Genomic DNA, 121,896 nt, shown 5'->3' with positions numbered 1-121,896 from the left:
GAAAACTCAGAGACACTTCACTTCTTGGCAAAGCTTTATGTTCACAAGGTTCCCACACTCAAGTCAGACCTTAAAGACTTTGCTTGGTGGAGTTATAATCTGCAGGTTTATGGACAGGACGGGACAAAACATCGGTCAAAGGATCTTCAAGTTTTTTTTCAAGGCAATCTGTCCATTTAAGAATTTAAAGTTTTCAAAATCTTCAAACCAACTACATACGATGCCATAAGAATAAATGACACACCTGGAAATAGAAAATAGCTGGTTTTATTTTTGTATCAAGATCAGACAGAGTTGCATGAGACAGTCTTTATGACTAATGGGATTATCTAAAATCCAGATTCAAACTAATGCACATTCAACTCTTACCAATAATGATACTCGGGTCTATTCCTACCAACTTCCTGATCAATTCCATGATTTCTAAACTCATGATCAGATTCTACTTTACATATTTATTACACAGCATGAAAAGAAAACAGGTAAAACAAAAGAGGAAAACAAAATAATTACAAGACATTCCAGTTCTTTTGAGTAGCTTCAATAAAACATGCAATCAAAGACATCCATCGGAGAATTGTGCAAAAATCTATCGTCATGGTCACACATCTGAATCACTGTAAACAACATTAGAAGATGTGCTCACAGCTTCCAACCCGCAGAGTCGACTGATGCACAGACGCTCTTGCTGTTGAGTCTTGCGTGGCACAAGAGATCATTCAGGAGTTCCGGTTTTTTTTCTTCATATTTACAATTTAAAAAGCATTTTTCATGGTTGTTTTTCAGGTTCATTATAACTGCGTTTTTCTCTGCAGTGGAAGAAAAACTGAGATCAGCAGCAGGAAAAAAAACAAAAAACAACCACTCGGATTTTAGAGTTGCAGACTTTAAAAGCAGCAGTTATTTACTAGTAAATATCAAAGGAATCACGTCAGTAGTATCCCAAAGCTTTAACCAACACCCTCGCATTGCAAATAAATCTCAACAAGCAAATGTATAACCATTAAAATTGAAATATAAAGTTGTTGTAATTATGTCAGCTTCACTTTGTCATTTTAAATCCAACATGTCTATTTACTATTTTTCTATTGTTGGAGACATAAAACAAAATCTACACGATCTTTTTATTTACATGTAGAAAAAATAAAATCTAATCTACTTATTAAACAACCGATGGCACAGGAAGAGGAAATAATAGTGAAAGAATAAATGTACGAGGACGAGTTCATCTGTTGTGAATGAGGGGCAGCGGTGAGGTATGTATATTTGGGCACATTCAGGAGGCACTGAGGCAACGCCGAAATGAAGGAAATAAGAGTGATCTGTCCCTGGAAGACAAAAAAAAAACTTGGAAGTTAAAATCAAACTGGAAAAATGACTCGCAAATTCTGAATGCATTCGTCTCGATGAGTGGAAATGTCTTTGATTCAGAATCTTGGGAGAATCTGGGTCTTTGGGTCAGACGCTGAGAGGAGAAAGGGTGAGTGGGTCGCGTCGTTGGCCATCGCTCCGGCTCGGAGAAGGAGCCAAAGGAAGGCGCATCTTTGGGTCGAGATCCGTCTGCCCCCCGCCGGCTTCTCAGTTTCCCGTGTAGAGATCCACAGTGCTGGAGCTGAGGCCTCGGCTCTCCCTGAAATTACCGCCTCCTCGAGTCTGACGGGACGGAAATGAAGGTTCAGATGTAACAATGAACTCATTTGACGTAATCTAACAGACTCCGTAGAAAGTGTTCCTCACCTGGAACGGGTCGTCGCTGGTTTTGTTCAGGTAATTCAAGGAGGCAGCTCGCTTCATGCTGTGGAACAAACGAGAGTAAAAAAAAATAAATAAATCATCTCCATACGGTATCCGAGACCAGACTACAAAACAAAAGAGGTTTCGATTCAATTCCGAACCTCCGAATCTGCTTTCGGGCTCAACGCTACCCGAGAAACCACAACAGAGCCCACTTCCTAAAGACATTACTGAAACTTCAAAAAAAAAAGTTCCTAAGTATGATTTTGCTTCGGAAGCCCGCTGCCTCTCAGGAAAGAGGCTTCCTTCAGCTCTTACTTGGTGCTGCGAGGTTCGGGCGGCCCGTTGCCCTGCAGCTTCTTCACCAGCAGCTCGCTGCTGCGACGCAACACGTCCCTGATTTTCCCCAGAGAGCCGCTGCGCTGGAGGGCTCCGCTGCCGTCCTGCACACGCACGCACACACGCACGCACACACACATCATGCGGGGGAAAAGCTCAAAGGTGCAAATAAGGTTTCTTCTTTCTCTTAAGTTGTGCGGATGCGCGTTTGTTTATGAACGTTTGGCTGCAGCCAAACAGCAGAAGTCGCACAAAAATGATTTAAATGAGACCGAAATATTTAACTGCGTCTGTAAATATATACGACGGTAATGATAGGTTTATGTTGTCATAATTCAATTTTCTGATAACGTTTTTTTTTATCCCGTGACATTATTAGAGTCAACCGCAGTGACTCCAGTTCACATCCATCGAGCAGGAATCCCGCTGTGGGGCTTTGACTGTCATCCAAACAGAGAGGCGTGTGCTACTTTTATTTTAGCCACAATAACAAGAGCACAATGAATGATTGAAAAATAATTAGCAGATAATTAACAATTCATTCTTTGAGGGAAAAAAAATGCCAAATGTGGCTTCCTTTCTGCATCTTTACTGAAAAAAATGTGCTCATTTGTTTTTTTGACAATGAACTAAACATCTTTGGGTTTTGGTTTGTTGATGTAACAATAATAAGTCCCCCTCATCTTCAGGATAATGTTACCAACATCTGTGATGCTTTACAGAAAAAAAACAAAAAAACATTCATTCAATTTGAAAATTAACAAACAAGATTAATAAATAATGAAAATAATTGTGAATTGGAGCTATAACAGTTCCAGTACATGTTCCTGTAATTGATCCATCCATCCATTCATTATTAGATACATCCCAGCTGGCCTACACAGTGTGTTTTAGTTACCAACCACTTATCAAACCACACTAATTACTGTATGAGCAGTGTTTGATGTGGTGATCATCAATATGCAGTACATGTTTATCACCAGCAGGGGGAGCTGTGGGGTTAAATTTCAGTGTAGGTGCGTCTGTGTGGCTCTACGGCTCCCATTGAACATTGAACATGACCGACTGTGTTTCCACTGATGAAACATTTCACGATGCAGAGAAAAGACAAACTTCACAAATGAAAAACTTTATTTGAGAATACCAACAAGTGTTGATGCAATAATCTTCACAATGCAGAATGGTAAATATAATGCAGTCCTACTTACTAAGATAGTGCTTAGAGACCTTACCATTTATGTTCTTCCACTTTAGGAAACTGAAGTCACGCTATATATGTCAAGAATAGACAGTTCAATAAATAAGCATTCCACTAACAACAATATTGCCATAATGATGTGATGAACAGAGTCGATTCTTTTGTTCAGAGTTGCATGAGAAGTTTAGGGTGTACTTGTTGGAAAGGAATGAAGAATCAAGGCCAGTAGCATACTGAAAAGCCGTATAGTGAATGCACTTGTCAAATCTATAAATACAGCCTACAATTACACTTCCATGATGTTAAAGTCATTTACATTCAGTTAGTTAAACATCTGAAATAACATGTTGATCTGGAGGAAACACTCGCACTGTACGTTTGGTGGCAAGAACAGTATGATTCACCAAAGTGACAAGGTTTACTTGCAAACCACTGTGTAGGGAAAATATAATGGCAACACACTCCATTGAGCTTTGTGTTCAAAATACAGTGTCAATAGCCAGAGAGGTCACTGCGACTGTACCACCGAAACATACACAAGTACACACTAAAACTACTGGGGGAGTCCAGACGTGTGTTGAACACCAGCTTCAACTCCAACACATCGAGGCAATTCTGAGCATTTACCTCCACCTTTCCTTTCCTTTCCTTTCCTTTCCTCTTTTCTTTTTTTGTTTTGTTGAAATCTATTATTATCTCACGCTCTCTCAGGTCGTCAAGTGTTTGTGCTCGATGCTCCGGATGGCTTTTACAGCATCGGTGAGTGTTGCCAATTCCCTTTGTAAATGCATGCTACTGTGTACATACAGAGCCTCTGTGAGTGCTCTGTCAAACCAAGGACACTGAGGCCGGTAAGAGCAACTTGGAAATGAATTACCATGGCAACAAGAGCTTGCTGTGATCGGACCAATTTGCTGTCAAACTTTTTCCTCATGTTGGCCCCATCTGGTCTTTCACAACAGGCAACACAATAGCAGTGTTGACGTTCGACTGCCTTTATATTCAGCCACATCATAATCAAAAGCATTTAAAAAAAAAAAAAAAAAAAAAAAAAAAAATGTAAACAATGTCATACAAAATAAAATTGAATAGGAAATATATCTATAAAAACAAAAGAAATGTCAACGCTCCCTTCTCTTTTCTCACCAATTCTGATTAGCATGTCAAACTATACAGTACCATTAATTTCAAACCTGTTTTTAAGCATTTGATTGCAGACATTAGTTAAAATCAGTAAATACACATTAAAAAAAAAAAAAAAAAAATACTACTATGGCTAAATACAGGCACCAAGTTGGAAGCTAGCTTTGAGGTCAACGTTCACTTGTTGTCTTCGAGTGCTCAAGACAACAACCGAATTCTGAGTGAAACCAATGCAGAGCACATGTGGAAATGAATCGTTGTGTAACATACTGATTTGATAGTGACTGTAACTTGGGAGTGATGCCTGGGGCCAAGGCCGCCATCGCTAGCATTTCTGTTTTGCCTCCTTCCAATAAACAACTTTCCTGCTCCTTTAACAAGCCAAATAAATCTACTATGCCCCTATGACAAATTACAAATGGGTGCTGAAGAGAGGAAAAATGTGCGAGTGACTTCCTCACAGGAAAAGATTTACACACACAATGACTTGTTTTTTTTTTTTTAAATGTTAAGAGAAAGAGTTGAAGTAACAGCTTCCGACAGAGAGGACGACACACGTTAGTGAGGTGGGGAGGGGGTGAAAGGAAGAGGAGAGGAAAAAAACAGAGCAGAGATGAGAAGACCAAACGTCCCAGCAGCTGTCAGTCGAACAGGGGACAGAGATGACAACCGGGAGGAGGGGGCTTTCTGAGTCTCTGCCGCAGGGGGGGGGGGGGCACCGGGGACGGTAGAGGAGCTGTTGGTTTGTTGGGACAGAGAAGGCCAGAGGGAACGACAACACACATCCTTTTGTAATTGTGTTGGGGAAGGAGAGAAGGATGGAGGAATAATCTTGATGGCTTAGGCCTGATAAAAGAGAAAGAGAAACAGACAAAAAGACAAAAACAGCACACATGGTGAGATTAAGAGCTCTGGGTTGGGCTTCCTGTGCTACACACCGACACGTCAACAGATCTGAGCTGCGTCGCTTTCCTTCGCTGACCTGCGCTGTCTACCCTCCAACAGATTTACTTCCAACACCTTCAATTTGGAGTCCGAATATACCCACAAAGTGTGGGAACACGGCACCGCGAGAGCCGTGTTTCTCTACAGCTGTCGAAGAAGCTGCACGACAACAAGCAGGTCGGTGGTGCAGTCGGTTGGTGGTTGCAGTCACCGTGACTCAGCTGCTTTTCTTTCCTCCTGGGATACCAGAAAGCTTGAAGCTGGCACACGGCAGCCAGCCAGTAGCTGTGCACTGCAGACGTGGGTCATCTGCAACACTAGCACTGAAATGGGAAGACTCAGAGAGCCACCGCACTGATGATGAAACACGCCTTAGGCTAAAAGCCAAATTTGTATCTGCTGACTGATGAAAACGTAATCTGAATCCTCCAAAACGAGCCGGGGCTCGTCTAATGTTCCGTTATTTCAAGGGATGACTAAGAAACTAATCATCTTCCCTATTCATATAACAACCCACCCAAGCTTATTGTGTGGAGTAAAGAGGTCAAGAGGGAGAGTACAATCCACTGAACGAGAAGGGGAAATTTGATTGACAGGCTGATTGGTTGTCATGGCAAGAAGAATCAACAAGGACGCAGGTTAGTGACAAACAGAAGAGGGAAAAAATAAAAAGGGCAAAAGCTGAAATGTGGGAAACATGCAAACTAGCAGGCAGCACATTCAAGCTGAGAGCACAAAGCAGTTTTACACACACGTACAGGGCTTGTGAGTCAAATCATGCATTTTAAAGAGACACATACAAGTAACTAATTAACACAACCACAAGTTTGCTGACGGCTGTCATCTCATCAGTGTTACTTCCTTGTATAAGTAAATGAGCTCCTGGAAATGGCAACTTCAATTAGTCCCATCTGAATTATTCAATAAACAAACAGCAGGCGTCTGTTCAAGTATTTAAGGCCTCAGTGATACGTTAGACCTTCTGAGAGCAGAGGAGACAGTGGAAGACATGTTTCGGTCAAATTAAACAGTAGGCGAGAGATATCTGACAAACTTATCACACGATCGTTAAGCAAATACCGAGACAGAACTTCCGAGTCTATTCTCTAAAACACAAGACACCCGAGTTGTAGTTAAACGTGTTTACAACTCTTAATGAATGGATGGATGGAATCTGTTCAAAATTATTTTAGTCAAAAGCACAACGCACAGTGACTAACTTACAGAAACAATCAGTAAAAAGCGTGAAAATGTCATGAACACATTTTCACTCTGGACTGTGTGAATTTAGTTTCTACTGCCGGGGCGGGTAATGAAAGGCCAGCACGCACCCTGCAATCCTCTGCATGCCATCGCAAGTTTCAAAGACAAGACAGGTCCACACTCGGGTGAGAACACATGCCGTTACCATTTTTTTACTGCAGGGACATTTTGAAGCGGTTTTGAGTAGCTGTGTTACGCACGTGTGCAGAGAAGCCTTCGCATTCACACAACTAAAACCCCAACTTTCTACTTCATGAGGGAGAGAGCAGCAGGCGTGATGTTAACAGACATTTCTCAGCCATGTGACAAACACATGGGGACACACAGGGGCCATTAGTGCGCGTGTTAAGGGTGAGCCCAGCAGGCTGGCATTGCCACATGCATGTTTGGACAGGGTTGGTGCAGCGAAGGGCGCGGCTGCACTTAAGTGAGGGGAGAGGCACAAGGCTCGGACGAGGCATCCCTGCCGGCACAATCCAGCTCTCTGGCTCACACCAGTCTCACCAGGGGGGCTGTGACCCAGCTCTCGTTGGGCATATTTAGCTGCATGCGGCACCGTTTTCACTGATCCCTTTCATAAAAAGGGAGATGGGTGACAAATCCTAAACAGAAATAAAAGCCCAGCGGTGATATGACACGAAGAATCGTTGGTCTGCGTGAAACAGCCAACAGCGCGAAAGGAAATAAAGCAGCCGGATGAAGCATCACATATCAGCCGCCCAGTTTACTGTGCAGATGTACGAGCACGGAGGATATTAGGAACCTTATCGGTGGTGCTTAATGGTGGAAACATGAGACATCCTATTAGGGGTTTAGACAGGCTGGATATCTCAAGAGTCCCACGTGATCAAATAAATATTTAATCTGTTGCCGGGGTGCCACAGACCGAGCTTGTGCCTCTTCTTTTTTTTGGTTTTTTTTTTTGTTACTGTTCCACTTGCGCAGAAGCATTTGCCAGCAAAACAACCATTTATTAAAATAAGACATTAGGGCTTCATTGTGGAGCAATGAACAACAAAAAAACATGTAATCCGAAGCGAACTCCGATGCTGTCAAAAACAACGGGTCAGCATGCCAAGACACTCAATCAGCTTCACATTTTGTCAAAGGTTTTTTTTTCCAGGATAACCTCATGGGAAAGATGTGGTGTATCTACAGAGAGCAGATGGACTGGTACAGACTATTCAACAACTGCTTTTCAATCAGCTGATGAATTTTTAAGATGGTGGGTCTTAAAATAATTTTGTGAGAGAGCAGGTTGTGCAAGTTCCATTATAATCTCACTCATATTCATCTTATAATGACTGATGAATGATATTATGTTAAGATTAATTTGGATAATTTTTTGCCTTTTCTTTAATAAGGACAGTGGAGACAGACAGGAAATGTGGAGAAAGAGATCTGAAGAATGACAAGCAGTAAAAGCCCGGCTGACCGGGAACTGAACCAGCGATGCCGCAAACACTCAGCTATCAGGGTCACGCTGATGAATAATATGGTGATTATGATGATGGTGACTGACATCATAGGGTCATCCAGGTGCTTTTCTGCAGTTTGACCACATTAACAAAAGGGTTTCCTGAGCTTCCTGCGAGGGGGATCGTCTGGAGCTGCTTCCTGACCGCCTCTGATGATTTAGATCCAGGAGCCAGAGGAATCCACTTCCTGCTAAAGGTTCCTGCTTCCTACTCACAGGTCATCTGACTGCACACCGTTTACATCAGTCACTGTCTTTTGTTTTGCGTTCTATTCACCGGAAGGATGCGCTGTACTGGTCCACTCTCCCTGTGATAGCACCAACACCACCTTGTTCTTTCAGAGAGGCCGCTGGCCTTGTTGACTAAACTGTAGTGGATGTGTACTCACCCCGTTCCACTCCACGCCCATACTCACTTCCTCGCCGGTCTCAGAGCCGCTCTCATACTTAACGCTGGCCAGGCTGTCCCTGCTCCTCCGCCTGTCGCCCTCTGTATCTTTCAGGATCTCCACCACACGTGTCTGGTGGATGGGGTCGATGCCCTGATGCATATAAACACATATTTTGTTATGAGAAGGAGCACAGACGCAGAGATAAGCTTGTCGATATGAGTGAGAGTGCGAAGTTATGTGGAGGAATTAAACGTTATTCTGCGTTTCCTTCTCTTTTAATGCGTTCAAAGCACGAGACAAGGACATATTTTAAATGACTGTGAGACTATGAGATGGGAGTGATGTTAGGGGTGGGGGCTTTATGGGGGGGCTATCAGTTAGAGACAAACCACTTACTGTGTTGCTCTGGATCCATAGCAATGTAGGGAAAGGGAAAGAAATATCATGAGATTTGTTGTCCTAACACGGGGGACATATTTCAGAATTCACAGAAAAAAACAGAACTGAGAAGTTATCTGCATGCAGAAATGAGCATTTCTCAGTGAGGACATGCTGCTGACCTGCTTGCGAGACCTCACGGCGCACTCTTCCAGGGTCTCGGCAGCCTCGAGCTTGCCCTGGCGGCGGTACAGAGCCCCCAGGTTCCTCAAGGTGGTGTTCACTGTGGGGCTGGACGCAGAACAGACAGGCACATGGACATTTAGTCAAAATTCATATGAGCAACAGCTGGAAGAAAGTACTGGAGGAAAAGGCTCAAACCTTATCCGGAAAAATTAAAGGTCATTCCCTCATATGACTTAAATAAACAGCTTCATTTCTGGCCTCCAGCATGTGTGTTCATTGTGCCCAGTCTTTGACTCACCTGTTGACTTTGCAGGCCTTGTACCAGCCTCCGTACTCCCCGTATGGAGTATTGTCTCTGTGCTTGCCCTGGAAGTAAATAAAGGACAAGAGCAAGAGAAGCATTGGAGGGGGAGTGGTGGTGAGAACTGGATCAGCAGCATTTTTCCTCTGTTTACAGAAAACTATCATATAACCTATGGGCTTATGTTGTGTGTGTGTGCAGGGCATGGCCCTGAAAGGAGGATTATATTTCACTTTCCAGGATGTGACTTCTTTCTCAACCTTTGAAAAGGCCATTTAAAACCTCCTGTTTGCTTTGAGGTTGCTCAGAGAGCCGCTCACCTTGCTCATCTCCTCTCTCTCCTCTGCGTGCATCCAGATGGGTTTGTTCTCAGCTGCAGACAGAAAGAGACGAGAGACGGTCGACACACAGGACTGGAAAACAGCATAATAACTTCATCTCCTGACATTTTAATGAATCCTAGATTTAACATTATCACTGCTCAGTGATACGGTTTGTCAATTCCACCTGCCTCTTAAGTGACAAGTTAAGCATCAGATATTTGTGGATAAGATTATGATTAACCAGCCAGTTTTCACATTAAAGATCAACTTATTAAAAGTCTAGCTAGATATTTGACACAGTTCTTGACAACATAAAGATTGAATCAACTAAACTATTTTCCCGAGCTTATTTAGAAAGTAAATACAGAAACATAGAGTAACAGCTTTCATGAATATTTAGCAAATTCTTCTCCAAATGAATTGAGAAGGAAATCGGTGTATAAATCTAGATAAAACCATACAAATGCACCATCACGATTGTTTTTCTGCGCAACAACCGGAGCAGGTGAAAATAGGTGATACCAGAGATGCAATACAGACAGAGATCATCTAATAAAGTAATAAAGCAAAGAAGTAGCCAATTTCTTTTAATCACTTTTAGATTTTAGGGTAATCGGTAATTTATCATTATAAATTATAAATACATGCTTCCAAACATGTAAATAAACGTGAATTGAATGAATATGCCTTTAACACCCACACACAGCACCTATAACATAAAAAAGATATTCAAGTGTTGCAGCTTAAAGTTGCTTCACTTTCACCTTCAACTCGCTGAAAGGTTTTTGAAAAACATCTCGGCACTATTGTTGAGATAAGTGACACGTGAAAAAATAAACCTCTCCGAAAAATGTGAGATGCTTTCTCGCTGCATTGTGCCGAGTCACTTTAGCTCCTTTTTCAAAGCAGTCAATCTAATCCCTGGAGGAGGGCCGACGAAAGGCTCATCTTAAGCTAAAAGAGAAGAAAATTGCAAGAGTTCATCTTTCAGACAAGCAAACTCTCTTTTCCTTCATTGGTGGAAGTCAGCACATTACGAAGAGCATCGTCCACTTTTTAACCATCTGTCCAGAACTGACTGCTCGCTGGTGTGAGACAAACAGTGGATGGAAGATACAATGGTGGAGGAGACAAAAATACATCGAACCCGTGTATTTAGTTTCATGTAACCCACCAGCAGTTTTCTCTGACAAACTATATTCATTTTTTTTTTTTTAGGTTGAGAGACAAAAGATTCTCCACCACAGCAACATAAAAATAACCTTTTAAACATGAACTGCAAGCTACAACATCTACTTTGAGACCTTACCATCAACAGATCCAAACTCTTTCTCGTGAGCACGAGTCAGAATCTCTTTGTACAGAATCTCAGCCTCCTTGTATTTCCCCTGTTTGAGAAAGCAGGATGCCTGAAGAAGAAACGGAGGTGAATGAACATTTAAGTGTTGAATCAAATGGACCGACTGCCTCTTAATGTGCCCCCCCGAGGGAGAAAGAACAGTTTGTCTGTGTGGCGCTGCTGCACACCGAGGCTCATGAAAAACGACATCGTACCATAGAGCCTCCCTTTCTGCACATACCGCCTCTTTATCATCAGCGAGACAGCTTAACCGAGCGAGGCAGTAACAGCACTAACGGTGACTAAATAGTTATTTAAACTCCTCTAAGGATGAAAACACTTGCGCTGAAAGAGTAAAACAACAGCTGCCCTTCATAACTTCTGTTTTTAAAAAGGCTTTGTTGAAGACATGAGTAGAACACATAGTAGAACTGAAAAACATCAGTTGAATGAAGTTTTCAAAGATAGTTCAGGTGGAATCTCTGCAGGCAGAAAGCAATTTCCTTGCTCAACACCCCCGCAGAGACCGAGCTCAGGCTGACAGAACAAATGAGGGATTTTGTTCACAATAAAATTCCTCTGCCTGTGTTGACCTTGGTACATTCACAGCTCAACAAGGTCTCACCAACATGAACAGAATTAGAAAGTGACAGGTTTGAGAGCAGCTTCTCTCTCACCAGGTTGTTCTTGGTTTTGGCCACGTTGGGATCATCTGGGCCGAGCCTGCGCTCGTAGATCTCCAGGGCACGACAGTAGTAGTACTCCACCTCTTCGTATTTGCCCTGGTTCTGACACAGCAGGGCCAGGTTGTTCAGCTGCTTGGCCACATCCGGGTGGTCCTTGCCCAGGACCTGATGGAAATAAAGAAGCGAATGTTTTGAATTGAATGAAAACGTTCTGCCTTAAGCTCCTTTGTGCATCTCTTCCTTCTGCAGCTTCATATCCTGCTGCTGCTTTCACCAGGCAGCACGTCAGCCTGCTGCAGCCACTCAGGAGATCTAATAAAAGGCTCGTTGATCAATAGGAAGGGTACAGAATACAGCTTTCAGGCACACAGAGACTCTTTGTACCCTGCTGAGCTCCGTAGTTTGTAGTTGTCTCCTATCCGTCTCCTGCTCGCTCCCCCAACGCCTGCTATCCATTTTCAGCCGTGCTCTCAATTAAACCCTATAATTCCCCGGAGCGGCCCGTGGTGGAAACTTCACAGACAATTTAAGAAAATCGTTTCCTCTCTTCCCTATTTATAGCAGCTGGTATTACAGTAGCTCCACTGACATTTTAGAAATATTATCACTGTTAATTACTTGAAAACACTGAGCTAATTGTTTCACTGGTTCAGCCCTGAGATGAGGCCTCGATAGCAGCACTGCGGACGGCTCTCCTGCTGCAATCCAGGGATGTGGCCTACCTTCTCTCTGATCTCCAGAGCCCTCTTACACAGAGGCTCGGCCTCCTTGTACTTCCCCCTCTTTCCGTACAGCACGGCCAAGTTGTTCAGCGTTGCAGCGACCTGGACACAGAAACAGAAAAACCTAAATGAGGCCACTTCTGATTAGATTTTGTACTGGAAATATAGCTTAACAGTTAACTTCAGTCCTTCACTCGCAGTTGTTCATCAAACTACAACAGTCTAGTAGTATATTGTTCTATCAAGCTGTGTTGAGAAAAAGCCCCCAGCCGATTTGATTTGACACCCGGTCAAAAGAAAAATATGAAGCTAACTGCAAATCCCACAGAGCTGCAGGGAGTAGCACTGTGTAAGTAGCTTCCTTTAGGCTGTATGAGGCGTTTCAGTGTAAATCGATTCCTACAAATCTGTTCACAAAAGTGAAACACACAATGTCTTTTAATATTTTCCCATTGGTTATTCTATGACTTGGTTCATGCTGGATTTACCGGCAGACATTGAGCAGTCACGATTGATTCCTCCATGCCTGCAGGCAATGGTCAAAAATCCATACTTTAATGGTGGAGGAAGAAATCCATACAGACTGCCTGAGCCGGACAGTAAACAAAATACTGTGCAGTTATTGCCTCCCTGTTGACCGAGTCTTTGAGCAAATATGAACCAACAACAGGGTCTGATCTGATCTGACCAAACATGGATGTGTGCACGTGTAAATATGGTTGCCATGAGAACAGCAGAGTCTTACAGCAGGATGGTCTCTGCCCAGGGTTTTCTCACGGATGGACAGAGCGTCATTGAGCAGGTGGGCTGCCTCTTTGTATTTGTTCTGATCCCTGCATGAGTGAGAGACAACGGGACGATGTTTTGAGACTTAATGTTTCTCAACACTCTGACGTTATTTGTTAAAAAAAAAAAAAAAAGGCGTCAACATGCAATTTAACAAACACAACAAAAACCAAACAACTAGCTACAGCTGCTATCGGAGGTCTCTTTCTGACCTATAGACCAAGGCCAAGATGTTGAGCATGGTGGCCACGTCGGGGTGGTCGTGTCCAGAGGTCTTCTCCAGGTCCTCCAGAGCTTGCTTGCAGAGGGGCACGGCCACCTCGTACCTGCCCTGAGAGGCATACTGGATCACCAGGTTGTGCAGGGTTCTCAGACGGGCTGGGATCTCGTAGCCTCCCTGCTGGGCTGCAGCCACCGCCGCACTGTTGTGCTGGTGCGGCACTGTGGGGGACAAAGGCCACATGCACAGGGCGAAGTTCAGACTGCTGGTCAAAGTGAGAAAACTCACACCAGATCATATCGCAAACTGAATCTGGATAATAATTAAGATGACGGGGATATTTCATTCAAGTGTTTATTGGAACAACACTATATTATCTCTATGAAGGATGTGACACCCCACAACACGGCCGATATCATCTTAATGCCAAATTAAATATTACGCATTTCTATTATTCAAAGAAAGTTTGCTTATTGAGTCATTTCAATGCAAAAATACTTGTGCCCTGCTCGCCACAGAAAGGTTAATTTGATGACAACGCTCGGCCTACAGCAGCGTCAATTAGTTATGCTGCTATAGGCCTGCTACATTTCTTTAACATTGATGCTTTAATGTGGTTGCTAATTATTTTATTTACTTGCTGTATGTTCTTTTACAATTGTAAAAGTGTTTTGGGATCATGCTGCATTGGGATTTTAGACTTGAAATACAATTTTATTGAAATACATTGTGCTTTAAAAGGGTTTTAATTTACGTGGTGTTTTACCAGTTAATACTGTGATAATCACTCATTTTAATCCCATGTTATAAATACTATTGAATAAACATGCATCACGAGCTCTTTAGTCTAAATGTAGACTATCATTTCAGAAGTCATCCATCACAGAAAAGCTAATTCATCAGGTTTTACGGTCTTATTAATGACGCTGCTGAACTGTTCGGTGCTGTGTGAGCTTACTTCCTTGGCCATGCTCCTCCTCATCGTTGGGGAAGAGATCATCCAGGGAGTCCTTTGGTGTTTCTCGGTCCTTCTCCTCCTGCTGAAAAGTATAAACAAACCTGCCTTTGAGATTCTCTGACAGACGGCAGGAATAATGGGCAGCGACTCAGGCGTCGTCTTGATCAGACATGTGAAATGAAGAATGACATATAAAGGAAACAACACGGAAATGAAGAACGACGGGCATATCAATCTTCTTAATCATATCTGCATGCAGACTTGATATTTATGTGATAATATCAGAGTGGAGAGCTACTGAGCACCTGAGACTTAATTTACCCTCTGGCAGTCTTTGAATGTAATATCTCAAGAGTAATTTTCAAAAACAGACGTGGCTATATTAAACTATTAAGAGCAATACATTCAACAATCTATATTAAAAAAATAAAAACATATGAGCAAATGATTTCCTCTTGACAGGATTAATTGGATTTAAGGATGAACTGGATTCAGCCATATTCATTTAAAGATTCGATGAATGCCGGTTAAAAGCTGGAAAAAGGAAAAGCTGCTTCTTGAGTAAGAACCGCGACCTTCAGGCTTCTCGCAGGACAGGATCCTGCTGAGTTAAGCAGTTAGTGGATACAGGCTATTACAGCCCCTTTTTGTGACTAAGAATATGGTAAGAAAATGCAGTGATTCATTCCCTCCAGATCAATGAGGGCTCCATCAGAAGGGCTCGTTCCTGGAAGACCACGTAATTTGTTATTCCTGTCATAAATAAACAGCAATGGGTTTTTTTCTCCCGTAATGGATATCACCATCGACGGTGTGGTTCTCTTTAGAGCGGAATCAGTCATTTTAAGGGAATTTCTAAGATCATGTTTGTGTCACTGCTGAGGCTAAATAATATAGCCAACTTGAAAACAGTCAAAGGAACTCTTTCTGGTTTACAGAATCGTCTTAGGAGTGAGGACAACTTAAAAACAACACATACAAATATAATGGAAATATCTCAAAATGAACCCAATCTCACAAAAATACATCAGTGACCGAGTCATTATAATTCAGTGGATTGATTTGTAACCGTAAATGAAAGGATTCTGTCTCGATGTCAGTTTACTATCTCTACTTACAGTGGGTGAGACATCTTCGTCGTATTTTTTGAGCTGGTTCATGAACTCCAGGTGCTTCTTCTCCTCCTCCAGCTGGGCCACGCTCTGCTCGCTCTTCTGCAGCTTCTGCTGGGTGTTGGCCAGCTCGTCCCGCAACCACTGATTTTCCTGGCAGAGCCTCCTCACCTGCGCGCGCAGCTTCTGCTTCTCGGACTCCACGGCGTTCAGGTGGTTGGACAGCGCCATCATCACCTGCGACGAAGAGCAATGACATTTAACACGGACAAACTGTTGGAGCGACAAGTCGTCAGAGAACAAACCGGGGCTGATTGTGAATGAATCACGATCAGCACACAAGCTCAGTATAGAATGAGGAAGTAGAAACACTCACAGTAGACGACAGTAGCACATCGATGTGTGGGACGCGTTTCATTTTAAGGAACATTTTTAGCTTACATCGTCCTCATGGCTAAACTATATCTACTCATTAAACAGAAACATATTATTTTGTCCTCCTCACGCCTTCCCCGCCCGTCTCACCTGTGCTTCCCCCAGGCCCAGTTCAATCATCTCCACCGACTTGCGGAGCAGATTGGACTTCTCGTGCACCAGGTTGGCCTCTTCATCCTTCTTCAGGCACTTGATGGTCTCCAGCAGGCTGTGGAGGATGGAGTTGTGCTCGTTCTTCAGGGCCTCCAGACCCTGGATCACCAGCTTAGTGTTAGAGATGATCTCCTCCTGAGAAAGCTTCTCCAGCTTCTCTTCCCGAGGGTACACCATAGTGGACATCTTTCTTTGTAGCTCAAGGAAACCTGCGCAAGGTTTGAGGAAAACAAAAACAAACAAAAAACGGGGATGTGAAGACGGGCCAAGGCATCGTGGGAAAATCAAAACAGCAGCTGCCACATTAAAAGGACATTTTCATGATGATCCTTCAAAGATACAAGCTGTGATTGTTTATCACAAAACATGTCTCATTAGCTGGATGTATCTTTAGTTTCAAATGATCTTACACTATAAAACATTTAAGGCATTCTCTTCTGGTGTGACATGAAAAGAGCCACTCTCCATTCTCAGTTGAAAGACATCCACGTCTGACTGTGAAGAGCCTCCCTCTATGCTGACAGGCACGTCATCTCTGTGCTCTACTAATATGATCATAGCGTGATCCTCCAGCTATGTGACGGCCATGAAAGGGGAAATGAACTCATGTTTAATCACCATAGCTGAGATGAGGGATTCCAGTTTATATAGGTTAGCATTTCTTTGAGCTCAAAAACTGGACAAATTTAGAAAGTATACAGTTCAATGCGCTAAAAAAAAAATAATAAAAAAAATAAAATAAAATACAGATAGTTAAATATAACATTATAATAGTAATAACAAAATATAATAATAATGAAAAACAAGGGTTAAATGAATGGCCACATACAGAGTAAAGACATGTAGTTTCATGCACAGCTGAGTGCTACAGGGTGTATCATGCTGGTGGAGAGACTGCTGGGATTTGGCACCTATAATAAGCTTTGGCTGCGAGCAAGGCTGCAGCGAAGCACAGGACACACAGGTGCTGCAGTGTGGATGCATTCTGCTGCCAGCACCCAAACACAGGCCAGCCAAGCTGGCTGCATGACTGGATGAAGAGTCAAGAGGAGGACGACCTGACAAAAGCCTCAGTAATACAGCTCAACAGCTGGCCAAGTCAAAGGAAAAAGAAAACCTCAGTGAGATTTAATAATATTGTGTTCTCAAGAAATGTCAGCCCTTTGGTGAGAGCATGGAACATGTGCTATTTTCCCCAAACAGTCCGAAGATAGCCTCTGACTCAATGAGCCACATCACCGGTGGCTACATCGCGCGAATGTCAGCGCAAATGCGGCCCTGCCCTTTAACTGCAGTCCAGCCGATGGTAAACTAATGTGCGCTGTATCATGGCGGCAGTGAGGATAACGGGTTAAGGATAAGGGGGCTCGCAGTAATAGAAACACCAGCCGAGAGCCATTTGCCTCCAGGAAAATATACACTACACTATTAGTGAGCCGCTCCCTGCTTTGCTACTTGCATTTCTGCAACGGTGTAATAAATCAGCGCTTTTACAAGAGAAACAGAACAGAGAAACAGAACAGATAAACAGAACAGATAAACAGAACAGGAAAAGTCCTCAAAAATTGAAATAAATAGCTATTTGCTTTGTATTGTGATAACTGATACAGTCCAAGACCAAAATGTGTTATACACACTTGAGAGGATTGAAACCGGAAAAACAATGAAATAATCTACCAGTTGCAGTTCTATCCGTCCATTCATTAGGTCCACTCACAGAAAATGTCATTTGTTTGTGTATTTTCAGTGGACCGTGGCTCAGCTCTAAAGCCGACACTTCCACCGGTGGGAACATAGACAACACATCCAAGCGGGTCTGTTGCTGGGATCCAGTGACGTTTCTCATGTCACATCATGAACTCAGAGCTGGGCTCTGTCAGGAGAGTGTTATCCAATATGCCAAGACGTATCACTGCAGACACCAGACAAGCAACCAGTCAGCTCGTGGCCAACTGAGTGTCAGTCAGCCAGAAGGAATGAGCTTTAATCGGGACGGCACTTGAGTCCGCCTACCCACAGCTGGAACCTCTGGATGGGCAGCGGGGATCGGTGAGACTCGGGGAAACCAAACGCGACTGGGCGTATGGGAGGATATAGAGGAGACGTGTACGTCTCTGCCGGCAGCTCTTGGATTTATGAACCTGACGACTCCTAAAAAATGCACTGCATCAAAAAGGCAAAAATATCAATGGATGCTTCCTCTTTTCCTTTTTTTGGGAGACAGAAGCTTCACGCCTGAACTGTGTGCATGGAAAAGTGAGAAGATGAAGGGTGGAGTGAGACGGATGAAAAACAGAAAACATCTCGTTTAAGCTGTTAAAACGCTGGAGAAGCGCTGACTGGTTAATACCAAGCTTGTTAGGTTTGGTACCCGGGGGCGACACTGAGCATCTCTCATCTGCTGTTTGGAACATTTCATATCTAATCACGCTTCTGCTTTCATTTAACGTGACGAAACAGAAGAGCAGCAGAAAGCTAATTCACGGAGACAACACGAGCTCCTCAGAGTGAAGCAGAATGAGAAAATCCATTAAGAATTTTTCATCACACAACTAATGAGCCCTTCCTGATGAAGAGCACATTAGAAATAGTAGCATGGACTGTTTCTGAACCACAGGTCATCACAATTACACCTACCAAACATGAAAGTCTAGAAAAGAAAAGTGATGTTGTATTTGCTGCGAGCTAAACGTCTCTCTCCATGTAAAACGAATGCCGAGCAGTAAAACATACACTAACATATATGTAAGAAAACAGCACTTGTAAGAATTCATCAGCAGAAAACAGTTCATTTGAGGTTGTGACGGTATGTTTATATTTAGTGGAACAAAAGGAACATGACCGGAGGGTTCAGTCAGCTGTTGCAAGCGTGCAGAGCAGTTAAATGTGCAAACGGGAACTTTGATCCACGGGCGACAAATAACACACATCGGGGTGAATTTAGATGAACGCAGAACGCCGGCGTACAGTTCAGATAGCTGACAGACAAACAAACACTCTGCTTTACTGAAACGCCACAAACAGATCAGGTCTACCTGCACGGTCAAAGAGCAGCTCCGTCTTTGTACAATGCGCTGAGCTGCATTCATAGGTTACATGGACATCATTTGAAAGGGGCGAGGTCCAAGTGAAGCCGAGGCAGACATTAGCTTTGCATGAAGACCTGACGGTAGGTTTTGCAGCTCACTTCTCCCTGATAAGGTCTGCTACTATTGAGCTCCTAGATTTTCTGAACACGGAGGAGATGTTATCTCTGAAAGAACAAGGATCTTCACAGGTCAGACAGCTTATTACCCTGCAGAGTTACTCATGAGTCTCAGCTGTTTAACACCTGCACGGATGAAAGGTTTGACTAGCTGGATGAGGAGCTAATAAAGAAAGTGCTTTCATGTCAGCCAGCATCTTTTCCTTGATAAAATACTCAGAACGCTTGTATTTGTTTCTTCTAGACAGCTGGAGTTCACATTTTTCAAGACTTTAAAGAGGTGTGATGAAGTCCAACGGCTCTGTTGTTTTTCCCCTCACGAGGCTCCCCTTGAGTTAATCTTTAACATCTACTTTTTCACAGACATCTTTGGTTTGTAAATAAATATTACAAATGCAACAGCAGAGAGCAGCAAACAGGAAAATAAAAATGCAAGAGACCGATGAGGTGAAATGAAAGACCTGCAAAAAACGATGATGTCCAGAACGTGACCACTATTCGTGCTGAAATGGGTCCCAGTGCTTTGAAACATGCACTCATTGTCAAGCCTACGTGTTACACATTACAGTGTCCAGCCACACATATTCACTCGGCTTGGGCTTGTATCCAAATGCTCCAGGTTCAGAAACAATTAGGATCAAGTATTACTTGAGGTTCAGAAGCTGCGAGTAGCAAGAAATGTTGTCCGCTTTGCTTATAACGAGCAAAAAAAAAAAAAAAGTAAACACGGGCACACGAAGAAAGCGTTTTCCACAAATCCCTCGGCATGCAGCTGCTTGACCTGCCATTTTAATACACACGCGGCATAAATAAGGTATTAACAGATGTCGCTGCCTCTCATTGGGACTTTACAGCAGATGCAGATTATTACAAATGGAGTTTTACAGCGGCAGTCTGAAACCATTAGGGTGTCATATTTGTAAAACAAATGTTTTTAATGAAGAGAAATACCTTATAAACAACTGACAAAATATGTAAAGGGTACATATTTCACTGACAGAATCTTTATATCCATTACAGAAGCCACTAACTGGCTGCTAAAGGCTTAAACCATCTGTCTTTCATGCTGGCTGTTTTCAGCTGCTGCTGCTGGACCAGAAAACAAACCTCGGTTTCAGGGGCAGATCAGAGCCTCATAGTTTGGCACGGAGAAAAGCTGATGAAATAATGTCTCCTCCTCCAGCAACAGCGCTACACGCAAGCAGAGCGCATCATAAAATTGCTTCCCCCAATCCAAAGGGATCCGTTTTAAAATTTAAAAAAAAACGAAACGCTCTGTGCGAAACGGAGGCAAACGGAAATGAAACGGGACAGCGATGGATGCTGATGTTGGGGAGTGGACGGCAGCTGCCTGCAGGATGATGATGACCTTCCTGCTGCTTCGTCAGAACAACCAGCATCAGACCGGGCTGCACGTCAAGAGATGAGCCCGCCCACACCCGGGGGGGGGGTGGGGGGTGGGGGGGGGCAGAGGAGTGCAGAGGAGCAGGTCGGATGGGGGAGGGAGACATCCCGATGTCGACTCCGCTGCTTCTCTTTACTCATCAGACACAAAGGAATATGTCTAATGAGACACGATAAAACAGCCTCAACAGCACAACTGACAAGCTCAACAAAAAAAAGAGGAGTCGCACATGCCACCGAAGCTGAGGAGGACACACCAGTCGGAAATGTTTAAGCTCACCGTCTCTTGGTGCTGTGCAAATAATCGGTTAACCTAAATATAGTTCTCCGCCATATATTTGCATCGTGACGTCCATCAGTAAACGCCTCACTAATGAACCCACAAAATATTCGCTAAATTCAACCAGCAAACACTAAAAGCAGTTTCTGATAACGTGACAGTTGATTTTATTTAAGAAAAACACCATTTAAAAACTTCAGAAAGGCAAGAGATCAGCTGTGATGCAAAGGCCTTAAATAAAATGCATCTGTGGAGATGTTAATGTGGCTCACCAGTTTCACTCCTTCCCAAAGCTTGAATGCAAAGCACCAACAGTAACACAATGTATTACTGACCTTATACAGGGTGCTTTATTTGAGCAATCTAAAAAAGAAAATGGCTAAATCCAAATGTTTTTCTGGGTCTGCAGACGCCACCATTAGCTGCTCATTTCAAACCACAGAATCCTTATTTGAACAGAGAAGCCATCATTTGTCATTATTTACTTTATGTGGACCTGGAAATGAATTTTATGGACAAGTCAGATGACTCAACCTTGCAAGAAGCTCAAAGGTCGTAAAAAAAACAAAATACAGCAATCACAGCACCTCTGCCTCGGAGTCGATTCAAGGTCCAAGAGGACAGACCGGTTTCATAACGAGACAAGTCTGCGTTTAAATACACAACTTGAGCGTCTCCGTATCGACGGTCGGTTTCCACCACGAAGCAGAGGGCCTCTGGACCATCATGTCATGTTTGTCCATCCATCCGTGTTCGTTACAGTCTCTCCATCTCCGGACAGACTTCACATTATTACATCTCCCTTTGGTGAACACCGTCATCACTCAGTGCCTCGTTTCTCCTCACCGCACCACAACCATTCAACTGATCTTACAGTAGTGGCTCAACTAAAACAAACAAAAAATCCCTTAAATGATATAAATCTGCTCACTACTCACTACTCACGAGTGTAAATTGCACATTCATTGTTTTTGCCTTCGGGGCGGTGATAAAAACTCATAATTTGAGAAGCTGCTATGTTCTTCTCTATAATTGTTTGGGTATGAGCGATCCTATAAACCCTTTAAACTTCAAGAAAAAAAAAAAGGGTGTGATGCACTTTGGTATCATAGCAGTAAAATACCAGCTTAGGAAATGGAAAAAAACAAAAAGCACAAACAAGCCAGTGGAAGAAGTCAGTGCCGATTTCCTGACTGCTTGATGAAGTCTGACACCACCAGATCACGGAAAATCCTCCTCTTGTTTCCTGCACAAACACAACGCCGGCATCACCGCCAGACACAAAGGAGAGACAGCCGTCTCGGAGGGTGTGGCAGGGGGGGCCTGCAACGACCAGGAGGGACGTGGACACGGACACCGTCCTCCGCTGTCACCGCTCCTCCCAGACCAGCTGGAGGAGGACTGTCTCCCCGGTTAACGACTCCGAAAACTTCGGCTGGCTAAAATATTGCCACGCATGAAGGATAAATATCCCCTCGAGCATTTGTTTATTTTGTTTTGTTTCTAACGACTTCAAAGTACAACAACAACAACAACAACAACAGATCAGCTGGTCTATCGATTCACACATTTCCCACTTCGTCTTCGCGGCTGGGCTTCTCCTCCCTTCACCCAGCAACCCTCTTATTGATCACGATCTCCACGTTTTTTAACCTTCGTACGTCCTTCAGCGGGGTCGATTACGATGTTTTCTGACCGTCAACTCGTGAGTTTATAAAACCAGTCGACGGGTTTGATCTGTTTATCAGCTCCGCTGCCAGTTAGCTTCCAGCTAACCCAGTTAGCAGCACCACTCCCCGGCGAGCTGTCGCGAGTTTTGTCCGTTTTAACGTGCCCGAGCTCAACGGTTTGACGCGTGGCAACGTCAACGGACACGACATGAACACGCGGCCGCGTACGGGTTTGAACAGTTTTAACATTTTGGAAGGAGAAATGCAGCTTTCACTTACCGAGAGCTTGAGACTGACGGCGAGCTCAGCCCCTTTAAATCCAAAATGTCTCCGACACGGCGAGACTCTCCCAGCAGCCTTTGCGGCCGACTCGGTGTTGCGGTGACGTCATGTTTTGCTTTCGCCGCTTTTCTTGGAAGAAAAACGCAAAATGCTCAGTTACAAGTAGTTTTATTTTTATTTTATTTACAAAAGAAGCAGACAAAAATAAATAAATACAACGGGCACAGCGCACATGAGTGTAAGTTATAAATGTGACTTTATTGTGTTACTTTTAAAAGATGAGCACAAAGACTGTAAACAGCAGCGGACAGCGACATCTGGTGGTGAATCTGTGAACACCAACAAAGGTTTACAAAGGTTATGTAATATTGGTTTAATGTTATTCTGTTTCTCAACTTTCTTTGCGAAATGACGCAAGTAACGTGATCAACATTTTCACAGTTTATTAGTATTATTATTATTATTAATTATATTAAAATGTAAGAGGGGAAATCCTGCCCCCTAGAGGCGAAGTGGAAACCAGCAGCTCGACAACGTAAACTGCTTTACTGCATGTTTGATGGCGGACACCCTGATACACAAGGGAAGGTGGAAGTATCACAACTTAAACAACCGATACTTCAACTGTGCAGTTTTCTTTACAAAAAAAAAAAAAAAAATTGTAAAAAAAAAAAAAAAAAAAACATGGAAGAAAAATAAAGGAAGGAAAAAAAAAAAATCTTAACGTCGAGGGGCTACGTCATCACTGCGCGACATAGCGTGTAGAACTCCGAAGGACGTCGACGAGACACCACCGGGGGATGATATAAGGGAAATATAAAGGTTGGTTTCATGTTAAAGCTGCACTGAGTTACGGTGCACATTTGCCCCGAGACCGTGTCGGTTATTCCATTGTCAAAAACAAAAGGTAGGTTCCGTTAGGCAGTGGTTACGTGCAGCAAGTATTGTTATTTGATCTATGATAGATCAGTCAGAAGCAGGAGACACGTTTAATCTTTGACCTCTCTGTTGTCCCGCAGGACGGTGTCGTGATGGCGGTGTCCTGTCTGACCCGAGCTCTGCGCTCCCTGACCGTCTCCCAGCCTGCTCTGCTCTCCTCGCAGGTAAAAACAACAACAAAAACAAAAAACCCTTCCTGTCAGCCACCAAGAGTCACCGACCAAACAACCTCTCTGTCTCTGTCTTGTTGGTGTGGACAGGCGGTGGCTCAGACTAAGCTGGGCGCTCTGGTGCCCGCTGCAGCCGGACAGTGCAGAGGCTTCCTCACCACAGCCCCTCTGGAGCAGAACAGGACGTACTGGAAGCAGAGGGAGAAGTACTCCATCAGGCCGATGGGGATGAAGAAGACGGGAGGCAGAGATTACACGGGTAAGGTTGCTTTCTAATGTGCAGGTTTTGTTCACGGATCATCTCCAAACATGCAGAGTAACACACAAAAAAAAGAAAGCACATACATACTGTGTTGTACTGGTGTTAGAAATATGGTCGACAGTGTGGTGCTGCATTATCAGACACTAAATGAAAAGCACATGCAGTACAATAAACACATGCACTGTGGCACAATAGGAGGCAGGCATGCAGGGACATTAAAACAGATGGCTGCATGTGCAATCTGAACAGAGACGTGGAGTGAAACTGCTTCTTTTTTTTCCCCCCTGTTTTTAAAAATAGAATAAAGCTTTAAAATCCGCGTTTCAAACGGTCTGGAGGCCGTCGGTGTTACACGTCCAGTAAAACAGCTTCTGATTTTAACCTGTATCAAGTTATGTGGAAAAAAAAAAATAGGGAATTATCCAATAGGTCAAAGGTTTGGCAGATCTTAAAACAGGGTTTGAAATAGAACTGAAACGGGTGTATTTCAAGCAAAAATGCCACTTTTCCTATGTGACAAAATACAAAATATTGGGGGCTGTTTGTTTTTCAATGTTTATTTTCTGACATATTTTAGACCAGACAGACAGACAGACAGACAGACAGATAGATAGTTATTTTATTCATCTCCAAGGGGAATTTTTTTTCGCTACAGCAGCATTTATAGATACAGGAAAGCAATAAAACAGTAAAAAAATATTAAATATAAAAATGCACAGTATATACAATAGAATAAAATAAAATAGAATAATTAAACTAACTAAACAATAGTGCAAAGTTTTCTTTTTTTAAAAAAAAATATTTCAATAAACAAGAAAAAACGGACAACGGTGTTATTGTTGTGTGATGGATTTTGCCAGAGGTGAGTTATTGTACAGTCTTGAGTAATTGAGTAATAAAAATGAACCATAGTAGCGGTCCTTGTTTGAAATATACAATCAAGTGCCTATTTGAGAATCCTCTGACAATTTTCCCTCCAGTTTAACTGCTCAGTTCGAAGTTAAACTTCAGGTCGAAGGCTTGCAGCTTTCTGTGATGCTTCTGCTCTCATGACCACCGAGATACTTGTTCTGACGGGAGGCGGAGAGAAATGAGACGGCCATTTTTCTGTTCGCTCCACAGGACGGATACGTACGCACGGTATCGGCGGTGGCCACAAACAGAAATACCGGTGGATAGACTTCCAACGACTGCGCTATGAACCCAAAAACGAGGACAAGCCTTTCGAAGAGAAGGTCGTCGAAGTGCGATACGACCCGTGCAGGTGAAATCGGCTGCTGTCACACACAGGACTTTGATTGACGTTGTTATCGAGTCGGTCGTTAATAATCCCCTTTTTCTCTGCGATTTCAGGTCTGCCGATATTGCCCTGGTGGCAGGAGGCAACCGGAAAAGATGGATCATTGCGACAGAGAACATGCAGGCGGGAGACATCATCAAAACATCTGGAGTTATTGGACGCATGGCCGGTACGAGTTCCTGGCTCGACCTGGAAAGCTGCCTCGAGATCACAGGGCTTAATGTCAAACAATGTTGTCACATGTATTCTTGAAATGATGCGTTTTCTTTTACTTTGCAGTGTCAGCCAATGAGGGGGATGCTTACCCGCTGGGAGCTCTTCCTGTGGGGACACTGGTCAACAACCTGGAGATACAGCCAGGGAAGGGATCGGAGTACATCCGTGCTGCAGGTAATTTAGGACTGGCCCATGTCAGATGATGAGGATGAGGTTACTCATTATGATTCCTAAACTGATTGGGCTCTTGGTTTTCAGGCACGAGTGGTGTTTTATTGCGTAAAGTAAACGGAACAGCAATCATTCAGCTCCCTTCAAAGCAGCAGGTTCAGGTGAGGTTATCTGGAGCAGGATTACAGCTGCCGTGTTCAAACGATATTCTTCTGTAAATGAAATACCTTGTTGACACACACAGGTGCTGGAGACGTGCATTGTAACGGTGGGACGCGTGTCCAACATCGACTACAACAAACGGATTATCGGCAAAGCCGGTCGCAATCGCTGGCTCGGCATTCGCCCTTCGAGCGGATTGTGGCAGAGGAAGGGAGGCTGGGCGGGACGCAAGATTAAACCGCTGCCTCCGATGAAGAGTTACGTCAACCTGCCCTCAATCTCGGCTAACTAACGAGTCCGGACTGCTGTTGTCTTGTGCTGTTATTTTGGTCCTGGCAATGAAAGACGAGCTGTTTGTACAGAAGATTAAAAATTTTATTAAACACAACTGTTTGTGAGAGCATGGAAAGAAACAAAACAATATAAAAATCCAAAACATATTTACATCTATAGTAAAACATGCAGAGTAACCCATATTTTTAGTGGTAAATTTAAAAATACTGTCATGTCATTTAAAATAGGGTTTGTGCAAAGACACTGGGCGGCATGTCAAGTTACAGGAGCAATGAGATGGCACGGTGTCATTGTAGTTTGACTTGTAATGAAAGCATTAACACTGATGTTAAGTTTGTTTTCAGCAGAGCTAAATCACAGTGACAGAGTGAGTATGCCTGCTCATTGATCCAGCCTTGTAAAACACCCCCATGCTACCTCTGGATTTAGGGCAACAACAACAAAAAATAACTCTTGAGGTCAAATAAATGGAAATACACTTGTCATTTTGCTTCTCATTTAGTATTTCAAAGGCTAACCCGCATGACTAATTCCCTCAAACAACTGCCCTGGTTAACACTTAACGCAGCCCAGGTTAACTAATGTGTAAAGGGCCAGCTGGGTTCCTGACTGAGAAGATAGTGAACCCTTCCAATAGCAAGAGGCAAGGAAACTTGACAGTACAGTCACAAGCAGACACGTCTGGTGGTAGCTGCAAACGGAAAGAAAAAAAAAACATTGAAGTGGCAAAACATTAGGTAACAGATAGCCATGATGGTTTTTCATGCCTCACAGGGCACTTAAACCATCCACATAAACGCATCATCCTCATAAGGAAAAAAAAACAGCCTTCTCTTTGACTATAGGTAGTGGTTTACATTTCAATTATAACACTTTTAACACTTTATCTCTAAACCAAAGTGTGTCCCAATTTGAGCTACAATGTGTTTAAAACCACATCAAAGTGCATTACAAAGTGAGGGAAATGTATGAGCAGGTACATACCTAATAATAGTGTTTGCATTGTACAAGTCGACTTCATAGTTATGAGTTCTGGAATATATTTGGCATTTATGTCAAGAAATAAAGGAACACTATTTGTGCTTTCAATTTAGTGGAAGGGGGTTGGGAGGGGTTGCAATTCACAATAGTATATCTTGTATATATTTCTACACAATACTTAAAAAAAAAAAAAAAAAAAAAAAAAAAGCCAGCCTATCAAAGCTTTTTCATCTTTACAAAAAGCAACAAACTCACACAGAAGGCCCTTCGCCCAAAGGTTTCCAATTGGAAAAGTTTCACGTAACACTATTCATGAGAGTACCATCAAACACAGAGCACACCTACACAGACACACAGGCAGTGGCTTGGACATCTGGCAAAGACTCCATACACTTGTTGTCATATTTTACAAGCAATACTTGGATCACGCTCAGCACTGCTATCGAAGCGTGTTTAGAGTCAGCCAAACTCTGTGTAATGTTTCCCTTAACAGGCTCACATGATGCTGAACAGTGTGTCAGTGCGTCTCAGGTACAACTTGCACATCCAGCCACGGTGAAGCTCTTTTAAAAGGACACAATGGTGGTCGCTTGGTTCGGATTCACACCCATTTTTGTAAATGCTTAATATGTTTACATTTGGCCGGATGTGGATCGTATCTGGTAGGTTGAATAACTCAGTAGTCCTAACACTGATCTCCACAGACACGATAAATGCATTAACATTTTTTTTCTTCCGTTTGACATACTATGAAGTTTGGCCAAGCCAAGAGATATTGTGATAGGACTGTAAAACAAAACTCGACTTTGGCACATCAACTGCACAGTCCAGTAGAGTGACTGAAGGTCTGTGAGACGTCCTCTCGGGTGAGCCGGTACATCAGAAATAAACACAAGGTGGCCGTGTTTATACCAAATCAACTGTATAACACAGGTGGAAACTGAGAAAAACAATAGGACAGTTCATACAGTCGCAACTAAATTTGGCATTCAGCTGTTGGGAAATAAGTTGTTACCCTGCTTCTATGTAGTATTACTGTACAGTCTGAAAGTACACTAACACCAATACAAAACATCAGCTCTTATAATAACGAACTGATCTCATGAACTGCTTACAGGTTACAAATGTGTCATAGCTACATTCATCATAGCTACCTTCAAATACCATGTTAGAGTCCTTTTTTTAAATCTGCTTTAGGTACACCGTCTGCTTCAAAGCAACGAGGCAAAAAGAACTTTATGTTCCTTCCTATAAAAATTGACCTTTTCAAGAAAGTAAAGGGACGAGTAAGAAAACGGAGCACTGAGTTCGAAGAGAAGGATCCCATCTAGATTCACAGCAATATTCCAACTTTCAACAACAAACACAAACACGGTCTCCAACAATCTCACGCACGCCACTGCACATCACCATCACACTCCTCCATTGTCTATAGAGTAACAATAAATGTAGGATTTCACAGAAATAATAAAATGTTAACAAAACAAAGTGCAAACACAGCTGCCATTATCGAAATGTGGCAAATTGTCAAAAACCCTCAAAATACCTCCGAGGCGGTAGCACAAATCTTACAAAATAGTACTTGTTCTTTTGTAGTGTGTAAAAAAAAACAAAAAAAACAAAAAAACAACAACGACACCCAACAACATCGAAAACATCAAATAGACAACATGAAATTTGTGTATTGAACACGTGGTTGTGAGTCAGTAAGATTTCCACAGGAAAACTATTACTGCCGCGGGCCTGTTGGCTCCCCCTCTAATTCTTGGTGGCCTCTCGTTGAGACAAGTGCAGCGGAGAGTCTGGTGGCGGCCGCGGTCACACGGGCTTCGTGTAACCAAAGATTCCCACCGGGAAGTGCTTGACATGCGTCGGCCACTGGGCAGCGAGCTGGAAAAACTTGACATCGTTCCACTCCACTCCGTCAATCGTGACTGCGGAAGACAAACGATGAGAGTTAAAAGCATGAGCAGATTGAAGAGAACGTTAAAGGTGACATATAATTCCCACTGACAGCTGTTAAAGAGGAGATCATTCCTTGTTGCTGTGTGAGGTCACAAACAGCAGATGGCAGTGCAGCTTCAGCTGTGGTGGGCGAGTCTGATGCCGGGCCTTACCTCTCAGCATGGTGTGTTGGTGTTTGGCTGTGCAGATCAACCTGCTGATACCATCGATCACTTGGCTCTTAGAGTCCAGCTCTTTCTCCTTGGGCTTCTTGCTGAGAAAAATCACTGGAAAAGGAGGAAGAGTGCGCTGCGTTATAAAACGTTCATTTTCTTTCCTATTATACTTAACTCTGCCAATTATTCACATTAAATAAAGGCCCCTTACAGTTCTGGGGGAGTCCTGCTGTGTTTGTGAAACAAGATCTATAGAGGCTACTTAGTCTAATGCGATTGTTCTGCCTGTATCTGGCTCCAGAGCTGCATGCGTCTGATCTGTGGTTACTGGCCCCACCAACCTGTACATTGTATTTGTTGCTCTCTGCTGTTCGTTTCTTTCTCTACTCTCCCCTCACCACAACAGGTCGTAGCAGATTGCTCTGTTCTTCCTGTTAAAAGGGAGTTTTTGTTGAACTGATGCGTTCCTCTCGATAATGTTGTAAAGGTCTGTTGTAAGGATTTTACTGTGTTAAGTGCCCTGAGATGACTTTTGTTGTGATTTGGCACCATATAAATGAAATAATTTAATTGTATGAGCCACTGGGAAGTCGAACAGTTCGGAGTGGGAGAATACACCTGAACTCCTGTTGAACTGGGAATATTCCATCAGAAAAGTGGGAGGTTTTTGAGAGCTTGGAGAAGCAGGTTTGTTGGCAGCGTTTAAGCTGAAGGAAAGAGATGAACTTGCTGCAAAACTAAGGTGTAATATTTAGTCTTGGTTAGCCGAGATGGCCTCATTTACCGGCTGTGTTAAACAGCAGCACATCAGAACCTTTAGAAATATAGTAATATTATCACAGACAAATTGCATTTTGGGTAAAGTAGGCCCAGGTTTCAACAAGGAAGAAGAATGTGGAAAGAAAGAGGTCATATTTCTGGTACTGCTGAGTCATTGTGGGTGTAATAACCTCATTCCAGTACTCATCTGTGTGGAACATTTTTTAACCAGTGTGAAATAATTTGGGCCTTAAGCTTAAGAGCGGAGAGAAAAAAAAGCAAAGGCAGTCCATCTTAAGCCATATTTCCCAACTGTACCTTTCTTGTTTTTCTCCTTGGTGACGACAGTCATGGCCATGCTGGGTGGAGGAGTGAGTTCCCCTCCGCAGGGGAGGCGGCTCACTTGTAGCGAGCGGAAGTTACTCTTCAGGGTGTTCTTCAGTCCCACGTCTCTCTTCTCTCCCTCTTTCTTCTTCTCGGGGCCTTGCCACGTCCAGTAGTCCACCTGGAGCCCCATCACCTCGCTGCCCGAACACGGAGAGCTACAAAGACAAAAAACAGCATTTTCCCTTGTTGTCACTTTGTTGCTACACTGAGCGGGAAACCTGTGGTGAGTTTTGATTGATAGGTGTCGGCGAGTCTTGTCGTACCCAGCTCCAGAGAGGGCGGTGGACACGGAGGGGGACTGGGGGGGGGTGCCCCCAATCTCCTTCCCATACGGACCAGCCGATGGAGGTGTCGGGGAGGACAGGACGCTCGTGTTGACTCCCATCGCATCATCTGAGTCCACTGTGAATGAGAATGAAAAATAATCTCATGCACAAAGCTTTGAAGTGAAAACAAAACAAAACAAAAAAAAAAAAAGATATTTATTTCTTTTCAGAGTGAATATACATCGATTGTTGCGATTATCATGTAACTGCAGCCAAAAAAAAAATACAGCTATGTCGCTGTGTAATTTTGTACTCTCCTGAATCTGTATAAGTAAAATCTATGTTCTGTCTCACGAACATGATGAAAGAGTACAACACTTTTAAAAAGAAGCCATTCTTACCCGAGGTTGAGAGGCTTTGCTCCACAATCCCAACTTTCACAACCTGCCAGGGTAAAAATAGTTTCAGTATAAATTAAACACAGGATGAATTAACAAGGTTCCGGCCATTTAATGGAAAAACTCATTCTTACCCCAATAAATGGCACAAATTTCTGACAGGAGTCCTCATCAGGGCTGTGAACAAAGAGAGAGCGGAGAGTCTGTGAGAAAGACCAGAGGTGCGTTTGGACACTTCAACACTCCAGAGGTGCACATGAACACTCAATGGTCCTGGAGGGGAAGATGGCTGTAGCATGGCCTGCACCATGTCCCATCACAGCAGAAAATGGCACATGACTGGCTTGGGGTGAAATGGGGTCATCTTGGGGTCACGTTACAATGAGATGAATGAGAGGACCGCTCCTTACAACCTGGAGTAGATGGGGTCTTTCCTATCAGCCAGTGCGAGGATAAGAGATCTACTCTTCTACATGCTATCAAAAGTGATTTGTCTACTTGACACAACTACTTCAAAGTGTTCGGCACGTCCCCTGTTCAACAATACATATCTATACAAAGATAGGAAAAAAAACCCAACAAGATGGCAGTCATTGTAGCTTGAAATTTAATAAACACCCAGGCCACAATGATGGAGCAAAAATGCACCAAATGATCCGGCAAGGAAGAGCAGTGATAGTGCTTATTTCTGCAAATGTCCTCTACCCTGCAGCAACCAATAGTGCAACTCCGAAACTAGCAGGAGTATCTGCCGCAGCCTTCCATGAGCTTGCAAAATAAATTGCACCCACATCAACCAACAGAAAGGGAACACTGCTGGTCCTCAGTGCACATAGAAAGGACTAGTCAACAGAAATCTTAAACCCTTGGGCATCAGTTATATATCACATTACAGTGACAATTATTACATATTGCACTGTTTGCAAAGCAGCAGCACCACTGAACAGGACACACCACCAGCTTTTTGTAAATCTGTTACTAAAGTTACTCTGTTACTTTGTGTGTAAAGTCCTTCCAAAGATCTTCCTAACAACTAGCTCCTTCCAACATAGGGATGTGCTGAATCCAGCTAGCTGGTAAAGACTTTGCTTGTATGTAGACAATTGCTAGGAAACAACTAACAGTGCAAACACAAAGTTCACACATCCCAAGTTGCATCATAAGCTGTAACAAGCTTCCAAAAATAACAATTATATGCGGGCAAATTATATATTAAACTTAAGTGCCAAAGGTAATACTCTAATTAGTTATATTTTTTTTGGTAGTAGTTAATAGCATTCGTGCAGTTCACAACACTACCAGTGTTATTTGGTTATTCAATCCAAGTTTTAGTTTTAGTATAATTTAATGCAATTTAAGATATACTGTGCTATTTTGTTTGCATCACCATTAAACAGTATTTCTTTAAGTATTGGGTCAGATTATACTCACTCTAAACTGGCAATACATTAGCAAGCCAACGTTTAGTCTGTTAATTAATTCAGTCAGCTACACAGCTATACCCGATAGTTATGAGTGTGAATATTTAGTAAAACTCATCTCTATAGAAAAACTAGTTCAGTTTAATTTAGTGATTTATAATTCATTTTATGCTTATGTGACTTCACACCAAGGCGAACTTTAAAGTCCACTCTACTCAAAAGTGTTTTTTTTTTCTTCTTGTTCCTACAGTTGAATGTTTGAGTTTCACTCTGTCGGATGATGTCGGTGCAGCGTTTAAAATTAGAAAACTGTTTTCACATCCATCTGCTGAAAGGGGAAAGTTTCTGCGTGCTCCTTGTAATATAATTTTAAAGGGTGGGTTTACAAACAGTATTTGTGACATCACAAATAGTTTAGCAGCCAATCCCGGCCCATTTCAACTTACACAAGTATGATGTGGAAACTTTAAACCTCGTACACTGAAAATGGACTTCACAGTGCACGTTGTGTTCAGAAGTTAAACTCTAAAAACTAAAAATATATTTGCATATTAATAGATTTTGGAATTTTTAATAAGTAAGGAGTGGATGTAATTCCAAGGATTTTTACATTATAGTTGAAAACGCTATATACATGAACAGTAATGTATATAAATGTAAAAACATGTGGAGGGGATCTTTAAATTCTTTAAGATTTTTCACCCAACTTCAGGGATGTAAAAAAAAACAAAAAACTTTAAAGGAAGTTTTAGAAGTTTTTAGAACGCAGGAATACAAACAATACAAACTGAAATATTTCTTTGGCCTTGCAGAAGTCAAAAATATTGAGAGAATACCGGTTAGGTTGCCACTTGTAAGCGTAAATCAATACAAGTCTTGAATTTTCGGAAACTCCCAAAATCTGTAACAAAAACATGACTAGTTTGTTTTTAAATGTAACATTATTCATGATTTGTCGGATGTGATAGTCAGAAAACCACTCCACTTTGTGAATATGTATTTTAAAGGTTGTTAGGCAAATCTTCACAGCAATAACAGACGACAGAGTAAGAATCAAAGTCACACCAAACCAAAGACAAAACGTCAGGACAGAGTGCAGTGAAGTTACAGTGAGTATCGAGTGTGAAGAGGGAAATGTTAAGACACAGCAAGGAGCTCAAGTCAAATGGAGGAGGGGAAATCAGGAGGGCAAAACAAAGCAAGAGCTGAATTAGATACCTGATATAAAAATCAAAATACAAACTTCTTTTCCTTGAATGCAAATCAAAGGGGAAAGGGGAGGAGAAGGAATGCATCAGTGTTAAAACTGTGTTGTACGTAGTACCTCTTACAAAGAGGGGAAAGGTTTGGTCAAACCTCAGAAAGGAAACAAGCAAATGCACACAGAAATGCAATGGACCATCTGTGTTTGAGTATGTGACGTGTTTGGACTTAAAAAAATTTAATAACCAATAATACATGTTTTTTTTAATCAAAGAAAACAATTAAAATCAACCAAACCTCATTTATGTCGGAGTAAACAGATGTGAGTCTACAGTGGAAACTGAACTGATGATCAATATCATTACACATCACAGCAACTGATGTGTGTGTGTGTGTGTGTGCGCCTGCTGCATGCCTGCATGCATATTGATTTAAACCACGTCCTCATGCAGTTCATATTGAAGGGCTACAGTCCTAATGATGGGCTGACCTGTCGTGGCTACATTAGATCGAAGACTTATTTGTAAAATAAAAGAACTATCAGTACTACAAGTGAGTAATAATTGCACGGAGACTTGCTTAGAGCACAAAAAGCACAAATGCATACATGCATACACACACATGAAACATATGCAGTGCATAAATATGGCTCGACTTGCTTTACCTCTTCTGTTTGTAGGTGAGCATGGCCTCTGAGATGGGGAACTGGTGGGACACGTTGGCACCGGCCAGATACTGCACAACTCGTCCCGCTACGTCAATGTTATCTGCGGGGAGTCGGGAAACAGACTGTTAACAACCTGCCGCTGCTGTTTTATGTCTGACTAACAAGCTGCAAGACAATTGATGCAAATGCAAATTTTCACATACAACAGCTTGCTTGGAGACTGAGCATTCATCATTTACATTCCGCTGAATTAAGGAGACAGGAGCTCCTGAGTGTAAAATGTCATTAAAACGTGAGTGAAGTCAGCCGCACGTCACACAAGATGAATTGTGTGTCGAACAAAAGGCCTGTAGGCCGCGTGCACCCCGGCATACATTTACTGCAGCTTGAAATGTGAATTTTTAAATGCAAATTTATTCCGACCTATTGCTTCTCTGAAGTTTAAATGAACCCTCCTGTTGAATACAAACTCAGCCTTCTATGTTGGGATTGCAGCTGATGTTAAGTGTAAAAGAATTGATAGGAAAAAGACGGGGAACCCAGTACTGTCATACAATTTGTAATTATTTTTCATGCAACCCTTTTGAGATGATTCAACATGGTGTGTGACATAGTGCCTCTTGCACCTGTGGGGATTGAATTAAGTGAATTAATAGGTGGGGATGGGTGAAGATTATCAGGCTTGTTGAGGCAGAACAAGTGATAATGGAGGAGGTGGATGGGAAGAGAAGCTTAAACATGGATTTGTGTGTGAGCCAGTAATTGTAAAACAAACTGCAAGTGGGTGTAAAAAAAAAATCTAATGTAATAGAAAAAGCTTTAATTTACAAGAAAATCCCAAAATAAACATTAATGATGCAAATGTCTTCATTTTTGCTGCTTGGATTAATCCTTAATTTTGTTACTTTACTGATATAACATTAGGCTGCAAATGGAATACAGTAATGAGTTAGAGATAACAACTATTATAGATGTGTGTAGAAGATGTAAAGAAACAAAATAAAACACAACAGAATTAATGATGTCATGATGACGTATGTTTTCAAACAAACAAATATCTTTAATTCCAATATTATAACGTTTTTGATCAAGCTTTGGGGTAAATGTCCGAGTCTGATTACAGACAGTGTGGTGGTCTTCTAAAGCAGCAGCGGCAGCAGCAGATAGTTAAAAGGAAGTGCCATGATCTAAAACAGGCTGTAGCTGTCTTTTCCAATTGGAAAAGAAAATGTTTTTTTTCCCTTTCATCAGCCCCTGACCTGTGCTCTGACCCCATTTCTTTCCCTTTCAAGTTGGCTGCACATTAGACATGCAGGCTTGCTTTGGAGCCAGATACCAGAGTTGTGCATCGTACCTGAGGCGGGCCGTTCCGTCCTGCAGAACAGGTCCCTCCATGCAGTGTCCATAAAGATGCTGTTGAACCGGCTGTCAAAGGAGGCCATGTACTTCGCCAGGGGATGAGAACCTGTGTAAAAGTGTAAGGAAACATCTTCTGTATAAAACAGTGCTACAAATATAGAGCATGCTTGGCTGTACTTCATACTAATCCCAGGTTGATTTACCAATGGGGATGACCAGGAAACGGATGTAACTGAGCCAATCAGGTGTCTTGTTGGCCAGCTGCTCCACAAAGAACCTCAGGATGGTGCTGAGGTAACTCTGGTCACCCGCCACCGCTACCTTCATTGTCGGTGGTGTCTGTGCGTTGCAGTTACAGCTGAGACGGTTAAGATACAGACAAGAGGAATAAGTAATTATGAGAAAGTCTAAGATCCAATTCATGAGAAATGTGGGTCAGAGAGGGCGTGTGATAAAAATGATGGGTCTCTGACAGAAAGATTAATATCTCATTAGGATTTCCCTGGTTTAAAACCGGTCTTACCTTTATTGAGAGCCAGTTTATGTCATGTGTTATAATTTGCGATACTGGGTACAGCAAGTATCTGCAAGCCCTTTCTTAGGTTAAACCAAATACCGCAGCAGTTTTGAGATCGATTTTTACGATGAAAAACATAAGACCAACCTTTAAAGCATAAAAAGAATACTGAAACTAAACTGAGTTTAGCTAAATTGATCGGTTGCTCATTTCTAACACATGAAACAAAAAGTTAGTGACCCCAAAAAGGATTTCAAGTTTTACAAGGCTTTTGTTTTGAAATTCTGCATTTTAAAAGTAATTACAGAACATGCTGCTAGCGATAAGGACTGTCTGAAAGACTTTGTACTGTAGCTAAATGCTTCAAGAGCTGAGACGTTAAAGAGTTAAAAGTAAAACAGGATCTTAATTTATGTGGGATTAAAAAGCTCTGTTTACTCCAAGTATCAACAATTAGACAAAGATGCACGCCAGCTAAGGCAGCGACAGCACCGAGCAAGCATGGTAGCATCAGAGATGTGCATGGCTCTGCATGACATGATCCCAGCTGGAGTGCACAGGTTGACTGAGGAGCAGGTGCATGACATGTTGACAAGTTGCAGTTCAGCCGTGTTAGTGAGAAAACAAGTTTAATAGAAGCAGTACAGCGAGCTGAGACAGCCTCGTCTCCCACTGGCATGACATCCTGAGCAGATGAATCCAAGGAAGAGAGAAGAAGAAGCCTGAACTCCAGCTTTTCATGAAAAAAAAAAAACCAGGCACATTCTGATAAAATGGGTTCACAGACAGAAATGCACTTCAGAAGCATGAGCGATAGCGTCCTGGAATTCTCTGGCAAGGAGCCACCAAAAACATACACAGTCTGGCGAGGATCAGTCCCAGATAACACTTTCTGATGGCTTGTGTCATTCAACCGATGCGTGTTTATGCATGTATGTGACTCACAATCTCTGGATGCGAGTAACGATGGTGTTGAAGGCAGCCTGAACATCAGCAGCAGAGCAGGTGGACACAATGGGCTGGGCCTGTTCATGGAGCAACTCGGCTACATACTGCACAGAAACACACATGAGAGGGACACGATGAGTTCATGGATAAACAAGAGGCAGAGCTGATCGGCTCGGAAAGAAAGCAGGAGTGGACACCCAGTTACACTGCAGATGTTTTTGTATTTTTGTCCATTTGCAATAAGGCAGCGTGGCTAACAAGTAAGCCCTGTCCTGCATGAGCCACGTGCTTCTTTAGCATGTACGAACAGCATGTATGAACAAATTAAAATAAGGGAATCCATCATCAAAGTGCTGTGAGTAGAAACAAACACAGACCTGTCCCTGCCACTCCATCGTGTTGATGAGGATGATGCTCTCTGGTAGGCGTTCATCAGAGATGAGGATCTGGTTCAGCTGGTCATACACAGACTTCCTGGGAACCTGTGAGACAAATGAGGAGCAGAGATTCAGACGCAAGCCAGGCTATTTCCACTGAACTAAAACCATCTGTAAAGAGCAGATCTATAGCTTGATATGCCGTTACATCTGCGTGCCGTTTACCTGGGCTATGAGTCGTGAGTCTGGGGAGCACTCGCTCTCCATGCTGCTGGTCCTGTCGCTCTGCGCCTTGGAGTTCTGTCTGTCTTTCATAGAGGTGCTGCGAGGGCGTCTCTGCAGCCTGTTTTCCACTTTACTAAGGAGACAAAATGCAACGAGCTCAAAATACATGACAGACAGTGACTCATTCCCACTTGCACTGTTTAATTCATTAATTAATTAAACTTAGACTCATTCCAAGTTACAAAACCAAGAAGACATAAACGCAGTGTAATTTATCGTATCTAATACCGATTAAACGTAAGGAGGTTTATCTTAAGTGTTTATTTGCAGATGTAGAGATCAGCAGTTTACCTGGGAGACATGTGGTTTTGAGACTCTGTCTTGCACAGCTTGCCAACAGTGGTGGTTATCCGTTCAGTGTTGACATCCCAGCTGCTCACCTCCCCTGTCCCTGGCCCACTGTCATCAGTCTCTGGCTCCTGGTTTAGTTCAAGAAATTCAGTCTAAGACTTTAAGGCCCTTTTAATACCACAGAGAAAATGATTCAGATGCTTTTCACGTCCGAAGGATGATGGAAAACAAACAACGGGATGTATAATTATTTAGGTAAACGATATCTAAAGCCACATTTTTGTCAATACTTTCGAGCTACATATAAAAATAATTCCTACTAATATCAATAAACATGGCCTGGAGGAATGTATGGATTACTGAATCGCGCCCCCTGACCGTTGGAAAGTGACTACAAAGTCAGACGAAACGATCCAAAAGAGACACAAAACAAAGACAAGGAGAGAAAAAACACTACAAAGAGAAGTGAAAGTATTTGTCAGTGCGTTCAGCTTTTATTTGTCTTTGTCAAAAGGCCCATTTTCTAAAATGTGTCCATGTCTGGACCCAGATAAGTGGCAGAAAATTGATGGAGGGAATCAATTAAAAATATATTCATCTTGTGGTTTCTGTTTTAGTTGAATTTGGCACTCCGTTAAAATAATGAAACATTTTACCTAATGTCACTGTTTACAGCAGGCAAAAAATATGTATTTATCATCCTAAAAATGTGATGAGTTTTTAATACCTTCTGAGGCTGTTTTCACAGAACAGAATTCAGTCTTCAAGACTTTTCATGACCTGCAGAAATGATGTGTCATGTCTCATCAAACTACACCACCTTCTCTCTGAGTTTTTGTGTGTAGCGGATCAGAAGCCAGCATTATAAGGACGAGAGTAGATGGAGCTTAAGTAGAAAGTGAGGTAGAAAGGCGCTGGCCTGGTGAATAATTGAGCTTGGTTTCTGAGGTTGGAGATAATGATGCGAGCCCACCATGACAGAGGAGATAAAGGGTCATGGTTTCTTTGCAGGTGGCTGGGGAAACACTGTTCCTGCAGCTTAGATACTCAGTTCAAACTGGGTTAGTGGAGCGGTGCGCTCAGAGGGGGAGCCGAGGCTAGATGAACAAGGTTAGACTGACCCGACAGCACAAACACAACAACAAACACAAACACCCATCTTTCGATCCTCATCAGTCAAGATTTATCTAGCACGGAGCTGCCTCGTCTGCACTACTGATCCATAATGGATGACTGTGCTGGTTGGTGTGCCTGGCCTTGCATGCTCCCTCCTGCTTGTTTTTTTCTCGGAAAACAACAAAGACCCATGGGAGGAAAGGGCACTCAAGTGGAGAGGGTAGGGGGTTGGAAACAAAAAATGTGAGAAAGAGATGCTCAAAAGGATTTAGTTTTGTTTTTTTAAGTACTGTTGCAAAAACATACCCCAACGGTTGGGTCTGTGACACTGTCATCTTGATATCGGCCCCCTTGCACTTTACATCTGTCCACAGTCAAAAAGTCTCCGCTCTGTGGGGGGAAAACACATAACGTGATAAAAATATGACCGTGATCTCACAGCTCCAAATAGATGTGTGAAGCTCCATCTCCTCAGGCCATGATTGACCACTTGTAGGATGAGTGAGTGAGTGACTGATTTCACAGTGGTAACTCCACACAGTTAGGCTTAATGACAGTGGCAGGCTTGTGAGGATAAATATCTCTAAAGGCACCTATGCATTTCATTGCCATCACCTACAGACCTTTTTACCACAGACATTTTGACTTGATATTGAAGGGAAAGCACAGGCGTAATAATAATGATGGCTGCATTACACTGCTTTTGTATGTGTTGGCTCCAAGCAGCAACCATACCTCGAGTTGGCCGACCTGGGGAGGAGCAAGAGATGGATCTGACTCGATCGTGATTGGAACTCTAAACCCGCCCACTTATCACAGAAACATGACTGCATCACAGGCCTGTCAATCAAACAAACACGCCCCCAAACATATCACTTTTTGAGGCCTACTTTATAATTAATGATGGAATTTTTTTCAGATGGACCACCAGAAAACTAATAAGAAACAGTGACACCATATTGACTTATTGAAAATAATTATTGACTTTGTTTTTCATAAGAGAAGTTGAATGGGAGTCTATGAAGCCGGAGTCTTTTTGGTGCCAAGTCCTAGTGGCCCTCGGTGGTATTGCAGATTAAGGCACTTCCGCATCCGGAAGCTACTCCCCTTTTATATACAGTCCATGGTTGGCTCACTGTCATAACTTACACAGACACTTATTGGAACTAAGCCAGCAGTAATACACAAGTGCATTACCTTCTGTGACAAGTCAAAATGCCTTCAGTGAAAAAGGCCTATAAATATGTGACAACGTGTGCTCAGGCTCACGGCAATAAAAGTCTTTAAATGCATCTCGTAACATCAACTTTGATTTATGTCAGTATCAGATCAGACTTTCCATTCTGGCTGCAAAACATGTTCATGAAGTTCAACTGGAGCATTTACTGAGCAAAATGGAGGGCTGTAGCAGTCTGAAATTCTCTGGGCTATTTTATTACAAACTAAAATGGTTTCCCAGATATTTATAAACAGCACTCCCTCTCTCACCATCAGACTTAACATCTCAACTCTTCCCCTGGCCGTGTTGCTGTTCCAATGGGCCATAAATCTTTGAGTAGGAGTTCAGGAGTGGGTCCATCCAATCTGCTCTCTGAGCCTGGGAGCATATTTATTTGTGTGTGTGTGTGTGTGTGTGTGTGTGTGTGTGTGTGTGTGTGTGTGTGTGTGTGTGCGTGTGGATGGTGGTGGAAAGGTCATTTGGTGTCAGTCCCTATAAATACTGAAAGGCTGTAGGGGTGAATAGGGTAAGGACTGCAGGCTCCCATCCTTTTGGGCTGGGGGCTGCATTGCAGTCATGCTCAGAATATTTTGCCTGAAGGATCCTTGGGAATCCCTGAACCACAATGAGCACAGAGGGTTGCCAGACATTTAAATACTGGGGCATTTCCTTTACATAACACGCTGTTTAGAAGAAGAAGAGGCAGAACTTTATGAGTAAACAGTGGCATCAGAGGGGTCTGTTCATAGAGGGCCAGTTGATCAACTTACAGGACATGACAGCTCTCTCTGCTGGCTTTTTTGGCTGTGTATGCTTCCGATCTCTGTCTGAGAGCTGGAGTGAGACATCCCTTCAAAAAACGGCCTGAAAACAGAAACATAAATTTGAGTTAGAAAGACGTAACAAAATGCTTTTCTTTTTATGTATTCTTATAACCATCTGAAGTTATGCATTTATTTGTCTTAGAATATGACCAGATCTTTATCTTAATTAGAAACAATCAATTTGAATTGATAGCAGACAAATCATTTTGTTGTTGTTGTTTTCTACTGAATACATCAAACACTCACAGTGTAGGTTGGGAAAAGAATGTGAACCCCTGGGCTCATGACATTATGCGTTAGCAAACCTGGAGCCCGATCAATAAAACTAGATTGGAGGTGACGGTAGGATTGACTTATAAAAACTTCTTAAATACTTAGAGTTTACAATTAACAAAAAGCATCTGCTAATATGAAACATGACCAAAAAAAAAATCAATTGTATGAAGCTAGAAAAAGTTATGATGTAAACTCAAAGACTTTAGAGATACATTTAACATTCAAAGTGTCTATAAATGGATTTAGAAACAGATGAAGGCTTGATGAAATCATTGGAGCTGGAGTCAATCTACTACAGACAAAACAAACAGTAAGAGTCCAGGTCAACCAACAGAGATACTGTTGAATGATGTCAAGAGAGCTGTTCACACAGAACATTTTAAGTATATGGCTGAGCTGAAGCAGGAACAACAGTTAATAATAAATTAATAAATAAATGATAAATTATGATCTGCTGCTAGCAGAAACTCTGCCAAAGGAGATTCAACCAGTTCTTATATTCAAGGGTTAATTTACTTTTTGTTGAATGAAGACATGACAGATTGTAAATGTTTGTGTTAGAAGCTGAAGCACATTGTGTTTGTCTAACCGTATCAATTTAATATGTATAAATATGAGATCATTTATGAAATATGGCCTCTGAGGAAAGCAGGTGAGTACAGACATACTTGAGTTTGGGTTTGGGAGTGCTCAGGACGCTCTCGTTGTCCTCCATCTCTGGCCCACTGTCACTCTGGTTGTACACCTCCAGACTGTCGTAGAGTAAATCCAGATCCTCCTCCACCTCCTGGGTCTGGTCTACCGGGTCAGAGTCTAGGACCTGCAGCACGGGATAGACATAGGGTTTGTGATTATGGCCATGGATTAAATAATTGTAGGGAGTGACTGCCTGTGTGCATTAACTAATCACTTTCACAGCTGAGCTAATGGAGCTTAAAGAATGAATGAGAACACTCAAGGCTGGAAAATAAGAAAATCTATGCATTAAATACATCCCTGCCTTGGTTCTAAGGAGGGCAATTAAAAGGTAAGTGAGTGTTAGAAGAGAGCTGAGGTGCTGAGCCGGGCTCTGCCAGCTGCACAGTGGGGATGTATATCATAGGAACTGCACACAGGCAGGCTTGTGGACTAATCAGGTGATTAATGCCACTCCATAAGTGCAGGAGCTGGCAGGGAGCAGATAAACACAGTCTGTCCCCTCTCCTCCTCCTGGCTGTGTATTTATAGAGCTGTAGCCTTGCACACTGCCCGGCCACAAGGAAGAGATTAGTGACAGAGAATGTGATAAAAGATCACCGGGCCACCTGGAGCTTCCAGAACCATCCAGCCAAACACAGCTCTGATGGTATAGAGGGGGTTGTGAGCACTGCTCGGTGAAATCACTCACATGGGGCTCTTGTTCCTAATTGTTTAGATCACATATAAATCTAAAGGAATAAATAACAGGCAGAGCAAATCCTCCTCCAGTCTATATACTTACCTAAATAAAATGGCTGATGTAATATACAGATTGTTTTTCACAAGGCAAAGGATGACTCAAATGTTCCTATAGATTTTCCACTTCAATGGTAATTATTATCATTCTAATGGACAAGCACACTTTATGCACTAATGGACATGTAAAGGTTGCTACACACAAGTGGTCGACATCCTGCTGACGATCTGATTAAAATATATGAATCATACATCCATGTGCACAGATGTAAAGCAGCCTTACACCATAACGAGGCTTGCAACTCTGCTGCGGCAGTGATTTCTTTACTGGTGAGCACATTAGCAATGATGTAGCAATTCACTGTTTAGACAGTCAATACTGAGATCTGATTCTCTTTCCCAAAGGGCAATATAATAACTGTAAATTTCACAGCTGACTTACTGACTCTGACTTGACAACAGATTGAGTTGAAAGTAGCCACAGCACCTCTCATTTGCTTTGACATTGAACATGTTCCTGTGAGTGTCAATCAAAACAAAAGCAATTATCTTCAACTCACCTCATCTGTTACCTTGAACCTCTTCAGCAAGGCCACAAATTTCTGCTTGAAGTTAGGTTGCTGTAACAGGAAAAAAAAAAAACATGCAATTATGAGAAAAAGAAGCTCCTGAAAAGGGAAGAACTGTCACGATTAAATAAGCATGACAGCTGTGCTCGGGCTTAGAAATTCTCCCAGTAACTGTCCACTGGATTACTCATTCATAGCTGTTCTACGTAAAGACCATTATAATCAGTCCAGTGAACCCACAGTGTTTATTTACTGCTCAACCACATCGTCCTAATGGCTTCAACAAATGGAACACATTGTGCGCTTTCCCTTAAAAGCCTGTGCAACAGCAAACGCAGGTCTTGAGTGGTTCTCAGTCAATGATTGGCAAGCATAAAACTCCACATGGTGGGAAAAGAGGCGCGGGGGGGGGCACTGACCCTGGTCATGGAGGTGGTTCGGATCATTTTCCTACGGGCTTTCTTGGGCTTCCTGACCTCGTCATCTTCATCATAAAGATCCTGAAATACAGAGAAAATGGATCAAATATTTAAATCTAAATATCTATGTTTTAACGTGAATATATTTCAGCTAACCGTAGAAAGTACATTATTGTACAGACCAAAAACATCTGAAAGGAAAACAGCTTCAGACAAACTCTGCGACTCCATTTCCTCTTATAGGACATTTTATATAGTATGTCCAGTATAACTTAGCTGGATAAGATATATTTAATGCTGGGTATTGCAGATATGTCTGGATCAAAGCGTTCACTGGCACCCACCTGACCATGAACTGCGTCATCACTGGCTTCCTGCTCTGACGAGTAGCTGTCGTCATCATCCTCAGAATAGTTATCCATGTCTGGGGAGCGGTCTGTGGTTGGCCAGCCACAAACATACAAACATCAAATTACTGTGAGGTATGTGTCTAGAATTACATTATCAGCATTAAAGAAAAAACTGATACAAATTTGCAAGTTTCCCACAGAAATATCTTTTTTAAGACCTAGACAACCAGACATCTAAGGTACTGCCTTACTATTGCTGAAACTAAATTTTCTTTGGGAATAAAGATTGATTATAGGGAGCAATTTGTTCCGAGTCAAGCCTCAAAACCTCATTATGAAACCTTAGTTTTCATCAGTAAATGTTGCTCTTACACTGCAACTGGAAACTAAAAAGTGTGAAATATGCAAACCAGTATGGTGCTATTATAATGTAAATTATGCTTCCAGTATATTCTGTAATTTTTCACAGATGTCAGGATGAACCCAGAGGCTATTTTCTATCTTGTGTGGATGAAGTTGTTTAATTTTCCATCTTATTCTGTTCAGTTTGTCAGTAATGAGTTGTTTTGACTACATGGCAAGAATAATGAACAAAATATATGGTAATGCAGAACTTTTCCTAAGCACATAATTAAATGCTAAATTTGCTTGCTGTAAAGTAATGAAACTCTTATTATATGCAAATTATACTGCACAGTTCTTCTTGTGATCCATGTCTACCATTCTGATTAAGTTTTTATGACATTTCAATAGTTGGAACAATTTGCTATTCTATTATTCTTCTTTTGTTTAATGTCACATTTTATTGGCTTGAACAGCCACATTCCTAAAGCGGACGATTTTACTGGCTTTGACAGCTCAGGGCAGATCAGGTGATGGAGGTTGTTTTTTTTGTTACAGCTAATTCAGACTTCCTTTTGCCTGTGAAACATCCTGTTCTGTGTTTCTAGATGGGATGGATGCTATTAAGAATCGCTGCAGAGGGGAGAAAGATAAACATCTTTCCTTCCTTCGGAGTGACACTAGTTTAATACTTGCTGCATGAGCTCATCTGTTATGTTTGAGCGGCCTCCTTAATAACATCCAGAACAGCGAGGGATCAACACAGCAGAAGGAAGGCATTGAGTCCGAGCGGGGCGCAATATTTCCCCTGGTCCAGAATTAGAGCAGTGTAAGGTAATATGGCCTACATCTGTTCAACTTCCAAATCAACATTACTACCATAGCTGAAGAGAATAACATATCCTTGGCCAACGGATGGCCTGGGATTAATAGAGAGGAGAGGCCTGGGTAGGGAGGGCTGGTTTCGGAATGAGGGCTGAAATTACAGACAGGATTTGGCCGGGCAGTGCGGGTCCAGGCCCGTCTGACCTACGTAGGAAGGCGGGAGATGGCGGTGCCCACCTGAGGTTTTGGTCTTGCGGCCAGCCTGGCCGCTGCCGTCCTCATGGTCGATGGGCTGGCTGGACAGAGAGTACACGCTGATCTCCGCCACACGCACAGGCGCCTCCTTCACGTTGCTATGGAGACCCAGAATCTGTCCTCCGTCTGTTGGGTGTTGCATCACCTGGAAACAGTTTAATATTGAGGCCAGGCATCAAATTTTGAATCCATTCAAATAGTAAATAGGTTGTAAACCAATACATAAAAGACACTTTAATTGTATTTCATCCCTCCTCTTCAATGTTCCTGAAAACATCACCTGTTTATGAGAAAGTACAACTCAAGACTTTATAAATAGATTTCATTATTCTCAACTTCAACTCTTCTCCAGCTGAGATTCCTTCATGTCTTGTACAACTGCAGCGTCTATCACTCATGTCGAAGCAGCATGAAACAAATCATACAAATACAAATACTTCTTCAACAGACAGACAGGATGGAATAATTTGATCTCTCTCTGTACCGTGCCGGTAATGATCCAACAGAGATTAAAATGGCTTCTGTTACACCGCCTCATGTTCTCAAAGATTTACCCATCTGATTACAAGATGACATCTCGGCTATCTCTAAATAAATCTTCATTAGCACAATACTGCTTTCCCACTCTGAAAGTCGCAATGAATGGAGCCAGTTTGTGCATATCATCCAGCCAAACAGTGTAACACAGTTTACACACACAGCTCTGAATGGGATGAGGAGGGATGAGCTTTCAGGCTAAGCTCTATCTAGGGGGTACTTTCAATATTTCACTTGAAGAATTGCTCTACATGGAGTCGGCTCATCTTGCTCAAACACCGGCAGGGGTGCACTCGAATGCTCCATGCAAAGTCCAATAAGCGACTTCCTCCCACACGATGCCTCGGCAGTTTCAGAATGAGAGCACGAGAGGGTTTACTCTGCAACAGATGACAACGTAATTACCCAACAAGATCCAATAATGGCCAATCTAGCTTCATTCAGAGGTCTGGGGGGGTAGTTTCAGTGCAGCAAGCACCAAAAAAGCACCGGAGTTGAGTGGTATTTTAAAATACAATAATGCATTAGTCTTGTTTTAAGATGTCAATCAAGTACGGCCCCGGGCGACAGCCAGAAAACAACTTTGGCTGAGTGTGAACAGCACATCAGCTGCTTTAATAAGAAATGGAGAAATGTCACTTGCGTTTCTCCCAAGGAAAGTCGCGCTCAATATATGTCTAAATCTCTAACTTTATCTCTCTCACACACACAAACTAATTATGTCCAGAACAAGGCTTTTTATTGATCCATATCTGCTATAAAAAAGACCAATTTCCAACCCTCTGTCCAATATAATCCATAGTGGGATGGCTGCTATGAAAAACGTACCACTGTCCTCTCTTAAAAAACACTGGAGCACATTAGTTCTGTACAGTGTTGTGAGTGAATGACCCACAAGGTGGCACAATTAACAGCAGCCAGGAGTTTCAGTGTTACATCCACGCTGACGACAAGCGCCGGAAAGAACAGCAAATAGAGTCGTTGTGGGTGTAAAAAAAATAGCTTTTTGATGCATACAGTATGATGGCGCTGCAAAGTCCAGCTGAGCACGACGCTGACGTTAAATGACTCGAATAAGAGAAAACTACTTCAAACAAACATCCAGCTCCGGGTCCATTATTTCTGCATGGTTCTGCTGAATACACTGTTTTCAGAAAGTGGATATGAAAGCAGGTCCAGATGGTCAATAATCTCACACAGCAGTATGTGAGATGAGAATGAATCATTGAATGATCTGAAATAGTGCCTATGTGAGGAGCCCCCCCCCCCCCTTCTCTCTCTTCTTTTTCTCTCTCTGTCTCTGGCAACCGAGACGTGGGACACAGATCCTAATAGCCATGTCAATCACTGTCAGAGGGAAAAAACGCAATCACAAGCCGGGAACGAAATGACATGTTACTCAAGAGAAATGAAACGGCTGACAAGGAAACATGAAAAGGAATGAGTGAAAGCAACGCCTCAGATGTGGCTCCCTACAGCACCTCAGCCATATTGATAACTCCCACGGCCAAAGTCTTGTAGCCCAGGATGGTTCGATTCTTGTAGCGTTTCCTCCTCTGCAGCATAATCTGCAGTCGGTTGGCATCCCTCTTTAGAAAATGGGGGTACTAAAAATAAGACAGATAAACAATGCAGAAATCATTATATATTCATCAGCTTTGAGATGAAAAAACACATTCAGATTTATTTTAACACATTCAATTTATGTTGCTCATAAAAACAACATTTTCGTAATGCATACAAACTGTATCTGTATTCAGCTTCTATTTCCTTTTAAACTTCATTTTTTTTAACATGTAAATAAAATTGTATGCATTTGTTTTACCTTATTGTCAGTTCCTTCTTTACATCACATCAGAAGACCCGTTTTAGTGTCCTATACAGCTGGAAGACTTTACATTTTTAGAAGAGCTCTCCTTATTTCCAGACTAAGTCTTTTACTGTGACAAACAGAATGGATTTCACTGCATCAACTGGCAGCTGGTGCTCTAAACTACAGATTATTGCCATCAAATGTAGCCTATAAAATGGCTGGGCCATGTTATTAAACCCATCAGACATTTCCAGCGTTTCACCAGCCAGTGTGCTCTTTTACAATCCTTTTGATTCACTTAGACTGCCAAGCAAGAATTAAACATTCTCTCCACAGGAGCCCATGAACTTCTCTCCCCTCGAACAAACTGCTTCTCTATTTCTGAAGATTTATCTGTAGTCAGAGCGCCGTCTCTCTCCTCTGGTGTCATATTGTCTCTGACTGCCAGAACTTGATCTGTATATTGACTTTTTCTGCCTTCTTGGTCAATAATATTCACACAGTAATCGCTAAGATCAAGTTTCACAAGTTGGTGCCGCACTTATCATGTTCAGTACTGCCCAACTTTCTCACAGCTTCCCTCAACAGCCATTACATTTTAGCTGGAACTTTTTGTTTCAGATTTTTTCAAAGGTTTTTCTTTACTAAATGGACTGCATTTCTATCTACAAAATGCATGTCTGTTTTGCACAAGTGGCTCACTTGCCTTAGTTTATTTCACCTGGATAACTGTCTAGCTATTCCAGTCCACAAAAGTCACTGCCATTTTTGCATTTCATCATATTTAGCAACAGCATTTTCTGTAGCCTTACCACAAGAGGGGACACATAATAACATGTGAATTTGTGGTTGAGACTAATATGTCATATAATCCATAAAAAAAAATACAGTTAATTCCCAAAATTTAAACATGCATGAATATAACAACGCACTTCAGACATGAAAAAAGGAGTTGAGACTGAAACAGTTAAGAAGGGGCACCAGCGTGGATAAATGCTTTAACACTGTCAAATAAGTGCCATATCGGTGTGAGAATTCACAGTCTAATGTCAAAATACTTGCCTGTAGTGAGAATGTGAGCTCCAGATCTGTCTCCATCAGTCCACTGGGCGGGAGAACGTACTCATTCGACCTCAGAAGGCGCTTCGAACCCTGGAGGACAAAGTGAAGCAAAATGACATTGTAAGCAAACAAATGCGACATGTAAACAATCACACACACCAAGTACTTCCAAGTTTAGCTCTAGTTTGGAAATAGCGCGAGATTCTCTGGAATGAAAATGAAACTGTTATTTGTTGTGAACATCATTTGTTTTGAAGGTGTAAACAGAGGTTCTAAAAGGGGACAGTTTCATTTATGTAGAGCAGGACAGTAAGAACAGGCGAAGAGAGAGTTGGTGAAATACACAAAGCAAGAGCCAGGATCCAGAAATAAATTAAAACGTTATCTTCTGCTGGTAAATTTAATGAAAACCTGAAGCCAAAGACTCAAATAATTCATGTTCTTTTTTGAACAACAAAGCTTAGTTTCCCCGATGAATGTACCTGGGTTAGCCTTGTTAACTTAAGCCATCATATTTAGTCTACTTAGCAAGCTAATATTAAAGCTTTGGTAGCAAATTTAGTAACAGTTTTAATAAAATAGTTGATATTATATTTTCTATTGTATTACTATTTCATCATCCAACTAGGCCAGGTTAAGCTGCTGTCAGCTGAAGCAGACATAAAAACAAGCTTCTGTTAGCTATAACATATGAGTTAACTGTCTGGAGGGCTGATATGCTTTTTCATTTCCAACATTAAATCAGTGTCTTTGAAAAATAAACCTCTTTACAATCCCATGAAGAACATTTTGCATAATTTTGCTTCAGTATAACCACAGAAATGTTTTAGAGCAGTACTAAAACAAGTACACTGAGTTGCCTCACAGAATATAACGAGATCGGTATACGTAGACGTCAATACACTCACATCGATATGTGGACATCAGCAATAATACAACTGCAATAACTGCTATGTTCAGGAAGGTTATGGTGTTTGTTTTAAATAGGAGTGATTTTTGTGATCTTTTCTAACATCCTGCCGTTGAGCTGTAATGCATTTTAGTTAGATGGGTTTATAATAATTTGCCAACTATGTTTATATCAATGAGGATAGATTAAATATCAACAAAAAAATGAACATTATAACCTTCATGTAGGAATACTTAATAAACTGGAGATTAAAGGTGTTTTATATGAAATCAGTAAAATGGTTTGTTTCATTAGACATAAAAAAAGACAGTGAAAGAAGTAAAGCTGCTGCAAATTCAATATGCTCCAATTGAAGTGAAAAAAAAAAATCCCCACTTATGTTGTTTCTTAGGCAGACATCTATCCAGACAACAGCGAGCGAGTGTTCAAGTTTTATTTTAGTACCACCATGCCTCACATTCGCACATTCATGCACATTCACACCTTGAGGTAGCCCAGTACAAACAGTCCTCTAATCCTTCATTGCTTTCTTGAGAAGAGTGCTACTCCATTAAGTGAAGTAGCTGGTGGGAGAGACTTTTAACCTACACAGGTTTTCTTAACTGACAGGGGGGATTCAAACCAGCTGGATAGGGTGTATAATCATACCTTTGAAAGGATATTTGGTCCAGGTACAACTAAGACTGTAACCTGATGAGAGTTTATACATCAGATATATTTACATAGGTATTGTGTTGCACGTTGTTGCCCAGAATCTCTATTGGAAAACAACAGCCACTGTTTCAAGCTGCTACCTGAAACCAAATTTAGTTTTATTATGTGATCCTTGCTATTCTGGTTGCGAGAGACTCATCGCCTAAACCAATCTGGGAGCTGGCAGACAGTTGTGGCCAAACAGCGTAGGGATTTAAATGCCACGGGTTGTAGCAGTCTCTTCCAAATATAAGAACACCAACACAGTTTATCCTCAGAGGACCTGTCTCAGCCCTTCGCATGCTTCTCTTACATGCCAAGGATTAAAGTGACGAGATCTCTATTTTGCTCTCTTTGGCGGCACCTGTGGCGATAAGCAGTAATTATAGCAATATTTTTGGACTTCACTCCCCAGAGAGCGAAACATTGATCTTGTCACGTTAGCTCTGTCTTCCCTCTTTGTGGAACAACCACTGCTGGGTGATGGAAAACGAGTCACTGTGCGACGCTTGTGATTTTTCTCGTAAGTGTCGCCACTGACACCGAGCTCCTTCCGTTAGTAATACTGCTCATGTAAGAGCTTTCATCAGTGGGCCACAGGCTCAATTACTATTACCTCGTGTTACCTCTTTGTGTGATAGCGATTCAATAGAAATGTATTTTAATGAAAATCTTTGAGATCACTTCAAAGCCTTTCCTGTTCTTTGTCAGGTTACAGATTCATTCTTCAACCAAGCTTATTTTTCTCCCTCTTATGATCTTCAAACAGAGAACTTAAGTGTGACCGTGAGGACACAAACAGCCCGTCAATTCTTGGGCTTGAGATTTTTCATCAAGCTGTGAGCGCTGAAGACAGACATCTGTTGTGTGATATATTTGGCAAGCCTTTGACGGCTATAAAATTTTCATGAGTCCTCAAAGCTTAGTTCAGGTATCTGCTACACCTGCTAATATAATAAAGTAAGACTTGGTGAGCAGCAGCATGGAGCAGTAAGGATATCCTGTATCTGGCTTAATACCCCGGGGTGATACTCTTTAGTAGTCCGACGCAGCAGGTTCGACACTGGATCCTCATGTCATCAGAGCTGCCAAATCAAGTAACAGACACCAAATAAAATGGGTGGGGTGTGTGCTGAGGAATTATCACTGGACACCAGCGGGGTCATCTTACATTGCAAAAAAAATCCTCAGGTCAGGTGGCTAACACTAAATCCTGTTGTCCTTGGGATGGACCACCTACCTTTTGATGACCACCCTCTTTCTTATTTGATCAATACATGTTGCATCAGACACTAGCTTCTGCATAGTCATGGGCAGGAACTTGTAAATAGAGAAGATAAATTAATGACCATTTTTGGTCTGTGCTAAAAAAAATAAAAATAAAAATTCATCATTATGAGCTAATATTTTACCAATATTTGTGTAGTTTATTATTTTAACTTTTGACCAATGTAAGGTGCAGTGAAGAAGGTTTGACCACAATACAAGCATCATCATGTTTGCGAAACATGTTGCATTTCCTCCGCGTCCACGGCCTCTTCACCTACGTGTCTGGTACTAAGTAAGCAGCAGAAAATAAAAGGTGCTGCAGCTCATGGCCATGTGATAGACAATCCTGCTATGATACAGAGTGTCATGGCAGTATGACAACTATTTATAGTAAATGGTAAATGGTCTGCAGTTATATGATGCTCTATCTATCACCTTAGCGGTCTTAAAGCGTTTTACACTGTTTCCCATTCACACATTCACACTCCAAAGGTGGCAGACCTGCCATGCAAGGTGCTCGTCTGCCATCAGGAGCAATTCAGGGTTCAGTGTCTTGCCCAAGGACACTTTGGCACGTTGACAGGAGAAAAAGGGGATCCAACTACCAATCTTAGGATTAGCCTTACAGTAACATCTGTTTTTCAGACAAGTTTCCAGTTACTGCAGTGCACACAACTTGGATAGATATGACGTCAAACATTTTCTTGAAAATAGTGAAACAAGCCTTCTGAATTTTAGAGGCATTCTGAAATTGACCAAGAGTGATTTTATCTACCTGGGCGGGCTGCCAAAAAAAGAAAAAGTAAATGTTTGGCTCACTCACACTTGCTGAGACTTACTTCTACTTAGATGTAGCAAAAGTTAATAATTTTCCAAAACGAAAACATGTAAGTGTGGATGAAGCCGGGGTATCGAAATTTGGGTACCAAATGATGAGGCATTTTTTAAATGGTAAAGAATAGAAACACTATGAGGAACTAAAAGTGACATGGGGGAAAAAAATAATATTTAGGTTTGCTGACACTTCACAATCACTCAGTTGTAATAAGCGTTTTTCTCTCCAATGGCTCAATATGCTCCAGAGAGGGACTTGCTGACAGCACCTTTACAGGAGCTTCAGCCCTTGTTTTGTCTCTAAAGAAAAAAAAAAAAAGAGGGTAAATCTGTCCGAGTCTGACCTTGTCACTAACTTCAGCTCCACAAAGAGGCCTTGTATGCACTCTTTTCTCATGCTCTGTGGCTAGTACAATGAATCAAGGCACAAAAGCCGAGCACTCCGAAACTGCATGACATGCATTAACAATACAGAGCCTTGGCAAGGAACGCTTGTACTGAATGTCCTTTGGCCCCCTCTTTTCTCTCATCCTCTCTCCCCTGCTACAAGCTTCTCCACCGTCGTTCTAGGGCCAGACGGGGGATGTCACAGGTCCTCTACGAGCTCTACTAGTCTGTGGGAAAACAAGTTCCGCTGTATTCTTCTTTTCAAGGTTACCTTTTTAAACACTTTAAATTCTCTAAATTGGCTCCCCTGTTTGCAGCCAGGATGAGAAGTGATTTAGGTCAGGACAAGAGCTAAATGTGCAATTGTATTTAAGAGGTTGTAAAGTTTTTTTCCCCCCAACTCTCACAGACACAGACACGGACTGACAAATAATTGGATGATATCTAAGTGTACTGCAAATGGAAACGCTTTGGACGGGAGCTTGCACTGAAATGAGAATTAAATGCCTTTCCCATCATAATCCAGCTGACATTTATGTTTGGCTACAACCTCAGGCAGCTGCACACAGAAACGACAGGACACTCATGTCGTGCAGCAGCGTTACATACTGAAACACAAAGTGCAGAAAATACCTGAGCTACTTGACATGACCCAGCTGTCTCCAAGGTGAGCGACAGAAGACGATCACCACGGATACACAGAGACTTCTGTAGACTAAACTGCAATCTCATCATCCCTACTGCTGTGGTTTTGGGAGACCATCCAAATGGTTAGCCATTACAGGGGCTGTGTGTGTGCATGCAAGCCACTTAACCTGATGAGCCCCACTGGCCGTGCTGAACAGACAGCCGATGACATGCGGTAATGACGCTTTGTCATTCCCCCTCTGAAAACAAAACCCTCCAATTCCTCTGTCGTCGTCACCGACTGTCTCTTTATCCCCTCAGCGTCTCTGTTCTCCTGAACCAAACTTGGTGGAAATTGCATTTAATGCTCCAGTTCCGGAGCTGTGGTGAACAGAGCTTTACTCGGCTGTCCTCCGGGCTGCTCAGCAGAAATAGAGATTTCACGCTCTGGAGACAGAATGGCTCATGGAGAAATCCACACTTGGTTGGTTGCTTTCTCCCTCTGGATGACAGTAAAGGGAGGATGATTTGTTTCTCTTTAAATAGAATCATCCCGTATTGCATAAAGTTTCAATAAAATTTCATAATGAGGGGGGACAGTGCTGTGAGTGGGACAGAAAAATGGTCAATTACACAGGCGTGACAATTAAAAAATGAATTTTTTTTTTTTTTTTTTTTTTGGGGGGGGGGGGGGGGATTTAAAAGAACTGAAAGTATTTGGTTCTCCTGCTTACAACACTACCAATACTCACTAGTGGCTTCTGCTGTGAATATTTACCTCCTCAGGAACGCTCGGTGGCGCTACAATAGCTACAATGCTAAAGAAGCCAATTTGTTACTGTATATTTCTGAAAACTCAGAAACACAAGTAATTAGGTTTTTGTCCATGTTCCAGTTCAAGCAGGGATCAACAGTGATTGGCTACATCCAGAAAGGTCAGCAGAGCATGGCCTGAAGTTCAACAAATGTGAACATTTGGCTCTGCTCGCCACACATCTGTGCAGAGCGGTCGCAGCACACCACATACACAAGAACAGAGGAGAGGGCAGAGATGTTTTTTTTCCTTCATAATGTGGATATGTCTCAACACACACACAAGCTGTGAACCCTTATCTTTATGGCTTTTCATGCCGAGTATGAATCATTTTTATAGACCTAGAAAAAACTTTGGATACTACACTATGTTTGGACAAATGGCACCATAAAACAGAACCGACATGTAGAAACTAAATTTGTCGCTGTTTCCACTTCAGCTCACTGGTCCTATTGATGTAATGAGCGAGTTTAATTCATTCACCTTAACCCTCGTGTTGTCCTTTGGTCAAAATGACCCGCAGCCGTGTTCAACCAAGTTCTATTTTATTTCTATATTTTTTTTTATTTTTGGGGATTTTTTGGTTTAAAGAAACCCTCACAGCATCCTTGTCACCAATGATCCCAAAAAAATATGAAAATATAGAAATAAAATAGAACTTGGTTGAACACAGCTGCAGGTCATTTTGACCCAAGGACAACACGAGGGTTAACTGAAAGGCATTACGATATCTGATTAAAAGGTAGTTCAACTACTCTTCTTTTCTCACTAAAGTCTAATTCTCAAGTTACCTTCTGAGTGGGCTTTTTAGGTGACGATAGTAAAACATGTTTGGATGATTTTTTTTTCCCCCCCCACATGGCCACATGAAAACAGTGTTTGTATGGTTATCTGTGTACACTTCAGGTGTACTCACTGCTCTCACTTCTCTGTCAGAGTCAACTGTTTCAGAAGCAGTGAACTATTATCTTTACCTACACGACTGGGCTTACTGCTGGGTGGGTGTGTTTTAGCGCTATGAAATATGACTGCAGACTAACGGCAGAACACTGTGCCACAACAGATCAGTCCAGTCGGGTTCTGATGCAGTGTATATTACACTAAATTAGACTGACATCAAGTGTGTCAGTTTCCATGAATATTATGTAATTTATGAATATTAATTCTGATATGTTGCAATATTTATGTCTAACTTCAATTGAAGTGAGGCTGTCTGGTTTGCTTCGGTCTCTTCATGCAGTCCCAGACTGACTCCATGATGTTGAGATCAGAGCTCTGTGAGGGACACACCATCTGTAGCAGGATTTCTTGTTCCTCGTGTGGCTAAACAGAGTTCTTGAATTAATCTGGCTGTGTGTTCAGGGTGCAAAGGGAATTTGGGACCATTTAGATGCCTTCCTGATGGCATTATGTATTAAATATTTACATAACTAGCTTGTTACTTTTTTTTTTATCACTTTCTTTGCTTTATTTTATTTGCTTTAAAGGTTTCCATTCCAATTTCAGCAAATTTGATCCCATTTCTGATTGAATTGGCAAAATAAAACTGAAAAGAATGCATATTTCCATCTTCTGTTGAGTTTAACAGCTGGTGGCTCTAATTTTAGACGAGTCCATTAAACCATGCAGAGGAAAACGGTGCGCCAAGATGATGCAATTAAAACACAGTCATCCTCAAAAGAGGAAAAAAAAATTATGTTTCACATACTTCATAATTTAATTGGTTTTAAAATTTCCGTTGCATTTTGTTGCATTTCTCGACACAGAAAGTGTAAAACCCTTTTTATAATCATCACCTCGGGTGTTTTATGTGCAGCGTGAAAATGAGTGTAAAAACAAGTGGATGGAAAAAAAAAAACCCTACGGTGGAGATACTTTTGAATTTGACTTTTAAATCAACACCCTGTAACAACGGCACAAAATGTTCAGGATAAAGGTTGAATAACAACACTGAGGCCAGGCAACACATGTATGCTCAAGCAATCAATGCAAGGTTCACAATGCATCTTAAGGTGCTAATGCTCCTGCTTAGAGAGGTGGGCTGCCATTTAAAGCACCTGAGTGGATGTGAGTCACCACAACCTCCTGTGCAGCTCAGGAGGTTTTTATCAAGCAGCAGTAGCATATCTTATCGTCGGCCAGGCTGTGTGACTACGTTCAACAGCGGACAGCAAAGAATTGAAAAACAGCGATGCCCAGACTCACGACTTTGACACGGTGCTAACAAATATTGCTCAATAACAAACTGAGGCTGTCCTTCCAAATCACAATTGGCAGATTAACCCACCCACCTGTATTTTGACAGCTATAGACAGAGAGTTCAGCTCTTTATCCAGTTCTTTGAGGACAACCAGTTTTTTCAGTGTGAGACTGCAGAGCCTGTGGGAAAGAGACAAAAAAACAACAAGACAGTGGTTGAGAAAAAGAAACAGATTGGCGGCACAACTAACACAACACAAACAGACCTTCATGACACGTTGCAGCATTTGGCAAAGACAAGCACGGCCCACAAAACAGCGCTCAATGCTGCCACATTTTATTTCATGTTGTGTGTTCTTTCTTCCTTTAACCTGCATGTGTGACAGTAATAATAAGCAACATCCAGGAATTATCAATGCCGTGAAAGTGAGTGAACAATCCAGAGGGCAACTGAGTAATCGAACCCAATTCTATTCGTCTCTGTGTCCCTCTTCACTGAGGACAAATCAAGGACTCGTTGTAAATGGATGATGCACAACAAAGTGCTGCTACATCAGGATTCGTAGAACAGATGCTCTGACAGGCCATCGTGCAATAAAATATCTCGAGTCAGCCCTGTTTGAGCATGCAGCAACACATTAAAATGTTGAGCTTAGAGGCTTCTGTGACTCACTGCCATCTGTTTATTATCGAACGCAAAAAAAAAAAAAGGAAGCAACATTCACACGTGAACCTATAAAAGTTTGATACCTTTTTTGATGGGCTGTCAATATACCAGATTTAGTCATTCAAACATAATTCAGAGAGTCCCAGAAGACACCTCTCGAGTTACGTCTGAGGTGGGGAAAAAACAACAAAACCCTGATCAATTCTTTTCACCAGCACAAGTTTCCCTAAAAACATTCCCTCTACAGCGAGACACTCCACTGAAAGTCAACAACTCTCAAGCCAAATTTGCTAAACTTCCTCTTGACCCACTTTTCTCACCAGTCCTGCAGCATTAAATTGTGATCAGTCTGAGCCAGAGTCAAACGGGAGGAAGAAAGAGAAAGCAAAAAAACAGCTATCCAATCATCCATTTTCCTTAAGAGCCACTCTGCTATACTCGCTGGCTTCATTCAGGCACTCCCTGCTAGGCAAGTATGATTCACAAAGACTCATCAAGTTCAAGTACAAATAAAATTGTGGTGCTACAGCCAAAAACAATGGGGTGATCCGTTTAGAAATGAACACTGTGGGGGATGTCCACTGACACATATTGTGTTTTTACACTTGACTATCTTTGAAGGTCCTATATTTTACACTTTTCTGGTGTTTTATTTGCAGTCTTGATATCCATAAGAAGATACTTTTTGGGTTTTAATAACCAAAAACGATCTCATTTTAGTTTTTCATCTAATTTCTGGAGCTCCCCCAAAAACAGGCTGTTTTGGGTCTGTGGCTTTAAGGCAAATTGCAATCAATGACCCGCTCTTCTGATTGTCTGACTACTAAATGGCACACGCTCAGGCCAACCACAGGTTTCCTTCGGTCTTGTAGCAAGCTAGCTCCATGATGGAAGGACCGTTCTGTGTTTTCTTGCAGACAAAATGTTGGACAATGGGCCATGCTGGGGGTTGACATATAACATGAGTGTGACTTTGTCACGTCACAAACATAAGAAAGTCTAAATGGCAAAGCTGCTGAATACGGGCTGTGAGCATTTGTCCATGGACTGAATGTTTTGACACTCTCAGTACTTATGCAGCACCTCGACCTGCTTTACAGAAAAAAAGAAAAAAGACATGGAAATTTTAATTTATGCAATAGGAGACCTTTAAATCATTATTAGGTTACTGCATTTTTAAATCTGTTGGGTCTTAAAGGACAGATTGAAAGATGGGTTTTTATGTAGACATTTATATAGTTTAAAAAAAGATTAAAAAGAGAAGATTAAAGTAAAAAGTCTGTGACAATAACAATCCTTTCACAAATGTAATTTCCATGCTGGGATTAGTGATGCCGGTTCAATGGCAGAGATATTGGTGATATTGAAGAAATGAGCAGCTTACAACATCACAAACCAGCCAGGGCGGAAACAAGCGGTCATATGCTCCAATTAAACACAATCAATTGTTGTGACAGAGTTCCAACTTAATTTTTTTTTTTTGTAGGTCAATGTATTTTTGTGTCCTTTTTCCAAAGCAGTAATAGAATAATTTGTTTGTTTTTGTTTTGTTTGTTTCACCACATGTACTTCATCAATGATATTTACAAAGAGATATAAAAAGACTTTGTTACAGTAGTAAGATGAATTTCTTTCTTCAATCTTAATGCTGTTAATACCAAAAAAAGAAAACGACTGACTGGTCTGTTCAGATTTGTCATTAACAAAACAGCATAAAGGAATCAGAAAGGAAACTAGTTCATGAACATTACATTCTGGGGGAGCAAAAGAAATGCATATTTAATGATGACAATATAAAATTTTCAAGAATATGAATACACCAGGAACTCTGTGTTCCCATACAGACTCTCCCTGAGGCCCACATAGGTGATGACATAATTCTATAACATCTACAGGAAGCACAGGAAGCATTTGAGCGTAATCTGCCAATCCACTTGGCTGCACGATTACCAAAGTTACCTCATGTGCGTTAGAATAACAATTGCAAATCTATTTGAGGCTGGAGTAATTAAATGTTAAAGCTTGTAAGTAGTGCATGGATCCAGTTTGCCTTATTGTGGTGATGAGTCACCAGTCAGCCACAGCTCTCTGTTCGGAGGGAGGGAGGGTGACCGAAAGAAGAGCTGATGGTTTAACAACATCTCTATCCCCATCACAACTCTCTCACATTCTCGGTAGACTCTGATTCACATGTCATTAAAAAGGTTGCAGGCGCTGGAAGGGGTCACCTAGGGTACCAGGGATTTTTTTTTTTTGTATTATTAGACAGAGGTGTTATCTCCACTCCTGCCTGCCACTGTGTTGTGTTGTAAATGAAACTGGTGGCCATCTGTTCTGGCATGGTGCCAGGCTGTCCCTGTGCTCTTACCCAGTGCCACCCAAACAGTGACAGATCAGGTGTTGCACAAAAGCTCTAATCGTTGTGCTGAAATAGCTAGCATGTGCGGGGTGAAGGATAATTCAACTGGTTTTAGAAAGGATTGCCAGTATGGCTATACTGTGGTTTTGTGATCACTGGAATGTAAGGGGGGGGGGGCTGTTATTCGCGGTGTGGTCTCCTCTCAACCCAACAGACACTGGCACACACTCAAGATCAAAATAGGGGCTTGCAGAAGCCTTTCAAAAGATGCATTAATCCTCCATTTTGGCATGTCATTCCCACATTCCCAAAGAGACCCTGGGGTGGGATCACTGCTCGCCTCTGTGCCAAACAGGACCAAAACAAAACAGTGTTATCAATCCATAGAGGAGGGCGGGTGGGTGGAGGATCTATACAGCAGTCTCCAATTCAATATTTCTGTGAACAGGGGGTGGAAAGCAAAGATAAGCGATACATGTTCTGCCTGTTTTCCAGTTGATAAGAGCCCATGGGGGAAATCCCTCCTTCAGTTTCATTGCTTGTGCTGGGTAAGCCAACACACTGCCTGCTAAGCTCTTATGATGGGGTTATCATTGGTATAGACTGAGTTTATTGATCCTCACGTGCGTGTTATGAGACCTTTGCTGGGTTATGATCATACTGAGAGCACATCAATGAAGAGAGACATTGCAGCCTCCAAAATGACTGTAAAGTTGTATCAACACCTCTTCAAAGAGTGTTTAATTAAAAATGGAACATTTTAACCCTTTGATGGTAGAAGTCATTGCAGCGCTGTTGCATTAGTCTGCATTCATTCTAATTACAGTTTATATACGGGTCTTTGAGTGAGCTGAATAAACTTCATATCCTTGTGTATATAATTAGGACATTTTGTAAGATTCTGTAAAGCTTTTCTGCTATAATGTATTTTTTTTATTAAACCACACAAACAGGCCAATATTGGCCAGTCATATAAATCTGTAACAGCGTATAGGTTGTCCTATTGTATGGTACTATGAATGTTTTTTACACAACATTAAACAGAAAAAGATGCTTGAGAGTAATTTAGAAATTGTTCTATTTGTGTTTTTATATTTACAGTTATTGATAGTTATTCAATTCCCAGTGATGTTTACTGTTTCAGTGCGCCGATGTCATTTGGAAAGTGTATCACTAGACTGTAAAATATCCTGTTTCAATTACACATCTTTGTGTTTAATAACCACATTTTGGTTGATACACCAATTTCAGCATTTTTTGTAACTCCAAATTTTGGTATCAACATCAGCCCCAAAAATCTAGAAAATTACAATTTTGTCAATAAATCTATTGATCTTTACAAATCTAACAATGACTTGTATTTAGACTTCAAACCAAGCTGTGGATTTAACCTGTCCTCACTTCCATTACCTAAATTTTAACATTTAACACAGGGAGGGAACTATCAACACCGAGAAAAAAATTGTGTCATGTTCAGAGGCCAAGTCAACCCTAAAGCAATGTAGGAGTCCGAATTATTCCCTCCCGCAGGCAAATTACACTGAACAGCAACTATTTTTAACGATGACATTTTCTATTACCGACACATACAGCAAGCGGCAGCAGTGTAATATGTTAAAGTGAACAATTATAGACCGCTCTGATGGCCAGCGCCCAGTAGGTTTCTGAGCACTGCATAGCTAATAGGTTTAGTCTATATGGCATCACTGCCAGCAGAAAGAGTAGTGGTGCTCCATCTGAGCCCATTAGTCCATCCATGTCGCTCACTGCACCGTCACTAACTATTGACCTTTTCTGCCTCTTAAGTGAAGCAAGGCCATTAGATTACAAGGCCATTTCCCCTTTGAGCAAACTGCTTCCAGTGACATACCGATATTACTAAGGAAATCAAGACTATGGAGGTGGCAGATTCTTTCTGTTTCTGTCAAGTGAGGAAAAAGATTCAGACAAGCAGCATCATCTACAGAGAAAAGACCATCCATTTGCATTGAAATTGATGGAGTTGAACTGACAAACACGAAGAGCTTCTCATCCATAGATACAACACAGCTAAAAGCCATAACATAATCCCTATCCTTGGTTTTTCTTAACTGCTCAATATTGCCTTATTCTGGGCTAAGTGAGGCAATATAGACATGGAGGTTAATAAATGTAAAAAGACAAAGCTCTAATAACAAACTCACTAAGACTTTCAGTATACTCCTTGTGAGATAGGGGGCAGATGTGCACAGGAATAAAAAGCTGTACCTCACAGCAGAACATAATTTTCTTTAATGCTGTTCTGAGTATTGGGTTATATTGTATGTCAAATAAATATATGGAAAAATGGATGGAAAAGGAACTGACAGCTTCTGTTTAACCTACTCAAATCCTGTGCTGAACAAACAAAACAACTTGTCAGGCAATACGCTCAAACAGCTGTGCTCAAATATTTGCTTTCAGATAAGAGTCCTGTGATTGTGGGTTATATGAGGGTTATATATAATCTTATCTTGGCTGCTTTATTCATTTTTGCTAGACAAAAGACAAAAATAGAGAAACTTAGAAAAATGGCAAACATGTGAAGCTTTCATATTTCAGTTTTGTGCAAGTTTATACTTTTACAACGGAATAAGGAAACAGTCGTGATACCATGTCTAGATGAAACCTATCCCTGCCTTCCAGTGCTGGCTGAATAAATTGGCCCACCTGTATCAAAGCGATGCTGGAACATCAAGAGGAAACCAAATCAATTGCGGGAGGTGGATTAAAGGTGGACAGCAGGGTGGAAGTCAGGGACACACATATTCTGCACAGCAAATAATCCTTTTTGTTATCCCCTCTCTGACCTCAACCTCCCCCGAGTCCGGCTGGCTTTTCTTTAACACACACACACACACACACACACACACACACACACACACACACACACACACACACACACACACACACACACACACACACACACACACACACACACACACACACACACACACACACACACACACACACACACACACACACACACACTTGGGGCCCCACACAGGTTTCTCTGGAGTCGGGTCTCAAAGAAGACTTCTGGCCAGGCACCAAGCTTCAGTCGCTCGCTGCTTTGAGTTTGGCTCTTTGGTAAAACGATATGTCTGTCTGGAGACTGCTTATGTGACGGCACACACACTTTATATTACACCGACATCAAAAGGTACTTAAAAAAAAAAAAAAGAATAAAAAAAAAAAAAAGTAAAGGCCAAATCTGAAATCCCCCCCGTTCCTCAGTCTCAGCATCAGGTCTGATAACAGATGATGTGACTGGACGCATGTAAGGGAATAATCAATTAGATGAAGGCAGTACCATTGAGACCTCAGAGCTTTCTCTTTGGTGATTTGTCATGACAAAAACAAAAAGAGGCATTATAGGAAGGAAATCTTCACAATAACAAGTCCTTGTTGGAGGCTGTATAGGTGCTATTCAGTTCAACAATCAGCTTACAATGTTAAAAATATGTCAAGCATAACATGAATTCACATCATCAATGAAAAGTCTTTCTACCCTGAAGTGATGTTCATTCTGTCGACATCATCTTCTTTCAAAGCCATTCGCCCGAGATGTGTTGCCATGTACACGAGAGTGCATGTGGCTTCTCTCACCATGCTATTTCTGGACATCTCTGTGATAGCAGGCTCTCAAATAACCTGGTGATAGAAACCCTCTTAAGTTTAAGAGCCTACAAAGAGACAGTGGCTACAGCAGACATGTTAGAAGGTCCAAGAATCAAAAACCTCCATGTTGCGATATGGTGCTTATACGAGGTGGATGTTGTAAGACTGCCAGCTTCTTCATGTTTCACCAATGAATGTTTGGAAAGATTGAAACATCAGCAGCAGTTCTCCTGTTCCGACCATAGGCATTTATTTTTGCGTCAAATAAAAAGCATCTCTACATATAAGGGGCCATCAAAAGGTTCACTGTGAACGTGGTTCTTCATACACTACAAATGGATGCATGCAGCATTGAAAGAGAGGCCAGCGAACCCTCTGAATTTAACGATATGCTGCCTAAACAAAAACACAGTTTTGTAATTCTTTTCTCCTGGTCAGCAGTCTAGTGGATGTTTTACCAGTTCCATGCCCTCGGATCACTGCACCGCAATTGTCAGAGGCACAAAGCAGGGGGAAGTGGTGGATGGAGGATGAGCTGATGTAATGCTGAATGAAAAAGAGACTGTCTGTGTTTGGTATGTAATGGTGGCGGGGGCGGGGGGCTACCGAGCCAGAAAAAAAAAAAAACAGACTTCAAGTAATGCTTTTAGTGCTTTCAGCATACTATTTCTCATGTTCTTCGCTTGAGATATGAATGCAGACAAATCCTTTTAATAAAGCATGCCGGAGCATAATGCTCAGCATGAAAATTCTTACGGAAGCTGTGTATGGCTTTATGACTGACAAAAACAAATTCTCTGCAGTCAGGGCCCTTGGTGAGGAAAGCCACGGTGCTTTGTTTTTTTAATAACACTGTTATTTGTTCATGTTAAGTTGCATAATTTAGCCCAAATAAAGAGTACAATAGTCTAAAAGTTACTTCTTCTGAATATTTCATTCACTTACAGCAAAAACAAGGGCGAGTCTATTCATGGTGAGAACTACTAGCCTGTGGAGTTATTGAAATTTGCTCAGGCAGCAAAACATTCAGGTTTCCTGTCTTTTTTATACTGTATTTCATTCAGAGGTTTTCAATTTAATCACAAACAAAGAGAAAACGCACAAAGCAAAGCTGCACATTCTAGAATCCATATCATACAACCTCTAATGTTCCTTAATCGAGTGATTACATTTTCTTTTAGACAATTATGGGAAAGCAGAGGACACTGCAAAGCACTATAACTAGTAGGGGAACATAGCAGGAGTCAGGAGAATAATAGTAGGTAATTTGGAAGTAGCTACAGTCATTTTTGAATCCAATCTATATAAGGAGAGATGAGGACTAATCCAAAACACTGAATGGATCAGTTTTTAACAAGTTCACACAGTAGGATGTGTCATTAGAGCTTAGCCTGCACTTAGGCTTGTATGCAAAAGCTATTTTAGCCCCCAAATATCTAGTTCTGTGTGCCAGATGGCCATATGCTGGTTGGGCTTTAATTCCCTGAATGAAAATCTTCTCATGGTCACAGTGAAAGAGCAGGAAAGAGTCTGTTACCAGGGTGAACAAAGAGAACAAGAGGGAACTATGAATTTGGCAAAACCCGACTTCTGTGACTGTTTGGTTTATGTGTGAGATAAAAACCTGAAGGTTAAAACCAGCAAAATAAGACCTTTAGATAAGAAAGTAGAAGGTTACTTTCTTACTAGGATGCAATGTGAAGAGCCAAAGAGGTTTAGAAGCTACAGTCATGGAGGCGTGTTGTGGGTCTGTTCAGACTTTTTGATGGCGAGTGTCAGAGGTCAGCATTGAGACTGAAATAACACATTTATCCATTCATATTCTATAGTTGTAACAATGAAGGTTTCACATTAGACATTGATTCTTATAATGTCAAGCAACAGATGGTGTGCACTCAATCAAAGGGCAATACTAAATATTTTGTAATGAGATGGCTGCTAAAGTGGACAAAGCTAAACAGAGCCCTTACAATGTTATGCAGACATGGGGTTAAATTAAGTAAAAAATAATCAAACAGCTAATGGGAATAACTCAAACTGATCCTGTTGCACCATCTGCAGGGTGGGAGGTATTTCTTATTGGAAAGTGTCTAATTTCTCCACTCTCCATCTGTATGCACAGTTTGTTCCAACAGCCACATTTTGGCCAAGTTACAGCTAAATGCACAACTTCCTCAGCAATCTTGTATACCTTTGGATTGTTAGAGGAAACACCAGCATCAGAGAAGTCCCACACAGATACAAGCAACACAGTTTAAAACAAGATGATCAATTTAAGTACTTGTTATAATTCAGTTATTAGAGGATCAATTGTCTCTCAAGCTGCTGCCTGCCTCGGCCAGGATGCGCTTGTAAAAGAGATTTTTAATTTCCATGAGATGTTTCCTGGTTAAATAAAGGTTAAACATAACAGAAAAATAAAAACTGTCTCTCGTTTTAAACCTAAGGGGGTAAAGACAATAAACTGTAAAGGAAATGTTGTCGAACAGGAAAAATATTTTTACAAGACTTAAAACAAAAAGAAGGTTAAATTGAAATTGTACTTAAGCCATGAAACATCCCACATCCACATTCAACATAGTTTGTGATATTGCTGAGGTGGATTTTTGCTTTGTTGGGCCAGCTGGTGCCTGAGCTGTGATGGGGAGTTTTGGAACAACGGAGAGGCAGGACAGGTGTCATCACACAGGTATGACACCACCCTGAGAGACATGTGATAGGGGAGGAGATAAACTGGCTTTTTCTGAGAAGGCAAGAGAAGAAAATTGAATAGCTCACAACCATCATAATGCTCTCTAATATGGTCTATTTAAACTCTGTGGTCATGAAGCTTCCCAGAGCCGTGGTAAATACTGGCTGTTGCCGGGATTACCAGCACATTTTATTTAATTCTACACAGGACTACACAGCATTACAGCTCAGTGCCAGATTTTATTTCCACTTGGTGATGTAAGCCAGTGCTTTCCCTCCAATACTTACTTCATAAATGATTTATATCTGTGAAGTGTGAATCAGAGGTTTGACCAGTTGCTCTTGTTGTGTGGGTGGTTTGGTAGACTTCTCTCTGATAATGAAGCTGCATAAAGTTGAAGAAGTCTCCTATTGATAAATGTGGTGGCAGAGGGAAAAGTCCTTGTCTGAGGTAGAGCACAAAATGCTAAGCTCGCTGTTCAATGACAACAGGAAATGCAAGAAGGGTAAACCTGTCCCTGGATTTGATCATCAAGCCGCACACACAGAGAAAGATATTCTCCCAGTTCTACAGCACTGAGCCAAATTAACAGACTAAGTAGCCTTAAACCTCAGATATACGTAAACCCAACTCAGTGACAAGATTTGAGTCAGCAAACAAAAGCCCTCTATTCATAGTTCACTTCTTTAAACAAAAGGCTTTCAGATGCACGAGCTCCCACTGAGGCCTGTCAGACTGCTTTCGCTTTTTATTCAACTCTTCAGCCTCTTTAATAACTATTAAAAATACTTCCCCATGTTGCATTCACACCTCAGTGATCTGACAGTAATTTACGGGAACTCAGTGCATGGCTGTCATCCTTTGTTGTCGTTTCTGCGGCGGTAAACAGCTCTTTTGTCTCTGCCCCGACAAGAGACTGATGAGGTCAGCGGGCCCGTGTTTGTAGTGGATACCCAAGACATGATCGCACCAGACGTGGCATGTTTACAGGCAATATCAGAACCACAAGAAGGTACCTTGACCAGATCAGCAACAACACATCAAAACAACATTAACAAGACAGATAATATCTCCCCAGAATACTTCAAAGTATGAAATTATCGGTTTAGCCTGTAGAACATCCTCCTTATAATGGTAGGTCTTCAAATTCCTGCCTGCTGTATCCGACGACTTGACAATGAGTCGACAGTAACCAGTCCAACAGATACAAGTGAATCCTGTGAGTGTTACGGCCTCTGACAAACGTTTTGACTGAGCTTTGAAATCCTATCAAGGTGGATGGCCTGCCTGACAGGAATGTTCTTTTGCCTGGAGCGTGCTGGTCGGATCAAAAGCTCAAGAGCAAAGCCTCGTTTAAAACAATCTCTCTGTCTGGCCTGCTGACCAAGAAAATCAAAACAACTGCAAAGAAGACAATTATTGAAGAAATTTGGTGTATAGCATTTATTTAAAGGCTAGGCACACTATGCTATATTAAATCATAATGCATAACGATAATTATTCTCAGTTCTGCGCTGAATAACTGATCAAGAAATATTTGGAAAACAGCATGAATAAATTAAAATGTCGAAGTATGTCGGCGTATTTATAGCTTGCAGAGCTTATGTAAGCCTTTAAAAAAAAAAAAAAAAAAAAAATATCACTGAAGATGATTAATGTTAAAAAGCCATGGTGAATGGGCTCGATTGTGCAGGGATGAAGACGCAATGAAAGGCACGGCGAAGAAAGCCTGCCAGACTCCTGCACTGACCCCTGGGAGCTTTGACACATCTCAACATCTGTAGCTGCTGGCAAGTCAGGACAGACCCAATCCCAGTTTGCATACAATACTACAAATGTTAAGCTCCTAGTTCAGTTTAATGCTTTATAATCCACCACCGTTGGGATATGAGACAATGTTAAGACAGCTTCAATATGAATATGAAGTGAAATCAATATATAAGGCTCTTGGTTAAAATCTAGTTAAAATGTACTGTATACTTAATCCTATTTCTACTGAAGTGGCTGTAAATCTGAGCAAAACTAGGTGTTGTCTTTTAAATCTTTAAACATGGCTGACATTTCATCAAAAAGATCAATTCAGGGTTACTATACATATTTCATACGGACATATGGTGCCTCTGTTGAGCAATAGAAAGGATTAAGTCTGCCCTTTACCTCTTTTAATGTCTTCTCTCAGTGATCAGAGATTTTGGAAGCATCTCTAAACAAACAGGAAATGTTTCTCTAAATGTTTTACTGATGTATCTAATGTTAAAGTGGTGAGTGCACATGATTATGAAGGAAAATATTGCTTTAGGAAGCAAGGTTGTGTGTTGACACTTGCTAATGATGCTAGATGGACTTTGGCTGACAAAGAGGCCTTCCAAAAACCACTCAAAACTATTTTCTGCAATGTCAACAACACTTCAGAAAGAAAAATGGTAGTATCACTGTGAACTGGGAATTTGTGCGATCAATATACGTACAATGGTCAGCATCAGCAAATATGGTATGTTGTTTTATTTCTGGAAGTGCGAAAATAAAGTGACCAAACTCCCTGGAAGGAGATAATTAACAAACAAGTAGGGCATTGCTATCATGTCTAACAGTGCTGATAAAACCACTGCTGCATGTAATTGTACTGTTTTGGCACTATTTCTTGAGATAAACAATTGCAGCCCAAAAGTGCTCACTGACTACTCCTCCCAGTTCACCCCTCCGGGCTTACTACGTCCAAATGACTAATGGACTGAATGTTTGCAGCTTCTCCAGAGATTTTCTTCTCTGTATCCATGCAGTAGTAATTTTAATGTGAGTAATGCCAAGATGAGGGAAACTGGCGAAGTGAAGCTCATTAGTGTGACATTGTATGCAACCAAATAAAAAGTGCACTTAAACAATTAAAAATAAAAAAAATAACAACTGTGTAAAAGGGCTATTGAGATGGACAGCTTTCATCTGAAAAGAAACACCAAGGCTGAAATCAGCAGCGACACGATTCCTTATTCAGGACAGTTGGGGAGGAAGATCACTTCTAAGTTTCTATGAATAATTGATACGGTCTGTGAGATGCAGAAGAGAGAAGTTCAAACAGCCTTTTCCGTTGTTTAATGTTAAGAAGCAGCCTGACACTGAATTATCTAAGGTTCTCTTGTGAAATGCTTTGTAGCGTGGCTGGACGAAACACATTTAAAGCAGTGAAATGAGCTGCAGTCCTTGCAAAAGATTTCTGAGGCTGGATTTCTTATTTAACATGGTACCGTTATACCACTGGCCAAATCGGTTCAATACTATCTACTATCAAGAAATGCCTTGTCATTCGCAATCAAATTTTGATACCTACCATAACTTCTGCAATGTTTAAGCAGGAATAGATCTCATTAGTGTCAGTGAGCCACAGCATTTACCATATGTGGCATGCCCACGTAGAGATTACTTGCTTTCAACTTAGGTAAGTGAATTTTTGCATTAGAAAACCTTATTTTACTCATTTTAAACCCATTTTTAGTCACATATCTGTTGTTGTGTGCTGCAGTTAACCCACGGCCGGCAAAGCCAGCATCTACCGATAGCATAGGTAAATAGTAGCATCTAGTGATAATTTGCATGTGAGGCGTTAAAACTGTAGCTACAGAAAATATACTTGCACCTTTAAACTGCACAAAAACTAAAGAATTGTACTGTAATGTGTAAAATAGCTCTTTTTTTTTCTTAAAATGGACTTTATGAAAATGCAGTCGAAAAAAAGGATCATTTGGGGGATTGGTGTCAAAGTAAAATAATTTTTGAACAATTCCCAGCCTTACAATTGGAATTCATTTTAGACTGAAAGGGGAACTAATTTGTTTTATACACAGAAGATGAGAAAGCAATTTAGCAAAGACACACAGACACAAAGGCCTCCAGACAGTTCAGGCTCCTTAATCTGTGATTAGACGAGTGGGCGGGGCATCCAGCTCAATGCTATTTGAGAGTTGACACTCTAGGGACTGTTATGTCCTCCAGCAGAAAGCAAAAGGCAAAGATGTTGAGGCTTTTCTGGGAATATTTATTTATTAATTTTGTATTTAAGTGAGCAGACTGTGCTAGAATGTACAGGAACCCTGACTGCCACAATGATAATGCGTCATGTTCTCAAATGGTCTGTCATGTGCTCTCATTCATCCACGTCACAAGTGTTTTGTGTGTGAAATAATGGTCTCTGTGTTGCTGCTGGCCCATAGATCTCAGGAAATGCCTGAATGGGAGAGGTGGGAAAATAAGTGGAGGAAGAACACGAGAGAAAATACGAGTTGAGAGACATTGTCCCCGATGTGCTTATTTTGACAGGATCCTCCCTGTATCAGAGGACAGTTTCCTCGCCTCACTTGCTGGCTCAGGAAGTTGGATCTCTTCACTAGCTAAGACCCCAGTATCCACCCACACAAGAATCTGGCTTTTCTCCCGTTCGGAGGTCCAGGCAGGGGGAAACAAACCTTTCTTCCCTTTGTGAGGAATTCAACATGAGCATTCAACGCATGCCTGTTCACTGGAGAGCTCTGGGCCAGTTCAGCAAAAACTTTTCAACAGGGTGGGCAACCCACAGTTCCAGTCCTGCCCCCCCTTTCCTCCCCATGCAGAGAGCAGGTTGTTGGTCAACAACAGCATAGAGAAAGCAGACCGAAGCAGCCTGACTTCGGCTGCACCAGCAGCTCTCTCCAGTTACCAGGAATGTGAAATGTTTCTCAAGGAAATTCCTCCTCCTGCAGGAAAGCGAGGAAGGAAACCGAGAGAATTTTGACACATTTCAGGCAGTGGGAGTGAGCATGAAAAAGAGGAGAGCGAAGGTGCTGATTGGTCTACTGTTAGAAAAGTGTGTGAACAGCATGGTGGTGCATGGAGCTAAGTCGAGACTGGATTTTATTTGAGGACACGATAAAACAAAAAGGAACTACATTAGTTTTTAATATAACCCAAAATGTAATGCATATTTTAAGAGGCCCCCAACTCGCTTTATATTTCTCTACATTTGCTCTTGTAAAGAAAAAAGAAGTAATACAAAGCTAAAGCAAAGAGTTCTAGATTCCATCTATTTTACTTAATAAATGCAGCTGCCTATCAGTAAGATATTATCGCTTTAAATGATATTATCTATGCTGGGGCATTTTCATTTGTCCATAGCAGGTGTATCTTCCTTCAGGAAGAAGCAGCGCCTGCAGTCGAATGCTGCTACTGCAGTATGACTATTGTGCACAAATACTATGTCAATTAACACAACACAGGAGCAGAGTTCATTAGCAGCATTTAAAAGTTGGTCCTTTCTTCATTATCATGTAACAAAAACGGAAAAATACTTTTCATTTTTCCTCAAACTATTCAGCAAAAGAAAATGTAATTCAACATAAAGAAGCATCGTCCAGTGAAACAAGGTCGGGTAAAGTACAATAAAAATGCGATAAGGTCTTGGGAGACCGAGCAGCTGTTTGTTTTCAGCAATTCTGTTGCCAGACAGAGATTGTAAACATGACGTGGACATGTCGGTCTGCGTCATGTTTACAATCTGCAGTGTGCTGTGTCACAATCCTGAAGGGCACTGGAGATGGCCGATGGGGCCTTGTTTATGATTCCGAAAGGAAGCAGAGGATTAAGCAGACAGTGTCTGTGTGCAGCATCAGATTACTAGCTCCTCTTTTCCTGTTATGAAATCAGATTACTGCAGCTCCCCTGCTAGGAGAAACAATATCCACGCCTTAAGATGAAGGGGTTATCGAGGAGGTGAAAGGGTGAATTAAGCTCATATTATCTGACAGACAGGCCTCCTTTATTTGTATCCCGATTTAATGGTTCCATCTTATGTTTAACAAAGAGCACACAAAAAAAAATTGAAATTAAATCACAGAGGTTAAGGCCACGAATGATGCTGGAGATTGCACACTAACAGTTGAAACTTCAGGTTATGGAAATAGTGTATGCAACACATCATAAGAGATATGTGAAAAGTAGTTGATGGATTCATCTCCACTGACCCAGAACAAAGTATAATAATAATGTTGCTCCAGTCTGGGCCTGAGTTTGTTTTTGTTTATCTTTTTTATTTGCTGACATGCACAGCGCACAGCAGTTTGATACAATACACAGAATTGGGGCAGAGGAAACAAACATCTGACCAGACCCTGCAAAGAACACTCAACTACCACAGAGACGAGGCTCTGCCACTCTCGAGAATGAGGCCAGCTCGGGACGCGCATGAATCAAACAGCCACAAAGAAGGATGCTCTGCTCGCCACAGATAAACGTCAGAGGAAGAGAGGAAAGAAGGATTTCTGTTGCTTGTGAGGACACCTTTAAAAAGTCTTCACCTTTCTGAACCCACAGAGCGAAACCTAAAAGCCGGGATTTTGATCTGGAGCAACACATATCATGAACTGAAAAATATCATGCAAAAAAAATAAATGAATATCTTGTATATCTTGACAACATTTTTCATTTATGGACTCAAAGAAGACAATTTTTATATTCAAAGTCTGTAAATTGATGGTAGGAAGGTAGTTTTATCTACCATGACAACTTCCCCACCATTTTGGAAACAATGAAGCCCGGCGAGCTTGTATGGCAAACACAACTAATTTGCTTAGTTGCTCCCATCATGTTGGTGACGAGGGTAAAGGTTACAACTCTTGACCCCAGGTTGTAATGGATCTTTGAACTTGGTAAGAAGCCAGCCCCCCTCATCCTGCTACGCATTCTTTATAGTTAAAAAGATAAACATAGCACCATCCTGACCTCTGTCATTCCTGCAAATACCACATCGCTCCTTCAACAATCACCTTCCACAGATAAAGGCAGACCACTCTGATTCCTGAGCAGGCTGTTATGACCATAGTATTTACTGCAAAGTCCTTAACGCGCACCATTTTTGTTATGTAATCTTGTGTATACGCTTTGCTCATATTATTCCCACATGTCTGCCATGAGAAGGAAACAATACATGTGAAAATAAAGCCACTGTACACTATGCATAGGAGTCAACATAGCCACCAAAGTTTCAGAGGTGCCCAAATTCTCACCTATAAAGGGCCAAATATTCCTCCGGATGGAGGGCTGCAGGATAAAAAAAAAAAAAATAGATTTATGTTAGGTCATCATTGTAAATGAGAATTGGTTCTCAATTGATATTACCTGGTTAAATAAAGGTCAAAAATGTGAAATTATATTTCATTAAAAAGTGACATTTTATTGAAAATTAACATTCTAAATCTAAAATAACATTTCAAAATAACTGAAACACTACTCTTTCATCTGAATAATAGTAATGTTATTATTTTCCAGAAATAGTTGTCAAAAACAGTTGTCTTGACCATTTTTTCTAAATGTTCTCTTGTCGGTGTGGCACTGCTTCGATCTCTCATCTTGACCGGCAGATCAAAGTCAGTGACGTAGGACACACTAACAGCACATGAGCATCAGCAGGAGAGAGAGAGAGAGAGAGGATAACATAATTCCTCATAGATAAAATGAGGAATTTAATAGTCAATCTTAACAGCACTATACTGTACATTGTGGTGAAACTTAAGATTATGTACTTTTTAGCTGCACAAAATATACAGTTCATACTCATTACTGTTAGGATTTTACAGCTCTTTGGAATAAGGAGAATACGGGTGAATTTTTTAAAAGGCCACGTTGGGCCAAAACAAAGAATGTGCGGGCCAAACAGGCCTGAGGGCCCTAAACTGGGCTGCACTGATCTAGATCATCAAAATTGCAAAAAACACTGACAAAATGTACTGGTATCTATTATTTGGAACTTCCTCTGATACAAAAAGTGCCTCAGCTCATGGAAAGACTTAGACTTGCAGGTCCAAAGTCTTTCTTTTTGAAATTTCAGGTAATGCATTAATATTCATTTTTGTGTCTAGCTTTACAGGAGGTCTCATCTTTTCAAAAACACTCTTTGAATGCATCCTGTAAGCACTATTCAAGAACATTTTAGGAGTCCTGTTGTGCGTTTTATTCCTCGTCTGTCTTTGGTTAGTCAGCAGCATTACCAAAGCATTGGTCAGCTATTTGTGGGGGGAAAATGGGAGAAAGCTGGATAGATTTCCTCTGCTCTCGGTGCCCCCTCCAGACGTGTTTTTTAGAAAAGAAGGGGAAAAAACATCAGCTTAGAAGAAATAAGCTGCGACACCAATACCACAAGGTATTTGGGAGCTTGGAGGGTGGCGGACTGGCAAGCATGGTCGTGTTGGAATCAAAACAATGCTTGGCCAACTGTTCCAACAGCCCTGCTGAGGATGGAGCTGCCACAACACTCGTCTGGCATGTAGAAGACAGTCAAATACTGTACACAGCAATAAAACTGGCTGTACTAGCTAATGGTGGCATTTCAATATAACAAATGGTTGATAATGCCTGTAAGAGATTTAACTAATATTATTATGAATCTTGCTCGATCCAATGTAATAATCAGGCAGACAAAAAAAAGAAAAGAAAGGCAACTGAAAAAAATGGTTTTCATCATAGCTTTTAAAGAGGTCATTTAATGGCTTGGTGCCCTGGCACAAATGTCAGGAATCACAAATCTACGCAGAGAGGACCTACAAAAGCTGACATGGTTCCCCATGTGAACAGAACAGTTTTCCCTGAGCATGGCTTTCAGTAAAGCTGCAGGGTTTAGGATTATTTACCATCTTGTAATTATTAACAAACAACATCTGTGTGTGAGATTTTAGAGTTACTGCAATGAAAACTAATAACAAAATGAACAGCCAAATGATGACAGCCCTGTAGCCTTCATTTGAAACCGTGCCACTTAGCTGGACACCCACATTTGTTAAAAGGCTCGTGGAAGGAGCAAACAGCTGCACACAAAATGGCCCAGCCCCTGACAGAAAGCCAAGGCAGAATCCCCAAAACAGGCCTTGGGTTGGGCTCCATGCAGGACTTTTCACACCAGCTGAGGATAAGTGGTCTAACAACACATACAACAGATTAGGCTGCGTTTGCAAAAATGCTGCACTTCCAAACCACCACATCTTATATTTGTTACAAAAAGACAAAATAAACAGTTATGAATCATTATCGACACTAACTTCTACTTAATTACATATCAGATCTAACAAAACATCACGTCCACAAGAAAGACTTCACGTTGCTGCTACTGTCTCAATATAAACAATGACTGGTAAATCTTTAGCGTATGCCTCATAAATAAACCATTATCATCCTCATCCACATTTATCTTTAATACAGCGCCTTGTAGTGTGTCATCCACCAAAGAGAAAAGGCCGTGGGATATCAATGCACCACGTATGGCACGCTGTGTAAAAGCTCCGCCATGTCCCATGCTTATTCTCTCCAAGCCAGTCTAAAAACTTAATGGCTACAGCTATCTGAAACACGCTCGCCTGGGTCTCATGGCAGAAAACGACACATGTAGTTGCAGTACATGAATTGAGTCTATTTTGACCGAGAAAAACAAATCTCCAAAACGTTAAACGGCATTTAATCACAAAAAATATCTCATTGCATTTGCTGCAGAGAGAGTAAACACACAAAGTCTAACTGTCCTTTAAAGAGCCAACAAATAAATACAAAAACAAGAGACTCGTATTTTCAGAAACACGGCTACAAGAAAAAAAAGGATAGTGAGCTGTCGAATTACGAACCTGTCACTTCAGAGACTCTCCTTCTTCTCATTCCAGTTGGCTTCAATCCGTTTTGAGGTCTCAGCCAAAACAGAGCGACGTTCAAACAGGGGATTTTGAAAGAACACCGTTACTGTAAAATTAACCGTGTTTTCCACATGCTACTATTCCATTCACACTCATACAGGCACGAAAGAGGCAGCAGGCCAACACACACACACACACACACACACACACACACCATCGACTCCAGAGGAAACACCCCCCTTTGCAAGCCCACTTCTATCCCAATGAGTGGAGCAGATCTAGGTCAAAGCTGATTAATGTGCCCACAGCTCCCGAGAGGTTTCTGGTCAGGTGGCAGCCATGCCTGCCTGCTCACTGATGATGAATACTAATGCAGAGTATTACTGAGTGTTACTGCTGGTGTCCTCGCCAATATACATCAAGACAGCGCGGACGGCTGCTGAGGACATCTGCACGGACATAACGTGACAATCAAAACTACACGCTGGTCTTTATTGCTGTGTGACCACGGGGGATGTGTGTGTGTGTGGGGGGGGGGGGGACGGGACGGGGGGGGACGGGTATCTGGACATGAAACCTCCACACCGCATGAACCCGAAAAAATGACGTGGGCCGCGGCCAGCTGTTGAGCTGCCCTGCAGCTCAGACAGCTCGTGACGTGCCGCTAAAAGGACGAGATGATGTCCGCTGTCCTTGTGATGAGATGAGCGGCGTCCATGTCCCCGTATTTAGAGATAGTTGTGTTGTGGCGGCATGCACTCCGTAAATGTGACCGGCCACAGGGCCTACTGTCTGCAAGAGCTTTAAAAAACACAGCAACAACGGAGGAGACGAGCTGCTGCAACCGGACCGACGGACCGGACCGGACCGGACCGACGGACCGGACCGGTCAGAGGAACTTTTCGGATCTAGTTATCATAACGGGCGAAAATTAATTGAAAGACATCAACATCACTATTAAAAGACTTGGAAACCTCGTCCGAGCTGTTTGGTGTAAAACTGCCCTCTGTAGAATTGTTGTTGTTTTTTTAGTTTGTTTTTTTTAGCCGGCTGCACATTTAATTGTAAAAGTAATAAAAGTGTGAAATGCATCGAGCAGAAAACATCGGAGGGACTCCGGGGCGACCTGCGAGGTCGCGTTAGCGTTAGCGACCTTGCTAGTTAGCTCGCACCGTTAGCCAGCCCGGCAGTGTTGTGGAAACGTGCGGCAGCTCCGGTCTCCCTCCGGCGGTCCGGTTCGCTCAGCGAGGGCGTTGTTGGACCAAACGTTCAAACCTCGTGTTGACGAAGCGACACAAAGCGGCTTGTAAACTCTCGGAGCTCGCGGAAACACAACGCTGTTGACGTTTACCTGGGAACGCAGCTGGGGGACGATCGGTCTATCTCCCAGGTCGCGAAGAGGTTCATGGGTACGGGCATGCCGCCGGAGCCCGAGCCCGAGCCCGGGACCGCAGCCCCGGTGAACGCTCCGGTCGGGAGCGTCGTCGTCGGCGTCGGTGCGCCGCCGCCGCCGCTGCTCGGGTTCAGGAAAGCGGCCCGGACGCCTCCTCTCTCTACAGCCGCCGCCATCATCACCACCGCTGCCTTACTGGGGGAGCAGCTCTCGCTGAGTGTCGGACGAAACGCGGGAGCCGCTGAACTCTGTGCCGCCTGCTCCTGCTCCTGCTCCTGCTCCTGCTCCTCCAGACTCCCGGCTCCTCTCCGCTGACTGGAGATGCTGATGGGCGGGGCGGGGCCTGTCACTGCTGATAGGGGGCAGCACCGCCCTGCGTCCAGCGGGGGACGTGTTTACTATGAAACAGGACTAAATCAAAATAAAATATAGCACTATACTCATTTTACACGTTCATCTGTAAAGGCCTTCATTCACACAAGTTATTTGGAACTATCTATTTTTAGACAGGGATGCAACAGGAACATACAAAAAAAAATATATATATATATAATTATTATTATAAAATATAATTATTAAATATTATTAGTGCTGTTCTTATCATATTTGACTTTCCTTTAATTAGTAATTGTAGCCTTATTCATCTACTCTTTCATTATTTCTGTGTACCTGAATATCTGACGTTTCACTAATTATATTATTTATCATTTGGATCAAAGTTTATGAGATCTCAATTTTGTTCTTGTTTGTGAGGTTACTTTCCGAAGTAGGCAACTTTTATGACAACAAATGTTGTCAAGGAAAGAAAAAGTATTTTTCATAATCTGTCACAGTTTTAAAAAATTAGTTTTGTTAATAAAAACAGTCAGTATGATATCTTTTTGGTAGTTGGGGTCTGTGCTTTGTAGACTTCTGCGAATTTATGTTCAATACATCGGCTACATACATCTGAATGTTGAATTTTGAGGAACATCTTTCATGTGGTCATATCTGAAGACAAAACGTTTTCATACGAGCGGTGGTGTATTGTGCTGGATGTAAAAGCGTAACCATAGATGCTGAATACAGTAGTACCCAACAAAAAAGTTTGAGATGCCATAGGCTAGTTACACATTGAGGAGAAAATACAACCTGTCCATCGAACAGACCAAAAATGTTGATGAGCTGTTGAATTTCATTAAATGTTGGTCAAAAATTATCAGAAGACAGTTACAGAGCTTGATAAAATATCAAACTCCAAAAATGTTGGCTGACTTAGTAGGGTGCCCAAGTGCATGGAATAAAAAAGTAACAGTGCATTCACTTAAAAAAAAATTAAAAAATTTAAAAAAAGGGCTATTTTCAGTGTGCATTTGCTGCAGTAATTGTATTTGCTTATTTTATCTTAGAAATCTACAAAACACTGTTCTGGGGAACCCAAACATTTACTCACAGCCAGAGTTGCTTTTCCATTTGATTATTAATACATTGTAAATGTATATATTTTTTTTAAAAGTGCTTACTAATGACTTGTGTTTGTTGTTATGTAAAGGTTTGTACTGCATGCAAATAGATACGATACATTTTGGTTATTGTGATCTGTCAACATTTAGAGACTGTTAGTATTACTATTTCACTCAGAGGTGGGCAATCCAAATTCATTGTCTTCCTCAGGTGTTTTTGATATACAGTAGATTCTGGTCCTTTACACAATACAATCAGAGAAGAGTCCCAAATTCATTTTACAGCATGAAAAAAAGCAAGAAAAAAATATACAGTCATGGTCATAAATAACTATCTTCATCGACGAGGACAAGGAGTGCTGCAACAGATGGTGTGGCCCTCACGGAGCTCTGATCTCAGCATCACACAGTCTTCTTGTATGAAGACACAGAAGCAACTGAGACCGACTAAATCCACAGAAGAACTGTGACATCCTCTCCAAGAAGTTAATATTACAGCACATCACTATTGATATTCTTAAATTACATCATAATCATGAAAACTGACAACTCTGCTGTCAATCTGAAACAGCGCAGTACTGAGTCAGATCATAGACTGACTGATCTGCAGTGGCAGAGTGCCTTGAGTTGGCAGTCAAACTTCACAGTTTTAACAGAAAAAACTGAGAGCCAAAATCCACAGAAAAACTTGGAGAACTGGTTCTGTTTAAAAGGCAAAGGGTTATCACACCAAATATAGATTTAATTCAGGTTTTTTTCTGTTCACTGCACTTTGTATGAATGAATACAAATTAGTTATGACATTACTTTGGAAAGCATCCTCACTTTGCTTTCATGGATTAAAATACCGTAGATCATACAAAAGAATATCTGTTAGTGCATTACTTTTACACAGCAAAAAACATTATGACGTATGCGTTTGGGTAACTACAGCAAACCATTTTGCAATCTTTTAAAACACAAATTGTTTCTTTTGAAAACATGGCAGGACCTGCTTTTTTCAATAGCTCTATGTTATTCATTATGTATCATCAGTTATGACATAATGACATTTGGTGCTTGACACTTCATTCAGTCATTGTTCTCTCTCATGTTGTGAAACACACTGACTGTGACTAAGGACTCAAATAAATCTGACTTGACTTGACTCGACATGCTCAGGAGGGTTGGGTAACGTGTGACAGCCTCTTTCAACTGACCAGAAAAGAAAAAGAAACGTTCTTATTTTTTTTCAAATGTTGAAATGATATGTTGTAACAGCAGAACATCATTTTGGGAAACATCGTATCCAGTCATCACTGCTGGCACACACACAGACACACAAAGGTGAAATATGTGATGAAAGTGCTTCGTCTTCTTCTCTCTTGTCTGTAATAATCTCATAGGATGTGTTGTTCCCCATGCAAAGCATGCTGAATGTCAGGAAACTGATCTTTAATCATTGCTAGGCAACTATTCACCCCTGACTGCCGCAACATCCCCTAATGAAGGTGGCAAACATGATTTAGTTTCAAAACCTGTCATTCTACAATTTACATTCTTACATATTCATGTATTTTAACAGAATTAGGTTCACATAGCATTGATCTTATATGGCAAGTTAGGGCAACACAATCTTCCCTTAATACAGAACTTTTTAGGGGAAAACTTAATGTGCTTTTCATGAAAATTGAAAATAAGAAAGCTAGATGTCAGATAATTAGGTATCAATAAAAGTATTCTTAACGGGGGAAAATCCCTACTTTTTAGTACATTCTAAGGTGCCTTGAAATGAAGCTCTCTCATTGGTCACTCAACACAAATCTCCAGTGCATAGTGCCATCTCATACTTATGATTTCATCATAATTTCCTGCCCCAATTTCGATCCTGTACAGTACTGTATGATCGCCACAGTGGATAAAAAAAAAAAAGATTAGTGAATGAAGTTTTGGAGAGCATTGCCACCTAGTGTTTAACAGGGGTGCTACACCAAAATCTGGGCTTTTAAATACCACAGTTGCATGTTATGATTCATCCAATAGATGGCACACTGTCTGCGTCTATATTAAAAGAACAATTCTCTCTCTCTTTCTCTTGGTTGCTCTCACCCTCCTGATTGATCCGCCTCTTCCTCCCATAAACACGAGTGGGTGGATGCATATATTGTGACACTATTGATGTTTCCACAACACAGCAGGCTGACACTTTATAAGTCAGCCTTTCACCTGTATTGAATTCTGGAGGAGAGAATAAAATACCCAACCATCAGCTTGTCAGGCAGCACCTGCTCAGTGGCAGGCGTCCTCCAACAAAATCAAAGACATAGCTTGCAGCCTAATATCAAGCGAGCAAATGTCTGGAGGAGAGAAGAGGCTGGTGTTTTGGAGAGGTTGCAGGGCATTTCCTGTCATCAGACTGAGCTGACAGTCTTTGTCAAAGGCAGGAGAGCGAACACTAGAATGCATCTCTCTGACGTCATGCATATAGGCAACGAACAACACATCATCTGTTAGGTAACGCCATCTCATTCTCTCATATGTTGGTCTGAAAAAACACAGATCTTTCATTATTCCATTGTGATAAAAAAGCAAATGTTGTTGCCAAGGAGATCTTTATTTTTAGGTGAGAGCTATTGTTTTCCGGCTTGTGACACTGCTTGCATGCCACCTCCACACCATCAAAGTCAGGCATTTTTAATGAGCAAGCCTTTGATTAGAAGCTACAAGCAGCACTTTTCTGAGTCACTGCACAGACTGCAGTCACGCATGTTCTAGTTTAAATTTAGAACTTCAAGGGGCATTCGGTCTTTGTGACATTTGTGAAAACTTGGCAAAGTGACTGTAATGATCAAGAAGACCATGTGGAAAAAACTTTGTACCTCCCTCCTGGACTCATATACGCCACCAAATATTTGTTTCTGTATACCTCTGAATGAGGGGAATAACAAGGAATAGGCTACTTTCTGCCTTTGGCAATGCACACAGCAATAGTCAATCAAATCTGATAATGTGGCCATTGTTCGACCACAGCGAATACATTAGTGCTGTCAATCTTTTCCCAGGTAGGTGCCCATATGCAACAAAAAATTGTGTCAAGCTGAGATGTGTTTGGGGCCAGTTGAGATGCACAGAAGGAATTATTGCCAGCCATATGCTGACCCCTGAGGAGGCATAGCGGCACTGTGCTGCAGATGAACATTCATATGCATATGAATACTGCATGGAAGCCACATGATACCTGCAGCTCACAGTGTTTGTATGTACCTCTTGGAGCAAAGCCAACATCTGCCTTCCTACTCGCTTCAGACTGTGCTCATAGTGGACAAGATGAAAAGAGACAGATGAAGACATTTTTGTGTGTCTGATTTGAAATGGAACTTTTTCAGTTTTGTATTAACAAAAAAAGATATCAACATGCACATTTTCCTGTTAGTTTAATTGAGGTTGCTATGTGTCAGCACTCAGTGAAGTGCTTCACTGTTCAAGTGATCTCACACTACAGTGAAAGAAAAGGGTTAACTTTCCAGTCTATCAAAGCCAGTCCATTTAACATGAGTTTAAAGGGGGTCTCATTCATCAGGGAAACTGTGCGCAGCGTTACTGTGATGTTTCTCATTTCACACACATATTATAGCCGGCTCGTCTCTCAGCTCGCAGTGATTGGTCTCTGGTGAGCAGTCAGATACAATTTAGGGATGCTGTCTATTTGTAATCTGCTGGAAAGATTGCCACATGCCCTGATACAGTAGAGCAGATCAATCCGAGGCACATCTCTTACCCCTTCATAAGCTCTCTGTACACCTCTGACTACTAATCACACTTCAAAACACCAAGGGCGGCAGATAAGCTGCTGATCTAATTAAGGTTTTGCAAGCCTAGCACATTAAGGATATTATTTCTCATGGATTACATCCTTCGTTAAGGCACAATCGATTTACAATTTCCTGAATTGTGATCCATCCCAGGTATTATCGTAAATTTTTGGTGTGGTTTGGGTTGTGATACGGATTCAGAAACTCAAGCCCATGGAAGTAGTCAGTGATCACAAAGGAGGATTTCTGATTGAAAACAGAAAGAACAAAACTTTACCTTCCAGATGAAGTTCAACCCAATACGTTTCCAGCTAATTCTGCTTAACGATGCCATAAAATCATGGTTGAACTCATTTCTATTTTTGCCTGTAGTGAAAGGAGAACATCTATGTAAGGAAACACGACCTCTTTCTACATCTCAATGACTAATCTTGACAAGTTAATGCAGTCCAGCTTGAGCAGCTACAATGTAGATGATAGGTCAAGCAGTCAGATCTCTGCTTTTTCCTTATAGCATGAAATATCTTACTTTGAAAACCATCGGCTTGACTTTATGTGGTGTGAATACTCCACAAAAGGTTTCGAAGGCGGTTTAAGCTTCAGAAATTCAAATGGAAAATTCAGCTTTTCCAGTTGCACCTTTGAAATTCTCTGTCTTGGGTCATGTGACTGACAGAACATAACCTGGATAGGGGTCTGATTGACATAACCTTTTGTAGCATGGATGCTGAAGTCTGAATTTTTCATCTTTCACCAATCTAATTTCACATTAAAATATTATGCTGCTGCAAAAATTTGTATCCTCATTTGCTTTTCTTTGTTTCCATACAACTCATACTTCTTTAGACGGCACAAAAGCAGTTTATCCAAAAAAAGTTTCCTATCCATGTAAATCGAAACCCAGCAGTGTAACTGGTGTATAAACGGTGTCTGTCTTTTTACCAGACACATATTTTCCCCTTCAGATGAGGACACATCTCATCTAATTTCTAAAACAGATCTCTGTACTGTCACAAAAAACAAATTCAATTTCAGTTTTGACTAAACTGAAACCCAGAGGAAAAGACACAGATTCAAAACTGTTTCATTTCTCCACCTACCACTGAAATGAAAATCCCATTTGAAGGTTATGACTGAAATGAGATTCCTCAACACAAGCCCTTCATCATGTTACAAAAAAGCATGGGAAGAATGCATCTGTGAATAGTGCTTTCTAAGAACTTAGTGCATTTAATATGTATTTGCACATGAATGACACAAACATTCCCATTCAGTCTGGCCAATGCACTTTTTTTGCTGCTTTTTTATGGAAACTCTCTACACACAGTGCATCAACATTTTGAGTCAAATAAAATCACCCTCTATTTCCTTTTTGGAGACATCTACAGATTTGCACTAATTTACACCGAAGAAACACAGCTAATGGACAAAGGAAGGAGAGGCTAAAGGAAGAGGTACGGCCAAGGGAAAGAAAACGTGATGGAAGGAGTTAAGTAAATCCTATTTGATCATACAGTATGCAAATCAGGAGAAATATCATGTGCCAGCTTTGAATCTCATCTCGATCTCGCAGCACATGACCTTTGCATAAAGCACATTCATGATTGTCATCCATTCAGTGGTTACCATTGCAGCTCCATTGATCACTGAAGAATGTACAAGCAGATTCCCCCGACACTCATTGTGTTTCCACACTGGACAATGCAGAGCAGAAAGACAAGAGAGACAGAGCTATGAAACCATTTGCATTAATGTCAGCCGCAGAGACAACCAGGCAAGACAAATACCCCACAGGAGTCCTGAAGACCAGCAGTATCTCCAGAGAGGGTCGACCAGGTCTCGCTGCACAGCCAGCCAGCCTCACAAAAGATAACTCTGGACAATGGCCAACATTAGGGGAAACGTTCTGCTGTCTTTAAAAATCCCATTTGAGTAGAAGCAGGAAGTGCACCTGCCAGCTTTCTCTCTTTGCTCCCCTCTCTTTAATGCGTACATATGGGAACCTTTGTTGAAAGAAATCATTTTGCTTTTAGATTTCCCAGAGTAAAACCAAGCGCAGGGGAAAACTCCCCGCTTGGCAACGGGTTTCTTGCACAGAAAACACTTCTTAATGAGTCCTCTTAAGCTTAGGTTATTATTTTCGGCTTTGGAGTTGTAGCTGGGTTGCTAGTACATGTTTTTTTTTTTCCACTATTAACCCAGATATCCAAAATGGCTGCCCCGGGATATGTTTGATTGCTCTTCCCCAATCCTTTGAACTCCACTGCAATCAGACAACCTAAACTTCATCTAGTTTTCTCCATGAAATTGAAAAGGTATCTGTGTATCACAGCGTTCCCTGAAGTCACCTAACAGGAGGCAAGTCGTGAAACAAGTTCCAAAATGCCATATTTGAACTGTGATGCTATTGGAGGCCGAGCATATGCAGGTCCCTCTATCAGACATGTAAATAATACAGCCATGTTGATGCAGAGAGGGCTGTCAGTGTGTCCCTTCTGCACCTTGTTTATCCAGCACATCGAAGGACAGACAACAATACAAAACACAAGCTGCTAAGGCTGATCCAAGTTCAATATCAGTCCAGAGGAAATATTTCCTGTAATTACAGACAGAGTTTCTTCACAATAGCGGGTTAAACACTTGCTCAGAAAAAAGCAATATTTGGTTTTCCTAAGGGTATTTCATTTTTGTTGCCTCTGACAGTGTCTCAACTGCACTGCTTTAAGATCCAACCATCCATTATCTATACCTGCTTTATCCTGAACAGGGTCATGGGGGGGCTGGAGCCTGTCCCAGCTCACTTTGGGCGAAGGCGGGGTTACACCCTGGACAGGTCACCAGTCTATCACAGGGCCAACACAGACAGATGGAAACAAAGACCATTCACACCTAAGGGCAATTTGTAGAACCACCAATTAACCTGAGGTGCATGTTTTTGGATGGTGGGAGGAAGCTGGAGTACCTGGAGAAAACCCACGCAGGCACAGGGAGAACATGCAAACTCCACACAGAAAGGCCCAGGCCTAGATTTGAACCCAGAACCTTTTCACTGTGAGGCGACAATGCTAACCACGATGCACCACTGTGCTGCCCATTTGCCACTGATTTGCCACTGATTTGCCACTGATTTGCCCCTGATTTAAGATATACAAACACAAATCACATGGAAATCTGTCAAAGCCTTTTTACAAAAGAAGAAAGATTTAGTAAAAAGGCAAAAAAAAATTTGAACTCATCAGCTTATCTCTAAAAGCATTACGGTGGTAGTCTAGCCTTGTGATCTTCTTTATAGGCAGCACTACAACCTGACATTTCCATCTGGCCTGAAATCATTTGACATTTTCTGGCTTTGGAGAAATGTGCAGTCAGATGTTAGTTGGTTTACTTAGCTTTACATTTTTTATTTTGTACAAAGAGGTTTCAACCTTTTGTCAGAAGATATGAGACAGCGGTGATACAGATGTGTGGCAATGATGTTCATCCAATGCTGCAGAGACAGAGAAAGATGGTGGTGATATTGTAACTATTCTGCAACACAGACACACAATACTTCAACAAAAACTAAAAACAAGCGATTAATGACTCACTTTCATGCTGCAAAAAAACAAAATCCAAAGATAAACACTGCATGACTGGACAATAAAGTTCTGAACAAATCTGCTTTGATGTGTGACGAGCTCTGCCTGCTTTCAGGCCCTCCAGCTCATCTGTCCATACTTATTGAACTGTGGTAAAAGGATGGATGGGCACTTCAAGGAAAAAGCATAGCTGTGATAAAGTCTGACAGGACGTTGCTGTTTTTCTAATACCACCCACACTGCACTGTAAATATGATCCATTTATTCAAGCTGCCAGTTATGGAGTGAAAGTGCCTCTGTCTCCAAGAGAATATGTTGGTACTTCTTACCAGATAAAATGGTCATTGTATGGCTTGTCGTTGCTTAAAGTTATCCTTCAGTAGGCACTGAGCTGTGACAGAAAGCACGCAGCACACTCTGAATGTCAACAGACCGAGCTTTGACCTCACCTTTGTCCAAAACTTGTCACACATGTCTCTCACTGCTCTACCTATGGACTGTTGGAGGCAGCACAGGAATCTGAAATATCTGAATTTTACCGACAGAGCAGAACAGAAACAGGGAAAGGATCACTTTGCACACACTGCCCTGAGGGCCACAACAGAAAAACAGCACGGACTATCTTGTCGGTGAGCTTAAATGTCAGGAGCATTTTTTCTGACCCTTGTCAAAACTACATGCTGTGGAAGTGAAGCAGGGCTTCGGCGTGTGACCTGTATACTTTCAGCATGTGATGCAGAGAAAATAAAAGAAGCACACGGTTAACTAGGAGTTATGTTTTATGGCTTGTGCCATATAAAACTTGAAATAAACTGCAAATATAATGTATATTGGAGCTGTCAAAGAAGATGCAGTAAAATGGACACTCTTTATTTGACATTGCATAATATGTATTATGTCTCTTGATTTAATCCATACAGAAACTAAACTGTAAGAATGGAGTGCTCAGCACTGGAACTACTTACGGGCCAAACACGATGAATTCCCTGGAATGTTTGAGTCCGCTGGCAAACTCACAGTAATGACAAGTCTCGGGTATTTCCCCAAAATGTTGAACTATTCATTTAAGATGGCTTTCTGGTTTAATAACAATGAAGCAGGGATAAATTTGAACAAATTTGTGTTAAAATAAAATACTGCTAAACAACTGACACACGCCAAACCAGGAGTACATAGTGTTCCAGTTAGAAAGGTATCTACTGACCACATACTGGAAATGGACGTAGTCGCTGTAAGTGCCGCAAAGGTGTAATTTTAAAAGAATTAAATCACATCTTGCTACAACACTTTGAACATTAAGAGGTTATATTGAGTCACTGTTGCTCTGAACAGTCTGCCATCATACTGTTCCATTCATCATAACCAAAAGTTGGATTCTGTTTCTTCTTCCTGTCATGTTGGACTGAGAGCAGACTGGACGCTACAATGACTCACTGTCCCATCTTGTGGTACAAAGTGGTATTATGAGACAGTGTGGGCGGGAGCTAGCTGGTTAGCAAACTAGATACATGCTGCACAACATCCCCTTCTCACTCAGAAGGCGGTGCAGGTTCTGGTCCAGGCTCTAGTTATCTCACGCCTGGACTACTGTAACTCCCTCCTGGCAGGTCTACCTGATAATACCATTCGTCCTCTGCAGCTAATCCAGAATGCAGCAGCTCGACTGGTCTTTAACCTCCTAAATTCACCCACACTACTCCACTCCTCCTCCGCTCCCTTCACTGGTTACCAGTAGCTGCCCGCATCCGTTTCAAAACATTGGTACTTGCGTACCGTGCTGCAAACAGATCGGGTCCAGTCTACATCCAGGACATGGTCCAACCTTACACCCCAGCCCGTTCACTCCGCTCTGCATCGGCCAATCGGCTTGTTGCTCCCTCACTGCGAGCTAAACCCTCTACAAAATCACAACTGTTTGCTGTCCTGGCTCCTAAATGGTGGAATGAGCTCCCCAACGACATCAGGACAGCAGAAACTCTGTACATCTTCCGCCGCAAACTAAAAACACACCTCTTCTGACTTTACCTTGAACAGTAGCACTTAAAATGGCACTTACTTATAGCACTTTGAAGTTTGGCTATCTTGAAGAAAATTGTACTTTTTGATTGTTGTTGTTCTGAATTTGTACCCTCATGGTACTTATTGTAAGTCGCTTTGGATAAAAATGTCAGCTAAATGAAATGTAATGTAATGTGATGTGACCTGTGTAACTTGAGTAATGTCTCTGAAATGCAATACATAGACATCTTTGACAAAACATCAACACTAGTATTTCTACAAATTTTGTGGATAATTTTAGTTACATTTTGAAAATTTTAAACTAAATACCTCACATATTGCTCCATTAAAGTGCAGTATGACTGAGAGCCACTAGGGGCTGGCTCCAAAATACTTCTGGCTCCAATAGACTCATTAAAAAATGGTCAGTTTTTAATGAAAAAAAAAAAATGTCCACAAGTTATTATGGTTTCATTAGCTAAATGCGAAATGCCAGACTGGAGGCTTTAAAACCAACAGTTTACCGACCAATCGGTGAGTTCACAGTGGGTTGTAACTAGGTACAGACACAATGCTAAGAGAACAAGGGGTTAATAAGTGACAAAACTCATAGGCTTCCATCATGCATCACCACAATATACTGTATACTTACTGGAATCAATACTTTTTTATGATAACTGATCGGATAAAAAGTGTTTGTTTGCGTTTTGTATATTTTGTTTCAACTGGAAATCACATGCAGGAACTCAGCACAATGTGACACAGTGGTGACTTGTATAAAAAGCTGAAGGGAAAGGAATCAAGTAGACCAAGTAAATCAAAACACACGTTCTGTCAGAATCCACAACTTGGGTAGCTTCTCAGTGGGATGTTTGACCCAGATATGTGAACAGAATATCTGAAGCTGCAGCATATGTCAAGCAGTGGTCCCGAGCAAATCATATTCTGTTAATTCTACACAACCAAAGTGCAAAAAGTCCTCAGCGGTGCAATGTCGAGCAGTTTGTGTATTTATGCGTCGAGACACTCACACAATCCATCACATAGTACAACGGAGCTGCAAGGTTCTCGCCTCTCCAGCTGGAGGTAGGATTCTGCTCCCATCAAGGGTAACAGTTCTCTTCCTCATTTATTATGTGCAGTCTTGGTTAGCTCTGACAAACAAAAGTTCGCAATATACAACGAAACTTTGTGGAAGTTCATCCTCAAGAGTGTTTTTCTCTTTTGGTTGTTCTTTAACGTTGCCAGGATTTTTCTGTGTACCCCTACAATGCTGCTTAAAGTGTGTTTTCAAATACAGTTTTTGCTGAAGGCGATGTATAAATAAGGCAGACAGGAAAAGAGTTGTGATATATGAAAGAAATGAAAGTATTTGGAGGTATTTTAGCATCTCACAAAATAGTGATTGGACTTTCCTTATTTCATGACTGTAATTGATTTTAAAATGAGAGAAATGACAGATAATAGATTTATTCCAAAACACGCAGATGAAACTATTTCTTTCACCCGATGAGACAATGAAAAAGGAACGGCCATAATGATAAGGTGGAATTTCAATTTCAAGATTAGTTGCAGGATGGTTGCATTAATCACATGACATCAGGTTGTTCTGTTTAATGGTTTGCATTATATGGAAAAAGACAAAAAGCACTGCCTTGGCACACCCGTAAATTCAAGTCATTTCAAGCTAGTGTGGGTAACAGCTGTGCGTGCTTACATAAAACCGACCCTGTTCATTTTCGGAAGTTTTGAGAAGATTAAGAGTTTGTTTATATGTGGCTGTGCAGATGATTACTAGCTGAGGGATTAGAAAAGCATAAGAAAGTGAAATGTAAAATGGTCTGTTATCTCATGCCAGGGAGGAATGTGGGCACCAGATGTTATCTTTATGCGGGTAATGGGTTATCACATATCGGGGCAGAGATTACAGATTTATTGTTCTTCTCTCCCTCTTAGATATTACTGAAGTTTTCATTATCTTGTCCACACACTGTCACCTCAATGACTCAGCTTCTTCTCCTCGGCCCGATGCAGCACCACAAAGCAGCTTAGTTCCCGTCACCTCATTTACCCTCTCACACCAATCTTAATAGCTCCTTATCACCATAAACATATCATTGAATTCCAGCAAAGACTTTCCGCTTATTAACTTTCATACTGCAGCGCTAAGGCTGATGGGAAGATGGGGAATCCATGTGTCCATACTTTGAGGATTAGAAATTGTTACTGGTTGTCTGGCTTCATCTACTCGGAGGGAGATTCTGAATGGTTTGACAGATGCACATATCAAACACTATAATGTATTCTGAGTCAGATGTCAAACAGAACAAAGACTCTGCAGAGACAATCAAACTAGAAGCTCCACTTGGTGTGGTTCATTTAGCTGTTATACTCTTAAAGGCCCATTTAAACACACATAAAGTAAACAAATTCAAAAGAGGCTGGATATTATATTGATAAATGGCTGAAGTGTTATGCCTATTCCCAACCATTAGTGCCTTAAATTATCCCCTCATCTAATCAATATGAACTTCATAAAAGCGTACAACTTGGTTTTTAAACTGACTTTAAGTTGGTGTCGACTTAATGCCCGTCCTTGCTCCAGCCACTGGGGAAACAACAGGGGAATAAACTGGGATTAAAATGCTGTATATCCTGCAGGCCCATGTGAGCTGTCACATTATGCACAAATGTAAGTGGGATCATGTCGAAAGAGCGGAGAGTCTGATATTACTAGTTACATAATCATTCCAGAGCAAAGTCCAAAAATATGCAGCTTTCTGACAGACGATCCTATATATAGTGGACATTAAGTCAGTGATGTCAGATGATGTGTGCGTTGTGATTAGAGCAGAACTAAGGTCTGCATGGCTGAAGGTGTTTGGTCCTTTTTGGGATCACAAAAATCAAAGTGAGTGATCCTCTGAGGACCATGAATAGGTGTGCATGTTAATATATTTAAGTCTAGGCAAAAGTCTCTTCAGCCCTTGAGTCATTCTTAAAAAACTGTAGGAAACCAATGAGTAGATAGAAAAGAAAGAAAATCCATAAAAGCCAATGGTTTGTCACTGCATGCTTGACTTGTGTTTGGAGGCGTTTGCTGTGTCACTTCTGCCAATACAGTGGAGGGAGATAAAGATGTCAGAGGAGCTGTAGACAGAAACTCTTCTGTTCTTTTGTTCCAGTCAAATAAGGCAAAACAAAAGAAAAACACCAGATTAAGTTTAAGAGAAGTGACGACAGCTAACAGAGAGCACAGTGAACTGCCTGTAAGAGATAGATAGCTAGAAAGCTAGATAGATAGGTAGGTAGGTAGGTAGGTAGGTAGGTAGGTAGGTAGGTAGATAGATAGATAGATAGATAGATAGATAGATAGATAGATAGATAGATAGATAGATAGATAGATAGATAGATAGGTACTTTATTAATCCTGCAAGGGGAAATTGTGTCGTTACAACAGCGGCATGTACAGGGCAAAGCAATAAATTACAGAATATAAAATAGAGGTAGTAAAAATATAAAATGCACATTATATACAATTTATATACAAATAAAAATAGAATAATATTAAATTTAACTAAACTCAGTTAAACTAAACTAAACAACAGTGCAACAAATTAAACAAAACAAACAAACAACAGTGCAACAATGTTATTGTTGTGTGATGGATTTAACCAGAGGTGAGTTATTGTTAAGTCTGATTGCAGTGGGCAGGAATGATCTCCTGTATCAGGAATGATCTCCTGTATCTGGAATGATCTCCTGTATCGGTCCTTGTGACAGCGGAGCTGGAGGAGTCTGTTGGAGAAAGTGCTCTGCTGTCCCTGCAGCAGGTGGTGGAGAGGGTGGTCAAGATTATCCAATATGGATAATAATTTGTTCAGTAAAGTAAAGAGCCACACATTATACCGGTGTTTCACCATTGTACTGTATACTTGCTACTGGAAATATTACCAAGTGGTCCCGTATGACATTTTTAATCAAGTAGAAATATACAAGGGAAAGCTTGAAATATATTTTATTCAAAAGAAAAACAATGCATATGTTATCCCGGAGACCCATGTGGAGGAGGGTGGATGAGCTCTAATACACAGCATGTCCTGTCCAGAGAATCTAACAAATGCACCATCACCTATTGATCCTCGTACTGCACACCCATCCGTCCATCCCGCTGCCCAGCACCGCGTCCAGCAGAGCCTTCTTGTCATCTATTATTGAGGAGAAAAGCTCAGCCATAAAACCCCAAGAACAGCCTCTGACTGATTTAACTCCTTTGTGCCAATTGTCACTCACTGGGTCTACATTTGCATTCATTTGATCTGAAACTTTTGTCATTACAGTGGCATCTCAGAGGTTGAAAAGTTTTGGAAGAAAGAACTCAAATGAGCTTCCAGCTTGTTCTCACACATTTTAATAAAGTGGCAGTTAAACATTGGGGTTTATTTCACCAGATGGTCATGTTTTATAAAACTGTGATGAGTGTTCATTGGAGAATCAGAGGTAGAATTAAATATAAGGTGAATGCAAAACAAACCTGCAACACTATACAGTATAGTCAAGGCTGGATTACTATGCAGGTAAATTGGTTAACTACCCTGAGACCCCGGGTCCTCAGGGGGGCTTGAGGCTCCGTTCAAGATGTGGCAATTAGTGTGTATTTTGTAATATAATGAGGCCCCATCTTGTAGAGCTAAAATGTAGTTTTAAGTCCTTAGTTATTTAAATTCATGTTGTGCTAATTTGGTGCATTTTCCTAATCAGAATGGTGCTTAAAGGGACAATGCACAGATTTTACTCTTGAAGCATTTAGTTTGAGAAAAAATATGCAGTCAGGTAATAAAAGTTCATCCCATGGAAATTGTTTGCTTTTCTAACATATTAGGACGAGCCAACATTTGATACTGTTTGATGCAGTGCCTACAGATAAAGGTGGTACACTTCAACACAATCATAAGGAAAATTTGCTTTTTCAATCATTTATTGAACACAAATATCAATAAATGTAATATTATTCAGTGGAAAAAGTAAGTGCACTCTTGGAGAATCTAATATTCCTGAAAAAAAACTCCTTGTAGTTGTTTTATATGACTGTCCACCAGGCCCTGACCTCAACTTTCAGCCACTCATTCATGCGAATGTCCTTCATTTGGGAGAAGTTGAAAGGTTTACTTGCATGTCCTGCCTGTACTCAAATTTTGCCTTTTTCTTTTTCTCCATAGACCTCGACTAATTATTTGTCAGCCACTCCTTGGTGGATTTGTTGGTGTGCTGACGATCATTTCAAAAAGTCCACTTCCGTTTCAAGTCGGAGAGATGGCCGCACAATAACTTCAAGCACTCTTTGATATGATGCAGAATTCATGTCTGAATCAATGATTGCAAGCTGTCCAATTCCAGCACAGGGAACCCAAACCATAACATTTCCACCACTACGCTTCACAGCTGGTGTGTTTTTTTTTTTAATTATCCTTAATGGTCTGTGCTAAACATGTCCTTTGTTTTTGTGGCCAAACAACAGTCCAGAGCACTTTATTCCAGAAGGCCTATATGTTCATTGGCACACTGTTTTGCTCCAACGTTCTCTTTGGACAGCAACGTTTTTTTCCTGGCACACCTCACCTGCAGGTCACACTTGTGCAATTTCTTTCTGATTATAGACCCACGCACTGCAACACCGAGAGTTGCAAGAGTTACCTGCAGATTCTGTGATGAAATGTTACAGGTCTTGAAGACTCCTTTTTGCATCAAACGCTCAGCTCTGGGGCTGGATTTGCTCGGGCAGCCCATCCTGGTGAAATTGGTCGTTTGAAATCGATGCCACTTGTATTTCAAATAGTTTGGAGATCTTTTGAAATCCTTTGGCAGACTCAAAGGGATCCTCAACCTTTTTCTGAAGGCTTTAGAGAGTTCTTTAGATCTTGGCATGATGACACCGCACACTTTAGTTGCAAACAGAACAGCAGGCCCTGGATGTCAGAGGTTCAAGAAAGACAAAGTTCACTCCCTGAAGAGAGTCTGATCAATGGCACTTGATCTGGAAAACCTTCAAATTGTATAGATTTGAAGGTGTGATTTTATTACAGATTTTCTTTAAATATATCTAAATCATAAAACTGACAATAAAATGTTCATTTTATATAATTTGTTTGACTATATCACCGTTATCAATAAGCAGCCACTGTTTCTAAGAGTATTACGTGTTGGCTTGTACAAATACGTTGAAACAAATCAACAATTTCCATGTGATGTACTCATTGTACTGTAAACATATGAGCATACAGCTGCAACCTATCTATCCTCTGAGAATCCATATTTACAACAAGTCACTCAAAAACGGTTATCTTCACTTTAAAAATATAAGTACCCTAAAACAAACAAACAAACTTGAAGACCTTCCAGTACATGTCAAAAAAACAAACCTAATCTAGTAGTCACGTAATTCATAATGTTGACAGACTTTCAATACTGATATTTCCTAGAGTTGATTTTCACGTTTCAAGAAAAGGTGGTGAGCTGTGGGGTTCAAAATCCAAAACATTTCAGCAAAGCTAAACATCATGGTAAAAGATGAACCATGCAGCCTGCTGAACACACAGCTGTTGACCATGTCAATGGGTGTGCGTGTCCCCCATACAGACATGGTAACAAGCTTACCAAAGCAATCTTATCCTTGCCCCTCTTTGCTGAGCTCAGTTCTTGGTCTTGTGTGCATATTTTCCTCGTAAAGGGCCTGGCGTTTCTAACAGTGTGTAATTTTCCGAGTGCTATCCAGCTCCTGTTTTCTCTGAGGGTTGTTTGCCGTCTACGTGGAGTCAGATAGGCACAGATTTCAAAATCTGTGACAAAACCCCAAAAACAGGATCGATACAAGTGGACTGTTATTAGATGTGATTGGAGGAGGTTGTTTGGGGACTTTTCAGTAATTGGATAACTCCCCCTACACAACACAGTTATCGATCTGAAATCCCCACGCTGCAGATGCAGTGAATTTTCCAGCTCTTTCTTATTCCACTCTGTGATTCCATACTGGGGTGCTGTGACCACCCCTCACAGCCGGAGCTCCCATATTCGGGCTGCACATATAAACTTCCCGCTCAGAGACAAAGAAAATCTGCTTTGATTCAGTGGCTTTAGCTGAACGAATCTGCGCATGTGATCCTTACGGATTTGATGTATTTGGCATCCAGTTGTCGAGATGCAATGTTATCTCGCATTTGCACTGTGAATCGTTTTCTTGTCCCTGCAAGGCAGGTGTTTTGGTTTTCCATTTGTTTCCTCATTCCCAGGAATTCAATGTACTGGAGCTGCATATTAAGGAGTGCAATCATGGGCTCTGCACACGCTCATAGCTTGTGTCACGAGGACAGATGATGGCTCAGACTATGTAGCCTCACACTATTATGGTCGCTGTCAATATTACTTGTCATAACAGTCATTACACTTTGGAAAGGAAAGGGAGAAGGGTTGGGAGGGTGGACTCATCTGTTATCACACTCGTGAAGTGCTGCTGGTTAAAATGTATAACATTTAGTGTAATAACCTTGTCAATTTGGACATAATATTTCAAGATCAGATCATTTAAAAGAGCCAGTATTAAGACCATTTCTTATTTTTTTTCCCTTGATACAATACATAGATTGACATAGAAGTAAAGGTGAATGAGCCTGTTCAATTGAAATTCATTTCTTACATCACACATATCAGGATTCCTGTCCTTTCCTCTGTTTTACCCCCAATCACCTCTCCTCCTGTGTCCTGTCATTCCCATCTGCTTGTTATTGTCCTCCCATGTGTTCTGTCCTCCTCTCCTCACCTCCCATGGCCACGCCCCTCACCGGTCCCAGCAGGTGCTACCACTCTCCCCAGATCATCACCTGCAGGTGTGCTGCATTTCCCTGATCACCTCCCCGGACTATATGTACCCTGCCCCGGCACTCTTCTGGTTGTCAGTGCATTACTTCTGGACTGCGAGTTTCTGCTAAACACTGCAAGGACCGTCCCCCGTCCGTTCCCCCGTCCGTTCCCGTTCCTCCTGCTCCTGCTCCTGCTGCAGCACTACCAGTCGGAGCCACCAGTCGGTTGAGTTGCCCTCCCGACTCAGAGGAAAATGAACGCTGTAGGTACCACCTTTTGTTACCACCAGTCGGTTGAGTTGCCCTCCCGACTTGGAAGGAAATAAACACTGTAGGTGCCACCTTTTGTTTGTTTGTTTTTAATAAAGACTGTATTTTGAACTGATACTGAGTCTGTGTCCTGCATTTGGGTCCTGTTAGACACTCCACCTCCTAACAACACATTGTATACACTCAGAGAAACGTCGGCTGATTTTGCCGCACTTCTGTACTGAAAGGTCATTTGTTCTCTATCTTTCATTCCAGCTTGAATGCGTTGATCTCGTCTACAAGCTCATAAGAGACCTTTGAGGTGGGAAAATAATATTTCTCCCACCAAAAGCTGTAAAGCAGCTCAACCCTGTGTGTTTATGCTATCAGACAGCTTTATGGTAGCAGGGCTCTTACTGCACCTTTTACATGATAATAGAAAATAACTGAATGGAAATTACAGTGTTTACTTGTGTGAACTGCAAAAACCCACAGGGCAGATTTTGAATGTGCTCATAATCCTCTCGAACACATACAATTACAATAGTGAACTAGAACTAGTTTGTGCCTCCACAAACCAGTCAAGTGGCATCCATGTCTCTCCAGACGCATAAAATATATGTGGTGAAGACTCTCAAGGAATTTGGTCAATAAAGCGGGTTCTCAAAGCTGTTGCCATGACAGTAGACAACGCTATAAATAAGGATGTAGCTGCACAGAACCTTTAAACTTCTAAATGTGGATGCTTCACGGTCAACACAGTTTCAAAATGTAGACCGAAGGTTAGTGTCACCAATTCAGTATCTGACCATAGACTGTATATAAAAGTGTATGTAGCTTTTGGGTTTAAAAAGTAAAGCCAAGTGCCTAATAATGCAATGCCACCACAGGCCATTGGGGGTTTGTTCCAAAAAGCCTCAATGGACTCCCATTTAATTTCTCTTTAGAAATACAAAGTCAAGTCCTAATGGTGTCATTTTCTGAATTCCCTCCCTGATCAGTGTTCTGGTGGTCCATCTTAAAATAATTCCATGACTCATTAGATATTAAGCCTCATAAAGATGCAGTTTGTCTTCCGCTATAGGTGGGCAGGCATAGTATCCTCAGATCCACCGCTTGCTCATCCACAGCTCAGCCAAATATGGTCACTGACTCCAGAAAACCAAGCTGGCGACGGCTGATGGTGACGTTTCTTGTATCTAACCAAATGTAAACATGGTGACAATCTCCCTTTCGGTTTCTGAGTTATGGTGTTGAGTAATGGCCAGAAAAGTGATGAACTTGATGATGCCACAGTGAAGTTAACCTTTGGCTATAAAATGTTTATCCTTTTATCCTATCAGACATTTGTGCAAAATGTCGTAGTAATTAGCATATGAATTCTAGAGTTATAACCACAACCATGTTTTGTGTGGCCAAGATGACTTTTGACCTCTGACCTTTGCCCTTAGATCATCACTGTCTAATCAGTAAATCTGTGAGTCCAGGTGGATATTTGTTCCAAATGTGATGAATTTCCTTCAAGGCTTTTTTGAGATCGCATTCACAAGAGTGGAATCGAGGTGAGGTCACAGTGACCTTGACCTTTGACCACCAAAATCTAATCAAGAAATGTAACCGAGAGAACGTTGCTGCCAAATTTGAAGAAATTCCTTCTGGGTTATATTATGTTCACAAGAATGAGACGAATGTAAAACCTGAAATCCTTCTACGGCTGTTGCTGTAGTGGAGGCAAAAAAAAAAAAAAAAAAAAGCGCATCATAAAGTGCTTGATGTAAAAGAAAGGGGAGTGAACTTACATTTAATAATAATAATAATGACAATATTTATGGTCAGCTTTTTTTTTGCAATAGCCATTCAATGCATTTCCATCCCGCAGTTGCCTGCAGCAGACGTCAGACTACCATTCCTGCATTAAATTCAGATGGTGATTTTATCTCTCTGATCAGCATCACTTTGTTAGACCTGCATTACATTACAGCTCATGCAAACAAACATCTTCTACTCCTGCTGCTTCACATTAAAAGCACTGGTGAAACACAAATATGCTTTTGCTGTGAAGCAGCAACAAGAAATGTAAAGTGTGTTTTCGACAAAGTTTGTCCAAAATTAGATTTTTCATAAAAAAATGCATCTAACTTTTGCCATTTATTTGGTGGCAGATTAGTTTTAAATACTGGAGGGAATAACGGAACAACAGGGGAACATATTAAACAAATCCACCAGGGGCTCATCTGTTTTCTGACAAAGTCGCAGCTCAAGAAGTGTTTGCTGCTTGAACCTGTTACTTGCTGTTATCATCAGCAGCCTGCGTGTTTCCAAATTAACAGGACAGAAAGTATGTAACTTTAACATCTATTAAGACCAAGCACCATAATTGAAACCCAATATAAACAATAACTATCACAGCTCATAATATGCTACCAAGTCACTGGAATGGTTGTGTTCTGTTTGTTTACTTGAGAACACCTTTTTAAATCTAGTAACATAGTCCAACAATGCTCACGCACAAGAAAATGAAATACAGATAACAAATCACATCTCGCTCTGACTGGCTGATGTTCCAGAGGAGAACCTTTTGTACTGGATGAATATGAGACAATCTGAGCGAGCTGTCATTGGTAATCAAAGCAGGCTCCACTAGCATCCACTGCTAATGCAAAAACTGTTTTTTTGTTAACTTGTTTCCCGAGCCAACGGCCAACATTTCCAAACTTCAAAGAAATGCTTTCACGCCCACATTCTACTGTGAGTCCATATAGGAGATAGAATATAATTGCAGCACATGAATAATTCAGTTGTGGGATTTATGATAAGACAAAATTCTTATCGGGGCTTTCCCTCAAGGTCCTGCACACTGCTTTTCCCATTTTGTATGGCTCGCTGCTCGTACAAGGTTCTGAGGTCTCTATCTTTTTCTCTCCTGCCTCCTCTGATGTTCACCAGGAGAACAAAGTCAGCAGAATTCACACTGACTGACACGGAGTCGCTGCCAACAAACAGGCCGCTCACTCCGGTGGATTAAAACGTCACCCTTCAAACACACGACATACAGGAGACGAGTTTTGTACAAATCATAAAACTATAACACCGGTCTAGTCTCAATATGCTGTGTTTACAGTGATGAGGAGTCGGGGCTTTGAAACTACACAAACAGAGATTGCAAAGTGGAAACACAATTTACAGGATAGCTGATGCTGTTTTGAATAATTTTTATAACGGTACTGTGAGAAAAGAGCAGGCTGAACAATAGACCCCATTCGTGCAAGACAGGAAAACAGCAGAGTTCTTTTTTTTTTCTGAGCACATCTGTCTAGAAAATGAGGATCTGTGAAATCTTCAGCGCTTTAAAGCACAACAAGAGTTCTTCCCGGTGTGCACAATTTTTCCAAGTGTTGGACCTGTAAAGTGATTTTTTTTCTCCCCGCTAAATCTACTGTTGTGAAGCCAATACTACAGGGTTCAACAATGACCTCAACAAACTCTTCTCTTTCCCTGGCACTCTGTGACTGCTTGTGAAAGTTACTGTAGACTGCAGCTTACTTTACTTCAGAGCTGTCTATCCTGGGCTTATATCAAAGGGAGAGAATTTCTTAACTACTGCTCGATTTTCTCAAAAGAGAAAAAAAAAAAATTCCCCCTACTATTCTCTGCACCAAAAAGTCACCTCCAGATATATCTCCTGCACATCAAAAAAAGGGAGATGTATTTCATAAAGGAGGAAAAGCAATACCGTGCTGTCGTTAACAGGCGTATGCCTATCTTGAATTGATAGATGAGACAGCTCTTCAAATTTAATGTTCAGTACTTTCCTTTCTATATCAAAACTGTCCCTGTCATCTGGAAGTTTGCACTCACCCTGCGGAGATGGCCCATGGCTTCAAGGTACTCACAGGAGATCATAGACAAAGCTGAGTCAAAGCTGGTATTAAATGGACTAAGACTCCATTTCACTTTTGGCACAGACTGTCAGACATATTTGTTCTGATATGGAGGTGTGACCTCGGCAGTAAAGTGCCTGAAACAACTGCGGGAGTCTTCCTCACATGATGGAGGGACCGCTGAGGACATCTGCTTTATGTGAAAGGTTGTGCCTTCCTTTCGCCAGTGTCCACATACACATCTGCACACCACATAAGACCTCCCGTTACAAAAAGATAGTATTGATATTTTGTCCCTGTCAACAAGTATCAGTGGATTATTATTGACCACTTCTCAGATAAAAGCTCTGACTGGATTTTACCTTGAAGGAAGGATGAAGTTGGTTCCTTTTTTTAATCTTCATGTCAGTAATTAAAGATGTACAAACATCTTTGATGAGGTATATGTATAATTCTGTCATCCTTTAGGGATTTGCCTCTTTTATGACGGGACGCATTCATCTTTAGTTCAGTTGAGACAGGTAAGGAAAACACTCTCTGTTGATATAACACTTTCTTAAGGTTGAATGACCTTTGTCATCATTGTTAAAAGAAGAACCACTTTGTTGATATTGTTGGGAAATTATTTTGCAAATTTTTGGAAGGCAACCGCAATACGTTCTCTTTTCCAGTGCGTCCAATAAGGCCGTTCCCAGGGCATCAAAATACTGACATTTTATGAAAACCAGGTCTTATTACAAATTTGATGTGTTTAGGGTTAGGAAAAGATCATAGTTTGGGTTACTTAAATAAGAATCCACATTGCCTTTTGCTTTATAATGGACTCAAACATCACTCTCCTGGGTAAAATTCCTGGGTTTGCTCTATCCAACCACCCCCGACCTCCTCCCTCCACAGACTTCATTCCCTTTGTACTTCATGACATGACTTTTTTCGACCAGCCTCGTCATGGTGAATGACACATTAGATACCTTCTGCATATCTCTCTGATGCCAACGGCTGTTTCAAACTGGTAATATACAGTACTATGCTGACAAAGTCAGACGTTTTGTTGACCCGTCCGTTCACCTGGACCTCCTCTTTGTGTAAGTTGACTCACACAAACCAATAATAATGTTGCCACTCTCAGGAGGAAAGTATAGCAGAAGATGTGGTAGTATTTGCTTCTCTGATGTAAAATCAATTACATATCAATTGCAATTAGATAATTAATTACTTGAAACTGTGGAGCTTCACTTAGCTCCAAGACATTGAAAGTAGTGACTTCCCACATGCATGGGGCCAGTTCCTAAATGTCCTTAAACTACTTCCTGGCTTGGGAGGTTTGGATCTGGCTTTATTATTTATTTAGAACACAATTAATTAGCAACAAAAGCTACTCCTCCTGGTGTCTATGTATTTATGGATTCACAATACAGTACAATAAATGTTGTAGTATAGCTGGTCTAGTTGACACTTTAAGTAGGTTTAGATTTAGAAAGGCCCGAATACCATGTTAGACTGAGGGACCCAAACCTGACAGAGACTACTCCTACTTATACTCACCACAGTGGGCGGTACAGAAAGTGTTTTCACACATTACAGTGGACATCAATATTGCAGCAAGAGCAGCAACATGTCAGAGTCTTTGCTTTGGCCCCAGGTGGGCTCTTGTGCTCTGCACGATGTCCCACGCCAACAGACAGTTTAAGGCTGCTGTCAGACTCTATATGTTATTCTGATGCCTCTCCTGCCCAAGGCCAAAGAACCAAACGCCTGTGTTTGCTTTTACCACTTCAAGGTCCTTTGGAACCCTCCTAAAAGTGAAGAGCAGCAATCTCAAAGTGTTGACCCGTGTTAGTCCCTGGGTATGCATTCGAAAGCACCTCCTGCCTCCACTGTGTAACCCTGTGACAGGCCCACACTGTGATATTCTGGGCTGGAGGCCTTGACAGCAAAAGGGCTTGATCTCCTGTGACATTGTAGCTTTCACTCTGGCTCAGGTACTGTACTGCTCACCTGACCCCTTTACACAGAAGACTGTAATCCCAAACTTTTCCATTACCAACTTTACAAGGACACAAGTTGCTTTCGCAGCATGTCATCAGACCTCTCCGTTGTTCATGCGTAAAAGCCGGGGGTTGGATATGACAAAAACGTTTTCTGATTCCCCAACTGCAAAAAATTGAATTTTTATGATTTTTAACCACAAAACTGAATAATTTGAGATATACGACTCCTTATTTTTACACTGAAGGTAAATAAATATAATGCACTGCAGGCAATTGTACATATAAATATTTATATCATGACCATTATCATGACCACAAAATCACACTCAAACCACAAACACTCATGACTCGACAGTAAAGATATTAGTTGTGTTTTTCCAACATCAAGTTAATTCATTTCTTAAATCACATTTACGAGGGTGGATCAGTAAGTTCGGAGACAGGTCCTGTTGCACATTAATGGAGTGCAGTATTGTGACGTGCGCGCAGCACAGAGTAGATGTACCCTTTGTGAGTAAGTACTCCAAGTTTTGTTGCACCTGAGTTACACATGCTCTTTTAAGTTGTGGTCCAGGTGTGTCGACAATGTTTTATGGACCTGAAATTTGAGCAGAGAGCGCACATCAAAGTTTGTGACAAATTATTCAGGAACAGAAAGAAGCAAATCTGCCTCCAGTGGTGGTAGAAGGATTATATATCATAGTAAGCACAAGAAGCGCCTGCTTGTAGGCGACCTTTAATGTCCAGGTCCCAATGCGCGCACATACGTTTACGCCACTGGCGAGTGAATAAGCAAGAGAGAGTTTGAGCTGTGTTTTTTGGGGAACTTTCTTTGCTCTAGTTACTGACGCAACACCAGCATTAAACTCTTATTTACGTCATAACGTTACTGAGTGGATGCAGCCATAAAGTAAGAGTGTATCTGCTATGTTCAAAGAATCAATTTAAAGGTGGTGCAGTGGTTAGCAGCAACAAGGTTGTGGATGAGAGCCTGCTGGTCTTTCTGTGAGGAGTTTGCATGTTTACCCGTGACTGCGCGGGTTTTCTTCGGGTGCTCCAAGTCGATCCCACAGTTCAACATGCGTGTTTGGATAATTGGTGATTCTAAGTTGTCCGTAGGTGTGAATGATTGTCTGTTTCTGTGTCGGCCCTGTGATGGACTTCCTCCAGCCTCCTTGTGACCCCTGTTCAGGATAAAGCAGATATACATAATGTATGGTTGGATGTCTCAGAAAGTCAGAGAGTCTTAGAACAAGCGATGGCTCAGAGGGATCTTTGCACAATTGAAGAATACTATCAAAGGCTGGCTGTTTAAAAAAAAAAAATGCAGTTTGCTTGTTAACAGTGCGACAAAAGTAACAACAGGCAAAACTTGACAGTAAAGAGAAATTAAGAGAAACACCATTGAACATTTTTAAAAGCAGCAGTGTTGTCCGGAGATTCAAACTCAAGCATAGTCGATCACAAACTTGACAATCACTTTCAAGTTTTCTCTCATCTGCAAGCATTTCTTTAATCTGCAACATCAAACAGCCTCCTCTAAACTTAACATACAGTCAAAGCGTCTAGTCTGTGAAAAATTTCCCTTTGCAATGTTTTTGGGATCATTTTTTTGTTGTTGATTTTTACCAAAAAATAAAATAGAACCCCTTCTCCCCCCCCTCCCTCCCACCCACAGCACCCCCCAAAAAAATACTTTCTCCATCTCCAGTGTCCTACAGCTTCCAGCAGGATCTCTGGATAATAACACTAGATTCGTATGTACAAAGTAAACAAAGCTCCAACTTAATTGGGTCATACAGCACTTTTTAAATAATTCAGATGATAAACTAAAAGGAAAATGGATCCAAGTCCATACAAATTAATATCTTAGAGATTGTTTAATATGAATACAATATGAATTTGATGCAAGTTTTAACAAAACTGTTTCTAGGTAACTGCTGCATCTTTACATGAAGCTATTTAATGAAGAAGTATGATAAAAATACAGGGTGTAAAAACCTAATGGCTACTGATGATGCAATAAAAGACTCAAATCAATAAAGGGACACTTGTTGGAGGGAATCCAACACTCAACCACATCGCCTGGCTCAAATGGCTTTGACACAAAAAAATTATGGGCAGACAGTAGTCTAAAGAGAAAGCTAAGGTCACATCCTATAAACACAATATTGGCTTGCCGAGTAGCCCGCTTAAACGTTTGGACAGATAACAACTCCAACTCAGAGGCCTCTGAAGCTTTTTAAATACACAAGTAATTAATACACAAGGGTTAATGATTACTATACAAAGGCTGGCATTTATTCAAGCTACACATAAACCCCTATAAACACACACTGGCGCGCACACACTCACACAATATTTGCTTCCCAGCCATTGGAGAGGAGAGGGGAAAACTTCAAAAAGATTTTGCACTTGGCATGAATTGTACGTCTTGTATTTGGTCTGGAGGGAGGTGTATGACATACAGCGTGACAAGTATTAGCATTTAAGGTGGCAAGCACACAGATCACTACTGTTGAACACGGTGGAAACGGATGAGCTCCCTCCATGCTAGTGGAAGCTCAGCGGAGGATAAATAATTAAAGAGAGCATTACATAATGAATGAACTTCCTTCAGAATGAGCATTGTTGAACGTCGGTGGGTTAAAGGAGGAGAAGAGGCAGAAAAAGCCCAGTGAGAGTTTGATAACAGGGGCCCCGTGGGGCCGATGTGGCCAAGTGTGCCCGGGGCCTCGTACTGCGGGCGGGAGATCAGAGGAACAAATTTCTCATGAAGGAGGGCCTGGGATGAGGAAGGGGAGGCAGGAGGGAGAGGAGAGGGAACATGTGTGGAGAGGAGGGGAAGATGATGCAGCGGTGTTTGGCTGGGATCTTTGTGCCTTGTTGGTTGGTTTTTCATCAGAGTTTCTCACCTTGATTAAAACTTCAGGAAATTAACAGGGGATGTGAGCAGGGCCTTGGGGCAAAAAAAAAAAGAAAAGCCCCTCAGAGATGAGACGGCGTGCCTGAAATTTGAACTATGGGTATAAAAATTCTCCTGGTGAAAAAACAACAAAGAAAGTGGATACAAAAAAAAGGCTTCTGTTTCCACAGAAACATATCACATGTGCATGTGTGTTTTTCAGAGCTGGAAAATATATTTCCAGGGTATTAATCCAATATTAATGAAGTGCAGTTTGGAGGTACAGTACTTGCTTACATTAAGTATTCAGTGTGTATACTGTAAGTAATTAAAATATCCATAAACTCAGCAGTAAAGCAGGTGTTGTGGACTGTCTTGGGGAAACGGGAGCTGAGTTGTTCGGCGATGCTTTTGATTTACCAATCGATCTACATTTTGACTCGCATATGGTCATGAGCTTTTGGTAGGGTCTGAAAGAACGAGGTCGCCCATACCAGTGGCTGAAGTGAGTGTCCTTCGCAGGGTGGTTGGGCTCAGCCATAGAGACAAGTAAGAGTGCCAACATCCACAGGGAGGTTGGAGTAGAGCCGCTGCCCTTTTGTGTTAAAGATGCTATGAAGTAGAAATGAAAATAAGTTTTAAGTTCATCACACCACAGAAGTATGGGTTGTTAACTACCCATCCAAATTTGAATGAAAACAAACACAGACAAGTATGTTAAATTAGGGTTTGAAATCGTCTCTTCTGCTCTGAGACTGGGGGGGCGTGTCCTGAAGGAGCTGAAGCTCCGCCCACTCGCTGGAAGGTGTTCAGTATGACAGTCTTGTGGCTGCAGTTCTTTTCCCCACTAAGCGGTCCGTCTGACATCCAACCTCTCTGTGACTTTATGCATGATGTCCCACTGGTCCTCTGTCTCTCTGGTGGACGGAGCAGCCTGCTTTATGAAAACACAATAGAATTAGAATTTATCTGTCCAATGAGTGAAACATACAGATGCATATAAATCCAGCTTGTCCCCCTGAGCTGTAACACAGGAGTCAAACTGGACACCAGAGACAGCAGACAGTGAGTCTCCAACTACTTCTAACCACCTGCATTACAATAGTGGCGATAATAAGAGCGGAGGAGTTGATTTAGTTCTGTAACGACTGCAACATGCACAACGCTGCAGTATATCACATGTCAACTCATTACATCACACGTCAATTCATTATATCACGTCAACTCATTATATCACGTCAATTCATTATATCAACGTCAATTCAAACTTTGAACCTGCTCAGGTCGAGCCGAAAGTCTTTCTCTTCCACTGATGTTCCTCCACCTCCTCCTCCTCCTCCACCTGCTCTCTGCAGCCTCCTGCACATATAGTTGGGCTCGTTTATCCGGACCGGTACCGGTACATGTAACCGAGAGGGTCGGTGATTGTAACGTTAGACTGGAGTACAAAAACAACAACCCTCATTAATCGGGAGGACTAGATCTCCTCTGGTCCATGTTCACCATCACCCCGACATGTAAAATACAGAGTTACATATATTATAGTTCCTTATTGGAGCTATATTGAGACGTATAAAGAAATCTGCGGTTATCGGAGCATTTTCCTCTGAACTCTGCTCGACTAAGAGCTCAACAGAAGATAATTAGCACATTAGCTCCCATTTCACCAAAATACTGTTATTCTACACCGAGTAAAATCACGTTAGAGATTTGCACCGCGGACTAAATATAGCAGAGATACCTCTGGAAAAGTTATCGAGTATAATTAGAACAAGCACACAGAACTTGCGCTGAGTGGTGGACTGCTGGCGGCGGCGGACGGTGCCGGTGTGTCCGGAGATGAACTACCGGGAGGACGATGCTCGGTTCGGCTCCACGCTGCAGGAGAAGCGGTGCGTCCGTCAACTCCATCTGTCTCCGGTGGAAGTTGAAACTATCCTTCGTGAAATGGTCCCTACAGAGGTGGCTGTTGGTGTTAATCCTAAACTCTCCATCAGCAAGGCTCTTCACAAAACCAATCCACCTATTTTTCCTTTCTTCATCAGTAGGAAATTTAAATAACGATGCAGCGCTGCTTTGGAGGTTCTTGCTTCCAGGAAAGATGAACTTGCGGGTGGAGGGAGACGTCCTGCAGCAGCTAGCTGATGTAAAATAACAATCTGACTACGGCAGGAATAGAACTGAAGTCGAGTGGGATGACTTCTTATGCAAATACGCTTTTATAGCGTTTCACCACGTGAGAGGAGGAGCCATGCAGAAGGTTATATAAACCGTCTGTGCGGTAGCTCGGTGATGTACTGAAGCTAGATTTTAGCCCCGCCTAAAAAAACCTGAGCTGCAGACAGATGAGAAACTGTTTAATGGTCCAACTCCATATTTCAGTGCGACAAAGTTTTCAAACTAAAAACAGTGAAACATTTTATAAAACACTAGATCTTAACAAACTACATTGACTTTAAACAGCAAACAATTATTCTTGTTTTTAGCCAAATAGTACACACAATTTTGACATTATTTCATATTAGTTGCTATCATATTGATAAACAGCAGCTTCCAGTAGCTACAAATCAATAATACACTAATTTGGACTCATGCCACCTGATGACAGAATATCAAATTAGCGCTCTCTATTATCTCTGTTTTCAGTCTCCAGCACCTTAAATAAAAATGGAGGTAAACTCCAGGTCTGAAAAGTGAAGCCAAAGTGGAAGCGCCTTAAAGTGCAATACCACTGAAAGCCTCCAGGAGCTGGCCCCAAAAAACCTAAACTTCCCTCATTAAATACCAAATCCATCAATTTATTGCACAAGTCATTATGGCGTCATTGGCTAAATTCACTTGATCACTGTTCTAGTGGTCCTTCTGAAAACAATTCCATTATTAATTTGATATTAGACCTCAAAGAGAGCTATACTTGGGGGCGTGCCTGGTTTGACTGATAGGCCTGGGGTGAAGCCAAGTAGCTGGTATAGGTGGGCGGGGCATAGTGTCCTTGAGTTCTCAGTCAGATCCAACCCTCGCTCCTCCCCAGCTTGTTCAAATATGGTCATGTCTGGCTCCCAAAAGCCAACATGGCGGCAGTTTCAAAATCAATAAAATATCTGTCGCTTTAATTGTTACAAAAAAAATGACACCAACAAGACCATCAGGAGAGAGCACAATTCTCTTATACAGTAAACAGTGGATCCCCTGCTCCTCAAACACTAAAATGTCCCCTGTAGGAGAGATATTCTCCTGCACTGACAGACAGTATCTTCAAAGATGATGCTGATGGTGGCCAAGTCGGCATTATATATCTGAGCAATCTTCTGTCCCTAACAAGCATTGTTGCAGTTCAATAAAGCATGTGGGTGGAATATAAAACACGATGGCCGTGACTCACGAGACATAGAGATCTACACTGAGAATAATGTTCATTACACATCACAAGAATAACTATGAAAATCAGGTCACGATTTGTCAAAGGAGCTTGTAGAGAGGCGCTACGCCAGTTTGTCAGGTTGTTTGTTTGCCAGTTTTTTTTTCTGATCATGTTTCTTTCATCAACCTTTCTGTTTTTAATGTGCTGGATACTTGAAAACAAGTTGTCCCTACAGATTCTGCAACGTGTGATTTTTAAATCTTGCATCGACATGATGGCTTTTTCTTCTTTTTTTTTTCAGCAGACTGCTGGTTGACTTAATGGACTTGGGTTTGTTTTATGCCCCCTTTTTAATGTGCAATTTCTTGCTGATGCGGCAGCTTCAGAAAAAGGCCTTCCAAAGAGCAAAGTTACAAGACTAGTTTCTGCTTCAACTGCTGTCCAAAATCTCCGACATGCCCAATATTACTCTTTAAAATGTTTTGACTTTTGTTATATCTTAAAAAACAAAAAATGTTTTTTAATTATTAGGTGACACATTATGTTTTAATGCAATCAAATGGCTGAATAAACCGTCAACAGCCAGTAGAAAAGTGTCAGTCCTACTTTGAGCATCACAGCCTTTGTTTGTTTTAATTTCCCTGGCTAAATGCAGTGCAGAATGGAGTATTTAAAGTGCAGGCCTGTGGTTAAGTTGTCAGGAAGTGGTTGTTTAGCAGCCTATGATGTCCACAGATATATATATATATATATTGACGCTTGTTTTTACAGATAATGCAGGACGAGTAGTTTTTTTCTCCACAGCCAAGTTATTGTGCCGATGCTTAGCGGTGCATGAATCCCTAATGAGAAGCAAAGGAAACTTGTCAAATGTTTAGAGGAGCATTATCGCTGCAGAACTGAGGAGGTTTAAGAACCAATCGAGACATAGAGGGGATTCATTCGAATGAGTCCTCCAGAAAAGCGAAACCATAGAAGCCATTTAAAGAGCATGCTGATCCCCTGAAATCTCATTTCCTCTAAAGGGGTTGTCAGAGTTCTGCTCCAAAAGCACTTTTCTAATGAACTGTAATTACCTTTTATACACTTTCTTCACCTCACTTCAGGTGTGGTTCACAATTTCTTTAATTAATGTCTCACATTTTTATTCAGCATGCTATGTGTAATTTACTCTGACCTCAGCTCGGCTGGATAACCTTCAGGCTTACACATGAAACCATTAATCCTCTGATTTCCAGATGCCAGATTCACTGTGTGCAGCCACTTATGAGGCCAAAAGAGAGTGCTAGTGAAATTAATAGCCAACAACTTAGTTTTTCTTTGAAGAACTGTGCTTTTTTTGGGTCTAATATCTTTGAATTGTTTCTGGAGTCGTTCGGAACATGCTGCTCTTTCTGAACATTTTGTCCAGACAATGAATTTCGTTTTTCACAGTCACATCTGAAGCCTTTTTTGAACATTTCAAAATGACTCATTGCAGCATCAGTGACCTTACATCGTCTCCTTTCTTGGGGTTACTTTGTGGAATAAAGCTACTTTTACCAGAGTTAATGTGACTTACTATATTAATGCATCAAACTTGTCTCACTGGGTTAATTTTTGAAATGACAAGAATTAGATCAAATTATATTATATAATACTTAGCTTTTTTCATTGAAACACCATTTCTGCTCACATTTTCTACTCATTCCTGAACTGATTTCCTCTAACCCTCTGCTAATAATGAAAAAGAACTGTGGTCCAATGCTCTGTTTTCTTAAATGAACATTGTAGGAATCAGTCTTTGGCTCGTTTATGCTGAGAGTTAATCGGAAGATTAAAACCAGTTTTATGTCTGAATGGTAATAATGAAGCTAGAGGCAGCAGTTTTTTCTCACAGTGGTTAAAAAGCAATGCATTCCTGGGGTTTAGTGGGACACTGCAAGTGGCACCACACACACACAATCACCCACCCACAACCAAACAAACGCACGCACGCACGCACGCACGCACGCACGCACACACACACACACACACACACACACACACACACACACACACACCTAATGACTATAATCCTGTCCAGTAAATCTGGATAAACTTATCTCCAATGGGGCTTTTTAAGGGCCTTCTAGTGGACATTTTTATTGAAATGTGTAAATGTTTTACTTCAGTTTGACTAATAGTTCATTCTCTGTCTTTTGTTAGCTTGTCTTTTTTTTTATTTTTTTTTTTATCCTGACTGGCTGTTAGAAGAAGCTGGTTATTACGGTAACTCCGACATGACATGAACGCAGCATAAGCTAACCACCTGCTGATTCTAACTTCATTATTTTAGTAACTTAAAGGTATTAACATTATGAAACACCTTCTCCATCTTCTTCTCTAACTCTTAGCAACAATTTGAATAAAAAAATGGAGACAATTTTCAAACTGTTCATCAATTTCAGCTGTATGATAATATTGAGAAGTTTCAACATCTATTTCCCTAAACTTGCCAGTTTTTAAAATGGCGGATAACAACTTCACAGAGTGCGGTGGCTGGAGGAGCCCTGCAGTGCTGATCCTCAGGGACTGTGGAGAATCAGTGTGACATGCCAGCAAGCTGCACTTGGGTTAAAAAAAATCAAATGATATTGTTCTGCACATCTCCTCTGCTTCATCGGGAGCACAGTGAGGAGCTCGTCAGCATTTCTTTGGCGGTGCCCTGCATCTGCTGTGGCACATCGAGTGTTTCCTGCGACAACGTGGGGGAGAGGAAAAATAACAAGTGATGTGATTGGCAATTTGATTCCCAGCCTGAGCGATTAGCTGCGCGCAGCCGCAGACTGTATAAATATGTAAAGCCTCGCAAATTGAGAATCAATAGAACAAATATGAAACTCTTCCACTGCCTAAATGTTGTTTGCGGTGCATCAACTCTCTCAAACATCTCAAAAAGGCTGGATGTCATTCGTTTCCCGCTGATTCTTTGATAAGATTTCAAACCCAAAACACTTCAGTCTGACAATAATTCATCCATGGGGGGATGGAAGTGAGCTATTAACAGAAATGTCATTCAGAAAAAGTAAATGATTATGTTGGATGATGCACTGTGTTTAATGTTCCCAGCACAAGGTGATGATCACATGGAAACTTTTGTTTGGATGAATTATTGATCCGAGGAAAATTAATAAGTTGATATTACATTTGAAAACAGGAGCAGAATCTTTGCGAGTGATCACAGACTGAGGAAATCCCTCACTTGTAAATTACAGAACAGCAAAAAGCAGTATTTGGAAAAATGAACCATATCCACTGAAAACACAACTGTGCTTATGATGCAGCTGCAGTCTTGACTGGAATCCAAGAGATCCAAACAGATTACACCTGTCCCCAGATCGCAGCACCGACTTCAACATTAGAATCAGATCTGCTCGTCAGATGTGAGCCAGCCGAGATCATCTGGCAGCGTACAACAAGCTTGAAAACGGTTTGTATTTCTGTGTCTGTCAGACGGCTGATCATTTATTCTTTAAATGGTCACATTACAGGTACAACAAGCTAGGTCTTAAATTAAAGCTGACAGGCGGTGCACTGTAAACATGGCCCTGTGTGCAGAAACAGGAATCCTCAGTTTCCTTTGTTGTTTGGGACATTTTTCCTGGTGCTTCTTGTGGCACTCTGAGCTCAATACCTGCGTAAATATCAGAACTACTTCACAAAATGCAGATCATCAGTGTTCAGGAGTAGCTGTAGTGTCTCTACTGAGGGCAATTACCTCAGACTCGGGCCGATGCAATCATAGGAGACGGCTTGTCAAGATGAGTGACAGGTGTGAGGGTGGGACCTTGACCAGCAAGGAATGATGAACTAAAACGACGCCTCAAGGTGAAAAGAAACTTGGTAAAACAAAAACCTTGATCAGATTTTTTTTGGTCTGGGATGCATAAAGCAAGAGAGATGTGTGGTGGGACTGTGGAAGATATACAACACAATCAGCCACAACATTAAAACCACCTGCCTAATATTGTGTAGGTCCCCATTGTGCAGCCAAAACGTCCCTGACCTGTCGAGACATGAACTCTTCCGAAGACCTCTGCAAGTGTCCTTTGCTATCAGACACCAAGAAGTCAGCAGCAGATCCTTTAAGTCCTGGAAGATGTGACATAACGCCTCCACGGATCTGACTTGTTTTTCCAGCACATCTCACAGACGCTCAATCAGTTTGAGATCTGGGGAATTTAGAGGTCGAGTCAACAGTTTGAATTCTTTGTCATGTTCCTCAAACCATTCCTGAACAGTATTTGTAGTGTGTCTGAGCACATTATCCTGCTGAGAGAGGCCACAGCCATCAAGGAATACTGCTGCCATGAAAAGGTGTACGTGGTCTGCAGCAGTGTTTAGATAGGTGTCAAAGTAACATCCACATTACTGCCAGGACCAAAGCTTTCCCAGAGCATCCCACTGCGACACACCGCTGTGACACACCGCTGTTACCTATGCTGCGGACAGTATTTATGAGATATGTTGTGATAAAGTTGCCAAATAAGAACACACACAATTTTATTAAATGTATTTATTGTTAGACTATAGATGCTGGGAGCCATATGCATAGCTGGGAAACTGGGTTGTTCCTATTGCTCTCCCTGGGAACAAATAAATAGACAAGTGCAGTGTGTGAGTGATTGCGATAATATCTAATTAGTTATGTGGCAGAACAACAGAGCATATATATTGCCAAGCTAAAGATACAATTTGGTTTAAATATTGCAATAACTCACCTCTACCCGTTTCCTCTCCCCAGGGTGTTCGGACAAAATAGTTCCCCGGGGGCTCGAGCACCTATTAATAATTCCGGAAGGTACCAACCACAGGAAGTGGGTAGGGGGGAGTCAAATATCAAATATGTGTTTATATGTGTCTGTTTATTTATGTAAATTTATGTATTGATGGTTTCCTATATTTATAGGAACTGTAAATATTTGTAAATTATTATTGATATCTTTGGTGAAATAATGTAAATATTTATTGTACATATTAATTGTTGACATATACTCACCTGTAGATGGTATGTCCGGGCTAATTAGGGTAATCAGGTGTATATAAGGAGCTTAGTTTGTTTGTGTATGGGGACTGGAAGATGATGGTGTACCTCTGTTGTGGTGTTTTAATGGAAAAATATAATGAAGCGTCATCTGAAACCACTCCTGGACTCCGGATCTGCTCATTTGTGATCTGACACCTTTCTATGACAGCCAGTTTGGTACAACGGTGGGTGCCTGGGAACACCCCACAAGACCCGCTGTTGTGGAGATGCTATCACTATTTTGGCTCTTGTCAAAGTCGCTAGGATCCTTAACGTTAGCACACTTTTCCTGCTTCCAACACATTGACTTGAAGAACGGACTGTTCTCTTGCTGTCTCATACATCCCACATTAACAGGTGCGAGATAATCAATGTTACTCACTTCAAGTGTGGAGTGGTTTCAATGTTGTGGCTGATTAGTGTGTGTGTATATATATATATATATATATATATATATATATATATATAGCTCTTTTTATTCCTTTAAATTGTCTTCCTAAAGGCAAGACAGTCTATCGGTATCCAATAATTAACTCATTACAGATCAGTTATGTCAATGGTCCTGGCTGATTTGCAGCGAGACTTGAGTTCGAGCAGCAACAGAAGCAGCCGCCTTTGTTTATTAAGGATGAACTCTGAGATGCATTGTGGCTGACGATCCTACTAAGTCATAAAGATATGGCATTTATGGAGAGCTCCGGTGCGTGTGGGAACAAATAAGCTAGAAGTGGAGGTAGAAGCGAGGCTGCCTGTGCTTTTTATGTGCTAGTTAATGAGCATGTTTCTCTGGGTGGTCAAAGGGGAACCAAGGTGTGAGCCACTGCGCGCCGCGATATCCAGCAGATGCCTCGGCAATGACAGCTGGTGAGGCAAATGGTCCAGAGTGCAAACATTCAAGGTAATTATGGGGTAATTATCCCGCATTGCTGCCATATGGAAACCAACTGAGTGTCATACATCTTATTTTCATCTCGAAACGGCTCAGTTATTCATTTATCATGGGGAAGCATCGTAACAGTCAATTGGATGTGGTTGTGCACATTGAAAAGCTTTACCTCACTGTGAATTTATTTGATGCAAAATCACTCAATGATTTGCAAAAAAGTTGACTTGTGTATTGGTGGTGGCAATCTTAGCCTGGCCCTATGCCTCATGCACAGATAGATGAGTCAGTTATGCTAAATAGACTGCTCCCAGATGGACAAATTATTCATGTGAGCCTTAAGTTTTTTCACAGTGGGAGGATACAGGAATACCTCCACGCTGACAGCAGGTCTGTAGCTTCATCAACAGGACCTGATGAAGTACTGCAAGAAAAACTAGAGACAACAATCTGCCTCGTATTAACAAATAGAGTCTCATTATTTCTGTCTTTACCGTTCTCCATTACTAACCATGTGGAAAAGAGCACAATGCAATTAACGAGCCTTTCCATTTTTAAACTTTTGTTTATCTCCTTGTTCAGTGACCTCGTCTCATGTCTCATGTGTACCGATGACTTTTTATTTTTCTTGCATCATAAGTGGACACATAATGAACACACCACATCAGTGCAGTGATTCATTTTGCACACTTCTAGCAACAAAAACCTCCTGTGAGAGCCGCTGTAGACGTAACCCCCATCATTGATCTTGCAAGGCGTACCCGGAGCTCTCAGAACTCAGTTTTTTTTTTTTTATGTTTCTGCGCTCTCTCCACGCTGCTGATGTGCCTCACCTCTTCTCCCCCCGCAGGGGCTGAGGAATCACCTGCTCCACTGAAACCAACACATAATTGCTTATCTACACTTGTCATGCCAGGCCCCGCTACTTTTGCAGGTATTTGTCTTTAGATCTTCTTGGATATCAGCTTTTTGACTGCGCTTATGTTCACGCTTGCACAAACTCTCTCTCTCTCTCTCTCTCTCTCTCTCTCTCTCTCTCTCTCTTTCTCTCTCTCACACACACACACACCAAGCATCCGCGCTGGTCTGCCAACATCCTGTAATATTTACCACATACCAGGCATAAACACACCTGCATGTATTGCAGCACCCCTTCAGGCATAAATTTGTGTATCAATTCAGGTGAATTAAAAAAAACCACAAGATAGAGGTAATGTTTGCTCCGGGAAGAAATCTGAGGTCTGACTTTTTAAAAAGTGCTGGATCACACTGAAGGAGTTTTAAAGTTATGAAAGGTGGATTTAAGGTCACAAAGGCACTAGTGCTTACAGGAAGTCTACAGTTACAGCATTAATGCAGAGGAAGTGCAAATGCTGGTGCTTGGATACGTGGATCACTCTGATTTATGCACGTTTTTGAAAATGGATAGGTTTATTTATAATTAAAAATAATTATCTTAAAAAAAACAAAAAAAGTCTCACTTTTTTACCCTTTAATATGTTTGCGATTGGATTGTTGTAAGATTGCCACTTTTCACTAAATCACAATAAGAAGAGAGGGTAAAACTAACTATTCAAGAATAAATTTAAATTCATTATATAGATCAACCAGAATCCCTGAAAATATATTTTTATGACCAACCCCGATCTAGATTTTTGTCCCTTTGGCAAGTAAATAAACAGCTCACCATTTATTATTTAATTTTCATGAAAACACGCAGTTTACAGTTGTCTACTTGGGGCAAGGTGTCTAAAAGCTGCTTTTAAAAACAGCCTATTTTGTTCTTCATCAGCCAGCACTATGAATAGTCTTTGTCAAAAAGGAAGCATGTTAAATGAGGAGTCACCACCGAGCTGATCCAAATGGAAAATGTTTGGAATAACAAATAATTTCACCAGACATTCATGACTGTCTTCTCCCATGCAATGCAATTGATATATTGTGTTGAGCATCTGACTTATGAAAAGAAGAAAAGAAAAAAGACTGCAATGTCTCTGCATTCATCATAAGTGTGCTGGAAGATGGCGGCTTAGATTGATAACTGTTCATAAAAGACAATGCCCGAAACAGGCGTATAACTTGCCCACCGGGGGAGCCCTGGGAGGCCCCTATCTGATGTGTGAAAGAAAGGGGACAAGCAGAGCAACCGAGTGCTTGCAGATAGCGCTGTAGATACAGCGGGGTGATTGATGTGCTACAATAAAGCAGCAGGAGGCCTGTTAGGAAAAGCTTAAGAGCTTGTCTTCATCTCCTTAACACTAATCAGTTCTAACTGCATTTATAGACAATTAAACAGCGGCTCATTGCACCGCAGCTAATGGATACTGTCGCAGTTTTTCCCACAAATGTCTGGGGGAAAAAAAAAGACATGCTTTTATAACTTTTTTTGAAGCAACAATTTGTACACGAGTTGAAACTCAGATGTGCGATCTTTAGCAGCGTCACAGTTTCCTCTCTGTGAAATGTGTCCTTAATATGGAAATATGACGGGGAGACCCTTGATTTGAAATTCTAAATAATTAAGAAATTCATTCTCATGCTACTCAACTTTGCAGTAGTGATAGATGCTGCATAAAAAGACGAGGAGGGAAATCAGTCAAAATACTGGTTGTCAGCAGGGTGTAGAGATCAATAACAGGCTTATATATATCGCTCTGGTAATGCTGTGTGTGATAGATAGGAAAGCACATGAAACTGAAGAAAAAAAACAACAAAAGAAGGCACAAAGCTGGCTCCCTCTCTAAGGAACATTTTCACAGCCTCGATCTTCATTCTGATATCATACGGTACCAACATCAACATGACAGCCTACTTTTCCAATCTGTTGTTAAGGCAGTTGTCAAATCTTTGCTTCACTGCTGTGGCAATCAAACTATTCCATCTAAGAGACCAAACAAAATAGAGCTTACAGTGGTGTTAACTGTTCTTTGGATACTTGGTGGAAAGTGGAACAAACTGAGAAGACATACGGAGGGTGATGAAATGGTTTAGTTCCTGTTGTATGCGAAAAGAGCGTGAGTAAGTATTCCAAGTTACGTCGCTTGAACAACATCAGCACCCGAGTTACATGCAGTTTTTGTGACTACTGGTACATGTGTGATGACAGCATGGACCTCAAACATGAGCAGAGAGCGCACATTAACATTTGTGTCAAATTACTAAGGAACAGACAGTAGCAGCAGGGAGCCATATTCAGCGAGTATGGATGGTGGAGAGCGACAACGGAGTTGTTGCCAGCGAGAAACTCACATATTCAACTTTCTGTGAGCAGGCACAACGTCATGTTGGAGAACTAAAGTGCTACCGCACCATAATTCAGGTACTTTACGGCAAATGTTTTCCCTCTGACTCCTCAGAAAGTTACAGTAGAACTCAGTGTTGGCATTCTGACGCTGGGGGACAAGTTCAAAGTGCACAACCCTGTGAATGTCAAAGAAAAGCCTCCCGGTTGCGCTCCTGTCCTGATGTGCCTTTTTTGGTTTTGGACAGTGACTTTCTGTCTGTCTTGAAGCACAAATGCCACTCAAAACACCTCGGTGGGCTGATTGCTTCATTGCTTCAAAATTCAATGTGCAATCCCTGTTCAAGTCCATGGAAAAGTCACAAGTGCGCACATACCAGTGCTGACAAAAACACGTGTAACTCGGGTGCTGATGTTGATCAAGTGATAGAACTTGGAATACCTCCTCACAAAGGTTAGAGCTTCCATCTACTTCCTGCACATCACTGTGCTGCACTGTTTGCACACAACAGGAACAGTATTGAAACTTTCTGACTGTCTCTCGTATATCATAATATATTGACAAATTATAATCGAAGGTTGGCCATTTACACATCCTGCAACCTCATTATTCATTTCGGTTCATTTTTCTGGACACATTGACAAGTCCAATAATCACTCACTTAGTTCACACTGTGGTCGTTCTCCAGAAATGTCTACAAACAACTGCTTCTTAACAAGATGTTATTAACGCACCTGGCGCTTACTGATTGAAAATGCTGCGTTCAGAGAGAGCTCCACTTTTTTACTAATTAACACTTTGATTGAAATGTTGATAAAACATCACCTTTTTCTTTATCAGTTGGCAAGTGTCTCTGTTCTGAATTAATGTGGATCAAGAGTCAAATTACCTTGATGTGAAATTAATCAAAACTTTGTGGGAAAAGACAAGAGTCAATGAATCAGTCACTCTGGCGTGGACTGACAGCACAAAAGGACAAACAAGGACATCTCCACTTCTTTCACTGCAGGGCCGTTCAATTTTCTGGATGCAGTGATACCAATGAGATTGGGCTCTTGCTGTGAATGAAGAAATAACCAACAGGCAGTTTTTCAGTTGCCTTCTCATTTCACCACGTCATGGCATGTTTGGAATGTAGGTTCCATTTCTTCCAAAATATTAAACACTGAAAGGGTTGTTTGTTCTATTTCTCCCCACACTGTCTTGTTGGCACTGTGGCTCATATATACCTTTAGATAAGGTACTCGTATTGCCTCCAATAAAAATATATGAAACTTTTCACTTCCTGAAAAAGGATATGGAGATTTTTAAAAAGTTTTGCAGGATCACTGACAGCTCCGCACTGCCAGTTCAGATGGGTTATTTTATAATTTGGTTATTTGGTTGGTCTATTGTACTGGTAGTGGAAATTATGATTCAATACTTGTGAGTCTAACTATCTTTTTATCAAAACAACATGATCTCTTTAATAATTGGCTATTTTGGATGTGGTTGCTAAAAAGTCTCTGGGGCTCAAAGTGCTTGTCAGATTAGTGAACAGTGTGAAATCCCCTCCCCACACAACTTTGGACTTTCATGGGGCTGCTTTAGTAAGAAAGTAACCACGGTTTGAACATTACTCTGAAGCTCAAATTTTAAACTGTCTTTTGTTACGTTAGTCTTTTTGTTGTGTACGAGTGCAAAAACATGAATCCCAGAAAGTACATCTAGCTTCTTTTATATTTTAAAGGGGGCTGGTTGGCATGGGCAAACTCAAGAACCACAATATTTCTGAACAAATTCTTCTATTAATATTGCAACAATATTGCAGGGATGACTGTTACTGCTTTCACAAACATTTTACACAATACGATTTTTGATAAATAATCAGTCATGTCGATATATATAATAAAACAGCTGAACTGTTACAGTTAAACAACGGAAAAGCCCCAAAGGCATGACACAGTGGCAGATGTAGCTTTACTTACAGGACTCGATGAATTACTAATGGCCAGGCAGGTGAACACAAAACTAAAGGGGAAGGCAGAGTGAGAAGTCCAGGCAATGTCAAAAGCTGACAAATACTGACGAAACAGAACTCTGGGAAAACTATAAGATTCAAGCAACAAAAACTTAAGATACCAACTTTATATTCTAGCAACTACTAGCGGCTGACTGTGAGGAGATGAATTGAGGGACTGATTACAGAGAGGCTGCAGCTGGGGCAGACGGGGAACTGGGAGCAGGTGAGGTGGGCAAGGCAGCAGAAGCGTGGGGAGCTCAGGTGGGTGGAAAGAGAGACACAGGGAACAAACTGAGAGGCACAAAGAACAAAACTGTGACAGGAACAGTCTGGGAAATTCAGAAAATGAAATCACTTTACTGCAATGCAGTCTTTGAAACCAGGCAAAGACAACATTTATATCAGATCACAATATTTTAATATCCAAAATCCAGGACAATATCTAGTCACATATTACAATGTCAAAGTACTGCTAATGTTCCAATACCCATATGACCATACTATGCAGTATGCCAGAAAAAAGATTTAGCTTGTCCCAATACATATTTTACAGTATGCAGGCCAGCTTGTTCTGACCCACAATCCTCTGCGCAGTGGAAGACACGTCACATCGACTGAGCCACCGAGAGAGTTGGTGTAACAAATGCTCTACCCAGCTCCAATTCGCAAAAGGAGGAAGAGGGGGAGAAGAAGAAGTACAGCCTCAAGTGTATCATGCATCCTTTTTCCTTTCGTGCCACGAATTACGACAGATATGACCAAGAGGGTCACAGTTGAAGGCATAATTCTATGAAGAAGTAGTATGTCCCAATTGTATACATTCTGCATGCAAGAGTTCATACTTTTTTAAAGGTGGCTGCACTATGTACTCAGAAAAGAGTATGCGATTCGGGAAGCAGCTATAATATCGATTACATTGTTCAGCAGTACGCGCAGCTTTTTTGCTCAACCTTCAAATGTGGCCATTTGGATGATGTCCATCCACTTGTCTTTGATGTTTTAGGAAGACACATTGAATAAACAGGTTGATTTCAAACTCTACTTTGTTGCTCAAATTCATCCCAATATGGTCAAAGTTGTTTCAACCTCTTCTCAAAGAAATGACTGTTTTGCCTTTAATGTTGCTGTTGGCAACTGTGATTGTGGTGTGGTTTGTATTCCCTGGCAATGTTTACTTAAGTGACACATCTTTGTACTGCAGAAGAGTCTTGGGGTGGTTGTCACAAAGGATTGTGAGCATATAAAGTGCAACACTAACAGGAGGTTCATGGTGTGACCACGGTTCAATACTCGCTTGGCTGTTGGCAACAAAAACACTTTGGTTACGGTTTGGGAAGATGGCGGTTTCAGGTCCTGTCTCGTGTCTTGAGTACAATCTTTCCTTAATCTTAACTGAATGCTTAAACATAACAGTTTGAAGCGATGATGTACTGTAGTACAAGAGAGTATGCATTAACATTGGACTACATTTAAATGTGTTTCCTGTTGCAAAATGTTAAACTATTGCTGTCTAAATTATGATTTCCTGACTCCACTAACTCATCAAAAATGTTAACCTAACCTCAGACTTGGAAATATTCCTTCTGAAACCAGTCGGTGACGTTACAGACCTGGCACCAATGTCACCTGCTGCCAGTGGCTGCCTGTGATGACTTATTCACTTCTACATGGAACTCAAGGTGTCGGCAATATATCAGTTCTTTTACTACGGGCTTGACAGATGTGTGTGCAGGTCAGATATAATTTTTAGACTCCCTCCAACAGAAATATATAATGAAGATATAAATCATGTAATTTTTGGCCTCTTTGAGGGTTTTTCTCAGCCTTTCTAACCGAAACGTCTTGTCTTGCCAGTTCCTTCCTCGCAGCTCCAGCCTCCCCTCGTAGGTCAGCTGAAAAATGTGATTGGGCTCTGAAATAGAGCATAATGCTTGGAAAGTGAGAGATGTCAGCACCTGGCAAAGTGATCCTCAAGTCATTGGTATTGATCAACAACAGTATCAACTCCCCTGCAGATGGATGGTGCTCATTTAGCACTCTGGGGCCAGTAAAAATCTTAGTTATTGCTCTTTAAAATGTGCCCATCGACA

The 121,896-nt window shown here is 41.4% G+C and overlaps 3 protein-coding genes across 10 annotated transcripts; 1 reads left to right on the top strand and 2 right to left on the bottom strand.

Annotated features, from left to right (window-relative positions):
* Positions 1–247: 247 nt before the first annotated feature.
* On the bottom strand, positions 248–23,016 carry LOC138195555 (kinesin light chain 1-like). Of its 5 annotated transcripts, none has more exons than XM_069145075.1 (17): positions 22,929–23,016; positions 16,028–16,299; positions 15,509–15,739; positions 14,391–14,472; positions 13,425–13,653; positions 13,172–13,259; positions 12,427–12,528; positions 11,696–11,869; positions 10,989–11,088; positions 9,677–9,729; positions 9,354–9,421; positions 9,052–9,160; positions 8,888–8,896; positions 8,489–8,641; positions 2,053–2,177; positions 1,738–1,795; positions 248–1,653 (listed from the first exon to the last, which is right to left on the bottom strand). In XM_069145075.1, exons 2-17 carry the CDS (start codon positions 16,274–16,276, stop codon positions 1,579–1,581), a joined length of 1,905 nt encoding a protein of 634 aa, XP_069001176.1. In that variant the 5' UTR covers positions 16,277–16,299; positions 22,929–23,016; the 3' UTR covers positions 248–1,578. The 5 variants fall into 5 exon arrangements, with proteins under 5 accessions (XP_069001176.1, XP_069001177.1, XP_069001175.1 ...); XM_069145076.1 differs by lacking the exon at positions 22,929–23,016 and adding an exon at positions 20,403–20,628; XM_069145074.1 differs by lacking the exon at positions 22,929–23,016 and adding an exon at positions 17,768–17,951.
* Positions 23,017–23,671: 655 nt separating this feature from the next.
* Positions 23,672–26,539, top strand: mrpl2 (mitochondrial ribosomal protein L2). 2 transcript variants are annotated; one of them, XM_069145080.1, is made up of 8 exons: positions 23,672–23,838; positions 23,951–24,034; positions 24,131–24,299; positions 25,425–25,566; positions 25,656–25,771; positions 25,882–25,992; positions 26,077–26,150; positions 26,234–26,539. In XM_069145080.1, the coding sequence occupies exons 2-8, from the start codon at positions 23,963–23,965 to the stop codon at positions 26,441–26,443; spliced, it is 894 nt and encodes a 297-aa protein (XP_069001181.1). In that variant the 5' UTR covers positions 23,672–23,838; positions 23,951–23,962; the 3' UTR covers positions 26,444–26,539. The 2 variants fall into 2 exon arrangements, with proteins under 2 accessions (XP_069001181.1, XP_069001182.1); XM_069145081.1 differs by having other exon boundaries at positions 23,679–23,753.
* Positions 26,513–77,885, bottom strand: LOC138195554 (phosphofurin acidic cluster sorting protein 2). Of its 3 annotated transcripts, none has more exons than XM_069145071.1 (25): positions 77,542–77,885; positions 57,291–57,378; positions 49,466–49,555; positions 48,072–48,197; positions 46,036–46,198; positions 44,626–44,717; positions 44,282–44,362; positions 43,854–43,913; positions 42,528–42,679; positions 41,530–41,623; positions 39,847–39,930; positions 38,425–38,552; positions 38,074–38,206; positions 37,849–37,953; positions 37,469–37,575; positions 36,210–36,364; positions 36,002–36,112; positions 34,645–34,747; positions 33,996–34,028; positions 31,491–31,533; positions 31,360–31,402; positions 30,956–31,094; positions 30,624–30,847; positions 29,544–29,657; positions 26,513–29,360 (listed from the first exon to the last, which is right to left on the bottom strand). In XM_069145071.1, the coding sequence occupies exons 1-25, from the start codon at positions 77,760–77,762 to the stop codon at positions 29,245–29,247; spliced, it is 2,805 nt and encodes a 934-aa protein (XP_069001172.1). In that variant the 5' UTR covers positions 77,763–77,885; the 3' UTR covers positions 26,513–29,244. The 3 variants fall into 3 exon arrangements, with proteins under 3 accessions (XP_069001172.1, XP_069001174.1, XP_069001173.1); XM_069145073.1 differs by lacking the exon at positions 77,542–77,885 and adding an exon at positions 76,185–76,443; XM_069145072.1 differs by lacking the exon at positions 33,996–34,028.
* Positions 77,886–121,896: the final 44,011 nt, after the last annotated feature.

This window comes from Embiotoca jacksoni, unplaced genomic scaffold, assembly GCF_022577435.1.
Source record: "Embiotoca jacksoni isolate LCO1_2020_lvr unplaced genomic scaffold, fEmbJac1.0.p SCAF_12, whole genome shotgun sequence".
NCBI classification, from domain to species: domain Eukaryota; kingdom Metazoa; phylum Chordata; class Actinopteri; family Embiotocidae; genus Embiotoca; species Embiotoca jacksoni.
This window is presented reverse-complemented; position numbering and strand designations above follow the sequence as displayed.

Coding starts and splice junctions, on each gene's coding strand:
- LOC138195555 (XM_069145074.1), bottom strand. CDS start 17,936: ATGAGAAACGTCACTGGATCCCAGCAACAGACCCGCTTGGATGTGTTG. Junction 13,260..13,424: donor ATCTTGGCCTTGGTCTATAG/GTCAGAAAGAGA, acceptor TCACTCATGCAG/GGATCAGAACAAATACAAAG. Junction 9,730..10,988: donor AGAGTTTGGATCTGTTGATG/GTAAGGTCTCAA, acceptor TTCTGTCTGCAG/CTGAGAACAAACCCATCTGG.
- mrpl2 (XM_069145080.1), top strand. CDS start 23,963: ATGGCGGTGTCCTGTCTGACCCGAGCTCTGCGCTCCCTGACCGTCTCC. Junction 24,300..25,424: donor GGGAGGCAGAGATTACACGG/GTAAGGTTGCTT, acceptor TTCGCTCCACAG/GACGGATACGTACGCACGGT. Junction 26,151..26,233: donor CTTCAAAGCAGCAGGTTCAG/GTGAGGTTATCT, acceptor TGACACACACAG/GTGCTGGAGACGTGCATTGT.
- LOC138195554 (XM_069145071.1), bottom strand. CDS start 77,762: ATGATGGCGGCGGCTGTAGAGAGAGGAGGCGTCCGGGCCGCTTTCCTG. Junction 44,363..44,625: donor ATGACGCAGTTCATGGTCAG/GTGGGTGCCAGT, acceptor TCTGTATTTCAG/GATCTTTATGATGAAGATGA. Junction 38,207..38,424: donor CAAAACCACATGTCTCCCAG/GTAAACTGCTGA, acceptor TTGTCTCCTTAG/TAAAGTGGAAAACAGGCTGC.